The sequence below is a fragment of the Myotis nattereri genome, assembly GCF_964212035.1.
Source record: "Myotis nattereri genome assembly, chromosome: 18".
Taxonomy (NCBI): domain Eukaryota; kingdom Metazoa; phylum Chordata; class Mammalia; order Chiroptera; family Vespertilionidae; genus Myotis; species Myotis nattereri.
The window spans coordinates 41,520,721-41,664,177 of NC_138093.1; positions in this window are offsets into that span (position 1 = coordinate 41,520,721).

The window sequence follows — 143,457 nt, forward strand, 5'->3', positions numbered from 1 at the left end:
TTAAACCGTGAGGGAGGGACCATGCAGCTCCTACATCTCCTGGTTCTCTCCTCTCCAGGTGTGGAGCCTGCAGACTCCTGGAGGGGCAGACCCCAGGCCAGGAGCGCCTGCGGCCCAGCTGGGCCCCCGCCCCAGCACAGTGGCCCACACCTTCCTCAAGGAGGCGGCAAGGGGTGACTCCTGACGTGGGGGGACACCCATGGAGCACAGAGTACCTGGGTACCTGGCGTGTGTTCACGGGCTCTCCTGATGCCTCATTTCCTGTGCCCCTCCCACCCCATCCCAGGGTCTCGGTGCTGGGCAAGGTCACAGCTGGGCCAGGAGAAAGCTGGGCATCTGTGACGTTCGTCAGTGCTAAGCAGCTCCTCTCTGGACCGCAGACGAGCCTCTGTCCTCTGTGCCCAGCGCTGGCCCAGGTGCAGCTTCTAAGGTGTCCACACGGGAGATGGCCGTGGCCTTGGTGGGAGTCGTGCTTCCCAGGTGTTCTCGGAGCCCCAAGGCCAGAAGCTGAGGTGGAGACGAGCTGATTTCCTTGAAAATCCGTGGGCATGGAGGGGTCTCTATTTGCATGGCAGCACAAGTAAATCAGACTAGTGTGTGTTTACACGGTGTCTCTCCTCAGTCCAGAGCCCGGAGCTTCATGGCTTTAGCCCTGCAATGGGCACAGCCACCAGGGAGGCCACCAGGCAGAGGCCACCAGGCAGAGGCCACCACTGCGCAGGCCACGGGGAGGGGGTGCAGGCTGAGGCCGCCCACACCGGAGAACCCGAATCGCAAGGACGTGGCTCCCAGCACCGCAGGGCGCACACGCCTTATCACTTCTCAGACTCGCCAACCAGATGGAGAGGCTTGGGTACAGATGTCCTATTTCGCAGGTTATAAAATAAGGCCATTATTTTCAAAACTGCATTTTCAACTTAAGTGAAAAGGGTATAACGTCGCTGCTGAAACTATGGCTCCTAATCTGTCCAGGTAGCGGCAGCTCAGTTCTGCGCCTACATATTCATGTGGGTGTTTACGGGGTTAGGTTACCTCATATTAAACCTAAAAGACTCCTCTTCCCTCGGCAGTCTGAGTGTTTCTGTACATGGGATACCATGAATATAATGCAATGGCAGGGGTTGTATGCCATTTTCTATATCTGAGTCCCACAATTCACTGACAAATAGTGTGATGAATTTGTGCATAAGACTCCATCAGCATTTATTTCAGATTATTTTCCTGGGAGTCGAATGCCTGCATGAATTAGATGAGCATTTTTAGGGCTGTTAACACCCATGGCCATGTTGACGAATCTCCCAAAACATCTACTGTGCAGTCTCAGAAGCAACGTGTGCTTAGCTTAGTCCATCAACGTTGTGAGTGACCATTTAAAAATTATTTTCAAATTTGATAAAACATACACCAATTTTAAAGTTGAGTCACTTCTATTAAAATCAACCCTGTGTTCACGGTAGGACTTTGCTCATTGTGCTGTTGGAGCACGGTGACCTTGGCCATGGAGGCTGTGCGAAGGAGGTTGACTCTTCCCTTTGATCAGGGGCAGCTTGGCACCTGGGAGTCCTTCAGCCTTGACTTCCACACTCGCTCCCAGGTCACAAGCTGTGTGGTCAAGGATATGGTGTCCTCCCCCCATTCAGTTTCCTAAAAGACGGGCTGGTCAGGGAGGGTCACCATGACGCCAGGGAAAGCCCTGGAATTGTGTTCACTCTGTTGTACAGTTTTGAACAATTTGCAAAAGTAAAACCTTTTAACCACACTCAGACCACTATCTTTTTCCACTCCCAGTCCCCACTTTGCCACTGGTCCTAGCCACACATTGGTTGTTCTGTCCTCCCCATGGCAGAGAGCACCAGAGTAGCAGCATTTTGTCTGGATTTGGCAGATGTTTCTACATGGCTCACCACTTCCATGTTCAGCTAACCATCAGGAGGGGGAAGGGTTCCTGGAATCTACCCGTGGTGCCAGCCTCCTGGGGTTGCTGCTGGGCAGGAGTGGTGCTCAGAGCTGAGTGCTGTGAGTGGGAGCGCCAGGATTTGTGCAAAGCCAGAGGTCATCTGGAATAAGTCTCAAATCTTGCAGCTCACGTGTCAAAGAAATGTGATAGAGGTTTCCCCAGTGTTGACAGTGATCCAAGCCTTCACATGGCATGACCAGCTATGCAGCCATGAAAAAGAGGGAGCTCTTACCCTTTGGGGCAGCATGGACAGGCCTGGAGAGTATGATGCTATGTGAAGTAAGCCAAACTGAGAAAGACAAATATCACATGATCTCACTTATCTGTGGAATCCAATGAACAAAATGAATTGACCAACAAAATAAGACCCAAAGCAGGGAGGCATGGAACAGACTGACATACCTTGATGGGGAGTTGGGGGGGGGGATAAGAAGAGATAAACCAAAGAACTTATATACTTACTAGAGGCCCAGTGCACGAATTCGTGCACTGTTGGGATCCCTCAGCCTGGCCTGTTGGAGATCGGACTGAAGCCAGCTCTTCGACCTCCCCTGAGGGGTCCCAGATTGAGAGAGGGTGGTTCTCAAGTGATGCGCCCTTCAAGCTCCCTCCTCTCTGGTTCCAGGTTCATCAGCCAAGAACCACTGCTGACAAGTGACCCCAGCTTGGCAGCTCCTGCATTGAACATCTGCCCCCTGGTGGTCAATGCACATCATAGCAACTGGCCGGTTGGCCAGTCACTTAGGCTTTTATCTATATAGATATAGATATGCATAGCCTATGGACACAGGCAATAGGGTGATGAAGACCTGGGTGGGGAATAAGGTATGGGAGAGGGGGTTAAGGGGGGGCGGAATTGGGAGATATCTGTAATACTATCAACAATAAAAAATCTATTTATATAAAAGGCTAATATGCTAAGTGTCCATCCGGGTAATGATGTCATGTAGTAATGCCCAGCTTCCTCTCCCTAGCGAGTAGCCTCCTTGCAGTTTCTTCAGCCCAGGAACGACTTGCTTTATAGCCAGGAGGAAACATTTTTCACTTTAACCAAATGTCCATGAAGTGTTTTCCTGTGCCTCATCTCATTTGATCTTCACAGAAGTCCTGGAGTAGGTAGATAGGAGACTCAGTAGAATCCTATTTTCTTTTCATTAGCCAGAAAACAGAGATTTAGAAAGCTCAGAAACTTGACCCAACTGAAAAGAAGTAAGAAATGGTGGACCTTGAAAATGACTTCAGGTTTTCTCACTGCACAGAATATAGTCAAACACTGCTGCAGTTAAATATTTTACCCTTTGTTCTCCCTGCATGATCTACAATAATAATCTGCTTCGTGTTGATATTTATATAATCTGTTGTGTTGCTGACAATGACCTTAAAGAGAAGTTGGGGTACTTCACTGGGCTGGAAAAGGTTTAGCTAAATCAGAAAGTTTAGCAAGATCAGAATAATCCACCAGATTATTAAGCAAGTTTATTCTATATATATAAAAGGCTAAGTTGACTTGCACATGCAGATACATATAAAGCTTTCTCTGGCGCCAATCACACACATGTGTTTCCATCTGTAATTGTCGATCGTGAATTTGGTTGACACTTCTATTATGGAGAAAGGGTGAATAGCGATATTAAAATATTTCTTCTAATTAATTTCCTTTCAGTATGCACAAATTCATGCACCAGGCCTCTAGTTTATAATAATAAAAACATAATATACTAATTAGACCAGACGACCTTCCAGACAAAGTTGGCGCTGCGAGGGAAGCCTGGGTCTCAGGTGCCAGAGGGAAGCCGGTGCCGCAACCGGGGGAAGAAAGGCCTACTATTGCATGAATTTCATGCACTGGGACTCTAGTGTGTGTATGTGTGTGTGTGTGTGTGTGTGTGTGTGTGTGTGTGTGTGTGTATGATGAGTTGAGAATCTGAAGAAATGTCTTTAAATAATCGGTAATAAAAAGGAAGATTGCTGTTTTGGGGAAAAATTCATTAAAGAGCATGCAACCAAAACACGTGCAGAAGAATGAACATTTGATACAAGTGTCAGACAATCATTTCATTAAGAGTTATTAAAAGTTTTTGCCAGCCCTGGCCAGGGGCTCTGTGGGTTGGAGCCTTGTCTGTGCACCACAACCTTTGTGAGTTCCATCTCCAGTTGGGGTGAGTATGGGAGGCAACAGATTGATCAATGCTTCTCTCTCTCTCTCTCTCTCTCTCTCTCTCTCTCTCTCTCTCTCTCTCTCTCTCTCTTTCTCATCAATAAACATACCCTGGGGTGAGAATGAAAAAATGTTTTTTTCCAGATTTCTTATTGGTGAGATGTGTTAGCTTATTTGAAGTTTGTATTTTGGTGTGCTTTTTGTGATTTCTCCCCTCCTAAGTTAATATTCACTTTCATAACTAATTTTGTGTTGTATTTTTCCCAACAGGGGGCACTCAGAATTGCTATATCTACATCCTTTGTGAACTGGGTCCCTGGCGGCTGCTCTGGGTAAGTGGAAACTGGTCTCACTTTGGCCATGTCTGGTATGTGTCTCCAACACCCCGACTGACAACAGCTTTCTTGTGGATGTGAAATGCTACCTGACCACCTGTTGGTTAGCAGGGGCTGTCTGGGCCTGCTCGGTAACCAAACTGAGTTCTAGGAGCCAACAGCCTAATTTTAATAACTGTATGTTAATGTACATGGCCCAGTCTCACAGGATGAGCTCTCCCAGATTTGTGAAGCTGATTTTTATGAAAATGTCTATTTTTTCTGGTGGATTATTCTGAACAAATTCTAACATCATTTTGTTTTTCCCTCCCAGGCTCTTTCAAAACCCCTTTGACTAGGAAGCTAAACACAGCTTCCCTCTCTCTCTGATCACATTCATACCTGAAGATTTAATATCAATCGTTTAATCCACCTTTCAGGTATCCCCTTTAAGTCCTGCTGCGGGACTACTTCTCTCAGGAGGCTTTCCCAGGCCCAGTGTGTGCTGGTCACCATGAGCCCTGTCCTGCAGTAAGAGATGAGCGTGTTTATTGATTTGTCTGCGCCAGGTGTATCCTGTCTCCCAAACAGATCCTCCAGGGCCTGAGTCCCCTCTGGCATCTTCCTCTCTGGGCATCTAGTGAGGTGTCTGCACAGAGGACTCGCGGGGTGGGTTCCCCATGGGGTGGCTGGCGATTTGTGTATTTCTGTTTCCTGATGCACCCATGTTTCTTCTCTTCAAAGCAATTCCTTTCCCATGTTTGGTCTTGTGATTTGGGGGCATTTAGCAATTGCTTAAATAAGTCTTGTCAGCCATGTAAGTTAAAAAGGTGAAGCCCTGGCTGGATTGGCTCAGTGGATAGAGAGAGGGTTGGCTTGCAGACTGAAAAGTCCCAGGTTCGATTCCAGTCAAGGGTACATGCCCTGGTTGCGTGTTTGCAGGCTCTGTCCCCGGTGGAGGGCATGCAGGAGGCAGCCAGTTGGTGATTCTCTCTCATCATTGACTAGAGGCCCGGTGCAGGAAATTTGTGCATGGGGGGGGGGGGGAGTTGTCCCTCAGCCCAGCTTGCATTCTCTCTAATCTGGGACCCCTCAAGGGATGTCTGACTGTTCGTTTAGGCCCAATCCCAGTGGGCAGTAGAACATCCCTCTCACAATGGGCAGTCGGACATCCCTCTCACAATCCAGGACTGCTGGTTCCCAACTGCCTGCCCCTAACCACTCCCCTGCCAGCCTAATCGACGCCTAACTGCTCCTGTGCTGGCCCGATTGCCGCTAACTGCCCTCCCCTGCCGGCCTGGTTGCCCCCATGCTCTTCTCTGCAGGCCTGGTCACCCCAACTGCCCTCCCCTGCAGGCCTGGTTCCCCCCCCAACTGCCCTCCCCTGCAGGCCCGGTCACCCCCAACTGCCCTCCCCTGCAGTCCTGGTCCCTCCCAACTGCCCTCCCCTGCAGGCCATCTTGTGGTGGCCATCTTGTGTGTTGGAGTGATGGTCAATTTGCATATCACCTCTTTATTATATAGGATGTTTCTATCTCTTTTTCCCTCTCCTTTTCTCTCTGAAATCAATAAAAAAATATATTTAAAAAAATAGATGAGTTTAACTTTAAGTGGTATTATTTCCCAGAGAGAACTTTAGTCACATTTCATACAACCCCAAGAGGAGTCTGCAATCCAGGCAGGTCTGAGTGGCCACCCCTTCCTCCAGCGCCGGTTTCCAGATCCTACAGAGGAGTGTCCCCAAATCACAGAGGTGTCATTCCCATGACAGTGTCATTCATTTCATTTCTTGTTATCCTTCCATTTCATGAAGGTTAGAGACTTCCTTCCTGGTGTCAGCTCGATTGTGTACCTGGTCTGAAACTGCTGCCCATGCTCAGCTCCAATATTTATGCGTGCCCTCCTTCCTGTGGCTGGGCCCCTCGCTGCTCAGCCGCCCCGTCGAGCAGGGACACATTCTCAATGGCTGTTTCTTTTGCATTGAACAATATTCGTGTCAGTTCATGCTACTTGTGCCCCCCCAACCCCCATGGGGCCCAGAGGGTCTTCTGTGGCCACTGACTCGGGCACTACTGGTGGTCGCGAGTCTGCACACAGTTGATCTGAGGTTCATCAGCATTCAAACCTGCTGTCCCATCCATGCCCTGTCTCTCCTCGTCTTGTGAGACATTTTGTAAGAATAAGTTATAGTTTCCTGACTGAACTTCTTCAATAGTTAGTGGGAAGTGCGTCTGCTCAGTGTCCACGGAGCAGTGCCATTGAGGGTGGGAAGGCAGGCCCTGCACAACTGCCCTGCCTACTGCCTGGGGGAAAGTCAAGACAGATGACGGCTCAGTTGTCTTTGAAGGACTGCCCAGTGCTGCGCTCGGGAGGGACCAATGTGGCAGTAGGTTAGGGATGGGATCCTTTCTTGTTCAGCCTTTAAGTTCAAAAGGATGGACCCATGTTCCAGTGGCAGCTCTCCTGCTTTTGTGGGGAGGGTATTTGGTTTTCTCCTTCAAAGGACCCTCTTGCACTTTGGAGAAATATCCTTACCCATTTTGGGTGGACAAAGATGAAGGTGGCACTGCTCTGGGATGGCCAGGGGTGGGCCTTGAAGACCTCAAGCTTCCCATGAGAGCAAGGTGGGGCCTTGGCTGCAGAGGGTGTCCCTGCAGCGCCACACCAGGCAGCAAATGTAGACCTGGAGGGACAAGGACACTGAGATGTGGCCCTTCTGTTGATAACAGGAAACCATGTTTACAAGGAGGCGTATTTCACATCAAGTCTTTTTGTTGAGTGTTTTTTCCTGAATTTTCATTTCTCATTGTTGCCCAAGCTGTGAGTCAGGTTTTGAGTTTTGAGGAACGTAGGAAAGCCCGGCCAAGGTGCTGCTTCAGCGAATCAGGGAGCAGGTGCGTTCTCACTGAGGGAACAGGACGTGCCGAGAAGGGCAGCTCCTAAGGCCATGGCCGGGTGACTGTGCAGTGGGCCACAGGTCTCGCGTGAACACGGAGCCAGGCCTGTGTGATATGGAACAGCCCTCATGGGTGCCCGGGATTCTGGGGAGAAAATGTGGGCGGGGTGGGACTGGCCACGTGGCATCGGCCTCAGGTCACTGCTGCTGTACAGGGGAGGAGGGTCTTCCTTCTGAAGGGGGTCCAGAAGAGTTACAGGGACTTGGGTTAGGGACACAGGAGGGCCTCTGATTGCACCCACACTAGACTCTACACCAGGGGTGGGCAAACTTTTTGACTCGAGGGCCACAATGGGTTCTTAAACTGGACCAGAGGGCCGGAACAAAAGCATGGATGGAGTGTTTGTGTGAACTAATATAAATTCAAAGTAAACATCATTACATAAAAGGGTACGGTCTTTTTTTTTTTTTTTTTTTTTTTTTAGTTTTATTCATTTCAAACGGGCCGGATCCGGCCCGCGGGCCGTAGTTTGCCCACGGCTGCTCTACACAGATCCCAGCACAGCTCCTGTGGCGCCTTTCTTGACTTTTGTGCCATAAAGGAACTCTCGAGGTCCAGAACAGCCACAGTTTTGAAGCAGTGAAGCAGAAGCTACAAGGAGTAGCCATGAGCAGTGGTCAAAACTAGAACCAGGGTCATCCTGCAGTCACTGGGAGGGAGAGGGAGAGGAAGAGGGAGACGGACAGGGAGTGGAAGAGGGGGAGGGGGGAGGGGGAGGGGGATGGCGAGGAAGGAGAAGAGGGGGAGGGAGAGGGAGAGGAAGAGGGAGAGGGAAAGAGGGAAAAGGAGAGAGGGAGAGGGAGAGGGAGACGGACAGGGAGTGGAAGAGGGGGAGGGGGGAGGGGGAGGGGGATGGCGAGGAAGGAGAAGAGGGGGAGGGAGAGGAGTAGGGGGGGAGAGGGGGAGGAGGAGGGAGAGGGAGAGGGAGAGGGAGAAGAGAAGAGATTGATTGATTGGGCAGAAGTGGCAGGAGCAATGAGAGAGGCTGAGAAGTGCCATGATGTACCATCTGCAAGCTGGGTACCCAGGACAGCCAAGGCTGTAACTCCTCCTGAGTTGAAGGCCTGAGAACTTAGGGATCCAATGATGTAAGCCCCAGTCTTGTTATATGAGAATTGAGGCCAAACATATTAATTTAATCAATAAAAGGAAATTAGCTCAACAGGCATAGTAAAAATAAAAAGGTTTCCAAATTGACACACAGAGTAAAGCCTAAAATAAAGTGATTCAAAAAGTCTAAATTTAAATGGATGCAATGGTATGTCAGGCAAATGGGGGGGAAAATGAAAGCAGGTTTCCTAGTCATATTACCAGGAAAGATAACTCCTGCCCCAAAAGCATGACCTGAGATGAAATAGGACATTTTACATGCTAAAGCCATGCTTGTCAATGAAGATGCAGTGATCATGAAAATTCCTACACAAATGACCTACAGCAAAAACTGCATGAGGTTAAGGGAAAAATTGATCACAAGGACAATAGTAATTCTCATGAAATATAAACATTACAAATGAGAATTTCTAATCATATGCAACAAAACTAAAAATCAAATCTATTCAATTGCAGGAGAGGACCTCTAGGTGAACAGTTAAATACTCTTAGCTAAAAGAAAAAGAACAGAAGTCAGGAAATTTTTTTCTTTTTACAGCAGACCCTTTAGCATTTTTTGCATTGCTGGTTTGGTGGTGATAAATTCCCATAGTCCTTTTTTGTCTGTGAAGCTCCTGATTTCACCCTCAATTTTGATTGATAGCCTTGCTGGGTACAGTATTCTTGGATTCAGACCCTTCCTTTGCATGACTTTGTATATTTCATTCCATTCCCTTCTTCCCTGATGCCTTTCTGTTGAGAAATCAGTCGCTAGCCTGATGGGGGATCCTTTGTAGGTAACTTTTTGTCTCTCTCTGGCCGCTTTTAAGATTCTTGCTTTGTCGTTAGTGTTTGCCAATTTAATTATAATGTGCCTTGGTGTCGGTCTTTTGGGGTTCATTTTGTTTGGGACTCTGTGAGCTTCTTGGAGTTGTGTGAGCTTTTTTCTTCCCTATATCAGGGAAGTTTTCTGTCATTATTTTTTCAAACAGGTTTTCTATTCCTTGCTCAGTTTCCTCTCCTTCTGGCATCCCTATTATGTGGATGCTGTTTCATTTTGTGTTGTTCCAAATTTCTCTTAGGCTCTCCTGCTTTTGAATTTTTTTTTTTCTAGAAGCTGCTCTGCTTGGGTATTTTTTTCTATCTTGTCTTCTAGTTCACTGATGTGGTCCTCTGCTTCTTCTAGTCTACTGTTGATGCTTTCTATTGAGTTCTTTATAGCAGTGATGTCATTTTTCATTTCTTCTTGGTTCTTCTTTATTTCCTCTTGGTTCTTACACATATTGTTGAATTTGTCTTCCATTCTTTTCATCCACCTTATGATCATTTCTCTGAATTCTTTCTCTGACAGGTTGCTTGTCTCCATTGCCTCCATTTCTTTTACTTCCTTTTCTGGTGATGCCTGTTTTTCTTTCATATGCAGGTTTTTTCTTTGTCTCCCCATGATCTCTCTTTTCCAGGTGTTTGGTTATGTAGTTCTTTCTCTTTCCATGAGGAGGAGCAGGGCTCCTCTGAGTCCACGTATTTGCACTGCTCTAGATCCAGTGTTTCTGGGTCAGTAGCTGATTCCTGGATGCCATGGTTGCAGGGTCTCTGGATGTCAGGAAATTTTTTAAGAGTGAAGATGAAAACACTGTAAGTCATAATTTCTGATATGCAAAACCTGATCAGAGGAAAATATATGGACGTAGCACCTGTATCAGTAGAAATATAATAATAGAAATTAAAAATGAACTTGTCAACTTATAAATCAAGAAAAAGAATCAAGAAAGTGTAACAAAGCAGAAAAATATAAAATAATAACAAACTGATTTATGAGCTAAGAAATAGGAAAAGAGTAGAGTAAATTAAATCAAAACTTTGGTCTTTTGAAAAAATATGAACAAATTAGATAAACCTCCATCAATGTAATCTATAATAATAAAAGCATAATATGCTAATTAGACTGGATAGCCAAACGACCTTCTGGACTTCATTCTGGATGAAGCTGTGGTGGCAGGGGCTGAGGCAGAGGTGGTTAGGGGCAATCAGGCAGACAGGTGAGCACTTAGGGGTGATCAGGCAGGCAGGCGAGCAGTTAGGGGTGTCAGGCAAACATTCAGAGTGGTTAGGGGTGATCAGGCAGGCAAGCGGTTAGGAGCCAGCGATCCCGGATTGTGAGAGGGATGTCCCAGATTGTGAAGGGCGCAGGCTAGGCTGAGGGACCCTCTCCCCCACACGAATTTCCTGCACCGGGCCTCTACTTAAGGTATAAGGGAGATAGCACAAATGTAGAAAATACGAAATGAAAAAAGAGGAATAACTTTTGACATAGGAGAAATTTGAAAAAAATGGTAAGTCTACTTTGTACAACCTTATGCACATACATCTGAGTCCGGGCAAGGCAGGTGGTCCGGCTGGAGCAGCACGCCATGCTGACTGCGTTAGAGACGAGCGCCTGGAGCCAGGTGCACTCTGCACAGGCAGCAGTGGCTGAGGAAGAACTGGGGTCGGAGAGGCAGCGTCGATGCTGCTGCTTCTGCATTCTCTCATCCACCCGCACAGCCTTGTAAAGCGATGCTCTTACGTATCCATTCGGGTGGAGAAGGAAAGTAAGTGGAGGAAGGCCCAGTAACCAAGGGGCCCGGGGAGTAAATGCAGAACCAGGACCAGGCCAGGCTTCCTGGTCTTAGCACCCGCTTTTAAAATCCTTGATGCAGTTTCCAAACTCCAAATAGCGACTCGGTAATGAGTTGTGGAGTAGTCCAGGGGTCATGACTTGCATGTAAAAGGGTAGAAAATTCTAGAATGCGTTCCACAAAGTAAGGGGGATTACTTTTTGTGTGTTTCAGAAACGTGTAGACATAACCCACGGGGAGCACCTTCGCCTCGTTTTCACAAAGTCACCTGGAAGCTGGCCGTGCCTCGTGCGCGGCCGCAGCCTAAAGGAAATTGCCGGGGTCCAACCCCAGCGGGTCCAGGGGTCCCAAAGGTGTGGACAGAGTCGGCGAAGAAGGAATAACACGGAGACAGTGTTCAGTTGATCAGCAGCCTAGCCAGGATCTCCAGCCAAGTTCTGGTCTGGATCTCCAGCGAAGTTCTGGTTCGGATCTCCAGCGAAGTTCTGGTTCGGATCTCCAGCCAGGTTCTGTGTCCATGTTGTCTTGCTAGGTTCTCCAGCCAGGTTCTCCAGGTTCTCCAGCCAGGTTCTGTGGCCATGTTCTCTCGCTAGGTTCTCCAGCCAGGTTCAGTCACCAGGTTCTAGTCAGGTTCTCTTGCCAATTTCTGTAGTCAGGTTCAGTCCACGATCTTTTGTCATGTTCTCTCGCTAGGTTCTGTCTCTAGGTCCTGAGGCCAGTTTCTGTCCAGGATCTTTTGCCATGTTCTCTCCAGCGAAGTTCTTCTGTCCCTAGAGAACGTTCTGTGTAGGTTCTGTGCCTAGGTTCTGTCTCTCTCTCTGTCTCCTGCTGTCTTGTTACATCTGTATTTATACCAGTTGATTCAATCCTATCAATCTCTATTACAAAGGTTAGGGCGTTTCTTATCTCCATTCCAGGGAGTAAAGATTATGTAGCTTAAGCATGATTGTTCATAGTTTAAGTGATTAATTACCCACCTGGCACTTAGTTAAGAGGTTTTATTCCCTCCCTAACTTCAGGGGAAAATCCCTACCTGGGGAAACAACCTTTCTCAGAGACCTTGGTTAAAACACATAGTGCCAAGAAGGTAGCAAACATATTAAGAACAGTATGCCATATATGCCAAGTCCCTTGAAACAGCAAGCATGGACCGGCTCCCTGCAGGAAATCCCCAGAACCTGGCCGTCAGTAGGAAGTTCCGGGTTTGAAAACACCAACAACAGAAGCCTGCAAACCTCAGGTCATTTCTAAGGTCAGGCTTCCCATAGCTGAGCGGGGCAGGGACAGGGCGGGGACGAGGGGAATGGGAGCCAGTGCCGGCGTGGGCATGGCTCAGGGTGTCGGGTTTGGGTGGGTCTCTAGCAGTGCCCGCTCTGCCCACGGACAGTGGCATAGAACCCGTGCTGTGGAAGTGCTCTCGGGATGTGCACACTGGTCACCGTTTGGAACTTAGGGTTTAGCCCGCTTACTTGAACGTCCATGTAAAAATACAGTGTGCCTGCGCTGTCCAGGGTAGTGAGGAGGGAGAGGAGGGGAAGGAGAGGGAGAAGAAAGACTCATCAGCGGCAGCCACAGCAGGTCCTCCATGTCCTCCCTGCACACGGGCGACGGGGCACAGAGGGCCAGGGCCCGCGCAGGTCACACAGCTGGGTAGGCTCCGCCTGGGAGGTTAACTGCCACCCACCCGCTTCAGGGTCCAGGGTCAGCTGTCTTCTGTTCTGCCTCTAAAAGGAATAGAAAGTTATTCTGGTCCCCATGACAACTGCTGAAGCCAGTAACTACTTTTCCACCTCCCTGGACTGGATTCCATGAAATATTTGTCGTTATGAGGTCAAATATTCCAAGCAATCCGCCAGCGATCGTACATCGGAGGAGGCGTTCAGCCTCTCACTGTTGAAATACTGTGAAGAAAACCCAGTGTTGTCTGGTGATGGTTGGATAATTGATCTTCTCAACCCACTGCCCCATAGAGACTGGGGCGTCGCCCCGGGGACACGCACGTCTGCTACCTCCACTGAGTCCGAGACTGCGCTCTCCACGCCCTGAGTCTCCAAGGGCCACGCAAGAGTGCCCAGGCCTCAGGCTCACGTGGACACGCCTGCCAGCAGGAGATAAAAACCTGCAAAGGGAATAGAGAGCATCAGTTGATAAGGACAGAAAATTGTCTCTAAATGCTGGGTTTCTCGAGTTTTGAGGCTGTACCCGTGTCTGTGAGGGCAGCTCCCTTCCTCAGGGCAGCCCGGGGCAGCCGACTGCTCGTCTCGGAGGCGCAGGTCTCGGCGCGGGCCCCCCACTTGGCAATGACAGACAGAGGGAAGTCCCTTCACAGCACCTGCTCCTGCTGAGCCGCCAATGGCACAGAACCTGGGAAGGGCCGTGACTCATATCCGCCCTCAAAGTCATTTCCGATTGGCATCAGCGTGCTGGTCCTTGTTTATATTGATTAGTGGACATTCGTTTTCCAAGACAAAACTAAAAGAGTTTTGCTGGGTGCCCGTGACATTTTCAAAGGGGAAAGTGCATCCTCTGCAGCATTTTGTGTATGACGGGCTCGGGAGGAGGGAGTTAGTCCACCTGGGAGGTGTCTGGGATGAAACGAGGAAGGTGACCCTTCCAGTCACTTCCTGTTTCCCAAGGGCCAGCCTTACAACCTGGAGCGTGACTTTTTTAACGAGATTGGGACCATCGAGTCATTCAGTTCAGCTAGGTGCCGGGATTTGGAACCTTGTAATCAAACCTTGGCATGGACCACGCCCTGTGAGCACAGGCGAGTTTCAGAGAAGCCTTAAAGCTGTGCAGTGTTTGTGGATGAAACAGTGACTCATGACACGTACTGAGTTAAAAGCCCTAATGTATACTATGTGCACATATGTGCATTGTGTGGATGTGTGCATGTGTACATGTTTGTGGGTGGATATGTACATGTGTGCATGTGCATGACATATATGCACACATGTGCAGGCATGTGACATTTGTGTCTGTGGGTGCATGTGTTTGTGTATGGGTGTGTGTGTGTGTATGCATGTGTACATATCTGTGTGCACATGTGTGTATTGTGTGCACCTGTGTGCATGCTCATATGGTGTGCATGTGTGTGTACATGTGTGCAGTGCCCCTTGGATCTGAGAAGAAAAGCTGTATGCTACTTTGGGCAAAATATTTATATACCAGTGATAAAATCTGTTATAGTCAGAACATTGGTATCTGTACAACTTATATCACAAAAAAGTTATTGGCATAAGATTTTATCAAATCAAATATCTGCTTTGATAAAAGGAGGCTGCTCGAGAAAGAAGTTAGGAGTTATGGATTAATGCGTTCAGAAACGAAGACTCTAACCAAATGCCCATTAGGCAACAGTTACTGTATTTCATCCTGACACTGAAATGGACAAGGGCGTTGAGAAATTGACCTTTTGTGGGAGGCTGTGTGGCAGCGTTCTTCTCCAATTGATCCTGGGGATACCTTGGGTCACATACAATCTTATATGACCACCTGAGGGGCTGGCGATCAAGCTCAATCACCAAACTGAGAAGGACAAGATGCTCCTTTGAAGGTCATCGCTAACGCTCTGGTTACAAAACTCTGTGACTTCTCCGTTTTCTCCGTCCCTGCCTCCCCGCAGCTGCTGAGACACCAGGGCCCTTGTCCAAGGAGCTCTGTCCTGCTGCCCGTGGCCCGGGAGAGGGCTCCTCGTTTGCTTCTTGGCCGCCGGCACGTGCCTTTGTTACAGCGCCTCTTGTTCCTCCCCCGCTGAGACTGGGATTGTCTAAGCTGGGGTCGTAGCTTCCTCTTTCTTTCTGTAAAACCTCATGCAGTGATTTTGTTTGTTCCGTGAGTAGCTCCCCATCATGTTATCATTGCCCACCCTCAGGCTTAGCCATGGCTGGCTTTGACACAATATTGGGAAACCTAAAACATTGAGTTCAAGCAGATCTATACAGCCAGGCAAACATGAGACAGCACATTAAAGCAAGAAGTGATGGGAGGGAGGAGAAGGGAGGGAAGGGAGGAGAAAAAGAAAGGGAAAGACTTTTCTTACAGTAGAATATCAGCTGGTATAATAGGCATGAAATGCACCGTACCTGAAACTAACAGGTGAAGTTTAAGGAGAGACAGGACGTTACATAGTCTCAAACGGCCTCTCAGTAATGTACTTACCAACACAAAGAGCACATAGGTCGTACAGTAGGAGCTGTGGGGGCAGGTAGTGAGTTTGCAGCATCCGTGTCGGACAGACTGGCATCAGGTGCTCTTGCCTGGCGCACTGAGGACAGACAGTCCCCGGCGTCCCTGCAGGACATACAGAGCCTGCAGGTGCTGTGGGCCACTCTGCAAGCCGCGAGCCTCTGCTCGGCCGGTAAAGATGAATAAAAACAAAAGCCAGAGGGGCAGTTCCACAAGGAAGGAGACAGCTCGCACTGGATCCTAGATCCTGGGCCAGAAAAAATAGCTCCCTCGATGACAACTGGTGAGATTGGCGCATGAACAGTGGATGAGAACATAATGTGGTTGTCAGTGAAAAATGTCCTGATCTTGGCAATTATTCCGTGGCTCTCCGCGACAATGTCCATGTTGTTAGGAGGTGTGCACTGCAGTGGTTAGGGACAAAGAGGCACGTCGTTTCCAATGCATTCTTAAACGGTTCAGAAAGAGATCAGACAGAAAGACAACAGACGATAGCGAGATATAAAGCAAACTGTCCGTAAGTGGGAATCTGTTTAAAGGGTATACGGAAATTCTTTGTACCAATCTTGCTACTTCACTATTTTTCTCAAAGTTTGAAATTATCAAAATAATTGAAATAGCACTCCAGCTAACCAAACCACTGCTAAATATTGATGTTTAACAAAAAGTTGCCTTATGTGATTTCTGAAAGTTATACTTGTTCTGATAAAGATGTAATGGATGTCCAGAGGGTAAGAAGGTTTCTTAACAACAAAAATATCTCAAAATGTACAGTAACGTGGACAAGACAGTCCACCAATGGGGTCAACATGTTGTATTAGCTGAGACGATGGCCCTTGGTTGTTCTTTCCTGTTTCCCCGCTGCTCAGATCATCCTCTTGACACCTGTCTTCTGCTCTCGTATATGCTCTGTCAATCATCTGTAGGGGGAGGCAGATGGGGCCATGGGTACGAGCGAGGGCTCTAGTGCCGCCATCTGGTGTGGCTACTTACGTTTTTGTTGCTGTTGCTTAATCCATGAAATAGGGAAAGTGAGAGCACCTATGTAATAGGGCTGCCAGGAGGATCTGAAAACATCGCCTAACATACACTAAGGCCTCACTAACTTGGATCCTCGCAGTATGACTTCTCTCCTCCCAACCCCATTACTACCCTTTACTTTTGAACAACTACCTTCGACAGAGAGCAACTCAGGGACAAGTATCTCCTTTCCAGCGTCCCTCACATGACTGGGTGTGTGATTTTGCCTTTTTTCTTCTGGGTCGTTCTATGTCATGCTGCCAAGCTAAATGGACTTCCAATGCAGTGGGTCCAAAAGGCGTCCCCACTCTCTCGTCCCCATAAGACGTAGAATGCCCTCGTTTGCTAGTTCCCACTCTGACATCTGACTGGTTTAAACAAGCAGCAGAGTGTCTATAAAATACTCACCCTCAATAGGATCCAAAGTAGAGCGATTTCTGCTTTGGATTTTTTTATTAATCAACAAAGACGTATACACCCATCCAGGCATAAATATGGCTGGAAAGAATGCACATTGCTTAATAGAAAATATAGTTCGTGAAGGTTGGGCAGACTCATGCAAGCCGTGCTCCGGGGAAGTAGGACTTAGACTTGGGGTCTTTGGTGCAGCCATTGTGAGATGGGGCATTTAACTGGCACCCTGATTTGAAAACTGTCCCGCCCCAAGGGTCAGGCCACCCCCTTCTTTGCTCACATGACCCAGCACTGCGAACAGAGGCTTCCAGGGCTCCCTCCCCCTCCAGTACTGAAGCCGCCCCGCGCCGGGGCGGGAGTCCACGGGGCTGTATTCCAGGGGCTGTTTGGAGGATTTGAAACACCCGATCAGCGTGTTTAAGAAGATGCTGTGGGTGCGATGGCAGCAGCCTGAGGGGCACTGAGCAGGGCCAAGTAGGAGGCCGTGTCACCACCGGAAGCAGCAGCGGAAATGGCTAATGCGTGGGGACCCGCCTTCTTGCACTGCCTCACTAGGTCGGGGGCGATGTTTCAGAAGCAGAGTGCAGGGGGCTTTCTGGGCCAGGGATGATGGCAGGTGAGCCTGGGCTTGGGCTGGAGAAAGTGACCGAGGCCAGGTGCTGAGTGACCTGGAGAGAGAGTCAGGGCTGAGCTGGGGAAATAAAAAGTTCTGTCTGGTCACAAACCACTGAGTTCTGGTCATCTGACCTTTGTTCAAACATTACTTGCTGTTTGCAGCCAGACAAACGGACCTACTAGTGGACAGCACTGGCATAGACACCTCTGTGACGCTCCTGCTTCCTGGTGGCTGTGCCTCAGTGGGCGGGAGCCTCAGTCACGCCACCCTTCCACCCCTCCCCTGGCCCCATAATGTCCTACCCAGCCCAGCACAACGGGCAGAGAGGTGTGGAGCCCAGACCTGCTCCATCGCCACAGACTTTCTCAGGAAACCGCCCTCATTTCCACAGTCCCCAGCAGAATGTAAGGAGGTGGGATCCTCCAGGCGCGGGACCCTCCCGCTGAGATAGGGCTGCCGCTGCCCCCTGTACCCCCAGTCCCCTGGGCATTGGGGCCAGAGGACAGGCCGCTCCGGATGCTTGGCCCAGCAGGGCAGATCGCGAGCACTGCCGTTTCACCAGGTTATCACACAGCATCCATGTGGCTGGCGGCCGGAGGCCGTGGTGTTGCAGAGACCAGAGAAAAACCAAGCAACGCCTTAGAGCAGCGGTTCTCAACCTTCCTAATGCCGTGACCCTTTAATACAGTTCCTCATATTGTGGTGACCCCCAACCATAAAATTATTTTCGTTGCTACTTCATAACTGTAATTTTGCTACTGTTATGAATCATAATGTAAATATCTGATCTGCAGGATGTATTTTCATTGTTACAAATTGAACATAATTAAAGCATAGTGACTAATCTCAAAAACAATATGTAATTATATATGTGTTTTCTGATGGTCTTAGGCGACCCCTGTGAAAGGGTCGTTCCACCCCCAAAGGGGTCTAGACCCACAGGTTGGCGATCCATAGGTTGAGAAAAGGAGTTACACTGTTTATTACACCAGCGGATTCAGCAGAATAACTTCCCAAGTCTGAGCAAAGTACATGCAGGCAGCTTCTCTGTTATATCTTTCTGGGGTCTTTGTCCCTCAAATATGGATTATGCTTCCTGTCCTTTTCACGGGCTTTGCAAAAAGGCCCCAGGTGTTGGGGGTCTTGAGACCATATCTGATGGTCTGGCCTGGCACCAGCACTAATAACACCTCCTCCGGGGCTGTGCACTGTTAATAGTTTTATGGCCTCTGTGAAATGTGAGCATTTAGGTAACAGGTCCTGCAAGACCAGTTTCTGGGAAAGAGGCAGTGACTTAATTATAAGTTATCAAGAATGTGCACTGGGCTTGCTGGCACAGATTCAGATTGCTAGCCCCCCAGATATTGGGGTTACATTGGGATTAGCCTTTTTAGCCCTCTCAGTGGGTTCCCATGGCTCCCCTCTCCCACGGGGCAGGGGTCCCCACACATTTCTGTGAAGCTGCACCTGGCATCCCGTTACAGCTCAGGGGCCGTGCACGGCCGGCATGGGTGAGGCGACCACAGGAAAGGAAACACGTTGGGGTCTGACTCTCTTGGCTGTAACGCAATTAATTCTTTTCTAAAGAAACAGCCGCTGCAGTGGCCTGTGAGGGTGTGAGAAAAGAAGCGACCGGTACCGGGCTGTGTTTCATGGGTTACAAACCACTGGCTTTCACCCACAGCTCACATCTGTATTGTAATTTCTTGCTAAAATGGAGCAGTCGGGGTGCAACCCTGAGGGTTTGACACACAGCACCCAACGGGGCGTGTTGTTCACACACCTGCCTGTTTTCCACTCGGGCGTGCTATCCTGAGTGTGTAAAGGCTATTGTGGAGACCATTCACGCCCTACTCACAGCCGCCCCACAGGCCTTCAGATCCCAGGCGAAGGCTGCTCTCCCACGCCCCGAGGAGAGGAGCTGTGCTGCCCGCCTCCCCTCTCCCTCCAGCTGCCTCCTCTGTGGGGTCATGTGAGCAGCAGTCAGCCACCTGCCCGTTGTGACACATCTTCCATGCAAGGTTGCCATGCGTGGCCTCCCTTCCTACCTGGAACGCGTAGACTATTCTGTCCACTCAGGCCAGAGAAACGACAGCTTTTCCTGAAGGAGCACCCCACACCCCTCCCAGGCAGGGGGTCACCTCTCTGCTGTGTCCCAGCGCCCTCCCCATGCCTGCCCAGCATGCACATCACATGTTCTGCAACATGTGATTGTGAGTAGGAGTCCCCCTCCCCCAGACTCAGTCCTGGGGACACTTTGCATTTATCTCTGCCTCCTGGACGCCGAGCCTGGCTCTGGCCCCGAGCAGCTTCGGCATGCAGCAGCGGGTGTGCTGAAGTCCTGGGGGTGAAGACAGCGCTCCTCACGCAGCTCTGCCCCCGCCCAGCAGGACAGGAACGAGTGTGAAGAGATCGGGAGAAGAGTGCTCACCTGCCCTGCACCCCACGTGGCATTTACAGCGATCTGCAAGTCCTTACCCCTCATCACATCAAAAATACACTGGGACTGGGGCGGAGACACTGCAGGAGTTCTTCTGGGCCCACAACCTTGTCTCCCGAAAGATTGCCACATGGGCCCGGACCAGTGCGGCTCAGTTCAGTGGGCATCATCCTGTGCACCAGAAGGTTGTGGGTTCGATTCCCAGTCAGGGCACATGCCTCGGTTGCCGGCTTGATCCCTGTTTGGCGCCATAGAGGAGGCAGCCAATTGGTGTTTCCCTCTCACATCGATGTTTCTCTCCTGCTCCCTTCCTCTCTCTCTCTCTAAAAAGCAATTACATTTTTGTTTAAGATTGGGATATGCCGGAGAGTGCTATGCCTTCCACCTAAACACCAGCGCATAAGTAGGAGGATAACTGCAGAGAGAGTGGCCAGCGAGGACCTGGCAGCGAGGAGGCACGCCCCAGGCCCCAGCTCTGCATCCTCCGGTCTGTCCAGCTGTCCCTGCAGCAGAGACATGGTGTCCAGCTGTCCCTGCAGTGGAGGCGTGATGTCCAGCTGTCCCTGCAGTGGAGGCGTGATGTCAGATACTGCCCACTTTCTCTCTGTCTAAAGTCACTCCATCTAAAGACACACCCAGAGATTTTAAGATTTCCGGATTTGTATCTGAGGATCTTAAAAGAAATAAGGAAAGAAATAGTCCAGCAGCTCAGGAAAAGCTGGTGGTTAGGGGTGTTTCTGACGACCTGTCAGTCACCTCGGAGGATGATCTGGAAGCGGCGACTCCTGCTTGGACAGGCAGCCGGCCTTCCACTGGGCCGAGGCATCTCCCATCTCGCTGAGTGGGACTCCAGGCAACACTGGAGAGCACTCCTGCTGCCTGGCAACAACGAAGATACATTTAAACATTAACCATTGTTAAAAAATGGACACGTTAGAGGTCAAGGTACTGGAAGGCTGTAACTAATTTCTCGGCTCAATCTAAGTCCTTAAAGACGGCATCTGCCTGGCCAAGGTTGAGGAGAGGGCACCGCTGACAGGGACGCCGTTCTGTAACATCCCAGCTGGAGATGCTTCCGAGAAGTGGCCCACTTCCCGACAAGGGAAACTCACACTCGGAATGTATCTGTTATACTGTGCTTTCCAAGTGGCTTCCGGGTCTCCGAGTACAGATTAGTGTCATGTTTTTATTTTTTAAATATATTTTTATTGATTCCAGAGAGGAAGGGAGAGGGGGAGAGAGAGATAAAAGCATCACTGATGAGAGAGAATTATTGATCGGCTGCCTCCTGCACTCCCCACACTGGGGTTCAAGGCTATAACCCAGGCATGTGCCCTGACCAGGAATCGAACCGTGACCTCCTGGTTCACAGGTTGATGTACAACCACTGAGCCACGTCCGGTGACAAGTGTCCTGTTTTTAACTGACATTTATTGAACAGTTATTACACTAGTACGTATGGCATTGTTAGGGTTGCCCAATTTAGCAAAGACACAGGACACCCAGCTAAGTTTAAATTTTAGATAAATGATAACCACTTGTTTAAGCACAAATGCGTCCCAAATATTGCATGGCACCTGGATTTTACGTGGCAAGTCTGGGCTTGCCTGAAGGCAATCGTGTCAGGAAGGATAAGGAAACAGGCCATCGTTCTTCCTGAGTCATTTTTTAACGGAACCCAGATAGTTTAACTTAACGTAAAAGCCTTCAAAAGTATTGTTTTCTGTCTGTTTCAGTTTGCATCCCAAATCCCAATATCAGCTGTCACTTTCCCTTCTGGAGAGAAGAGCCTGTGGCCCAGGCTGCCGTCCGTGGGGTGTTCGGTTCTTATAGAAGGAAGGAGCCATGGAGAGCCAGCCCTGCAGCCACCGTCGTAAAATCGGCCTGGGCTCCACCGAGGCACCTCCGGGTTCGAATCTGGTCCCATGTCTTATTAAGGAAGTGAATTGTTTAGAAAGATGAAATGGGTTGAGAATGCCTAATTTAAAAGGATTAAGTGGCCACTAATTAAAGTCAGCTTCATGTCCAGGAGAGACCTCTGTCCAGGTGTGCGCTGTGACAACTTGGTGCTCTAAGTACCAGCTCATTAAAGTGTCTCCACGCGGCTCTGCATGCCTCCCATCTCCACCTCCGCTTTTCCTGTCCATTCACACAGGCATGTACACATGCATGTACACACAACATGCATGCGCTCACACAGACATGGACACAAACAGGCACACATGGATATTCACACATGTGCACACAAACACACTCGCACAGATATGCACACGAGCACACAGGTGCACACAAGCACATGTACACACAGACACACACTTACACAGGTACACACTTGTACAAAAAGTATAGATAGGCAGATGTGTACACATGTGTGCACACAGGCACACACATGGACATGTGCGTACATGCTTACACCGGTGCATGCATGTATGCACAGCCACACTCAGATACACACATGTGCACACAAGCACACACCACACACACACACACACACACACACACGGTTGAGTGCTGCGTCGAAGGGCTGCCCAGTCCTGGCTTGGAGAGAGTGCGCACCCCCTTCCCCAGCACCCCCCGCAGACGCCCCCTCCTGCTGGCCCCCATCCAGGCACCTGAGCCCAGCTGTGCCTGGGAAGCCGGGACGCTCGCTGGTTCGCCTCGGCACTCATTAGGCGCCACTGACACTGCAGCTGTGGAGAGAGGTCCTGAACCCGGGCTCTGCAGCAGGCTTTGTTTCTCATTGACATTTGCATATTAAAGTGTTTGCCTGAAATAGGCTATTGAAATTAATTCAGGATTAATTGGTGTCTTTATCTCATTAGGACAATCTAATTTAAGGATGATGAAATTGTTTAGCCTCCCGTTTGCATAATTAGATTGCTTTGAATTGCTGTCATTATTGGCTCTTTAGCATCATCTGTAGGCCTCAGACAGACAAGAGCTTCCACCTCATAAAGACCAATCATGTGTTACAGCCGAGGCTGTTAACCCCTTTCAGCCCACGCTCCCGGCCACTGGCAGTCCCAGCCGCCCGGCCGTGGCCCCTTGGGTCCAGTGCCCGCCTTGCTGAATTCTTGATGTTCAGGTGGTGAACGTCCTGCATTTGTGTGTTTGTTATGGAAACGGTACAGCATCTCTCCCGGGATCCAAACCGTTCCCAGACCCACTGCTGCCCTTTGAGCGAACCCAGTGTCGGGGCCTCGCTCACTGCACATCTGGCTCCCTTCTCCCGAGCTCACTGCCAACCTCCTGTGGCCTCAGAAGGAGGCACGTTCCTAGCGTCTCAGAGAGGACATGGGGCCTGGGCGCCCAGCAGCACGTGTGGCTGTCACTTCAGCCCAGTCACAGGGCGGACGAGAGCAGGGAGCAGCCTGACCTTCGCTCAAGCCTGTGCCCGTTCAGCGTCCAGCACGTGGCCGTGACCCCTCGGATGTGCCTGCTGCTCCGGGCTCTGGGACATCATGAGAAACGTGACATTGTCGTGGGGACACACAGAAAGAGGGACGGGAGAGCTGGGTTCTGAGCCAGCTTGTCGTTGCCTGCTGGGGTCGGGGGGGAGAGGGGAGTCATGTGACCTCCGTGAACTTGAACTTCTCTATCTTGTTTTATCAGTGAAGGTGGTATGTAGTCATGGTTCCTGGATACACATTGCAGACCTGTGTGCACGGGCCAACCCTCAGTGAATGAAATCAAAATCACCAAAAATGGGCGTGACCCCACATTCTTTAAAATTCGTTGAATCTAAGGCACCGAAGGCCAGTCTCCTAAGTGGCTTTTAAGGTTGTTTGTAATAATTAAAAGAAACAAAGAAATGATCATATTTTCATTTGTGATAAATTCCTGGTGAGAATGATTCCTGAAATACAAAATGTGACTTTAATTTATTCAGGTATTAATAAAAACTAAGATTGCAGAACAAATAGGATTTTTAGATTTCAAACTAAAAAGAACTCCAAAAATTGCTGCTTTATCTGAAGAATACACACTTGAAGAAATCAAATTAACAAATTTAGCACAAACAACGTAAATAAAACAATAGTAGCAGCATATGTAAACACTTGGTAGTATTTTTTCTTGAAAAACTGGCATGTCTTATAGCATCGTCAAGCACTTAAAGAAACTTGATTCTCTGTTCATGGTGTTTCTCTGCTTCTCTGGCTTTGTTGATTATGAGAACTAGAGGCCCAGTGCATGAATTTGTGCACGGATGAGGTCCCTCTGCCTGGCCGGCAATCAGGGCCGATTGGGGCCATCTCACCCAATCCCAATCGGGATCTATTGGGGCTGGCCAGCCATGGGAGGTTGGCTGTGGGAGCACACTGACCACCGGGGGCAGCTCCTGTACACTTCCCCCTGGTGGTCAGTGCATGTCATAGCTACCGGTCGGTCGTCCGGTCGTCTAGTTGTCCGGTCATAGTGCTCACTTAGGCTTTTATACATATAGATAGCCAATTGCTCCATATTATTAACTAACAAAAGAATCCTTATTGAGAGTACACGGAAAAGAAAAACCTCTAGACCTGAAATTGTAAACTGGGATTCACTGTGGGGCTTTTACACGGACATTCAAAGAGCCCTCTGTGGGGTCCCGTAAGTGCCCTCCACATCAGCACTGTGACGGTGAGCGACGGATGGCTACTCCCCAAGGCTATGGGGAGACCAGGATTCAGGCAAGGCTTGGTCTCCATGGAGGATCACACAATCGAGTTTCTACATCTTTTTATTTCCATGCACTTCTGCTTTAAACTGAACCCGGCTTCAGACCTAAGGGGTGGAGACGGTGGCCATGCGTTTTCAGCTTGTCCAGACAGCAGGCATGGCTTCTGAGGGCCACGGCCACCAGGTCGGGTGGCGCGGGCCGGACTCAGGGCTGCACAAGGCTGGGTCATCTGCTCCACTTGCGTGGCTTCTGTGGCTCCGACAGGAAATGTAGCCTCAAAGCTTTGCTGTGTCTGAGCTGTGCTTCGGGACGTTTGTCAGGATGGACTGAGCCCAGGCACTCAAGCCGGACCCTCTGAAGGGGACGGAAGGGTCGGGAGTAAAAGTAGACCTGCCGTGGGAGGAGGGACGGTAGTTGTGCTATCATCTCCCATCATGTCTACAGGGACCGGCGTCACCGCAGCCATCATCACAGCAGCTCCAAGAAAAAACAGTGTGTCCAAGAAGGGAATAAGCACCCAGGCATCTCTCAGTGACGGCAAATACCACGCAGTGGGTGGTAAAAACTGCTCCGTTATTCAGCTCGAAAACGCTGGTGTGGCTCAGTGGATAGAGTGTTGGCCTGAAAGGTCCTGGGTTCAATTCTGGTCAAGGGGACATGCCTGGTTATGGGCTTGATCCCCAGTAGGAGGCATGCAGGTGGCAGCCGATGCATGGTTCTCCCTCATCATTGATGTCTCTCTCTCTCTCCTCCTTCTTCTGTGAAATCAATAAAAATATATTAAAGGAAAAGGAAAATAGAATGGACCCGGGAAACACTCGGCTTCAGCCGGGACACTACGCCCCAAGCGGGTCTGAATTCCTGCTGCCCCAGCGCCTGAGTCCCAGGCGAGCAGAGAGGGCGGCTGCTTCCCGACCCGGCTCGCCCACAGCACCTGCTGATGCCTCATCGCGCTGCAGGCTCCCGGCCGGGAACAGGCGCTGGCGGTGATCCCTGCGCAGAGCAGCCTGAACCATAAACCACAGCCGCGGCCTGGACAGGGCCTCGGCCTCGGAGCCCACAGCTCGCCGACCCCGCCTTGGATGCTGACCCTGCCCTCGAAGTCCAGCTGTGTCCCGAGTGAGGGGCTCGCTGCCAGGGGTCAGAAGGCCCAGAGGAAAGAAGGCTGGACGCCCCCGGGAAAGCCCAGGGACTCAGCAGTGGCCAAACCGCACAAAATGAGAGCCGAGGAAGGCCCATCACCAAGCAAACTGGACTACGGAACGCCACGCAGGCCTCTTCTCAGGGACACGGGGCTGCTGGGATGCGGCTGGAACTCAGAAGGTCGGAGGCAGGTGTGTGTGTGTGTGTGTGTGTGTGTTTGCATGCGTGTGTGTGTTTGCATGCGTGTGTGTGCATGTGTGTGCGTGTGTGCATGTGTGTGTGCATGTGTGTGTGTGCGTGTGTGTTTGCACGCACGCGCGGAATGGCCCTGGCCCCTCGTCACAGCCAGTTTGCAGGCTGAGCCTCGTCCCGCTCTCGCACTGTTTCTAACGGAAGGAGAAAAACAAGACCCTCCAGGGAGGACTCTCCTCAGAGAAACCCCTTCTCTCACATGGACCGGGAGACGCACCCGTTTCCCATTGATAACGCTCCACATCACCTCCCCCTCCGCTGGGCGGCCTCTGCTGGGCGACGGTCTCACTCCCGTGCCACATTATGTTAGAGTAACCTGCTCTAGGACGGCTGCTAAGAGGCAGTGGCGGGAAATGTCCCTCCGCACCCCTCTTCGGTGCTTGCTCCACAGAAGCAAAAAGACTCCTTTCCAAAGAGGAGAAAAGCCCGCTTCCTAAGAAGGTAAGAGTCTCGGCCCAGGAGAGTGAAGGCCCATGTGAGCCCACACGGACTGCAGGCCTCAGAGCGCGTGCTGTTTTGCAGTAAGCTGGGGTTTTGAAAGATCCATGTGACGTGGTTTCCCTGGATCGACGAGGAACAGGGGAGGGTGGGTGAGGAAGGTGGCCCAGACGTGGGGATGCGCTCGGAGGGCAGCCCAGCGCCACCAGGCAAGGGTAGGGTGGACGGGTGTTAAGGTAGGTTTGCCCACCTTTGCCAACTTCATCTCCCCCACCAATAATAATAATAATAATAATAATAATAATAATGGGTAAACATTTAAAAAGAGAGGATTGCACAGAAAACAACTCTGAAGTTGCTGGCAAAGTCAACTGAACAGAGATGAATAAACATACATGGTAAAGCGGACAGCATTCCCAATGTGGCGAGCCGACTTCTCACGGGGACCGGGCCACCCTGGGAGGCCCCGTGGGAGGACGTGGCAGACTCGAGGGGAGGGCATTTCCCTGGCACGGAGCAGAGGCCACTTCCCCTGCTCACGTTCTCAACTGATCTTAGGCTTCGGGTTCTCCCTTCTAAAGAGGATTAATAAGCAGGAAAAAAAAGTACCCAGTATTTTCCTCTGCAAAGCAATAGCTTTAACAAGGAAAAGCATACCAAGCGACTTGGACACACGTTTTACAAGAAGAAATATATAGGAAAATAACAATGTAGACAAATGAATTACAGAGAATATTGCCTCGTTCAAGGAAGAAATGTGAGCACTCAAAAAAAAAATAGAAGTTGTTAAAAATTGACATGGCTGAGCTCAAGAAATATATATATTTATATTATGGAAACGAAAGCCACATTAAAAGTACTGAGAATTGGAGTAGAAGCTGTGCATGAAACGTGGCTTGGTGACGTAGCGCAAAGCAAAGGAGAGAAGAGCGAAAGGCCGGGCGGTGAAAGGACCGATCTGACGAGGGACCCGGAGACCCACCGCCGGCATAGTCAGGTTTCCTGAGGGACAGGACGGGTGGGAGGAACAGACGCACAGAAACCATAGAGCAATCTCTCTGGACTGAAGACCTGAAACTGCAGATAAAAGGGGCAGGAGCTAACGTTAGCAGTGGCACTGAAGCAGCGCCCCCGAGAACACTGACAAACAAGGGTCTCCCCAACATGATGCCTGACCTCTCCACATGAAGCAAGTGAGGCGCCAGGCTCGGAGCTCAGATACCCCAATTTCCAGGCCCAGGGGCATTCTCTCTGAAATTCAAGTTGAAGCTATTTTATGCCTGAACTGTAATGGCCTGCAGTTCACTGCCATTCTTCAATAAACCTCTGTAATTAGCAGCATTGATTAGTGTATAAAAAAGGTACCCAACGGTTCCAGGCAGAGAATTCCCAGCAGGAAAGCGTGAGAAGGGCAGGGCTCCCTGGTTGCAGGGAGAGCGGGAGGCACGGCAGGCCCCCCGCAGGGGCTGGCCTGGGGACGGCCGCTCCTCTGGTGCCCTACAGTGTGTGCACACGGGGCAGAGGCAGCCGGCTCACTGTTGGTACCCGACATGAATGCTCAAGCAATTTAATTTATAAAAAATATATTTTTATTAATTTTAGAGAGGAAGGGAGAAGAAGAGAGAGAGAGAGAGAGAGAGAGAGAGAGAGAGAGATAAAAACATCAATGATGAGAGAGATTCATCAATCGGCTGCCTCCTGCATGCCCACCACTGGGGATCAAGCCCCCAACCTGGGCGTGTGCCCTTGACTGGAATCGAACCTGGGACCTTTCAGTCCACAGGCTGATGCTCTATCCACTGAGCCAAACCAGCCAGGGCCATCAAATACTTTTTTATGTGTAATTCCTCCAAAGAAATATTTCAGTATGTATTGCTGGTCATTTAAGAGCAACATAGTCTTAATTCTGACATAAAAGAAAAGAAGCCAGTTCTAACCTCTAAGAATTTACCATCCAAACAATATACTGCTGGCCTTGGTCAGGTGGCTCAGTTGGTTGGCGTGTCACCCCGCACACCAAAAGGTCTGGGGTTGAATTCCCAGTCAGGGCACACAGCTAAGTGCCGGCTCGATTGCCCAGTTGGAGGTGAGTTTGGGAGGCAACCGATCAATGTTTCTCTCTCTCCCTTCTGTTCTCTCCGTAAAAAAACACATATCTTTAGGTGAGGATTAAAATATATTAGAAAAGAAACAAGAGAAAACAACAACAATAAAACAATGTACTGCCCTGGCCCATGTGGCACAATTGGTTGGGCATTGTCCCATGCACCAGAGGGTTCAAGCCGTTTAATTTAAACTGTGAAGGAGTGGGAAACCCACGGAGACTGAAGAATATGGGAAGGATGTACCTGTAAAAATAACAACATAGGAAGGTCATGAGACAGAAGACGCCATTCACAAAAGGGACAGTACAGCCAAGTCCTTGGCGAACGGGAGAGGCTCGTAGGAAGGGACGATGTCTTACCCGTGGGTAGGAACAACCACTAGTGAACGGTGTGGGTTTTCCCAGAGTTTACCTAGGAATTCCGAATGATCTAAATGAAAACAGAAAGAGTATATTTTAACAACTTTTCAGAGTAATCCTAATGTTCATCTTGGGGCGGGGGGGGGGGGGATGCTAGAATAGTTTTAAAAAATAGGAAAATAAGGATTACAAAGGGAAGCCTAATCCTAACAGACATTAAAGATCCCTTTTAGGCCTGATAGTCAAAGCAGTACACCTCCAGTGAAAAAAAGACAGATAATTGGGACAAAAATAATATACGTTCGTATGAGAAGGCAGTATGAGATAAGACATGACTTTTGAAATTAATGGGGGAAAAAATGTGATACATCTGCTTGTTCTTTAAAGTGGGATAACTGGCTAGGCTTTAACTCAACTGATCAAAAGTCAAAGGGAGAAGCTCAAGTTACTGGATTCAGAAATGGCAGCGGGCCCATCACCACGACCTCTCAGAAGTAAAAAGTCAGGGAGAGGATTCTAGGAGCAGCTCCACGCTAACCAATCAGACAACGAAGAAGAAGTGGGCACTCTCCTAGAAAGACAAACTACCAAAACTTAGGAGCAAATGAATCATGTGATTAGAGACCTACAACAAGCAAAGAGACCGAATTAGTAGTTTCACAATTTCCAACAAGGAGAAGCCCTGGGCAAGTGGCTTTCATTGTGAATTCTATTTACCAAATATATAAAGAAGAATTAATGCCAACCCTTCACAAACTGTCAGAAAATATGAGAGGAGGACGCAATTCTCAATTCATTCCCTGTGAGCAGGGTTATCCAGAAAACAAACCCAGCAAATGCGTCTCTCAGCAAGAGAACTACAGGCCATTGCCACGCATGACTGTGCATTGCCACGGCCTTCCACAGGTTATTGACAAACCAAACATGGCAACACACACAATGTGGGCTGTGTATCAGGAATGCAAAATGGTTTCACACCCAAAAATCAATCCACAGTCGAAACCGGTTTGGCTCAGTGGATAGAGCGTCGGCCTGCGGACTGAAGGGTCCCAGGTTCGATTCCGGTCAAGGGCATGTACCTGGGTTGTGGGCATGTCCCCAGTGGGAGATGTGCAGGAGGCAGCTGATCGATGTTTCTGACTCTCTATCTCTCTCCCTTCCTCTCTGTAAAAAGTCAATAAAATATATTTTTTAAAAAAATCAATCCACAGAACATCATATTAATAAAGGTCAAATTTTACACCAGCATCTCAATAGATGCAGAAGAATTTGCTTCTGACAAAATCCTACTCACTTTCATGATAAAAGCAAAATAAAACAGGAATAGGAAGGGACCTGATGGGCAACGTCTATGGAAACCTCACAACTAACAAAATTAATGGAAAAAGGTTGAATACTTTCCCCCACAATTAAGGACCCAAAAAGATGTTTGTTTTGAAACTTCTCAGCATTGTACTGGTGGTTCCAGGGCACAGGCTAACTAACGACTAACTGTCTACATGGCATGCATATTGGGAAAGAAGAAGTAAGATGTCGTTATGTGCAGATGACAGGATCGTATACGTAGACAGCATAAGGATTAAGGATGACTCAAAAAACTCTATTAAAATTAATAAATGAGTTCATCAACATGGTGGGATAGAAGAGCAATACACAAAAATAAATTGTATTTCTAAACACGAGTAGTAAACAGTACAGAGTTAAACCAAGGAAATAATTTCATTTGCAGCAGCACCAGAAACTATAAGATGATTAGTAATAAATGTAGCAAAAGTATACAATGTGGACACTGAAAACTACAAAACATTTTGAAATAAATTTAAAAGGACTTAAATAAATGGAAAGGCAACTCGTGTTTATCAGATTTTGTTAAAGTGTCACTACTCCCAAAATTGATTTACAAATTCAATAAAATTCTTCCCCAAATCCTTGCTGCTTGTTTTTGGTGGGTTTTGTTTGTTTGTTTGCAGAAATTAATAGGCTGATGCTGAAATTTATATGGAAATGCAAATGACAGAGTATAGCAAAAACAATCCTGAGACAGTACAGTTTTGTGTTTCTTCATTTCAAGCATACTACAGAGCTTGCCCGGTTTTAAGCCAGAGTAACCGATACAGTGTGGTCCTCTCATATTAATGGTAATGAACAATCGTGTAGAACTAGTGTAGAAATCAGCCCTCACATTTAATATCAATTGATTTTCAACAAGGGTGTCAAGACAATTCAAATGGGGAAGTATATTCTTCATAACAAATGGTGTTCAGACAATTGGAAATCTGTAGGTAAAGATTGGGTGTCTTACCACTCACAGTATTTAACTCAACTGGATCACAGATCTAAATGATCAAGTTCCTTAAAGACAACATAGGAGCAAATCTTCTGACATTTGTTTGGGTGATGTTCTCACAGGCAGGACACCAAGGGCATAATTGGCAAAAGGGAACTTAGGCAAATTGGCCTTCCACGGAATTAAAAACTCTTGCCTGTTGAAGGATGCCATCAGAATATGAAAGACCACCCACAGAGGGGGAGGAAACATTTGCAAATCGGGAATGTGACAAAGAACTTGTGTCCAGAATATATAAACACAATTCACCATTAAAAAGACAATCCCCTCTGAAGTAGCTGAGGGTTTGAGCACAGGTTTATCTACTGACGGTGCAAGTGGCCAATAAGCACAGGAAAAGGTGCTCGCCCTCAGGAATCTTCACGGAAACGGAGATGAAACCGCAGAGACACCGCCCCACGCCACCACAACAGCCACAATGACAGCAGACAGTTAAGTCTTGGTGTGAATGGGGGAAACTGGAGTCCCTCCACTTCGCAAAAAGGTGCAGGCACCTGGGAGACCTGCTGGCAGCTCCCCACAGTGCTGCGAGCAGTGTCACCAGGTGACCCAGGAATTTTTATTGGGTATCGTCAAGAGAAATGAAAACGTATGTCCGTACAAACACTGGCAACAAATGCTCACAGCAACATTATTCATAATAGCCCCCAAGTGGCAGCAACCTAAATGCCTGTCAAAGGATGCCCATGATGGATGGGTACCCAAACGCGGTGAAATCCCTACAGTGGACTATTACTCAGCCATGAAGAGGAAGTGAAGTCCTGCTGATACATGTCACGCAGAGTGAAAAAGGCAGTCACAGGCATTCCTGTGAACGGTGCAGAACAGGAGACCCTCGGATACGGGAAGGAGCTTCCTGTGAGCCTGTGCCTGGGGCAGGCAGGGAGGGGAGCAGGGAGCGAGAGCACTGGGCTGCCAGTCTCCTGGGGGTGCTGACAGTACCCTAAAATTGCTCTGTGAAGCTGACACAGCTCTGAGGATAGCAAAAGCCACTGGGCTGTGTGTTTAACGGGAGGAGTTTCTGTATGGAAAACGAAGATCCATAGCGCTGTTAGAAAATGAAAAGTGCCATCAACTCAACAGGGACCATTTTTGTCAAGTCCCATGGACACAGACCGATAGAAATTGCTAGGAACTGTACTGGACATGATGAACTCTTCATGACTTTAAAAATGAAAATAAAGTGCCTTTTTCAATTGATTTTTTCAAGGATTTAAAAGTTTGGTAATGTTCTGTTATAAAATAGTAGGAACCTAAATTGGAACAAACATTTTGGAATACCATTTTCATAGATAAATAAGATATAGATACAGGTTTAGATATTAAAATATCTCAACATTTGAAAATGCATACATATATGAACCCAGCAATTCTGTTTCTTGAACTTTATCCTAAATACCTACAAATAGGTACATATGCAAAAATATTGATTTTCTATTGTTTGGTATAGTGAAAAAAATAGACAGTGTGTCATCCTGTAAATATTGATGAATAATGTATAGTCTAAATACTTAATGTTTTCATAGAATTAATTATACTGAAATATGCAGCCATTATATATTGAAAGATCTGCAAAGATATAAAATATGATGTAAAAATGGTGAGAAAATCAAGTTGCAATAGGATGGTATAATGTCATTTGAAATATACATTGAATACAGTATATGCAAGAGCATACAAATGCTTCTATGTGCATAGCACATGCACCACACAGATCAGCTCACAGTGCCTCTGGATGGGCATCTTATTACTCCATGTACATAGAGACTTGCAGCCTTTCTAGCAAAGATTTAATACGAATGTTTGAAATGCATAATGGTTGGTGCCCTGTAGTCTAAACAAGCAATATGCCGTAGCTGTTGATGTCTGCCTATTCTCTTCCCACTTAAGGTGTCTGGACAGTAAGCAGTGTGGGCAGGCAGTGCCAGGCTGGTGCTAGCTCCCCGGTGGCAGGTGGCCCGGCTGCCTCCTGGCAGATCCTGCCTTGGGCGACTGCCTGGACCGCTGGAGGCTGGAGCTGCTGGCATCACTCAGTCTGTCCTCAATGCCTCCGCCCCTGATTTAAAATGCGCACCTTGACACTTGAGTGCAATTGTCACTATCACAAGGAAATCACACCGGCCACTTGCTGTTGTCATAAATAATGTCAGGGGTTAAAATCTACATTCACATTGTCACTCCTCACTGTTGCTCAGACACCTTTTTTGGCTTATAGAAGTGAAATAAAAACAAGGCAACAACAACAAAAAAGGGGCGGGAAGAGGAGCTGACAAGGAACCCAAGCACATCAGAGGCCGCTCAGACACGCGGCTCTCCTGCAAGCGTCGCCGTGTCTGCTGGCCCCTCGACGTTCTTGTCCACCAACACTGTTCCCCCAGCTCCCCAGCTTTCACCCCCAAACAAACCGGGGCGCACAGCAGGACGCTGTGTTCTGCCGCTCCTGCACCCCCTCTGCCATCCGCCCCGGCCACACTGCCTTCCCTAACGCCTTTCAGATTCCTCTGCTTGTGTTATCATAACTGATGAACTCTGTATTCCGTGGGCGTAATGGGCAATTCTCTATGACTGAGACTCTAATTTCCGTCCGTCCTAATGGGCACTAATTGTAACAATCAGTGGTTGTGTCAGTTAAGGGCACAGCCGATGGCGACTGATGACGGCGGGGGAAGCTGACACCATGGGCGAGGGGATGTGGAGCAGCCATTTGCAAAGGCGGAGAGCAGCCGATCCTCGCCCACCCTCCCCTGCACTGTCCGCCTTCAAACGCTCTCCTGTTCGGAACACCACGGAGACTGTGGCTCTTAAGTCCGGGCGGCTTCCTCAGCTCACTCTTCCAGCCATGCGGATAGTATTTCTATTTTAGTGCACACACCGCTCTCAAACACCAAACTGCCTGAAAGGCCTTTAAAAAAGAACTCTGCATAGAATTGTCTCTTAAATTAGGGATGAGTTACGCTGAGGAGGTGACCAATGACAGCCACCGCGGAGCATCTGGTCGTGGGTGGGACACGCTAGGCTCCTGTCTGCTTCCCTGTCAGTTCTCCGGGGTGTTTACGAGTCTCCTGCTGCCCCGAAGGAGGGCAGTCTTTTTCGGGGATAATTAAATCTGTGTCTTATCTGAAGACAGGCTCCAACCCTGAGTGACAACTTGTTTTCGGAAAGGGACGTGACCGCGGGCTAGGGAGGGAACAGGCGGTGGGCATGGCCTTGACGGGGCCAGCAGAGCAGAAGAACAAGCTTTTCCTGAATGGCTGCCGCTGGCAGCGACATGCTGGGTCTGTGTGCAGCAACCTTGGTAACTCCAACCTCTCAGGCGCCCATGGAGGCTCAGAGGGTTTGAGTAACCCACCGAGGCCGGCGCAAGGACCCGTCCTGCGCCTGTGACAGGGTTCACTCAGGTTTGATGTCACATCTAAAAGACCCTTCTGTGACCCCTTCCAGACTGAACATGGATCCACCTGCCCATTGCCCTGGAGTCCCTTGCTTCTGCCTGGTGCCACGCTGGTCACCGTGAACCCAGACTTTCTCTGCACTTCATGTCCTTGGTTGAATTCTAACCCTTAAAATAATGAGCTTCTCTTATTAATACATATATATATATATATATGTATATATATATATATATATATATATATATATAGATTTCAGAGAGGAAGGGAGAGGGAGAGAGAGAAACATTAATGATGAGAGGGAATCGTTGCCTCCTGCACGCCCCCCACTGGGGATCGAGCCTACAACCCGAGCATGTGCCTTGACCGGGAATTGAACAGTGATGCCTGGTTCATAGGTTAGTGCTCAACCACTAAGCCATGCCAGCCGTGCTGAGCTTCTCATATTAATGTTTGTAGCCCCGGACCCTTTAGCATATGCTGGGCTTCTAGTAGGAGCATAGCAAACACTGCATAAGAGCATGAGTGAATGAATGATTGAGTGCATGAGTGAATGAATGAGTGTGTGCATGAGTGAATGAATGAGTGTGTGCATGAGTGATGAATGAGTGGGTGCATGAGTGAATGAATGAGTGCATGAGTGAATGAATGAGTGTGTGCATGAGTGAATGAATGAGTGTGTGCATGAGTGAATGAATGAGTGTGTGCATGAGTGATGAATGAGTGTGTGCATGAGTGAATGAATGAGTGCATGAGTGAATGAATGAATGAGTGCATGAGTGAATGAATGAGTGTGTGCATGAGTGATGAATGAGTGTGTGCATGAGTGAATGAATGAGTGTGTGCATGAGTGAATGAATGAGTGGGTGCATGAGTGAGTGAATGAATGAGTGCATGAGTGAGTGAATGAATGAGTGCATGAGTGAGTGAATGAATGAGTGTGTGCATGAGTGAATGAATGAGTGAGTGCATGAGTGAATGAATGAGTAGAGCAAAGATTAACAAGACAAGGTCACTGTCTTAAGGAGCCAGACCCCCTGGAGGTTGCACCAACCCCCGGGTGGTGAAGCCCCAGGTGCTTGCTGCGCTTTGGGCAGGGTGGATTTAGGGGCGCATTGACTCTCTGTGGTTCCTGGGATTGGCCTTACTTTGCATTACACCAGATTCACTTCACTGGACCAAGGTCGCTGAGACATTGTCATTAATAGAGGCTCAGAGATCTTTATAGGAAGTACAGCTTCAAAGGGAAGAACGGTTACTCACTGTGTTACTCCTGCCTTATTGTCCCCTTTTAGCTGGTCACAGCTCCCCCAACACTGAGCTTCCCGACTCAGTTTCAGATGCTTCGGGATGAAGGTGGTACTAGAAACAAGCTGGTAACCACTTGCAAACAAATGTGTGATTAGCAGATAAGTTTTGTTCTGTGTTGTGAATTAAATGATATAAAATAGCAATACACTAGTTTATATAAAATATATGTTTGAGCAGATGAGTACAGTTCTCTGCATATGCGTGGGTGTATGTATTAACAATGGTTACCTTTCAGTTGAGTGGTTCTTGGTCATTTTCATAGTCCACCTTATCTTTCCTGGCCGGTTCACATTCTTGATGGTGAGTGTGCAACTTAAAATGGCTGTGAAAGACGGCCCCTTCGTGAGCACTGCCCGTGCGGTGCTGTGCTGGAGTCTTAGCTGGATGACGTCACTTAATCCTCAGGACACCCATACCTTAGGGACTGCAGCTTGAAGAAACCTGTTAACACTCCAGGGTGGATGAACCATGGAGTCACAATTCAAACCCTGAGCCCATTCTTGTTATCAATACACGCAAAGTTGCTGGAAAAGAAAATGAAAGAGAAATTGAGAGAGATGGACAGACAGACACGCCAGGCCGTTCGGGCATGGCTCTGCCTGAGTCCGGCAGGTGTGGTCCCGCGCAGGCAGCTGAGCTGAAGATGAGAGCCGGAACCCACCCAGACCCTCTTTTTTCCGAAAGTAACCAATGTGGGCTTGGGCCCGACTGCTCTGATTGTCTTCCAGCCCTAAGTTCTGACGTTGCGAAGCTCCGAGGCCCGCTCCGAAGCTTCCCAATTGATATTATCCAGGGAAGACTGCTCTCCCGTAGAATCATCCTATTTGGATCAGGATGTTTGTCAGCTGAATGGGGCATCATGGACTCCTGGTCACTGGTCCAGTAGCTTCTGGTTTTTAGGGAAGTATCTTGAGATGGGCTATTTCCAGCGCACTCTGAACAAAGCAAGGGAGATGAAAACGGGGTGGATGGCTGAGGTGGGGGAGGGGAGGCAGGGAACCAAGTCGTGCCCACTCAGGCGCAAAGGCGGGCTTTGGCTGTCACCCCGCGGGTCTCCGTCTTCCAGATCCTGCTGTGACATTCAGGAGGCCCGAGCAGGAGCAGCTCCGGCTCCTTCGCCACCGCACGGTTCTCGGGTCTCCCCACCTGGGCTGCAGACTCGCCTGGTGGACCGTTTTGTCTGCTTGTTTCAAAGACAGAAAACTTCCACAATTCCCAAGTGTGTGCCTTTCTGGGGACACTGTATGCACGGATCACAGAAAAGTAGCTGAAGAGAATTGGAGGCCTCGCATTCAATGAGCTGGACAGCGTTTCTCAGACGGAGAGCATAAAAGTGAGTATGTAACCGACCGTCGCTGACTTGCTCGTGTGCCTGTGATGTGGCTCTAGTGCCATTTTACAAACGTCCTCGCCCTTTCTTTTTCCCTCTGGGGACTGCTTCTCGGCTGTTTGCCAACCCACTCGGGTCTCCTTGTCTCCATCTCATGCCTCTTAGACACGTCACGCGCTGTCCTGGGCGTGGTCTGAGGACCCGGCTCCTCTTTCCTGTGTCCGCCATCGGCCAGAGTTCAGTGTCCAAGGTCCAAAGTCTTCCTGAGCTGCATGTCTGCACATGCAGGGAGTTTATTCCGATTTACAACGCTGCTCCCGGGAGCGTGGGCCAGCTTTCTGTTCTCCTCTGCAGAGACTTGTTAGACGTGCCTCACCTGGAGCCTGGGGCCGTGTACTTTTGTCCACCTGCTGTGAAAAGTAGCCCTTAAATGCTGCCCACTGCTGGCCAGGAAGAGAAAGACCTGAGGAATAAAAGCTGCCATAGGAAGGGTCCTCCCTTTGGTCAGGAGATTGTCCATGTAGTGACTTCTCGTTCATGCTGTTGTAGGTCTCAGAACAGTTTGGAGTTATTTCCATGTGAGGCCCACGAATGAGGTGGTTCCAACTGTAGAGTCTTCTTCTATTGCTCAGTCTGATGACCTGGTATCAGACATGCAGACAAGTTTTCCTTCGACACACAGTTTGGGTTTATGTCATAAGCAAAGAGGTTCTACTAATAAAATAATCTGTGCACCAGGTTTTCTGACCTGGTTGTTATCATTTTTTTTGTCCTCACTGAAGCATATGTTTATTGATTTGATTTTATTTTTTTAAATATATTTTATTGATTTTTTTTACAGAGAGGAAGGGAGAGAGATAGAGAGCTAGAAACATGGATGGGAGAGAAACATCGATCAGCTGCCTCCTGCACATCTCCCACTGGGGATGTGCCCGCAACCCAGGTACATGCCCTTGACTGGAATCGAACCTGGGACCTTTCAGTCCGCAGGGCGATGCTCTATCCACTGAGCCAAACCGGTTTTGGCTGTTTATTGATTTTAGAGAGAGGAAGGAGAGAAACATTGATGTGAGAGAGAAACATAAATTGATTGCCTTCATACATACCCCAACCAGGACCGAATCCACAACCTAGGTATGTGCCCTGACCCGGAATCGAACCTGCAACTTTTTGGTATATGGGTCAATGGTCCAACCCACTGAGCCACAGTGGCCAGGGCTGACCGGACTCATTAATGGAGAACAGAGCACCTCAGGCACTTTCCTTCCTCCCTGAGAGCCTGTCTGAGGATGGGGGCCCCTAAGACCTGCTGCTGGGGGGCAGGAGCTGGGGTAGCCGACCAATAAGCCAGTCACAGGCCTCTGAGAGGCGTGGGAACTGGGACGGAAGCCGCCTGGTAACTAGGCCGACGTCAGATGGACGGGAGAGCAGTGTAGACGCAGCTGGAACCTGGAGCAGCCACGGAGCTGGCCAGCAGCTCCTCTCACTGCTGCTGCTGCGATGGAGGGGCCATGGCTCAGGAGGACGCCTGGTCTCCGTGAGCAGTCAGCAGCACACGGCACCGGCTGCCGTGACTTCAGTCCCAGGAAGCACGCTGCCGTTTCCCGCTGCGGCCGGGGCCGAGCGTGTCCGAGCCGGGGAAGGCCTGTGCTCCTGGGACAGCGCCGCATCAGGGGGAAGGCATCTCTCTCTTCATCTTTGAAAATGTAAACAGAAATTCAGCGGCTCAGAAGGTTCGGTGCAAAGGATGGATGACTTAAACCCATCGTTTGTTTTATTGATTGATTTGCTCTCGGGCATTAGCTGTTGGTGTTTTTTAAACAGATTTGTGGCAACAGGGGAACCAGAACAGGCTTCTCACTCGGGGTGAGACGCACGGGTGGTGCCCGGCCATCATTTCTGCGGCCCCGTGAGCTCCTCGCGCTCGGGGGGCTGCACACAGGGGAGGCTTTGTAGGAAGCAGGTTGGGGCGAGGGAGCTGCTGAGGAAATGAAGGCAGGATTGCCCGGGGGCTCGGACACCGAGAAGGGTTTGGACATGGGAATTTCTCTGTTTGCTCTGGGGCGGGGGAGGGACCGGTGACGCCGTCCTGGTGGCTGACCAGCGAGTTCGGGTGCGCTGACTGAGAGGGTGTTTCTGGGAGAGGGTGCAGCTGGCAGGTCAGCGTGGAATCCTGGCTCGGTGTCATGGGCTTGAGCACGAGGGAGGCCATCTGGGCCCGCGGCTTCTCTCTGACTTAACGAATGAGATGTGTCCGAGCAGAATCTCCTTGGTGACCTGTGTAAGTGGCGGTGACAGAACGGGCTGGGGAGGGCTCGGGAGTGTGTCCCAGGCCTGGTCCCTGAGTGTCCCCATTGTGAGGTCCCAGCACAGCGCAGTGGGTGAGGTCGCATTGGAACCACGCAGAGTCACGGGGGGGAGGGGGGGTGGGGGGAGGAGGCTCCTCGCAGCAGCCTGACCCTCCCAGCACCAGCGTTCGCGCTGCCGTGGGAAACTGGAACGGAGCGGGCCGTCAGGAGGGGCAGCAGTTGTGATACTGTGATTAATAATGTCACCGACCACAGCCTGGTGCCTGCGCAGTGAGAGGCCAAGCCTGAAACGGTGCGGCTTGGGCTGAGATGAGGCGGACTGATGGAGAAGGCGCCGCTGCGAAGCTGGAGACGCCGTGGTGCCTCGCCCGCTCCCTGGGGGGGTACGCCCTTTCGGGGATAGGGGGGTGCACACAGTGCTGGCGGGCGATTCTCACTGGAGGGCCTGGGGACGCGGCCATTGATGGTAAAGGGCGTCACACCCGTCTCCCTGGGCCGCAGGCCTGGGCTTCGGAAGGGTGTGGGAGACCCTGGTCTCTCTGGGACCAGGAGAGACGACCTGGCTTGGGGCAGCTGAAGGTCCGAGGTCTCCACACTTTTTGCGGTTTGGTCTTTGCCTCTGGAGAAACAGCTCAGTATCTCGTCAGCTGGTTGTGTGGGTTACAGTGATAAGAAAATTGTGTCTGGTTTTTGTCCCATTTCTGGCACTGAGCTTAGAAATCCTTGGGCTTTCTTAAGTGAGGAGAGCGACAAAGGTGTTTTTTTATATTAGTGAGGTGACTTGTGGAAAGTGCCTAAGCATGTGGGCTGGTCACCAGGACAACCAACCTGAGAGAGGGCAGGACTTCTCAGCCCCACCCCCTGACCTCAGGGAGGTCATTCATGCCCATGTAACAACCTCCATGGACCCCAAACGGACAGGGTGCAGAGCGCGTCCAGGTTGTGAACACGTGGAGATTTGGGGGGATGGTGACTTGGACACAGTGCTGTACCTGGCCAATCTAGCAAATTGATCAAACCCAAGGTGGGGGCCTGGAACCTCCAGGCTGTAGCTGCCAATCAGAAGCACAGAGCACCTGGGCTGGGGGGCAGCGGAGGTGGGAGGGGGAGGGGCGTGGGGGCAGCTCGTTGGGCTGTGCTCTCACCCTGTGGAGTCTGATCTGTCCTCAGGCAGGTGGTGTCAGAATTGAGTTCATGTGTCACACCAACTGGTGCTGAGAGCCGCTTGCTGGTAGTGTGAGAAAGCCCTGAGCCACACACACACACACACACACACACACACACACATGCACACCTGCCACCCGCACGCACACACACGAACATGCACACACCTGCCACCTGCACACACACATACACACACATATGCAGGCACACCTGCCACCCATACACACACATACACATATACACACGTGCACACACATGCACACACTCTGGAATTGGGTGCAGGGCCTTTACCAGTGAACATGATGGCAGCACATGGGGGACTTGAATGGGAGAAACAGACTAAACAGGGATCGCTAGTTTACGTAAATCCCTGCTTATCCCAATTCTGTCCATTTTCAAAGTCCCCGACCTTGCAGCTCCCAGGTGGGTGCACTGGCCCAGTGCAATGTGAGCTCATCGCTTAAACAGCCATGGTCTCATCTCCCACCGAAGCCCGGAGATGGTTTCACAAGGATTTAAAATACGAAAATGCTTTTAGAAATCATTGTTTTCAAAGCTCTGCAGCTAATTTGATCAGCAAATAGCATTTTCTCATTTTTTACTTTTCTTTCCCTCCTTCACTCAGTTCTTAGATGCTTGATGATGGTGATCCCATTCAACCTTCTTGCTCTGAGTGCCGGCCTCGTTGCTGGGGTCTGACTCAGCGTCCCGGTTGCTCAGAGAACCAGACCTGGGCGGCTGTCAGGGCCCACACCAGGTCGCACTTGGCAATTCAGCTCCTTTGTCAGCGTCAGGTGGATATTTTATACCAGCATTTAAGGTAAAGTTCATGATGTCGTTTGCAATGTAGTCCTCCAGTAAGTCCTTCTTCCTGAGAGCTGCTGAGAGGGGCTGCACTGCCGTCCTGGCCGCATCTTTGGGGTGATGACAGGTGTACCTGACGCAGGCGGTGCTGGGGACCCACTAGGAGGGGGACAGAGCGACACGTGCAGGAGTGCCAGCATCTCTGACTGGCAGTGAAAGCCCCCTGCCAGGACAGGGGTACCCGGGGCCTCCTGCAGGCCGGGCTTCAAGTCAGTTGTTCTTAGAAAAGGAAGGGGAAGTGTTCCACTCACAGAAATAAAGTGGCCCAGCGGTGAGCGTGTGAGGGAGGTGAGCGTGCAAGGTGGGGTGAGCGTGTGAGGGGTTGAGTGTGTAAGGGGGTGAGCGTGCGAGGGAGGTGAGCGTGCGAGGGCCGCGGCTTCCACTGGCCTCAGCAGCTGTCCAGCCCTCACGGGCCCCTTTCCCCCGCTCCATCCGCACAGCTCAGAGTTCTTTATTAGAGAGCTGGCCATCGCATCACTTTCAGGCACAAGATAAAAATGAGCATCATTTTCCTCTCAAGTGTCCACGTTGGTGACTTACTTGCATCGTTTGTGATGGCTGCTCACTGACTGGTCAAGCACGCGTTTCCCTGTCAGGCGTGCGCTGTGCCAGGCGTGTGCTGTGCCAGGCGTGCGCTGTGCCAGGCGTGAGCTGTGCCAGGCGCGCAGTGAAGAGCGAGCGCAGCCCTGGCCTCGGGAGCTGGAGCGGCCCTGCAGCGGCCGAGCTGCGGGACTAGGGTGAGGGGCTGTGGAAGAGCAGCTTGGCTAAAGCCTGGAGACAGCATTCCCTGTTTGTAGAGCGTTCAGAGCAAGCTGAGACTTCCACACGGAGGAAAGTGGCCTGAGATGATGCTAGCAGAGCAGAGGGCAAACCATGCAAGATTCTGTTTGCGTGTTAGATATCTTCTCTGTCATCTCCTGAGGGCCTGGGGCTTGAGACGGGAGAAGGAGTTTGCCTGACGAAGAGCTCATTTCCTTGTGGTGCCTGGAGGGGAAGTCGGACAAGACAGAGAGAGACCTGTGAGCAGCTGTTACCACCGTGTAACGCAGTGATGAGCTGCTGGGGCTTAAACTCAGGTGGAACCAATGGGATGCAGCAGGTGAGCAGGTGGGAGGCACATTGTGGAGGCAGACTTGATGGGGCTTGGCTTTGGATACATGGACTGAGCTAGAGCAAAGGTTCTTGCTGAGATTTCCAAATCGGGCGGGTGTGCGGCGAGGGCCCTCCTCCCAGAGAGGAGGAGCCCCGAGAACCCAGGCCTGGGAGGATGCTGAGTGAGAGCCCGGACCCTGGCCTCCTCTAGGCACCGGAGATGCCGGGAAGAGCAGCCAGACAGGACGCGGACCTCCAGCAGCAGAAGCAAGAGAACAGCCACCTGCTGGAGCGGCGTTGGAGTGACCAGTGGGGGGCGGACAAGAAGGAGGGAGAGCAGGGTGTGATGGAGAGATCGCAGGAAGGGCAGCATCAAGACTGGACGCAGGGCATCTTCCCCCAGGAGATGCGCCCTTGGCCGGGCAGTGAGGTAGACTAGCCTGGTGCAGCCCCGGGAGCATGGCCTCCCAGGCAAGGGGACCAGCGAGGGCAGAGCCCTGAGCTGGGATGGGACCTGACATGTTCCGGAAACAGGAGAGCTGTGTGGTTAGGGTGGGAGGGGCAGGGAGCGAGACGGCACAGGCGGGCCGGGATCCCAGCTCGCAGGGACTCGCAGGCATCAGTGAGGAATTTCCATTTTATTGTGACAGGAATGGAGGACAATGAGAGGCTGTAAGTAGGCAGGTGACATGCGCTGACTTCTCCTTGGCTGCCGTGCAGAACGTGGATTGATCATAAGGGGACCAGACAGCAGGACACGGGGTGACAGGGCCTGGTCAGGCAGGAAGGTGGATTGGCAGGCATAGTCGCGATTAGATGAGGCTGTTTCGTTCTTGTTCCCATTATTCCCTCAAAGCAGCATGAGGCACAGTGTTGATGGAGGATCCAGGTGAAGGCGGGAGTTGGGGGTTTGCGGAAGGGGAGAGGGGCAGCTAGGACATGGGGTTGGATTTGTCCGTGTGTGGGATTTTGTTATGCCAGGATTAAGGGGTGAGAAGAGGATGAAAAAAGCAATAACGTTTGTGAGTGAATGAGAGTAATATTTCCTCATAGAACAGTGGTGGATAACGGAGGTGACCGAGGGACTGGAGTCCGCAGTGAGGGGGCAGCTGCTAGACGGGCGGGATGAGCCTGAAGGATGAGCTGAGGAGGCAGGAGAGAGGGACCCTGAAGCTGGGTGACCGAGGCATTGCAGTTGGCAGTGACATGGAGTCAGCGAGCTGGAGAGCGTGGCCGGTGGAAATAAGACAAGGCACTGAGAGGCCGCGCACGGAAGGGACCACTGAGCTGGACACAGGCGCGAGAGGAAACTGCACCAGATGCTAAAGTCATCAGCAACTGAGCGCGGGGTCGCCAGGACCACAGCCATGGAGAGAGAGTAATTTGATTACATGAGCTTCAGGTTGTCTCGGATGTCTGCGGGCGGGTGGGGGAGGCGTTCTGCAGGGAGGGGAGGGGCCTGTGGTTTTAGGGTGGCCCAGCCAGGTACAGTGCTCGGCCACTGAAGGTCCGAGTACAGGACACCGAGAGCGTTGTTCATGTGACCTGGGAGTCCAGGAGGCGAGATGAGCAAGACATTACGGCAATTGAATATGTGGGAGCCGAGAGGAGAATTCCCAGCTGATGAGAACCTGAGGGCCCCTGCCCCTTAGGGGAGGCAGGAGGAAGGAACTTCGAAGCAGAGTGAGGGGGGAGGGCATTGCTGATGGTGCTTCACGAGCAGGGAAGCGCTTCAGACAGAGGCGGTGGCTGGCCTCCTAGAGAAGGTCAGTGTGAGGTCCCTGGTGGGAGGGGCCAGGTGGGGAGGAGTGGGGGAGGGACCTGGCCGGGGTGTGAGGGGTTTTTTTGGGGTGGGAGACTGTGGTGGGAGGGGGAGTCGGGGGGCTCAGAAAGGAGCTGTGGTGCTGGTTTTGAGCATCAGCCCTAGAAATGGAGAAATTCTCGTCCACGTGTGTTCCTGTGGCGTCTCATGCACTGAGCGCACTGCACTGTGATCGTCGGTGCCAGCCTCCTCGGACACTGCTGTCAGCTAGCGGAGCCGGTGAGCATGTTATTCAGCGTGGCGCTCCCCATATCTGCCACGCTGGGCGTGTAAACATCAAAGATGTGCTTTTGGAATTTATTTCTACAGGATATGATACTTTGGCAAAACAGATTAATGAGATTAAATGCAAACAGGGGAGAAGAAAGGTTTGGGAATGGTTTTAGGCAAGATGAAGAGTGAAATCCTGGTGACGGGGTGTGTGCCAGGGGCATGTGTAGCCAGGCAACGGCACTGCAGGTGCTGAGCAGTGACCCCTGGCCCAGCTCCGCCCTCGCATGTGCTCAGGAGCCGGGAACATGCCCACCCAGCTGCCTCCCTGGGGCCCCAGAGGAAAGCAACCCAGTGCACGTCCTCCAACACGTGGCACCCACAGGGCGAGCCGCCACTCAGGGGTGCAAAGGAGTGACGTGCGATGACATGAACACGCACGGTGAGCCTTTAAGACGTGTCCGCGACGGCCCGCCCCAGATCCACATGTTTCCAGATGCTATGTGTGTGAGAGGTTCTGAGTAGGCGGATTTTTAAACTGAAATCAGGTCAGCGGTTGTCAGGGTGGGGAGAGGGGCAGGAGGGGAGAGTCTGGTAGAGAGGAGCTCCTGGGAGGTGGTCAGATGTCCAAAGCAGATCACGGTGGAGGCCCCGCAATGCTCAGAAGGTGCTAAAGGGCTGCTCTGTGCATCCTAAATGGGGAAAGGTCGTACCTCGAAGATGCTTTAAAAAAGGAAATGCTCAGGTGGATGGACCGTCACAAGGACAGGGGGTGACGGGCCTGTGTCAGCCTTCCAATGACTGGCATGTGTCTGACTGGCTGGAGAGAGCGCGCAGGGGGAGCAGCGAGGGCGACTGGAGCTGCGGGTGCAGCAGCGTGTGCACCTGCGGAGGCCGCGCGGGCGACACTGCTCCTCTGCCTGGTGGACGTGGGAGCCACTGAGGGCTTCGGAGCAGGAGGCTGATGTCACCCCGGCAGGAGGCAGGAAGACGGATCATCATTTCTTGCGTCTTATAGATTCCTTTTTTTAAAAAAATATATTTTATTGATTTTTTACAGAGAGGAAGGGAGAGAGACAGAGAGTTAGAAACATTGATGAGAGAGAAACATCAATCAGCTGACTTCTGCACATCCCCTACTGGGGATGTGCCCGCAACCCTGGCACATGCCCTTGACCGGAATCGAACCTGGAACCCTTCAGTCCGCAGGCCGACGCTCTATCCACTGAGCCAAACCGGTTTTGGCTTTTTTTTTATAGATTCCTTTTTTTTACATTTCTTGCGTCTTAAAATGCCGTCATCGCACCGCCGCTCTTGCTCAGCGGTTGAGTATCCACCTACGAACCAGGAGGTCACGGTTCGATTCCCAGTCAGGGAAGAGGCCCGGGCTGGGGCTGGATCCCCAGTGTGGGGCGTGCAGGAGGCAGCCGATCCACGATTCTCTCTCATCATCGCTGTTTCTCTCTCTCCCTCTCCCTGCCTCTCTGACATCAGTAATACATATTTAAAATGCCAGCACCGGCTGCCAATGTCACTTCTCTTTTTGGTCACTACGGCCCCTCTGCAGGCACCACGCAGGCTAGGAAACTCGTGAGGGGCCACCAGATGTCCTTTTGTCCTTTGGGACCAAATGATGAGGAAGAAAGGGACGTTGCTGTTCATTTCCACGTCCATCACAACTTGCTGCCTGAGAAACTTGGACTTAACTCAAATAGATAATTCGCTTTAGATTGAGGAGACCTCGCTCTTTCTAGCTCCGGTTTGCTCTGTCGGTCTATTCCCGCTGTCATAGGGCGACCCCGGCCGGAGACAGCGAAGCTGAACGGGGGCCTGTCCCTGAATGTGGCGAGTCCAGGTCTGAGCTGTGAGCACAGCTCATGTCAGGTCTGACCGCAGATGGGGGGAAGGTCCGGAGGAGAAGGGAAGTGGGGGGCGGGGGGGCGGACTGGGCAGGGGTGAGCAGGGTGAGGGGAGCTCTAGAAATGGGTGAGGTGCAGTCAGGGCGTGGGGTTTGCTGAGGAGGCCGGGATGCAGGCAGAGTGATCTCTTAGGAAGGGCTGGTGCTTGGGTCCATCTGCCTGGAGTCGGGGTCTGAGGGCGGGGCTCACACCAGTGGGGTGGCCAGAGGGCCGCTGCTCTTTTCCGGGAAAGGCTGGCTTTTCCTGGGTGTATGTTCTCGCTCTCGCTCTCTCTCTCTCTCTCTCTCTCTCTCTCGCTCTCTCTCCAGGTCTCTGGCTCCAGCTTAGTTCATGTTCTTCTGTTTAGGGATAGTTAGGATTCAAAGTGAATAGATCTGTGTAAGAATCGGACCCAACTGAGGCCTGGCCCCTTGGCTCCTGTGACAGCCGGGAGGCACTGCGGGCGGCTGGGGTGGGACAGACGCATCTGGAGCCCGCGAGCTTGGAGCGCCCGACACTGGGCAGCACACAGAACACAGCACACAGCACACGGCTCCTAACGCCTCTTCTGAGGGCACACGCAGGAGACTCCCACTTTTCTCAAAGGGGGTCCCATCCCGCCCCTTTCCAAAGGAAAAGTTGGAACTGAGCTGGGAGTCCACGGAATACAACATGCAAATGGGGCCCCTCCCACACCCACACCCACACCCACACCCACAGCCACGCCCACACCCACACCCACACCCATAGCCACATCCACACATGATGTGTGCACCCGTGACCGCCTGGGAGAGGGCGCTTCTGTGGCTGGGCCCACGGAGCCACTGAGTCCTGGCAGACCCTGAGGGTCTCCCTCATACACACGCTCAGCCAACCAGCAGGCATTTCCTAGCAAACGGAAATATTTTTTATTTGCACCTTTTGACTTTAAATCTAGATGTGATTTGAGTCAGAAAGAAGAATGAAAAGCAATCAGTGGGGAGTGGATGAGGAGGAAGAACAGGCATTTTTACCAGAAGGAAGAAGGTGCAGGTAGACTGCGGGCAGTGTGGAGCGGAAACCAGGAGTTAGAGTTTCTGAGAAGGATGCGCTGGGAGGACATGGGACGGCAGGCACCACGGCCGCAGGACGCAGGCATGGCCCCTGAAGTGGAGTAGATGCCCCTGTGCCATGCGCTGGGATCACACGCTCACATGGCATTAAACCAGGCGAGTCGCTGAGCTCCCCACGGAACGTGTGCCCCCGCAGGAGGCACTCCGGAGGCAGAGGTGGCAGCTGTGGGAGGACTGGGGAAGAGAAGGTGGGGGGGGGGGTGACACCAGGGAAGGTCACCAAGGGGAGCCAGCCGCTCAGGTGCGGCAGGAGGCCCAGGCAGGAACCTGACCTGTGGATCTGATGCAGGCCCAGCAATACCGGCCTCACTGGGGCCTCCTCTTCCTCTCACATGAGCGGAGCAGGCAGTCCTGAGCACCTCCCTGGCACCCAGCCCTCCTGCTGCTCGCTCCTCCCCTTGCCTTCCCCTCTGCTGCCCCGCCCACCAGGCCAGGGTGTGTGAGTCCCCAGGGCGGCCAGTGCTGCCAGGCAGGCTCAGCCTGGAGGGTGGGCGTGTGCTCCTTGCTCAGATGTGCCCGGGAGCTCAAAGTCAAAGCCACTGCTCTCCCAGGACACCTGGCTCCAGTGATGCTGTACAGACGTTATCCGCTGAGCGTGAGGACAGGGTCAGAGGTCATCGCTGAGCGTGAGGACAGGGTCAGAGGTCACCGCTGAGCGTGAGGACAGGGACAAAGGTCATCCACTGAGCGTGAGGACAGGGACAAAGGTCATCCACTGAGCATGAGGACAGGGACAAAGGTCATCGCTGAGTGTGAGGACAGGGTCAGAGGTCACCGCTGAGCGTGAGGACAGGGACAAAGGTCATCCACTGAGAGTGAGGACAGGGTCAGAGGTCATCCACTGAGCGTGAGGACAGGGACAGAGGTCATCGCTGAGCGTGAGGACAGGGACAGAGGTCATCGCTGAGCATGAGGACAGGGTCAGAGGTCATCGCTGAGCGTGAGGACAGGGACAGAGGTCATCGCTGAGCGTGAGGACAGGGACAGAGGTCATCCACTGAGCGTGAGGACAGGGTCAGAGGTCATCGCTGAGCATGAGGACAGGGTCAGAGGTCATCCACTGAGCGTGAGGACAGGGACAGAGGTCATCGCTGAGCGTGAGGACAGGGACAGAGGTCACCGCTGAGCATGAGGACAGGGTCAGAGGTCATCGCTGAGCGTGAGGACAGGGACAGAGGTCATCCACTGAGCATGAGGACAGGGACAGAGGTCATCGCTGAGCGTGAGGACAGGGACAGAGGTCACCGCTGAGCATGAGGACAGGGTCAGAGGTCATCGCTGAGCGTGAGGACAGGGACAGAGGTCATCGCTGAGCGTGAGGACAGGGACAGAGGTCATCCACTGAGCGTGAGGACAGGGTCAGAGGTCATCGCTGAGCATGAGGACAGGGTCAGAGGTCATCCACTGAGCGTGAGGACAGGGACAGAGGTCATCGCTGAGCGTGAGGACAGGGACAGAGGTCACCGCTGAGCATGAGGACAGGGTCAGAGGTCATCGCTGAGCGTGAGGACAGGGACAGAGGTCATCCACTGAGCGTGAGGACAGGGTCAGAGGTCATCGCTGAGCATGAGGACAGGGTCAGAGGTCACCGCTGAGCGTGAGGACAGGGACAAAGGTCATCCACTGAGCGTGAGGACAGGGACAAAGGTCATCCACTGAGCGTGAGGACAGGGTCAGAGGTCATCCACTGAGCATGAGGACAGGGACAGAGGTCATCGCTGAGCGTGAGGACAGGGACAGAGGTCATCCACTGAGCGTGAGGACAGGGTCAGAGGTCATCGCTGAGCATGAGGACAGGGACAAAGGTCATCCACTGAGCGTGAGGACAGGGTCAGAGGACATCGCTGAGCATGAGGACAGGGTCAGAGGTCACCGCTGAGCGTGAGGACAGGGACAAAGGTCATCCACTGAGCGTGAGGACAGGGTCAGAGGTCATCCACTGAGCATGAGGACAGGGACAGAGGTCATCGCTGAGAGTGAGGACAGGGACAGAGGTCATCGCTGAGCATGAGGACAGGGACAGAGGTCATCGCTGAGCATGAGGACAGGGTCAGAGGTCATCCACTGAGCGTGAGGACAGGGACAGAGGTCATCGCTGAGCGTGAGGACAGGGACAGAGGTCACCGCTGAGCATGAGGACAGGGTCAGAGGTCATCGCTGAGCGTGAGGACAGGGACAGAGGTCATCCACTGAGCATGAGGACAGGGACAGAGGTCATCGCTGAGCGTGAGGACAGGGACAGAGGTCATCTCTGAGCGTGAGGACAGGGGACGAGCAGCGGGAAGGGGCAGGGCTGGAGGAAGGTGGTGGCGGTCAGAGCAGTCCCTGAGGAAATGGGAAGGGCCCTTGGTCAGCCCAGGAAGCCAGGCCAGCTGAGGATCTGTGGCTGCCCTCGCTGTGCCTCTTGTTAAAGGGACAGGCTCCCCGTGGGAGGCGGGCGGGGCTTCTCTGGACGGAGCCCGGGGAGTTGGAAGTTTAGTGGGAGTCTCCCCCCACCACCATGATTGAACCTGTGACTGAAGTTGATAAAAGCAACTCTGCTGAGATAAGAAGAGTGAGAGTGTGAAAATGGCTCCCACCAGAGACGGTGACATGTCAGAGAAGAGAGCTTCCGCCCACCTCTGGCTGGAAGTTGAGGGGCGTGGACAACCGGTTTCCCTCCAAACTGTGTCTCCTTCCCGAGTCGGGGAGCTCTCTGAACCCCAGCTGTCCCCGCCCCCACAATAACGAAGGGAACCTGGTCACAGGACAGTGTCAGATGTCTGTGAGGGGGGCACGGGACGGGGGCTGCAGCCAGGGCTGGGCAGACCCCGCCAGCTGCACTCGCGCCCACTGCCGCTCATCGCAGTGAGGCAGCCGCTGGGCACCCCCAGGGGAGCGTGGATGGAGGGCTCTGCTGCCTTTCTGGGGGGTTTCCCAAAGGAGTGAGGCTGCCCACACCTGGACAGCTCCATGGCTTGCTTAGCAGGCCCTGAGGTTTCTGTAGCAACTGGCCAGGACTTCCAGGACACACCAGACTGTTCGGTTGCCAGGGAAACAGTGCCAGGGACAGGCAGAGCAGGGGCGGCGGGGAGGCTCCTGTGGGAGAGGCGGCTCCCATGCCATCCCAAGTCCCCAGCCACCACGCACACTGCACATGCTTCTCCTCGCCCCTCGGTGGGTCAGGAGTGTGTGTGAGAGATGGGGCCGCCCTCATTATAAGGTGACTCACAAAGGCGACTCGCAGCTTCAGCGATGAAAGCTGCCTCCTGCGACATGGGCCAGGTGGCAGGTGTGTGGTCAGAGCCACCCTGGGGCATAGCCTGTGAGGTTGGAGAGATGCCGGAACGATGCAGCTCCTAGCGAGGCTGATGCCACCAAACAGTCCCCATCGCCAGCCCTATCCCTGTTCCAGGAAACCAGGTCACCGGTGCTGGGGATCCCCTTCCCACGCTCGGTGAGTGATGCCATGATTAGCCCTTCAGTCCCCCCCGCCCCCGCCGCCCCCCACATCTCCTGTAACAGGCCAGATCTCCCGGTGCTCACTGCTTCCCGAGGGCTCCTCCACACATCTGCAGTCACCTGGCTTCCTCGGGTGGGCCCTCCATCTCCGGAGATGGGCAAAATGAACATTCAAAATATCTCCTATATATTAATACATTTTCAGCATATATGTGGGGCGTCCCTAATGGTGACTGTGTATCTGCAACCACATAAACATAACGGTGACAGAGCCTCCGGCCCAAGCGAGTGCGCTGAAGCCAGAAGAACCAGCTGCCTGCCAACAGCCTACTGACCGGCCGACGCCAGAGTGGGGCCATCCTGGGTCTGGTCCGCTGCTGACCAGCGAGCCCAGCAGCAAACAGCCAAGCTGGCCTCCACATGAGACCTGCCCAGCCAATCCACAGAACCCTGAGTTACATAAAGGGATACTGTGTCAAGTCTCTACATTGTGGGGATGCTTGTTATGCAGCAAAAGCTACCTAGTACAGCAGGGAAAGATACGGTGATTCAGCCATGAAGTTCCAAAGTAACCCACTGCCTCTATCCCCACGTCTGCAAAAGAGGAATGACTGCATTCCTCAGATTTGTTCTTAAGCAAGATGGGGTGGCCTAGGAGAGAGACAACAGGGTGGACTGGCAGCAGAGAATGGCCGGAGGGAAATCCTCCGTGGGCAGGAGGGCTGAGCCAGATCAGGATGGAGACAGCTCTGTCTGCACAGGCAAAGGGCAGGCGATGCCGGGAAGTAGATGAGCCCCTGCGGCTCGCAGAGCCCTTCTCCGTTGGGGTTTTTAATGAGATGAAAGGCAGGGCTGTTGGCCAAGGATGAAGATGGGAAGGAGCCGCAGGTCAGAGGCGAGAAGACATATTGGAATTCACCTGGAAACTGTGCTAGTGAATTGAATAGAAGTGGACGAGACCCTCTCCTGCAGCAGAGGTGACACGTGTTAAACATCCATGAATTTATTTTAAAATATTGTGATTCAGCTCCACACGGGCTGGTAAAACCACATTTTTAAAAGACTGTTTAAAGTCAAAGGAAAAGACTTGGAAATACTTGAAAGTATCGTTCAGGGAAAAGCAGGCTACAAAGCTGTGCGTGGACTGTGACCAACAGCAATACGCTCGCACACGCAGGTCAGAATAACCGGGAGTCAGCGTGCGGCGTGGCGACGGCGTGGCGTCTGGTGCGGAGAGTCAGTGACTCACATCGCCTTTACGCTCCCGCATTTTCCACATTTCTCACAAAGGGCGAGTTAAGAAACAGAAAAAGAAACAATTGATGCTATTTTGATAACAAACCAACAATGGGAACAGCACGTCCTCCCTCCGCTGGCCTCCTGAAGGCAGTTGAAATACGGGACTTTCCAACGGGTCAGAGGGCAACGGGCAAACAACCGAGAACAGAGAACAGACCGCCACCTGCTAGCGTGCCCACTCCCGGCTGCTGTCCTGAGACGTTCCTGCTCCAGCCCCTGATCAGCAGCTCTCTCCCTCACCTTGCCTTCTGCCTGGCCGCAGGGAGACCCCGGCCCAGCCCAGCTGGGACCCCGGAGCCCCTTGGGGCCCACGCTGGGAAGACAGCCTCGTCTCTGCACCCCTCCTGGTTGGAAGGCAGGTGTCATAATTGTCACGTCACCATTCCAGTGAGACCCTGCCCCCAGACAGTCGTGCAGTGAGGTTTTGATGTAAAATAGCATCTCCAGCAAGAACATTTCTTAACATCAACCATGAGTTTGAGCTACAACAGCAGACAACACTGAGCGCCTACCCTCAGGGCTTAATCGGATGTAGAGAAAGTATGACAGTGCAGATGCTTTCCACTCCTTCTGACTGAAATGTGGCCCACATCCCAGCGTGCGCTCGCACACACACACACGCACACACGCACATGCACACAGACACGCATGCGCTCACAAACACGCACTCAGGTAAACATGTCAGGCAATGCTGACTCTCCCTCCCTGTGCCACCCCTCTCTGACGCTTTTAAATTTTGTTTTATGAGTCACGAGCAGGTCACAAACCGGGTGTTGGAGAACTCCGTTCTAGGACAGAGAACAGAGGTTTGGAGTCAGAGGGACCTGCATTAACCCCACGCCTTTGGGGGTTGGCTTCCTGACCTTGATGATGATTCCACCTTTGCTGGTCTGTTTCCTCATCTATAAACCAAGACAACAGGACGCACTAGCATTTCAAAGGGCCGCGCTAAGGGTTAAGTGGAAGTATATCTGAAATTCTAGCCCAGCCGGCACATGGGAAACACTGGTGGCCGCAGCGTGACTGTTACCACTGAGACTGTTGTTGCTGTGAGACACTGCCCGGTGTGCTGGGAGGAGGCAGCCCAGCCTGTGGTGGGCACACAGGTGCTCAGGGGACACATGGGGACACCTGGAGTGTGGGCGGCTTTCAGACTGCCTGTCTGCTGCGGAGAGAGAGGGAGGGAGGGAAGGAGAGAGGGATGGAGGGAGGGAGGGGGAGGGGAAGGGAGAGAGGGAGGGAAGGAGGGAGGGAGGGAGGGGGAAGGAGGAGGGAGAGACTGAGCAGGAGAGGAGGAGGGAGGGAGGGGGAGGGGGAGGGAGAGAGGGTGGGGGGAGGGAGGGAGGGGGAGGGAGGGAGGGAGGAGGAAAGGCTTGTGGGCAGCACTGTCCCTGCCAAGGGTTCCTGCACTAGAAGCTGCAGGCACCTTTTTTACCTTTCTACTGTTAGTTTAAGGAAATGATGGGTATGTACATAAACTTATGATTTAAAAACCATATTACAAAGGTGAGAAGAAAAAAGACGTGTATTTAATGAAGAGGCTTCTGTTTGAAGATGATCATGTGTCTTTGAAAACTCCTTTAGGGAAAAAGCCAGCCAGTTTTTGAAAACTTTGGGACCCCAGTGTCCGAAAGCCCTGCCATCGAAGGGCCTTCTGAGTCGGGTGCATAGGAGTACTATTCGGGGGGACGGGGTGAGGGGGAAGGTCCTGCCGAAGACCCTGCCTGGAACCCGTCTCCTGCCTCACGGGGGGGCTGACGGCCCCTGAGACACTGGACCCCGTGGGCCTGGCCTCCCGGTGAACAGCCTGTGATGCGCCTCCCTCCGCAGAGAGATGGGGAGGGCCCCTGTCTGCTGCCTGACCCTCTAATAATTCAGTATGAAAGTGATATTAGCCATCCTTTTAAATGCCTTATAATTCAAGATGAACCTTAACGTACACATTTCCTCTGCTCAGCAAAAGCCCACTAACTGAATAAAAGGGCAGCGGGAGAAAGCCAGCAGGGGCTGGAATAAAGACTATGTCCCTCCCCGAGTCTCCCCAGGGCCCACAGGAGCCTGAGTGAGACAAATGGACACGTCGCCTCACTGGGAGATCAGAGTCTCTGACCTTCAGGTGCTGGGTGAGCGTGAGGGCGGATGATGGAAAAGCCAACTTCAGTTCCAAAGCAGGATCGTCCCTGTTTGATCTCCAGCTCGCTGGCACCGGCCCCTCCCCTCTTCCTCCTCCTCCCCCTTGCCCTTTAGCTAAGCCTTTGAAAACTACATTGCAGATGGATGGGAGTTTGCCCTGGCGGTTTATGGGGTGTGCTTATGTAAGCTGCTAACTGACCCCAAGATGCCGGGGTCTCCCCGATCATGGCCAGACTTGGCCTTCCGTGACCCGGGGACAGAGGGGGTTCCAGGGAACCTCAGGGGCAGGGCTGTTTTGGGGACCTGCGGAATCAACAGGGAGTTTCCATGAAATGTCTCGGTGGCTAGAAATTCCACAGAGAAAACCCGCAGGCCTTTGTCATTGTGTGTTTTTTTTGAAATATGTTTTTATTGATTTTAGAAATGAAAGAGATAAGGAGAGAGACATGGATCAGCTGCCTCCCGCATGCCCCCTACTGGGGATTGAGCCCACAACCTGGGATTGAACCCACAACCTGGGCATGTGCCCTGACAGGGAATGGAACCTGGTGCCTCTCAGTGCATGGGATGACACCCAACAGAGCCACACCGGCCAGGGCGTCATTGTGTCTTGGGCTTTAAGATCAGTCAGGTGGACTGAGCCCAGCCCCTCGGGGTCAGGGAAGATGGAGTGTCCAGGAGATGGTCGCAGAGCAAGGGGGCGGCAGGCAGGCCTCCTGCCATGGTGGCGCCCTCTCAGGACCCCACAGTGCCACCCTGAGCAAGCCCTTGGGTGGCCCTCCTTCTATGGGTTCCGAATGGACTGTCCCTAATGTTTTGAGGATAATGAAGAAGTGATGGATGGTTTAGATGCACAGGATTTCATAGAAATTAAAATAGCAACAACAAGGACAAAACCAGGATTTCTTCACTCAGAGGAATATCTTGAAAAGAAAAAAAGAAAAAAAGCAGCAAGTGCATATAGACTATGTCTCCATGGAGGGAAGGCACGTTCCCGAGACATTAATGTTCTAGCAGATGAGCTAATATTTTCATGTTTCTGGTTTAAAATGAACTCATCTCAATGGCTCGATTGCCTTGAAAGCCAGAGCAGGCTTTCCACGTCCCTGTGTGTTTGTAAAGAGCAGCTCCCCCACGTTAGCAGAGGCGCAGAAGGGACAGTCTCTATGTTCTCTTTCAATACTGTATTAGTTTCACTGCTGTCCATTGCGACATTATTTCTATCTTGATAGGAGAAGCAGAGGAAAACGTAGAGCAGAGAATGGGAAAAGGGGGTACAGGGTGTGAGGAGAGCCAAGTGCAAGCCCAGACTTTGAGCACATTGATGCCCCTTTTTATCAAATCATCATCTTACCCCCAGATAAAGACAGAATGATAACTGTTCTATGGCTTGCATTTCCTGCGCCACAAGGTAGCTGTTCACACCTGCTGACACGCCCCTTGCAAGTCTAGGGCCCTGCACGCTGCTTTCCCGTTAAAATCTTTTAGAAAATCTTTTGCTAAACGTGTATCTTTTCCCTCTTTCTGTGAGCTCGTCATGCATGTTTAAGTAGGAATGTCTTTCATTGTCCACTGGAAAACGTTACTTTTTCTTCAAAACACAGGATGCAGCTCCCTCCCCCCAGCCAGGGCTCGCCCGCCCTGCTCTCTGTCCCCACACTCTTCCCTCCTTCCAAACAGGAATTCCTTAAGTGGGGACGTGTGTTATTTATCATCCTGCATGTGCCTCACACATGGTTAATGCATGTGTAGTGAAATGAATGTAGTCCATTCTCATGTTCACTGCGAGAGCTGCTGGTGGACGCTGGCGCCGGTCCCCTGGCCTGGACCGCACGGATCCCAAGCTCCTGGCCCCGTTCCGGCACCCCCTGCCCCAGCTGCTCCGCCCCCCTCCAGCGGCCCCAGATGGCAGAGGCGGCGGCAGCATGGAGAGCACACCTTCCCTCTGACCACCCTCGCAGGGGCAGGCAGGTGCCTGTCAGGGTGGCGCTGAGGTGAGGCAGCCGACAGGAGTCGCTGCGTTTCTAGTCCCGAGAGTGACCCCGCTCTGGAGACGCCACAGTGTTGACTTTGAAATGACCAGTCTCTCTCCATACAGGTCCGTTCCACTGCTACCGCCCAAGCGCTTGGCTTCGCTCTCAGAGAAATTCCCCACGGAGAACCACGCGGCTCGAGTCACTGTCTGGAGCGCTGCGCAGTCCTCAGGGCGGGTGTTAGTGATGCCCAGACCACGTCCAGGTGCCCAACACAGGTAGCAGAGGTGGTGGAGAGGCCGGCACCCCCAGGGCGCTCTGGTGCTGACCGAGCCGCTCCAATCCAGAGCGTCCCCCGTGTGCCTGCCAGTCCTGACCACGCCCAGGCCACCAGCACTTTGTGTGGGACCCACAACCACTCCTTACAAGTTGCAGAAGTTCTTCAGTCTCTTTCTCACCAAAATCGAGCAGCCGGATTCCCTGCCACAGCGGGAGCAGCCGTTAAGTGGCGGTCCCAGCACTGCACAGGGCGGGCAGGGCCTACAGGTGTAGATCTTAGTAACAGTGTAGATCTCAGTAACAGTGTAGATCTTAGTAACAGGTGTAGGTCTTAGTAACATTGTAGATCTTAGTAACAGTGTAGATCTTAATAACAGTGTAGATCTTAGTAATGGTGTAGATCTTAATAACAGTGTGGATCTTAGTAACAGTGTAGATCTTAGTAACAGTGTAGATCTTAGTAACAGGTGTAGATCTTAGTAACTGTAGATCTTAGTAACAGTGTAGATTTTAGTAACAGTGTAGATCTTAATAACAGTGTAGATCTTAGTAACAGGTGTAGATCTTAGTAACTGTAGATTTTAGTAACTGTAGATCTTAGTAACAGGTGTAGGTCTTAGTAACAGTGTAGATCTTAGTAACAGTGTAGATCTTAATAACAGTGTAGATCTTAGTAACAGGTGTAGATCTTAGTAACTGCAGATTTTAGTAACTGTAGATCTTAGTAACAGGTGTAGGTCTTAGTAACAGTGTAGGTCTTAGTAACAGGTGTAGGTCTTAGTAGCAGTGTAGATATTAGTAACAGTGTAGATCTTAGTAACAGTGTAGATCTCAGTAACAATGTAGATCTCAGTAACAGGTGTAGATCTAGTAACAGTGTAGATCTTAATAACAGTGTAGATCTTAGTAACAGGTGCGGATTCTACTGCAGGGTTGTAAGGGGGGCGGCGAGAGCTGGAGAGGTGGAGATGAATGATTGGTTGGGTTGAAAGAGTCAGAAGACAGAGAAAGGGGCTGAGGACTCGGTTTGAGGGGTGAAGAGGACTTTGCGAGGAGGATCTGATGGGTGGAACATGAGGAGTAAAGCGAGGGGTGAGAGCAGAGGTGGGGGTGGGGGGAAGAAAGCCTGTTCGTAGGGATTGCGAAAACCTTCCCTGTCCGGTGGCAAAAATTATCTAGGTCTTGGAGGATATTGGAATCAAAAGTGCCGTTTTCGGGCCACTAAGAGCCATTGTCGAGTTTATTCTGTGGCCAGGTAGAGCTTCTTTGGTTTGATGTAGCCAGAAAGAACGAGGGTTGAAAGATTAGCAAGGAGACACCCTAAGGGTGTGTTTCGAGGGGGTTTGGACTGAGAGGTCCCTATGACCAAAGGGAAGGGTGATTGGAAGCTGGGGAAGGAACAAGGAGTGTCCTCCTGTTCCCTTAGCCAACCTGTAGCGAGAGAGAGACGAGAAAAGGTTCCAAGGTCGTCACCCCGAGACCTTTCCCGTGGAGTAGAAGACAACGTGTAGCCGAGTAGAATGTGTAGCCGAGCAGACGGGAAACTCTGTGGACACTAATGCCCCTCCAGGTTACAGGGAACGAGAGAAAAAGAGGGAGAGCGTTGGAAAGTCCCTGAAGCCTACTGGTGGAAGGGAAGCGACGAGATCCCCATGTGTCCTGGTGCGGCAGGGTTCGAGAGGTGTCCGGAGCAGGCCAATCAACTCAGAACCGTACCACAGAGCAGAGCCAGAGCAGGAGTCAGAAGCTCGGGCCTAGGTTCAAGGATCGTCCACGCTCCCGTTCATCTTTCCCCGGGTTTCGGCACCAAAAATGAAAAATCAGACAGAGGCCGAAAACCAGGACTACAGGCTTTATTAGAGGAGAAGCACCTGCCGGGCTGCCTCACAAGGGGAGGACAGCAGCACGGGCAGGGGTGGGCATGTCTTTTGAGGGGCGGAATGGGAAGGGGTGGGGGCTTAGTGTACTCGGCGCACACTGATTGGTGGCTTACTGCATGGCCCATATAGGACAAGGGCTTAGGGTATTTGGCAGGTATGGCTTGGCGGTCCAATGTATAGTCCATATAAGGTACCTGGTTAGTCACTCAGGTATTTCTGGGCTGCAGGTTACATCATACTCCGCCCACCAGTTGGGGGAAGGGAGGATCTATCATTAAGAAATGAGAAAAGGGAAAAAAAAGTTTATGTTGGTTTAACATCCTGAGTGTAGTCTTGTCCTTGAGCCATGAAAACAGCCCAGGATCTGAGCCCAGCCTTTGCTCCCACCAGCAGAGCCCAATGTGGGATGGTGGCTGCGCGGAGTCCCACGACATCACAGCCACCACGTCCTGGGTGGTTCCTGGCCAGACAGTGATTGCCTTCCTCTAGGTTTCAGTGTTTCCCTCTTGTGTTTACGATAACATGGGGATGCTTTATTGCATTGCAGCGGGCTGGTTGCCATGGTGATCAGCAGTGGCTGTGTGCTGTAAAAATAACCTTCCTTCCTTGATAGATTTCACTTGAGTGAAAATAACCCTTAAAAATAGGTTGAAATTTACATACTGACTCTTCCAGCAGGTTCAAGGGGGAAGGGATGGATGACAGTGTGACTCCAGGCGTGCCGGGCGGGCTGCGGGCGGGGGCAGATACGGGCTGCAGGCCAGTGGAGGCCGCCAGGTTTCATTTTTGGTGGCTGAAAAATATATTAGAAAACATTAAAATCTCTGTGGGAATTAGTGGCTGCAAGAGCTGGTGGCTCGTGGATCATATTAAATGTTGGTCTAGACTAGATCAGCATTTCTCAAACTGTGTTCCAGAGGCCCCTGCTCCAGAAAATGTCAGCAGGTGCTATTCCAGAAGTGGCTCTGTGGCCAAACACATTTGAGAAACTACGGGCTGTGCTCACAACACATACTGTCATGTTGATGTGTCAGGCATTCGAAAGTAAAGACCCACCTCACTGTGTTTAAGAGAGACTTCAATGTTTTTGAAGCAGGAATACAGGCAAGCCTTGGTACTTGAATGTCTCCCATCTCAGACAATTCTATTCTCAACCAATTTGCTCACAGGAAAAATGTCTCAGTTGTAGAAAGGTTGTCTAACACAACCTCAGTTCTAGACCTGACAACCCTTCCGCTGGTACATCAGCCTGACAAAAAGCACCTCTCAGGCCAAAACAAAGGAGAGAATGTGCCAGCAGTCAGTTTAGGACTAAACCTGCCTCGTCAACATCTCAGGAAACTGTGCTGTGAATATTTTCCTGGTTTTCTTTGTTTTGTTTTTGTTTGTTTTTTTTTGTTTATGTTTTTGTTGCTGGTGAAATGGATGATTAGCACAATTTTAAAACATAAAGAGGCCATCAAGAGTGCTAATGTTACTACTGGTTGTGAAATAAACAATGATCACAGGCAATTGAAGAGGTAGGAAAACTGTTGTTGATGGGCTTTTCAGAGATAGTGATATGTGAAAAGATGCCACATACTGACCTTAAGAACACCCCTGGACCAGAGCTGACAGTGATTCCATTATGGTAGGGGGTTATTCGATAAATGTAAGAAAAGAAATGTTTGTTTGCAGATCAAACAGTCCTTTAGACATGTCCCGTATATGAGAAAGTTTAAAACAGAGAGTCATTTGGGAGGTCTGCAATGAATTAATTTAATTTGCATTATTTCTAATGGGGACAAACGATTCAGTTTTCAAACAAATCACTTCTCCAACAGCCTTCTGGAACGAATTAAGTTTGAGGTTCAACTGTATCCCACTAATAACAATTAAAAGAACCTCTTTTGGGAAACTTCTTGGATCCTCCCATTCTTCCTCTGTGTGGTTCTAAATTTCATGAAGCTGGCTTTGCAGACTGGAGGAACTTCTACTCACTTCTTCGACAATGTTTTGGCTTAAGAAAATGAAGAAAGAGAAACCCAGACTATTTGGTGGTGATAAAGCTGGGACTGACATTCAGGGACAATAGCATGATGACATAGTCCCATAAAATGAGCAGATTGTAGCCCCAAATGTGTTTCAGAACAAAATCAGGGTGGTCTGCACATCTGCTTTCCTAGCCTGGGGCGGATTAAGATATTAACTGTCAACATACGCCCACGAATAGCTCTTGGTTTCTAAAGAAATTCATCTAGAGCAGTGGTTCTCAACCTCCCTAATGCCGTGACCCTTTAATACAGTTCCTCATGTTGTGGTGACCCCCAATTTCATTGTTACAAATTGAACATAATTAAAGCATAGTGATTAATCACAAAAACAATATGTAATTATATATGTGTTTTCCGATGGTCTTTGGTGACCCCTGTGAAAGGGTCGTTCAACCCCCAAAGGGGTTGCAACCCACAGGTGGAGAACCACCGATCTAGAGGGTTGTTAGGTAAACACACACATTGTGTCTGTATTTCCCTCCAAGATACTGAGTCCTCAGCTCATGTTGCTTTTCTCTGGTTACGTATCCAAATCTGTGAGCATCTTCTGGTTCATGGCTCATATCAGTATTGGAGGAAAGGTGTTTCCCAAGCAAAAATTAAAGTCTAGCAATGTATTTTCCTATCTACTTCTCAAGAATTCCTGGACACTAATGGGTCACTTCTGAAATGCTAGCTGAATCCCTAACTGTACATAGGTTGAAGTCTTATACCACCAGTGCATTCCTCGCGTTCTAAGTTTACAGATTCAACGATGCAGTTGCCCGTATGCTGGAAGCTTTCCAAATGCTTTGTGAGCTTCGACCTCTTGTTCTCACTCTGTCGGAAGAAGAAGCCACAGTCTGCTCATACCTATACCCTTGAAAACTGACCAATTATAATGAATTAAATGTGCTTATTTTCTATTATCTAAAGATTGCATAATTTCTTTTCCTTTAACCTTAACCCCCTACCTCACACCATACACAAAAATTAATTTTAGATGGATCATATAAAACTCTAAGAAGAAAACATAAGTAAATGCACTTGCAACCTTGAACCAGACAAAGATTTCTTAGACAGGACATAAAAATCAAAAGCCACAATAACATGCCCTAACTGATTTGGCTCAGTGGATAGAGCATCAGCCTGCGGACTCAAGGGTCCCAGGTTCGATTCCGGTCAAAGGCATGTACCTTGGTTGCGGGCACATCCCCAGTAGGGAGGGTGTAGGAGGGAGCTGATCAATGTTTCTCTCTCATTGATATTTCTAACTCTCTATCCCTCTCCCTTCCTCTCTGCAAAAAATCAATAAAATATATATATTTTTAAAGCCACAACAACAAAAAAACACATAAATTGGAATTTACCAAAATTAAAAAATTCTGTTCATCAAAGGACATAATTAAGAAAATGAATAAGCCAGCCACAGACTGGGAAAAATATGTTCAATAGATGTATGTGGCAATGGGCACATATCTAGAATATATAAAAATTCCTACAACTCAATAATAAAAAGACAAACAAGACAGACAACCTATTAAAGATTAGGAAAAAATCTTGAACATGAATGCAATGAAAGAAGACAGAGGTATGGCCAATAAGCACCGTGAGTTGTTCCTCAACATCATTCTATCTAATAAAGAGGGAATACGCAAATTGACCGTCACTCCATCACAAAGATGGTGGTGTCCAGTCCCCTCAGCCCTGCCGGAGTCCCTCAGTCCTTTCAGCCCCAACAAGGGGGGAGGGTGGGCAGCAGGCATGCAGTGTGGCCAGACCCACCCTCAGCCCCCCAGCCACCCAGGGCTGCCCAAGGCACAGGCAAGCTTCAGATGGTGACTGCCCAGCTGCCCAGGGCCGCCCGAGGCTCAGGTATCCAGGGCTAGCCAAGGCTTGCGCTGCCGGCAGTGGCAGCAGCAGAGGTGTGATGGGGGCATCACTTTCCCCTGATTGCCAGGTTGCTTCCTGACCCTGAGGATTCCCGGACTGTGAGAGGGGGCAGGCCAGGCTAAGTGACCCCCCCTTCAAGTGCATGAATTTTCATGCACTGGGCCTGTAGTTATTCATAAAGAAAGTGCAAATTAAAACTTTAATGGGGTATAATTTCACATTCATTATAATGACAAAAATTGGAAAGATTGACAAATCCAAATGTTGGCAAGGAGGCAGAACAACTGAAACCTCACATACTGTTGATGGAATTTTTGAATAGCTTTCCCTTTGGAAATTCTTTGGCATTTTCTTATACAGTTGAACATACCTTTAGTCTAAGACACATAAGCTTTATTGCCTAAAGGAATATATGTACACAAAGAGGCTTAAGCACAAACATTCATAGCAGATTTATCCATTATAGTAAAAAGTGAAGCAACATATGTACCCACCAACTGCTGGCTGTTGAACGAATCTTGGTGTCTTTCTACAATGGAATGTTACCCAGCAGTTAAGACTTGAACTTTGGAAAAACACAATGGCATGAATGAGTGGCAAACTCACCCCGGGAAGTGATGAAGCCAGGCACCAAAGGACACACTTCATGCTTTCATTTGAGCTAAGTCATGGAATTGGCGAAAGCGGGCTGGGAGAGGGAAATCAGGGCAGTGATGGCAGCGGACTCCGAGGGTGATGACAGTGGCCTTCGTTTTATTGGGGGAGGTAATTACAATTGAAAATAAATCTAGGGCCACCCATCACCATCCATAGCTACAAAATCATTTTCTTATGATGAGAACTTTTAAAATTTACTCTCTTTGCAACTTGCAAATATGCTAATATGCTTATTTTCTAGTCTGCTGATATAATTTTCCATGTAATCCTTGGTTTCCCTGTTTTTTATTTAGAAACTTATTTCTGAAGAGAGTAAGAGGTTATATTCGCCCTCTCGATGGCAGGGACTGGCCGTGTTTATCCCGACAATGACCCACCGAGTGGTCCTCAGTGTGGGGGGTGTGAGTGCACGTATGGAGAAATGAATGTTTTTAAAGGTCAGTCCTGTGTTACTGAAAACAACACTGCCACAGTCTGCCCTCAGGGCTAGGGTGGTAGAGTCTCTATTTTACAGGGGAGTTTCTCTGTGACCCCCTAGAGAATCACCATGAGGTTTGTGCGCAGGGCCTCCACCAGGAGGAGGTGGGGTAACTCAGAATTACCCTCAGCCTTAGCTTGGTGGGGCAAATGCATTTACGTTCCTGTCTGGAGCGTGATGAGGTTAAAAATACATGTTGGCAAAGCGCTGAAATATGCTAGAGAATTGGTCATCGTGCTGTGGAATTGGGGGCAAAAGGTCATGTGAAAGGCGGCCCTTTTAACCGAAAGGCATTTAGAGAAAAGCTATTAAGCGTGCCTTCCAGTTTATATTTGGGGCTCACGTGCCTCCATCTCTTCACTATTTCTGTTTCCTTGTTTTATTTTTCCCTCCAGAAAGCCAGGGACATGAGTGAGGCGGTCCGGCGCAGCTCTGTGCGCGAGCCTTGCTTCCCGTGTGTGGAGACTGCCGTCACTGTGGACTGTGCTTGACGAGAACAAGGCCTCGCGATCCAGGGCACAGCCGGCACAGAGAGGCACTTCCTGCCGCATCTTGATGATTTCATTATTGACTCAATTAAGCTCTCTCTGGGCTAAGAACCAAACTCCCCACAGCTCTGCAAAGCTGCCTCGCTGGATCTATTTGCTATTAAGTTTAAATCCTCATTTCTCCCCATGACATGCTTATTGGCGGGGGATGGCTTCCCCCTGGTCCTACAGAGACACCAGCAGAAGCTGGATTAAGTGTCTCACCCTCCACCCGCTCCACCCCCAAGTACACTTTGCCGAACGTCTTCACTCACATATTCTTGCCTCTCTCTCTTCCCGGGTCTCCCTCTTTTCCGCGACGTCGTCACTTTCCCCCGGGCCCTGAAGGCCATTATTAGCTCTGAAACACAACCAAATGCTTCTTGCAAGGTGAGTCCGGCCATCAGAAGTAAAGTAATGAGGTGATGATTAAAACTACACCTTGATACTGGAATATCCATCACGCTGCCTTAGAAATCTCATCTCTGAGCCAGTCTCATCAATCTGACCTTCCGATGCCTCTCGCAGCTCACCGCTCCGGACACGTCTCTGCTTGGCCCCCACACCTGCTGCCGTCGGATCTCTCTTGTGGAGACCGTGCCAACTTGTTAGGTCCAAACCTGGCCACGCTTACTTGGGCCTGTGCCTGACACAGACTCGCCGCTGTAGTGTAGTCTCCAGGGTCGGGGCAAACACAGTGCGCCCATGTGCTACCCAGCGGCCACAGAGGCGCCCTGGCTGCCAGGGGCCCTCCTCCCCATGAGCTTCCGGGACTCAGGTGCCCTGTCTGCCAGCCCAGGGGCTGGGAGGCTCTGAGAGCGCAATCAAAACTGAAAGACATTGGTTCTTGCAAATAGAAAGTGACTGAGAGAGACGGCCAACTACGTTTCTGAAGAGGAATTAGGACAAGGATTCGGGGAAGTGGCTGGTGCTTGCTTTCAGGAGACACAGAACTCAATAGTTTTAACTTGTTCATCTCTTCCTCTAAATCACATATGCCCTTGCATTGGTGACAGGCGGATACTTAGATGATTTTTAAATGATCTGTTATATAGACAAATCATAGTTTTTTAGAAAATGCTAGTTTTCCTAGTTATTTGCGCCTAAAAAATGTACCATTGACACAGGTTCTAGCAATACATACAGTTGGTTTAAAAAGAACCTCCTACCAAAAGAATAAAAATACAAAAGAAACAGCCCCCCATTGTAGTTTGCAAATCTAAGCTATGAAGTTACAGAAAATGTCCTTATTAAGTTCATTTTCTGTGTCCCGTCATTTCATGGGAATTTTTGTATTTCATCAAATTCCATCATGTTATCATTCCAGAGCCCTCACCAAGGACGGTGTTTCTTACATGTCCGTCACTGGCCGAAGGAGAGGAGCTCCCTGGGGGTCAGCGCGGAGGCGCCTGGCCCAGAGGCCGACCCCTGTGCAGGCGTCCTGTGTCCTCGGGATCGAGCCCCGGGTCAGAGGGAGGCAAGGCGGGCAGCGTTTGCGAGGTGCCATCAACGGGGCCGCCCGAGGCATTGTGGGCATGGCTGCGAATGACCGTGAAGATGGTGGGCATTGAAAAATAAACTATTTGAATGTCAGGCTCAGTAATTTATTTAAATGTTATTGCCACTCTGTGACTCCCAGTGCAGTTTCCCTCTCCCTTTTTTAATATCCAATAACTGTGAACAGCCCGTATATGAATTTCATAACTGAAATAGCTCGTTTCCCAGAGCAGCCTGCGTCTCCAGTGCTCCCCACAGCCGTGGCTTCAGGACGGGAGCCTCAGACCTCGCCCAGCAGGCTGCTCGCTTGGTGCCGGTGGGTGGGTTCACGGTTGGCCCTCAGAGTCCCGCTATCCTCAATGTCAGGCCAAGGACAAGAGGGGCGGGGCCTCTCGGTGACGTCATCCGCGCCCAGGGAGACCGGGAAACGCCTGGTGGGCCAGGGCTCCCGAGTTGCCCCACACGTGATGAAACAGTGCCATGCACATATGGACCGAGGAAGGGCGGCTGGCGCCCCTCCATTCGTTAGCCAGGGTTTTGTTCCGAGGGCTCCTCTCCTGTTAAGGAATTCCTGCCTCTGGCCTCTCGCAGCACTGGCTGTGGGCAGTGAGGGTGCTTTTGTTAAACCCGTGGCCTCCTGTTCCAAGTTGCGGAGCCCTTGAAGGTGCTGATGGAAGCCGCCTCCTCCCGTCCCCAGGCCGCTGTGCGGAGTCCCGGCCGGGCGTCCACGGAGCCCGATGCACAGGCCGGCGAGGCGGAGAACTGACCGCATCCTCCCCGCCGGCGTGGCCTCGCAGACGTGATCATTTCCCACGCGCTTCACTTCACGGGACACGAAAGGTGAGGAAGCCCGGCCTCGGCCTTCGTGGCCGCGCACTTCCCGGCTCGGTCCAGGGCGAAGGAGGCTGCCCCGGCAGGACGGGGGCTAGAGGTGCGGAGCCTGTTTGCCAAGTGTTGTCCAGGCACCCCCTAGCTGGGCAACGTACATCCTGCGTGCAGGCGGTCCCTGCAGACTCTATGGCACATATATGACTATTTCTTTTAACCTAGAAAATCCACGTTCTAGAGGTTTCTCTATTGTTGCTCAAATTCACCAACTGGCCGAGGAAAGAGAGTGTGTTCAAACCCAACTTTGCCAAATGCTCCCAGCCGTGCCCAGACCGTGGACAGCGGCGTTGAGAGTTTCTTGGCCGGCAAGGTCCCTCCGCGGCTTCTCCATCTGACCTCACCTGGGGGTGGCGAGCTCCGTCCTCTTCAGCGGCCCAAAGGCCCAAACACCACGGCCATCTGGTCACAAGGGACAGAAGTGGAAAGAGAATCTAGATTTCAATATTTCATATTAAAAAAAACCAATTATTATAAAATGGACTTTCTAAGCCACAAAAAATTAAAGCTGATTTTTCACACACAAACTATTCTAAAATTACTTATCAGTATTTATTTTAAAAGATTCAATTTTTAAAAACCTGGATTTGTAAACCCAGGAATATATATATATATATATATATATATATATATATATATATATATATTTTTTTTTTTTTTTTTTGCAGGAATATATTTCATAACAGGAGTACAGCGTTTGCCTTTCTGCCTGGGGAAGGGTGTGCCATGTCCCTGCACGTGGCGCAGGTGACTCGCAGACAGAGCCTGAGGGGAGCCTGTTAGAGCAGCGGGAGCCGGAGCAGGGCCTCCCGTCGGGGAAGCCACCCTCCAACCTGCCTTTGGCTGAGCAGAGGCAGCTCAGAGGTAAATCAGACTGAAATCTAAACTGACGAAGCGAACACACCAGGAAAATGCAGGTGTCTCAGTCAAAGCCAGACCAGACTGCGCGCCTTTCAGCCTCCTAGGAGCCCCTGAGGCAGCCACACTGGCCAGTGTCCGTCAGGGACCGCGAGCTCCCTCCGGAGAGACCGAGGCTCAGCCACCGGGATTGCTCAGGCGCTGGCACTCACCGCCGGAGTCACGGACCAGGGACAGTCACCTCGGAGACGGCTTTGCTCGCGACATCTCTGGGAAAACACTCTGTTCCTCTTTGTTCCAGAAAAGTCATGGGGAACAGACCACAGGTGGCCTGGCAGTCTTCTCTGAGATTGAAAACCATCTTCATTTTTTCCCCATATGCCAGTCTGTGCACACACACGCACATGCACACACGCACACGCACACACACTCACACTCACACACACATACACACACGCGTGCGCACACACATGCACATGCGCGTGTGCACGCACACACACACACACACACACACTGTGCGCGCACACTGACAGTCACGAAGAGCAGACCTCCGCACATCCCTGACTATTTCAGGGCGGCTGCTGCGAAGCTCTGACTTGGCAGGAGATGAGTGAGGTCGCACAATCCCTCCCTGTCCTCCCCAGGGGGAGGCGGTGCGGCCGCAGTGGGGGCTCTATGACAATGGCCCTGTAATCCCTCGTTAATTTATTTTATCAAATTAAAGCAAATGTTGCTCTTTGACCCAAGGGACCTCCCATCCTTTCCCTGGGTCCCCACCGTGAGCTCAAATCTGTTTAGTAGAAGAGTTTGCCAAGAATATAAATTAATAAAACAGGATTAAAGGCGGACAGGGCTATAACCAATTCCTTAATCCCAGAAAATAATTAACTATAGCGATTCATGATTCTGTTTAATTCTTTTTATTTGTGAATAATAACTTGCTGCAAAGTCATCTTTCCATGGAAACAGCTGGGGTACAGGCCGGCTCCTGATCTCTCCTCGCTGGAGGCCCGTCCCTGAGGCAGACCCCAGGGGCTTCCTCACTCCACCTGCTTTTTAATTCAGATTTCAGGGGAAGGTTAATGCCATTCCCCACGAACGTCTTCCACATTTAATTTCTAAAAATATATTTAAAGCGTTTGCTTTATCGTAAGGCAGTCTGCCCAATAGACGTAGGTTGCAGGCCTACAAAAGCAACTGCCGATAGCAACATAACAGCGACCGACCGACTGACAAACCGACTGGGAAGCAGGGTTCCAGGGTGGCGCCCTCCTACGTCCACTCTGGACAGGGAGTGTTCGCCATGCCTGCTGTGCTCCTGTAGCCAGGGGAGCACTGTGTGCATACCCGCTGGGGGCCCTTCTCTGAGAGGGTTCCACGGAGGCCATGTGGGGCTGTTTGTTTGTCTGGAGATCTTTCTCCAACACAATGCACCGTGGGACTTGTGCTTAAAATGGTGCAGGTGGACACAGTGACATGGAAGTTTTCCCTGGCAGCTGTGCCATTCTGTCCATTACTGACTAAACGCCTTGGTACCCAGCGCCTGGGCGGGTCCTGGTGAGTGAGCACAAGCTGGGCCCCGTTCTCTGTCCATCTGTCTGCTTGGTCCTGAATGTCCCCTTGCTGTGAGGCCTGAATTTGCTTTTGCTCATCCCCTAGGATATTCGCTGTACATGACACCAAAGGGATGGAAAGCAGTTTGGCTGAGGCTGGCTGATTCTTGAGCACCCCATTCTCCCATTGCACCCCAAACTACCCTAGTGCCCTCAATCTTCCTATCCTACACCCTAGTTCTACAGAGAGCAGTGTATTTAATGCCCTATTCTATGGTTCTCAAAACCCTGGTTTTATCCCAAAATAAAGTTCATTAATAAAGAACCTACAAACAAACACAATTTGATTTTTTAAATTATATTGTTGACAGTATTACAGATGTCTCCCATTTCCCCCCTTTACCTCCCACCCCCATCCACCCTCTCCAGATCTTCACCACCCTATTGCTTGTGCCCATGGGCTATGCATATAAGTAAGTAAGTTTTTTGGTTTATTTTTCCTTGCCTACCCTCCTCCACATGGAGGTATATCAGCCTGTTCTTTGCTTCCATGATTCAGGTCTTATTTTGTTGTTCAATTCATTCTGGTCATTAGATTCCACAAATAAATGAGATCATGTGATACTTGTGTTTCTCTGACAGGCTTATTTCACTTGGCAGAATAGTCTCCAGGTCCCTCCATGCTGTCTCAAAGGGTACGAGATCCCTCCTTTTTTACAACTGCATAGTATTTCATTGCATAAATGCCCCACAGCATTTTATCCATTCATCCACTGATGGGCACTTGGGCTGTTTCCAAATCTTAGCTATTGTAAATGACGCTGCTATGAACATAGAGGGGAATACATTCTTTCTGATTGGTGTTTTGGGCTTTTTAGGATATATTCCCAGGAGTGGGATCACTGTGTCACATGGCAGTTCCATATTTAATTTTTTAGGAAACTCCATACTGTTTTCCACAGTGGCTGCACCAGTCTGCATTCCCACCAGCAGTGCACTAGGGTTCCCTTTCCTCCACATCCTCACCAGCATTTTTTTGTTTGTTGATTTATTGATGGTGCCAATTCTGATAGCTGTGAGGTGACACCTCATTGTCCTTTTAATTTGCATCTCTCTGATGACCAGTGACTTTAAGCATTTTTTCATCTGTCTCTTGGCCATCTGTATGTCCTCTTTGGAGAAAGTATCTATTCAGATCCTCTGCCCATTTTTTAATCGGATTGTTTGTCTTCCTTTTGTTGAGTTGTATGACTATTTTATATATTTCGGAGATTAACCCCTTAACAGATATATCATTGGGGAATATATTCTCCCATACAGTGGATTCCCTTTTCATTTTGATGATGGTTTCTTTTGCTGTGCAGAAGCTTTTTAATTTGATGTAGTCCCATTTGTTTATTGTTTCCTTTGTTTCTCTTGCCCTAGGACAGTGGTCAGCAAACTCATTAGTCAACAGAGCCAAATATCAGCAGTACTTCTTCAAAATAGACTCGCCCAGGCCGAAAACCGACTCCTGTGCATGGGCCACGAAGTTTCAATCGCACTGTACGCGCGCCGGCATGTGGTATTTTGTGGAAGAGCCACTCTCAAGGGGCCAAAGACCCGCATGTGGCTCGCGAGCCGCAGTTTGCCAACCACGGCCCTAGGAGATGTAACGGCAAAAATTCTGCTACATGAGATGTCTGAGATTTTACTGCCTATGGTTTCTTCTAGGATTTGTATGGTTTCATGGCTTACATTTAAGTCATTTATCCATTTTGAGTTTAATCTTTGTATGGTGTAAGTTGGTGGTCTAGTTTTATGTTTTCAACATGTCTATCCAGTTTTCCCAACACCATTTGTTGAAGAAACTGTCTTTACTCCAATGTATGTTCTTGCCTCCTTTGTCAAATATTAATTGACCATAATGGCTTGGGTCAATTCCTGGGGTCTCTGTACCGTTCCATTGGTCTATATGCCTGTTCTTGTGCCAGTCCCAGCCTGTTTTGATTATAGTGACTTTGTAGCATAGTTTGATATTTGTTATCCCTTCAGCTTTGTTTTTCTTTCTCAGGATTGCTGCAACTCTTTGAGGTCTTTTATGGTTCCATATAAATTTGCGGAGTATTTGTTCTAGTTCTGTGAAGTATGAATTGGTATTTTAATAAGGATGGCATTGAATCTATAGATTGCATTGGGTAGTATGGACATTTTAATGATGTTAATTCTTCCAATCCATGAACATGATACACTCTTCCATTGTTTGTATCTTCTATTTCTTTTTTCAATGTCCTACAGTTTTCCAAGCACAGGTCTTTTACCTCCTTGGTTAAGTTTATTCCTAGGTATTTTGTTGTTGTTGTTGTTGTTGCAATAATAAATGGGATTTTTTTTTTTTTTTAGTTTCTCTTTCTGAGAGTTCATTATTGGTGTATAAAAATGCCATCAATTTCTGGATGCTGATTTTGTATCCTGCTCCTTGCCAAATTCAGTCTAGAAGTTTCCAGGTGGAGTCTTTGTGTTTTCTATGTACAGTATCATGTCATCTGTGAATAATGACAATTGTACTTCCTCCTTTCCAATTTGGATGCCTTCTATCTCCTCTTCTTGTCTGATCGCTGTGGCTAGGACTTCCAGTGCTCTGTTGAATAAGGGTGGTGAAAGCAGATATCCCTGTCTTGTTCCTGTTCTTAGGGAAACTCTTTCAGTTTTTGCCCATTGAGTATGATGTTGGCTGTAGGTCTGTCATACATGGCCTTTATTATGTTGAAGTACGACCCCTCTATTCCCACTTTGCTGAGAGTTTTTATCAAAAACTTGTGCTGGATTTTGTTGAATGCTTTTTCTGCATCTATTGATATGATCATGTGATTTTTATCTTTCATTTTGTTGATGTGATGCGTCACGTTTATTGATTTGCGCATACTGTACCAGCCTGCATCCCAGAATACACCCACTTGGTCATGGTGTATGATTTTTAAGTACATTGCTGGTTGTGATCTGCTAGTATTTTGTTGAGGATTTTAGCATCTGTGTTCATCAGGGACATTGGCCTGTGATTCTCTTTCTTTGTGGTGTCTTCATCTGGTTTTCAAACTAGGATAATGCTGGCCTCCTAAAAAGAGCTTGGAAGTGCTCCTTCATCTTACATTTTTTGGAATAGGTTGAGGAGGATAGGTGTTAGTTTTTCTTTAAATGTTTGGTAAAATTCTTCTATAAATCCATCCAGTCCAGGACTTTTGTTTGCTGGGAGTTTTTGAATTCCTGCTTTAATTTTATCAGTTGTTATTGTCCTGTTCAGGTTTTCTGATTCTTCCTGATTGAGTTTTGGAAGATGGTATGTTTCTAGGAATTTATGCATTTCGCCCATGTTGTCTAGTTTGCTGGCCTATGGTTGTTCATAGTATTTGCTTAAAATCTTTTGTATTTCTGTGGTGTCTGTTGTTATATCACCTCTTTCATGTCTGATTTTAATTATTTGGGTCCTCTCTGTTTCTTGATGAGTCTGGCTAAGGGCTCATCAATCTTGTTTATCTTTTCAAAGAACCAGATCTTGGATTCATTGATCTTTATACTGGGTTGTTGTTGTTTTTTAAATCTCTATGTCATTTATTTCCACTCTGATCTTTATTATTTCCTTCCTTCTACTTCCTCTAGGTTTCCCTAGCTGTTCCCTTTCTAATTCATTTCGTTATAGGGTTAGATAGTTTATTAATGCTTTTTCCTGTTTCTTGAGTTAGGCCTGTTGTGCTATGAACTTCCCACTCAGGATCTTCTGCTGTTCCCATAGGTTTTGGGTGGTTGTGTTCTGTTTCCATTTGTTTCCATTTAAGGCCTCTGTTTCCTTGTTCATTTTTTGTCTGTAATATCTATCCAGTGATGTCAGTGGTGTGTTGAAGTCCCCTACTATGACTATATTGCTGTCAATCTCTCCCTTAAAGTCCATGAAGAGGTTTATTTTATGTACTTGGGTGCTCCTATCGTGGTTGCATATATGTTTACAAGGGTTATATTTTCTTGTTGAATCATTCCCTTTAGTATTGTGAAGTCACCTTCTTTGCCTCTTGTTATGGCCTTTGTTTTTAAATCTATGTTGTCTGATATGAGTATTGCTGCCCCAGCTTATTTTTCTTTTCATTTGCATGGAATATATTTTTCCATCCCTTCACTCTCAGTCCTGTAGTCAGCATATATATGAGTCATGTTTTCTTATTCCTTCAGTCACTTTATGTCTTTTGACTGGAGCATTTAATCCATTTACATTTAAGGTTATTATTGATAGGTATTTATTTATTGCCCTTTTAATTTTCTTTATGCCTGTGATCCTCTCTCTCTCTTTTTCTTCTTCTTAAAGCAGTCCCTTGAACATTTCTTGCATTGCTGGTTCCATAGTAATATACTCCTTTAACCTTTTTTTGTATGGAAAGCTTTTAATTTCACCTTCAATTTTAAATGATAGCCTTGTTGGATAAGTAGTCTTGTATTCAAGCCTTTGCTTTTCATTACTTTGAAAGTTCATAAATAAAGAACCTACCGACAAATATGATTTGATTTTTTAAAATAATAGTTAAGGCATCAGACGTCTCTCCTGGGGGAGATTTACTGGGAACGTGGCAACTACAGACCCACTGGGAACGTGTGCGTCATGCTGGACACTGGACACCACAGCCGCTTTTCCTGCGATTATGCAATTTTCCAGAATGGTTACCAGGTTACATAAAATTTCCAACCACATGAACTAAATGCTTTCTTCAACTGACAGGGAAGTTGCAATCTTGGAAAAGTCAGTGTATGCTAAAATCATGTAAAAACATGTAATACTGCCTGGCTGGTGTGGATCAGTTGTTGAGCATTGACCTATGAACCAGGAGGTCATGATTCAATTCCTGGTCAAGGGCACATGACAGGGTTGCAGGCTCAATCCCCCCATATGGGGCCTACAGGAGGCAGCCTATCAATAATGCTCTCATCACTGATGTTTCTATCCCTCTCTCCCTCTCCTGCCTTTCTGAAAGCAATAAAATATATTTTAAAAAAAATTTAAATTTAGCTCTTATGTGGCACATGGATTTAGGTTTAAAACTTGTATCATTGAAAGAATTTTTGGTTGCAGGATTATCTTCTTTCTTGTACTAGATTGTGTCGCGGATGGCAGGCCTCTGCCCCCTGGATGCCCACCGTTCTCCACACCCACTGTGCCACCCAGAAGCTCCCACACATCTGGAAACGTCCTTGAGGAAGTGGTGTCGCCCCTGCTGAAGCCCACTGCTGGGCAATTTGCAGCTCATCTACTGGAAATTTTTAAAAAACCACAACAAAATTTTCTTTGAAAAATTTGACCAGAGATTTAAAGTTTGCAATTGGAGAATCAAATATGATATTTGCTATCAAAGACGATGTTATTTCCAAGTTCTGGCCCAATGCCGTGGCCAGAGGTGGGGTGAGATGGGTAGGAAGCAGGTGTGGAGCCAGTTCCGGTTAGTTGCCACCTTAGCCCGTTTTCTGAATGCCGTGCATCTGGGTTGCAGAGTGGGAGCACTGCTCCCTCTGCGACTTTCGGGGCAGGAACCCCCCATGAATTCATTCGCCAACTTCGCATGATTCCTGCTGCGTGTGTGATGCTGGGGGATGAGAGGAGCCTCACGAGCTTAGGGACCAGAAACCACGCACACACGTTACAAACTCTCGTGCCTACAAACAGTCCACACATCTTAACAGAAATGCAAGTCAAGCAGCAGTGGCTCGCACAGTTCGCCAGCTGACCAGGTGGGTGAGCAGGAATTTTGTATCTAAATCTCCACATCGGCCACTTTTCCTTCTCACAGACACGATTTATAGGAAGCTCAGGATAGCGTCCAGGACGGGGGGAGGGGAGGGGGGGTTCGGGGGGAGGGGGCAGGCACATGTTTGTGAGCCTCATCTATGTAATTTTATTTAAAAATGTCTCACAACGGGAATACTGGGTGCTCTAGGCTTAAAGGAAGTGTATGCGCTTGTGTGAGGTATAGTGATTTATTAACGAGGTTAAGGAGAATGAGTAGAGAAGGGGTCCTTAGAGTGTTGTCCAGGCACCATGTCTTCCTGTTCACATGGGGAGTCCTTGCCTTGTGCTCTTTGTTGTCTAATGTGCCCTCCCGACTGTTCTCATATCTCCCGCAGGAAGGAGCGGGGAGAGAGGAACCTGTGAAGCCTGTTGTTATGGATATAACACGTGTCTTCTCAGCGGTCCCTCCCGCCCAGGGCGCACAGCGGCTGCGCACGGCCCCTCACAGGCGAGGACACACATGCAGACCGTAGGACACGGAGGAAGATGAGCACGATCATTTCATCTGCCCTCAGAATTTCACACACGACGGCCGATCTGGCAGCCGCGCGGTCTCTCGAAGGCTGTGGGCGGGCTCACGGCATTCTCAGGATGGGTCTCTCCCAGGTCGTCGCCTCTGTGTCCCACCACCACCGGCGGGGAGGGTGGGCTGGGGACAGACCGTGTCACACAGGCTCACAGGCGGCCGGCCCTGTCGGGGGAGCAGGCTGAGCGAGGGCCTGCGGAGACCAGCATTGGACCCTGGACCCTGTGAGTGTGAATTCGCCTTCAGTGGCAAGTGAAACCGCCAGTGGGACTGAGCTTTGGATCTTGAGATGAGGATGGTCCCTAACCCTCAGGTGGGCCCTGACGCATCAGATGAAGGAGGAGAGGGAGGCCTGACTGGTGGCGCGGTGAGGAGAAGGCCCTGCGGAGGCAGAGGCGGTGACGCAGTCGCAGGCCCAGGGAGGATCAAGGGACAGACCCTCCCCTAGAGTTTCCGTCAGCAGCTGGGCCACTGACACCTGGACGCAGGCCAGTGAACCCGCTGTTGGACGTCTGGCCTCCGGAATGATGAAAGCATATATTTCTGTTGTTTCTTGCCACCGAGTCCGTGGTCACTTGTCACAGCAGCCTCGGCCGCTCCGTCCAGCATTGCTGAAGACTGACCCAGGAGCGGGATGGTAGCGCGTCGGTTTGAGCTGAGGGAGGGTACTGATTGGAAGGAACCTGGTCATTCTGCAGCCGCTGCTTTGACACCATCAGGGACAGTGGGGACCACCTCCGAGTGTTGCCTGGCACAGCAGAGATGCTGCGGTCTTGGTGCCTCTGGGTCTGGAGACCAGGGTCAGTATCTGCCTGAGAACTCAGGGCCAGGACTGGTGGTAACGCCCAGGGGTCTGCAGTAAGCCCAGGGGTCAGAGGTGAACAATTGTAGCTCAGATCCTTGAACTCGTGTTCCTACATGAGTGCCCGAGGTGGGGGTGCAGCCCTGTCCTGGCAACAGATCTGGGAGCGAGACGCCTGTCTGCCAGGAGAGCAGCCTACCTGCCCGCACCCTCCAGGATCCCGTACCAGATGGCGACATGGCACAAACCCACAGACCTGACCCTGGGCTCCTCGGGACACCTGGGCGACTCCACAGGGACCACAGTCAGAGGGCACCCCAAATTAGAGAAGGAGGCCAGGGCGCACTGGGGTTCTAGTCTGGGCTCGGGCTGCCTTGTATGATGCTTCTCACTTGCCCAAGGCCCTGGAAGGGACTTAGAGACGTTCAAGGAGCACACCCAGAGCTCTGAGGCCGGGCGAGTGCCCTGCGCCAGGAGCGCTGCCGTCGGGGCTGGGCACTGGGAGGGCTCGTCAGCACCCTCAGAAGAAACGCTGCTGCTGGGGGCAGGGGAGCGCTTCCAACTTCTGGTGAGATTTTCGGCTTTCGGCTTGGATGATGGGAGACCAGTGTGGCCAGAGAAGGCTCCTTCAGAATTGCCCAGTTCAGATTGGGGCGTCGTCTGTGGACAGTTAGTGACCTCGGGATGGACGGATGGAGTGGAGCGCTTCTAGAAGGTTCACGCATTGCGGCAGGAAGCTAACTGCAAGGCCTCGTTACCTACTCAGTGTCTGCTGAGCCTGCGTGCGCCTCCAGCGGGTGCTGATACCTGGGATTGGAACCAGGAAAATGCTGAACCCAAACTTGGCTTTCAAGGAACTTACCATCAAAGTGGAAACCATGGGAGGGCACAGACTAACGAAGTAATTGGGAGTCCAGCCTTGACTGCCAGAAAGATTGTTTAGACAATTAATTCTCGTGTGTGAACAGTTTACCGCTCCAGTCGGTCCGTCAAAAGGTGAGGTGAGAAGCCATGTCCTAGCAGGGCTTGTCCATGAGCTCACGTTTGCTTTGAATCAGCTGGAGCTCGGGCTGGCCTTGGGGTGAAATAGAGGTGTATTTAATCAACAGTTCCATCAATTAGAAAAGCAAAAAGTGGCACTTAAGCCCACTTAGCCATCGTGCCCGGAAGAGCTGTGTTAGCCGTGAAAACTCGCTGCTGCCACCCCCGCCCCACCCCCCCACCGTCCCAGAAACATCTTGTTTATCTTAAAACTACCGAACACAGGGAGCAGCCACGCAGTGGGGTTATTTTATAGCCTCCAAACGAAATGGACGCAGGCACCTTCCCTCATCCGGAGACGACGTGCTGGTGGCGGGCCTTCCATGGGAGGGAGCCGGGTAGTAATGGCTGTCCCAGGCCCTGCAAGGGTTTCCTCTGGGCCAGGAGCTCTTTGCAGGGCTCTGTTCCTATCGCTTTGCCAACCGTCTCCTTTCTGAAGTGGCCGTTAGTGCAAAGGCGGCTGGCAGAGGGGCACACCCGCCCAGAGCCAGTCCCTGAGCTCAGTCTGTCTCCATCTCCATCTGGGGGGATTTTATTCCCTCCCTAACTTCAGGGGAAAATCCCTACTTGGGGAAACAACCTTTCTCAGAGAGGCGACCTTGGTTAAAACACATAGTGCCAAGAAGGTGAGCAAACATATTAACAGTATGCCATATATGCCAGGTCCCTTGAAACAGCAAGGATGGACCGGCTCCCAGCAGGGGGGTGACTCGCCTCAGCTCATGGGCAGGAGGGAGGGGAACAGGTCTGGCGCGGAGCTGAAGGGGGTCGACCCACTCAGTCATTCATGGAGCCCCACTCAGTCCTGGGGCTGGGAGCCTTCCACCCAGCTGGTCCACATGCTGGGACACGACCCTTCAGTTGGAGAACCTGCAATAATCAAACAAAACAAACAACATACGCCAGGGAGTGGCTGAGTGCCCCGGGGAAGGCGACCTGAGGCGGGTGACTTGGGGGCTAAACAGACTCCGGGGGACTCGGTGCTGGAAGGAAGATGGCGTGTGGCTTTCTCTCAGGAGTCTGCGGGAGTGGTCCAGGGCCACTATGCCTCAGGGGCCTCCCGGTGTCCCCTTGTGATTCCCTGGGCCGTGGTGCTGTCGGCGTGGCTGTGACCGATGGCGCTGAGCATGAGGCAGCAGGGAGAGGAGCAAGCGAGATGCGGGCGTGGAGGAGCTGAGGCAGGGATCTCACTCCATGGGAAGCAGGGATCTCACTCCATGGGAAGCAGGGATCTCACTCCATGGGAAGGACTTGGTGAGCTGGAGGCCACTCACAGCAGGGCAGCCAGTGGCCCAGCGCAGATGCTGGGAGGAAGGACGGGCTTGCACAGCAGGCCTCACCCAGAGCGAAGGGGAGGCCGCTGGTGAGACAGGCTGCCTGGGAGTCAGCTGTGAGCGCCTGCCTTTCTCCTTAATCTTTCCAGCGCTTCCACTTAATGAGACGGCGCTTCAGTCCTCCTGTGAGATGACTTTTACTGTGAGGTCCAAATGCACCAAAGAGGGAGCCACCAGGATGTTTGAGGGCGGAGGGTCCCGGGCGGGGCGAGCCCAGCCAGGAGAGGCTGGGAGAACATGGCTTGCCTGAGGGAGGAGCTGCCAGGAGTTAGAAACAGAACCAGGAGGAGGGAGTCCTGTGACCAGGGCCTGAGGGCCTTGCGGGTGATGGTAAGGCTTTGGAGTCAGGGAAGAGGAGGAAGGCCTGGAAGCACGTTGGCCGAGGGTGAGGGTGGAGTGTGGAGCCACCTTCCCCGGGGGCAGACCAGGGGCCTGCGGGCACCGATGGGAAGACAGCCCGGCCTAAGACCCTGCCTTCCCACTGTGCTGCACGCGGTGCCGAGAAAAGAGGTCTGACTTGGGTGGATTGCGTCATTCATTTGACATGAGCTTTCAACTGCCACCATCATTCAGGAGCAAGATTACGGGAAGTGCTTTAGCCTGCAGTATTTACAGCCATTCCTCACCCTACTTAGCGCTTATTTATACTAATGAAAAAGCACTTAAATTCATTTGTATAGGCTGCTCTGCCTAAGAGAGTGAGAATTACGAATGTGTGCTATAAATATATGAAAATGACTCATTTCATTATTCTTCTAATCGCTGCTCAGGCACTAGGGGCTGCGAACGCAGGCTGCAGTTATGCTTGAATGTACCCCAAAGTCAGCTCACAGCGATTCCCGCGAATGAATGCCTGTGCCCATGATCTGTGAAGCAGTTTGCAAGTGATGAAAAAGCAGAGTCTTGATGTTTCTCTTCATTATCAGCCATAACATTAGATAAGGCCGTCCCCACTTCTACTCTAACGCACCCTCAAAGCCAGTGCTTTGGGAATAACGGCTCCTGCTGCACGTCCTCGCATGCACCTTGGTGAGACCCAGCTCTAACCTAGAGCTGCTGGTTGAGGCTGCGTCCATGACACGGAGCGCTACCGAAACAAAGCAACCGCAACACCGTGAGCCGTGCTTGCAGCCCGACCGCCACGCTGAGTAGCGCCTTCATCGCGGTCCTCGCTGGGCAGGCTGCTTCTGCCTCCCTCGCTCTCAGCTGCTCGGCCTCCCCCACCCCCCCCCCCACACCCTACTCTCCACAGAGACCTGCCTTCTCCCCGCATACGGGACCCTGTATTTCCTGACACCAAATGTGCTGATCAACACCCCCCACCCCAGACTTTTATTCTCTTCTCCACCTGGGAGGGAGAAGAGGTGCCCCTTTGGCAAAAGACAAAGACCTGAGGCCTGGGTCCTCTCTGGCCGCCCTGGGAAGGTGTTCACTGATCAGCCTTGCTCTCAACCCCGCCCTCTCTGGCGGCTCGCTCTTATTCTAGTTCATACCAGGGCCTGTCAGGGGTCTCCATCAGGGTCTCCGTCAGGGTCTCTCCGTCAGGGTCTCCCTCAGGGTCTCCGTCAGGGTCCCCGTCAGGGTCTCCATCAGGGTCTCCGTCAGGGTCTCCGTCAGGGTCTCCGTCAGGGTCTCCGTCAGGGTCTCTGTCAGGGTCTCCGTCAGGGTCTCCGTCAGGGTCTCCATCAGGGTCTCCCTCAGGGTCTCTGTCAGGGTCTCCGTCAGGGTCTCCCTCAGGGTCTCTGTCAGGGTCTCCGTCAGGGTCTCCGTCAGGGTCTCCATCAGGGTCTCCCTCAGGGTCTCTGTCAGGGTCTCCGTCAGGGTCTCCCTCAGGGTCTCTGTCAGGGTCTCCGTCAGGGTCTCCATCAGGGTCTCTGTCAGGGTCTCCGTCAGGGTCTCCCTCAGGGTCTCCATCAGGGTCTCCCTCAGGGTCTCCATCAGGGTCTCCGTCAGGGTCTCCGTCAGGGTCTCCGTCAGGGTCTCCATCAGGGTCTCCGTCAGGGTCTCCATCAGGGTCTCCGTCAGGGTCTCCGTCAGGGTCTCTGTCAGGGTCTCCGTCAGGGTCTCCGTCAGGGTCTCCATCAGGGTCTCCCTCAGGGTCTCTGTCAGGGTCTCCGTCAGGGTCTCCCTCAGGGTCTCCATCAGGGTCTCTGTCAGGGTCTCCGTCAGGGTCTCTGTCAGGGTCTCCCTCAGGGTCTCCGTCAGGGTCTCCCTCAGGGTCTCCATCAGGGTCTCCGTCAGGGTCTCCCTCAGGGTCTCCATCAGGGTCTCCGTCAGGGTCTCTGTCAGGGTCTCCCTCAGGGTCTCCGTCAGGGTCTCCATCAGGGTCTCCCTCAGGGTCTCCATCAGGGTCTCTGTCAGGGTCTCTGTCAGGGTCTCTGTCAGGGTCTCCCTCAGGGTCTCCCTCAGGGTCTCCGTCAGGGTCTCCCTCAGGGTCTCTGTCAGGGTCTCCCTCAGGGTCTCCGTCAGGGTCTCTGTCAGGGTCTCCGTCAGGGTCTCTGTCAGGGTCTCCGTCAGGGTCTCCGTCAGGGTCTCCATCAGGGTCTCCCTCAGGGTCTCCGTCAGGGTCTCTGTCAGGGTCTCTGTCAGGGTCTCCGTCAGGGTCTCCATCAGGGTCTCCCTCAGGGTCTCCCTCAGGGTCCCCGTCAGGGTCTCCATCAGGGTCTCCGTCAGGCTCTCCGTCAGGGTCTCTGTCAGGGTCTCTGTCAGGGTCTCCGTCAGGGTCTCTGTCATGGTCTCCGTCAGGGTCTCTGTCAGGGTCTCCGTCAGGGTCTCCCTCAGGGTCTCTGTCAGGGTCTCCGTCAGGGTCTCCGTCAGGGTCTCCGTCAGGGTCTCCATCAGGGTCTCCGTCAGGGTCTCCGTCAGGGTCTCCATCAGGGTCTCCCTCAGGGTCTCCGTCAGGGTCTCTGTCAGGGTCTCTGTCAGGGTCTCCGTCAGGGTCTCCATCAGGGTCTCCCTCAGGGTCTCCCTCAGGGTCCCCGTCAGGGTCTCCATCAGGGTCTCCGTCAGGCTCTCCGTCAGGGTCTCTGTCAGGGTCTCTGTCAGGGTCTCCGTCAGGGTCTCTGTCATGGTCTCCGTCAGGGTCTCTGTCAGGGTCTTCCTCAGGGTCTCCCTCAGGGTCTCCCTCAGGGTCTCCCTCAGGGTCTCCCTCAGGGTCTCCCTCAGGGTCTCCGTCAGGGTCTCCATCAGGGTCTCCGTCAGGCTCTCCGTCAGGGTCTCTGTCAGGGTCTCTGTCAGGGTCTCCGTCAGGGTCTCTGTCATGGTCTCCGTCAGGGTCTCTGTCAGGGTCTCCCTCAGGGTCTCCCTCAGGGTCTCCGTCAGGGTCTGCATCCTCCCCGCAGTCCTTTCGGTCCATGAGGGCACCGAGTCCGTTTCTCTGTGTCTCCCAGCTCCGCCCCAGGAGGAGCACCTTCCTCGCCACCAGGGGCACGTGCTAACTTGTCTCTCTGGCCACGATGGGGAGCAGCCAGGGGTGCAGATGTCCCCTGCCCTGGAGGAAGATAGTGAGAAGGGAGGACTGTGTTTCAGGGGACCAGTAAGCTCCTGGTGCTCGAGGGCAGCATTGCCCGGAAAGCCTGACCTCAGGTGACAAAGGGCACTCCCCCGGATGAGTTTGGCACGGGGGAGGGTCCCTGGCCCCTCCTGGGGCTCTGTGGGGAGCAGGCACTGGAAGGGGGACAGTGTTGGAAGGTTTCAGAAGAGACTGGGCTCTGTAGTGAAAAGGGAAAGAGATGAGGAGGGGCGTTCAGGGAGCTCAGGGACAGGGAAAGCCCTTTGTGCCTCTCTCTGCGAGGCCTCAGAGAGCTGGGAGTACGCTTCACTGTGCTGATTTGAAGATGAACCAGCACCACCACCGAGGGGGGCACAGCTGTCACCACCAGCAGGAGGCCAGCAGAGAACTTCAGAGAAGGCCTCACTCCCTCGCTCCTTCGCTCACTCACTCCTGCTGTCTTCTCCAGCCGGAGGCTCTGAGCTGGGGAGGCTGGAGTCTGAGGCTCTGAGATGGGGAGGCCGGAGGCTGAGGCTGAGGCTGAGGCTGGAGGCTGAGGCTGGAGGCTGGGGACTGGGGATCAGGACTCTAACTTCGCCTTACTCAGAGCAGTAAAGACAGAGTCCTGTCAGCAGCCACATCATTCGCTGTTCATTTGGCTCCTTTTCTAGACAAACAAAGAAAACCCCAATAGTAAAATTGACTGTTCTTGTTTTTGTCTTTCTTTATCTTCATCCTATTAATTCCCTATTTTAATTGGTAAATAACACTTCATCATATTATCATGGGTTCTCATATTAGGCTTTCCAGATATTACATGAACACACTTATACTAAAAATATTTAGCATGTTGTTCATCTGAAATTCAAGTTTAAATGTATATCCTATGCTCTCTCATATCCATGTTTTCACTTGAGGTCCAGAACAATTTTGAGCTAGTTCTGAATTAGCATCATTTTCAAATGAATAGATGATGCCTTGGTTGTCACTCTCACCTAAGTCAGGCCCAGTCTCAACATGTTTCTTGGGGATTGTCAGCCCTGGCTACTGCCGTGCCACAGGTTTCTGCATTATCAGTTCTCCGTCTCAGAGCGGTGACAGCACTCGCCACTGGGGAACCGGGAAAGGTCGCTTAAAAGGCTGGAACCTCAGTTTATTCATTTGAAAATGATAATGATTCAGAACTACGTCAACACATGGTTCCGGACCTCACAGAGCTGCAGCGAAGATGCCGGAGCCGTTCATTTTTCCTTTCTGATTCCAGCGGAGTCCTTGTTCCTTTTAGTGAGAGTGGTGTTTTAAGACCATAGTCTGTGCCTCAGGAATGCTCATTTACTTTTGATCATAGGGAGCTGATCTGCTTTTATGCATTCACAAATCATTTATTCATTTGACAACTTTGGGGAATTTCTTATAAGCAAGATATTTTGAAGGGTCTATGAGAATTCAAAGATGGCACCACATAGATCTCTACCTCAAGGAACTGACGGTACAGTGAACGGACAACTAACATGCCTGGTCGGTAATAACAGTGGTTTTTGTTGTTGTTCTCAAGCTTCGGGTGTCGCATCTAAGCATCCTTTGCCAAAACTAAGGTCATGGAGATTTACTCTTGTGTTTTCTTCTAAGAATTCTATAGATTTAGCTCTTACACTGGGGCCTTTGATCCATTCTGGATACATTTTTGTACATGCTGTACGAACCCGCATCATTTGTGGACGGGATGGCTCTTTCCATTGGATGGCCTTAGGACACCTGTCGAAACTCTGTGGACCACAGACACAGGGTGTATTTCTGGGCTCTCAGTGCCATGTTGTGGACACGCCTGTCTGTCCTGTGTCAATACCGCACTGTCTGGATTTTAGCTGCTTTGCAGTGAGTTTTGAACTGGAGACATGTAGGTTCTCCTGCTTTATTTTTGTCTTTCGATATTGTCTTTGGCTCTTTGGGATCCCTTCCGATGCCACACAAATTTTAAGATCAGCTTGATTTCTATGAAGAAGTCAGCTGGAATTCTGATAGGTAGTGTATTCAATTTGTGGTGCAGTTTGGGAAGTAGTGCCATGATAATAATGTTGTCTTCCAACACAAACATGGGATGTTTCCAATTATTTAGATCTTTATAATTTCGTTCAACAATGTTTTGTAGTTTTCAGGAGTATAAGTTTTATACTTCTTTTATTCAATTTACTCTTAAGTAATATTGTAAATTCCATTTTTCTTTATTTTACTTTCAGATTATACACTGCAAGTATATAGAAATTAAATTGATTTTGTATATTGATCTTGTATCCTGCAACCTTGCTGAACTCATTTATTAGTTCTAAGATTTTTTTTAGTGTATTACCTAGAATTTTTATGTACTATCATATCATCAGGGACTAGAAATAGTTTTACTTCTTCCTTTCCAAACTGGATGCCTTTTATTTGTTTTCCTTGCCTCTTTGCCCTGGCTAGAACATCCAGTACTATGCTGAATCGCAGGAATGAGAACAGACATCCGGTCTTGTTCCTGGTATTGGGGAAAGCATCTAGCATTTCACCATCAGGTATGTTCACAAAGAATCAGTATTAATTCTTCAGTGTTACATATTGGAGTGTTGCCCCATAGATGATAGTCATACCTGAGATGCACACACACACCTTCCTCTTTCTCTGTCGTGTTTCCTTCTGTCCTGCCGTGGTTTTGGAAATGGGACTGAGTTGTCCTAGAAGTGATGATCCATCACAGCGATGGGCTGTGTTACCTGGGAGAAGGTGAGTGACAGTCAGAGGAGTGGGTCTGGAAGTCCCGCCCTCCGGGAGGGTGGAGTACCTGGGCAGGTATGTTTCTCCAGGCCCTCATTAGCTTTACCCACTGCTCCCACTGAAGGAGGCAGACCCGCTCTCCGGAAATACGGAAATAGGATGCTCTCTCTACCTGAGGGGCTCCTGAAAGGAGAAATTGACTGAAGTCCTCTCTGATGTGTGATGGGTGGCTCCGACATACAGTGCTAATCCACAGTCAGTCCCCATCCCCCAACCTCCAATGTTCTGGTCCAACTGATTAAAGCCAAATTAAAGGGGCCACCACCACAAATACAGCTTTAATTCTTTATTAACTTTAATCATACTCGACCTTTCCAATGGCTCCATGAATGCGTTCATAGAAAGGGGAGGATACGGTGGTGATGACATTTCTCGGACCTTTTTTTTTTCTTGTGGCTTAGCATCAACTTGTTCAAACACAAACGAGTGGAGACTGATTAAATGTCAGGGCTGGACTGTAATGAAAGGAAAGCCCACCGCAAATACGTGGTGATTGTTTTAATCAGATGCGTGGGAGGCGGAACGCCAGGCGGTAGCGGGCAGCTGCCCTCCGGATCGGACCCCCGGGGCTGCTGCGGGGCTGCCCCCGTGGCCCCGAGAGAAGCTGGGCTTCGCCCGGTTGCTGCTGGGGACGTTGTCTGGGCCCGGGAAGGGCCGGGGCCTCTCAGGCCTCTGTAAGCGCAGGGGCCGATTGCAATGGGCTGAGAGGAAAACCTCTGCGTACTCAGCGGCGCCAGAGTTTCAGTCCCCGGGTCAGTGAGGTCAAGGGCCAGCGCTTCACGTGGGGGTTCCCACCTCCAGTTCACCGGGACGAGTCAGACACCTGGGACGGCACCTCACTATGCCCACACACACCAGCCTGCGTTTGTATCTGACTTCGTGCTACAGACCTGGCAGGTGTGCGGTGCAGGGACACGCCAGGCAGGTGCGCCCGTGGGGCCCGCCCAGGCCTTTGGCTCGGGCTTCGCCGTGTCTGTCCCCTTCCCCGACACCTCTCTGCCCAGCCTTTCTTCTCTGCCGACTTCTGTGTTTGAGGGATCCCGACAGGAAATCCTCTTCCCAAATTTCCCTTTGCAGAACAGCAGGGGTCAAACTCAAGGTCATAATGAAAATTCGCGATCATTTCTCTCATTATCCCAGCCAGCTTCCCACTTGATTTTTCTCATGTTGGCTCTCCAGTTGTGAGCGCTACTCAAGCCAGCTGTTTAACAAACTCTCTCCTTGGAGATTTGATGACTTCAAGTCTGTTTGACTCCTCAGCTCCACTGGGGTTTGGGCGCGAGCAGCAGCCAGCACAGGAGAGCCAGCAAACGCTGCAGGCCCTGCATTATGCAGCCGCTGCCTGGCCCGGCTCTGGCCGCGTGTGCCATCTTCCAGCTCAGCATTTACTTTGAGCTGCTGCTGTTTGAACACCCTGCCTCCAGGCCCTGAGGCTCTAACTCCCGCGGCCACTGTTACAGCTGCTCACGCTCTGGACTCCAGGGAAAGTCAAGGAGACGCAGTTCCTGGGTTTGATCTTTAAATGGCCAATGGTCTCCACCCTCTTGTCAGGCAGAGCAGCCTTCCCTCCCGTCCCCATCCTCCACCACAGCAGCTCCCCACAGGAGAACGGGCCGTGTGGGAGGCCGCAGCCTGGACCGGACGGGGGTACAGGGAGTGAGTGGAGGCGGAGGGCAGGTCTGGGGCTGCCTCCGCAGCTGCGCGGTCCTGGGTCTGCCATTTCCCTGTCTATTCCCAGCTTCCCCCGTGGTCAGATGAGACACTGGTACCAGCGATTCAAAAGGCCTGTCCTGTCTCTAAAATTCTGTAAAATGATGACAGCAGAGCCGTCTCATTGCACATGCACTGTCATTTGTGTTCTACAACACAGCTTTGGGTCTTGGTTTTTACTTAATGGATTGACTTTTTTATGGTTGTTGTTAAGCCTCACCCAAAGATGTTTTTTTCCTCATTGTTTGTTAGAGGGAGTGCAAGGGAGGGAGGGAGGGGAGAAGAGAGAGAGAGAGAGAGAGAGAGAGAGAGAGAGAGAGAGAGAGAAACATCAATGTCAGAGAGACACATTGATTGCTTGCTTCCCACACTCACCCCAACTGGGACCAGGGAGGAACCTGCAACCCAGGTGCATGCCCTTGACCAGGAATTGAACCTGAGACCCTCTGGTGCACGGGCCGATGCTCTAACCACTGAGCTACCAGCTAGGACTTAATGTATTGACTTGTAATTACGTCTCCTAAACAGAGCCTAGATGTAAAGAAATACTTTTTCAGGTAAAAATTTAATACTTTGGGGTAATACAAATTCAAAATCCAGTTTCAGCTATTTGCTTTGAAACATTTGGTTCAAATTAGATATGACTGTTATTAATGTGTGCGCCTTTGGACTTTCTAGAGAAATCAGGAAGTCTCTCTGATAAGATGGAGAAGTCCCTGGAGATTCCAGTTCATGGGGCCATTGGAGGCCCTGACTCTGTCTGTGTTGGGATGCTGGTGGACGGCACACTCGGGATAATCAGGTTTAGCCTAACATCCTCCCACTGTTCCCTACAAACGGTAAATACACAGGACATGCAACTGCCGCCATAAGATAAAACAGACCACCATAATGAACTGCTTTCTTCACACACACCTCTCTCCTCCTGTGACCGCCTGTGTGGAGGCTCAGGGGATGCTCTGCAGAGCAGAACTGTTTTTCACAAATAACCTGAGAAATGTTGTTAGACATAAAGACCAGCTTCCGTTCATTGAACTGTGGGCGCATCACTCGCTGCGGAAGCAGACACAGCCGCCAAGCTTCACCCTGACTGTCAGCGTCGTGCAAGCACCTCAGCTCCGCTCTGTCCTCCGTGACCTGTCCACACCGACATTCCAGTCGCTTTTCCTAAATTACAGTAACTTCCAGCCCAATGCCACCACGTCATTTATTCAGCACATCGTTCACTTCCCCCTGATGCTCCCGCCCATTCCCTGCTCACCACAATCTTCAGTGTGAGCCACAGGCGACTTCCTTCTCCACGCTACCGCCTACCCTCCCAGGAGGACAAACCCCTCCTCCCCACCCCTTCCCTGTGTCCTCACATTTCCTGAACCTCGTCTATGGCATTGAACACACCTGACCTGTAGAACGGCTGATGTCAGTGGCTGATGAAGACAATTGTCACCTGCTGAGAGGGAAGCAGCAAGTGGGAAACCAGGGCTTACAACACAGACACCCCAGGAAATGATGACTCCCTTGGCAGGAAGAGTCTTGGTTTCACAAATTAATTTAAAATCTTGAAATCACAAATACTTTTAATTCATTGACTAGCATTTCTCGTATCACAGTTACATTTAATGCATCTCTGTATAGGGGATATACCTATTGCATAAATTGAGACCATAAAAAATAAATGAAATTTATTTTAGTTCATAAAAGCCTAAAACTAGGAACAGAACAGTAGTGTTGATGAGGAAAATAAGACACTTTTTTTTTTGAGGGGAGGGGGGTTGCAGCCTGACTCTGTACCTAGTTAATCAGTATCCCTAATGCACATTCTTGTTAGCCTATAATCAAATACTGCCCCTTCCTTAATTATCTGGTCTTGCAAGACCTGTTTACCTAAATGCTCCCATTTTACAGAGGCCATAAACCATGAACCATACCAACCCCCGGAGGGGTTCTCAGCCCTGGCGCCAGGCCAGGCCTTTAGGTGTGATCTCACGTCCCCCATTCCAACACACGGGGCTTTTTGCAGAGCCCACGAAAGGTCCGGAAGTCTGATCCATATTTGGGGAACAAAGAAACCAAGGGGTATAAAGAGAGAGCTTCCTCCAGGTTGGCTTGCTCAGGATTTGGAAACAGGCTCCCTGAGTCACGGTACTAGTGCATCTGGAAATAAGTGGGTTTTTCCTGTATCTCCGGGGACGCCTGTGTATTTTTCGGTCGCCTGGTAAATTCCGCAACAGTGTGGCCACTGGGCCCGCATTTTAAATGGGCCACGAGTTTGGAGACTCCATTACTCCGGGAGCCCAGAGCCTCTACGTGGAGGAGCCTCCGGCCCTGCCCATGGCTTGGCTCCTTCCAGAGGCTCGAGCGGGACCCCGGAGACGCGAGTCATCTGCGGGCACTGCCAGCTGCTGTGCTCAGGCAGGGGCGCTGGAAGCACTGAGAATGTGGCGGAATTGCCCTCTGCAGAGCTGCTCCTTCTCCATTTCTCTGGGCCCAGCCAGCATCTCCAGGATCTGGGCCTGGCCCCGCGGTGGGTGGGTGAGCTCTGCGCAGCGAGGCTGCTTCTGGAAGCGTGCTGTGGTCTGTCCACCATCTGTTTGTGTAAATAAAGTTTTATTGGTTCCCAGCTGGTTCAGGGCCCAGTGTCAGGAGCGGAGGAGGGAGGTGGGGCAGAACCCGGGGCAGGACCAGAGCAGAGGCTCCCAGAAGACCAGGGTCTGCTGTTTAAGGTGGGGTGCTTTCCCATCTTCCCGGGACTGCTTTCTGTTTTGCTGAGATATGATTGGCATGTAGCCTTGCATCGGTTTAAAGTGCGCGCCATGACGCTCGGTATCTGGGTATACTGTGAAATGATCACCACGGTCAGTTTAGTTCTGTCCTCACCTCACACAGTCACAGTTTGTTTGTTGATGAGAACTTTTAAGATCTTTAACAACGTTCACGTATACTATACAGTCCTGCTAACTATGGTCACCATGCGACACATGACATCCCCAGGACATACCGGTCTTGTCTTGAGACTGGAGGTTTGTACCTTTGACCCTCTCTACCCATTCCCTCTTCCTCTCGACCCCCCACCCTCAGCCCTTGGCAACCCCCAGTCTGCTCTCTGATGCTTATTTAGATTCCACAGATACTTGCCTATAGCCTTTCTCTCAAGAATGTCCATTCTATGAAACCAGGCCAGCCCCACCCGTCTTTGGACTGTTTGGGGCAGTCATTGGCAGGCCGGTTGGGGAGTCATTGGTAGGCCAGTTGGGGAGTCACTGACAGGCTGGTTGGGGAGTCATTGGAAGGTGGTTGGGGGAGTCATTGGTAGGCTGGTTGGGGAGTCATTGGCAGGCTGGCTGGGGAGTCATTGGAAGGTGGTTGGGGGAGTCATTGATAGGCTGGTTGGGGAGTCATTGGTAGGCAGGTTGGGGGAGTCATTGGCAGGCTGGTTGGGGAGTCATTGGCAGGCTGGTTGGGGGAGTCATTGGAAGGTGGTTGGGGGAGTCATTGGTAGGCTGGTTGGGGAGTCATTGGCAGGCTGGCTGGGGAGTCATTGGAAGGTGGTTGGGGGAGTCATTGGTAGGCTGGTTGGGGAGTCATTGGCAGGCTGGTTGGGGGAGTCATTGGCAGGCTGGTTGGGGGAGTCATTGGAAGGTGGTTGGGGGAGTCATTGGTAGGCTGGTTGGGGAGTCATTGGCAGGCTGGTTGGGGGAGTCATTGGAAGGTGGTTGGGGGAGTCATTGATAGGCTGGTTGGGGAGTCATTGGCAGGCTGTTGGGGAGTCATTGGCAGGCTGGTTGGGGGAGTCATTGGCAGGCTGTTGGGGAGTCATTGGAAGGTGGTTGGGGGAGTCATTGGCAGGCTGTTGGGGAGTCATTGGCAGGCTGGTTAGGCATTTGTTGGCAGCGCTCATCCTCAGCCCTGAGGATGGAGCCCTGAGTTATGTCTGCACTAAGTGCTATTGATCAAGCGGCCTCCTGCCCTCTCTCCAGGTCTTTCCCCTGATTACGTCCCTGTTCATTTTTCTAAGTGAACTTCAATGTCACGAGGGGATCTCCCACAGAAAAGCAGAGCCCCGCACTATCTCCATTAAAACAAATGGATTTTTCATTGAAATCAACATATCTTTCTGAATCGAATAGGTTTTCATGGGGCCAATAAATTTCTTCAAAACAATGCATTTTTTATTACAACATATTTTTGTTCAAACCAATACTTTTTGACAACCAGATATTAATGGCCTGGCCAGAACTATAAATTTACCCCAAACTGCATGTTTTCTCAGCAGAAAATAATTTTTCTTATACAAACACATTTTTATTTGAATCAATCCTTTTCTGAAATCAGATATATTTCTGCAGGAGACACTGGGAACCTCTTCACTAAGAAATGTCATTTTGTTTAAAGGAACATGGCCTGGGTTTCAAGCTTCCCTAGTGACCTACCTTAAGCATCTTTATTCAAAAGTGAGGGAGATGAAGGCTATTAAGGGAAATCTCCTTTTTTTTTTTTTGTCATCCATGAATGCACAAAAGTGTCAACAGACACTTCTTATAGAGCCTCCCTCTGTGGGCGGCCCCAGGCAGCATCCCCTCCTTCCCTGAGTGAGGCAGACACGGGCCAGGGCCCTCCCCACAAATGCCCCGGAAATACCGGCCGCAGTGCCCAGAGCATGGGGCTTGGGCCTTCTCCGGACAGCGGGCAGCAAAGCCTGCAAGGCTCCTGTGGGAACGTTCCCTTGCCACTTTGGATTTTCTCTGGATTTCTCCGAAGCAGGAGGAGCCTGCTCTAAGGGAGACATCTTATACCCCCAGGTTCCCTGCTCACCCGCCTTCCCAGGAAGCAGGTCCCCTCTTCTCAGACATGGAGCTCTGACCTTCTCACGTGGGAACCAGGTGTGAGAAATCGGACCTGTGACTTACAGGCTATCAGGGGTTTCCTGCCTGAGAGTGTGCAGTACAGAAGCAATCCCAGACCCACCGCGCCCCTCGGTGTCATGGGGAGAGGTGCACTGCGGCTTCTTCTCTCCTTCGCAAGCGCACGCCCAGGTGATCAGCCCGAGGCCTCCCCGGAGCCCAGCAGTTCTCAGCGCCCGGGACCGCGGCTTTGTCTCCGCGCAGGAAATCTATGGGGCCCATGTCGCTCACTCCTGGTGTGCGCACATCCGTTTCTTCTGTTTCCCACTCATTTTCATAAAATAACAAAAGAAAAGCACCAAGGGGGTGTTCAAATCTGTGCACGATGTCTTCCCAGACAAAGGAGCCGGCGCCGCGGCCGCCCTCGGCGGGCAGCTGGCCAGGCGGTCCCGGGTCAGGCCGCAGGGCGGGGCACATCGCCGCGGCCCGCAGACACTGCCAGCCCTGAGGGGAAGGATGATCGGGGAACAGTAGCCGCTCGTGGATACAAAGTTGAAACAGTGAGAGAAGCTTTTAGGAAAAGGTTATATACTAGTATTTTGAAACATCGTGGTCATCCTAAGACATGAGCAGAACTTTATTTTGTGTCAAAACAAGGATGTGGGAGTTCTTACAGCCTCAGGTCTCGGGTCTCGTGCGAGAACCCCGCCTGTACTTGCGTGCAGAAAGTGGGCCCCGTGAGGCCACCTGGCGTGTACAGGGCGTCGAACCAACGTGGCCCCAGCACGTTCAATGCAACATAAACACCTGAGAAAGAGTAATGTCCATCCCAGAGCAGTCCACCTGCCCGGGGACCACAGCGCCGCCAGCCACTGAGCCCTCCCGTGCATCACGTCCCCGCGCACCAGGCATCGGGGCTCAGCCCAGGGGGAACTGGTCCCCGCGTGGGTGTGTGGCCCCGGGGCTGCCCGGGGGTCGGGGGGGGGGGGGACTGGGCTTTTCTGATTCTGCCTCCGAGACGCTGGACCATCTCAGCCTCGCCCGTGCTGACGGCCAGCGCCCAGCCTCTGTGCGCGTGCGGTGAGGACAGCTGCTCCTCCAGAGTTAGACTCCCAGAGCGAATCTCACACAGACGGAGAAGGAAACGCACCCAGGAGCCTGAAGCGGGAGAGGCAGAGCTCACAGGGCCTTCAGGGGCCTTTTCACAGAGGCAGGCCGCACTGCCGCAGGGCGCAGGACGCAGGGTGCAGGGCGCAGGGCGCAGGGCACAAGGCGCAGGGCGCAGGGCGCAGGGCACAGGGCGCAGGGCGCAGGGCGCAGGGCGCAGGGCACAAGGCACAGGGCACAGGGCACAGGGCGCAGGGCGCAGGGCGCAGGGCGCAGGGCACAAGGCGCAGGGCGCAGGGCGCAGGGCGCAGGGCGCAGGGCGCAGGGCGCAGGGCACAGGGCGCAGGGCACAGGGCGCAGGGCGCAGGGCACAGGGCGCAGGGCGCAGGGCACAGGGCACAGGGCACAGGGCGCAGGGCGCAGGGCACAGGGCACAGGGCACAGGGCACAGGGCGCAGGGCACAGGGCACAGGGCGCAGGGCACAGGGGCTGAGGCTGAGCGGGCAGTCCCTCCCTGTTCCTGGGAAGAAGGAGCTTCATGGGCAGCGAGGCCCCTTCTCCGTAAGGGAATTACATGCATGGTGGCTGTTTGCTGAACGAGACAGCGTGACCGTTATTGCTTCTTCTGTAAAAGCCAGGCCCTGAGATCTCAGGGCACCGGGCTCGCTGGCACTGAGGTCCCCCGAAACGCATCTCCCTCCCCAACGGCCTGGCCGGGCGCCCTGCAGAGCAGAGGGCTGGGCGCCGTGCATTTGTTTCCCATTGAAGAGGATCAGGGCTCCTGACACGCGTGATTAATCACCACATTGCAGACGGCTGACGAGCACAGGAAGAGTCCACGTGGAGGGACGGTGCCACAATCTACTCCAAACAGCTGCCGGTGTTCCTGCCCCCCCCCCCCCCGCACCCCCACCCCTGCTCCTGGCTTCTCTCCCCCCGTCTCCCCTTTCCCTTCCTGCTCTTTCTTTCACACTCGCCCAGCCCATCTGTGTCCATGCTGACTCTCTGGTCCTCTCTCACTTTCCATCCTCAACCCCTTTGTCTCACTTGTACCTGCCGGCAGCTGGTCTGGAGCCCGAGCCAGGGCCCAGGAGGCCGGACCTGAGGGCCTCCCCACACCCCTGCACCCCCCGAACCCCCCAGACCCCACAGGAGGAAGAGCATGGACGGGGCTCGTCTCCAACAAGTGAACGACTGCAGGCCCAGGAGCCCCAGGCCGGCCTTTGGGAGTGAGCCCCGGATTTGAAGTGTTTGAAGGGTTTGAAGGAAAGGGGTTTGTGTTCCCGGCTTGGTCTCCCACTTTCGGTGGGAGTGGACCTGGGGGCCTGTTTCCTCCGCATTGCCTCTGCTCCTCGGCTCCTCGTCCATCTCCTGCTTCACTAGAGAACCGTGTTCCCCTCGCGCCCCCCGCTGTGCGGAGCCGCCGGAACCCCTTGGAAGGCGGCCGAGAACGCCCTGCGGAGGGGATTGCCTGGCGGGGATCCTGGGTCACACGTGGGCCCTGCGCCTCCGCCTGCGGCCTCTGCCCTCAGCGCCAGGTTCGGCGGGAAGAGGACAGGATCAGACGGTGCTCCCGCCCCGGGTCCGCCTGGTGCGTCTAGGCCGCCCGGGACCCAGCTCTGCGGCTCCGGGGCCCACACCCCCGCTGCCTCCCTGACCCCCCTTCGCTGGCCTGTGCTGCACCAGGGCCTGTGGCTGAGCACCTGCCTCTCGGGAACGTGGGATAACTTAGAGGAAGGAAGTGCCCCTGAGCGTCAGACACAGTGTGCGACCCAGAGAGTCCCAGAGAGGGGCGCACCCCACTGTCCCCTCGGCGCCCTGAGCCTTCCCCGGCACCCAGGCCAGAGGCCGCATCCCTGACCCCCGGCGAGCAGCGCACCCTGGACCCTCCGCTCCAGCCTCCACCGCAACTCCTCCGCCGGGCAGGCTGGTCCACGCGCAAGCCCACCTCCTACCTCAGATTCCACAGGGACTGACAGCGGTTCTCACGGTGACCACTACACACATACTCATTTAAACTTAACTGGCCAGGCCAGGCACCAGCAGGCTGGCCGGGCCTCCACCCACCTGCCCACACTGTGCTGACTGCCTGCCCCTACCCTGCTGTGCCCTACCCCTGCCCTTCCCCCCACCCCTGCCCCTGCCCCTGCCCTCGCCCTCGCACCCCGCCCCTGCCCTGCTCTGCCCCTACCCCTGCTCCAGCCCCTGCCCTGCCACTGCACCCCCACACCTAACCCCCCAGCCCCTGTCCCTCGCCTTTCCCCCCTCCTTACCCCCGTCTCCCCACCCCGCCTGCTGTGATCTGCAGCCTGTGGTCAGTTAGTGATTGCAAGTGCATCTGGTTGTCATTAGTTACGTAACTTTGGGCTGTTCATGTTTGATTTCCCTGAAATTACAGCTTGGAAGCGGGGCCTTCGGAAGGACGGCTGGCACAGGGACAGGGGAGCAAGCCCCAGTGCGTGAGCCTGGACACAAGTCACAGGCCAGGCCTCCACGCCTGCTGCTGCTGTCACCTGCTCAGACAGGGTCTGTGCTGGGAACAACTGCAGACACTTTGAAAGACCTGATTCCAAATAAATGCAGGTTATTGGATTAATAAATACTCCCCCGTCGCTGCCTCCCTCCCTCCCTCGCTCCTTCCTTCCTCCCTGCTTCCCTCCCTCCATCTCTCCTTTCTTCCCTCTCTCCCTCCCTCCATCCCTTCCCCCCTCCCTTCCTCCCTCTCTCATCTGTGTGCCTTGGTCTCCAACTAGCACGTGGAGTGTTTTGCAGCTGTCTGCTGACTCTGGGTTGTCCCTTTGCACAGATGACGGGGCAGTGAAGGTCTGACTGGATGTGAGTGGAACTGATGGCCACCCTCGCAGGAGGGCCTGGGGCAGGAGATCCTGGGGCAGGAGGACCTGGGGCAGGAGGGCCTGGGGCAGGAGGACCTGGGGCAGGAGGGCCTGGGGCAGGAGAGCCTGGGGCAGGAGGACCTGGGGCAGGAGGGCCTGGGGCAGGGGGACCTGGGGGAGGAGGGCCTGGGGCAGGAGGACCTGGGGCAGGAGGGCCTGGGGCAGGAGAGCCTGGGGCAGGAGGACCTGGGGCAGGAGGGCCTGGGGCAGGGGGACCTGGGGGAGGAGGGCCTGGGGCAGGGGGACCTGGGGCAGGAGGGCCTGGGGCAGGAGGACCTGGGGCAGGAGGGCCTGGGGCAGGGGAGCCTGGGGCAGGGGGGCCTGGGGCAGGAGGGCCTGGGGCAGGAGGGCGTGGGGCAGGAGGGGCTGGGGCAGGAGGGCCTGGGGCAGGAGGACCTGGGGCAGGAGGGCCTGGGGCAGGGGAGCCTGGGGCAGGGGGGCCTGGGGCAGGAGGACCTGGGGCAGGAGGACCTGGGGGAGGAGGGCCTGGGGCAGGAGGACCTGGGGCAGGAGGGCCTGGGGCAGGAGGGCCTGGGGCAGGAGGGGCTGGGGCAGGAGGGCCTGGGGCAGGAGGACCTGGGGCAGGAGGGCCTGGGGCAGGAGGGCCTGGGGCAGGAGGGCCTGGGGCAGGAGCACCTGGGGCAGGAGGGCCTGGGGCAGGAGGGGCTGGGGCAGGAGGGCCTGGGGCAGGAGAGCCTGGGGCAGGAGGGCCTGGGGCAGGAGGGCCTGGGGTAGGAGAGCCTGGGGCAGGGGAGCCTGGGGCAGGGGGGCCTGGGGCAGGAGGGCCTGAGGCAGGGGGACCTGGGGCAGGAGGGCCTGGGGCAGGAGGGGCTGGGGCAGGAGGGCCTGGGGCAGGAGAGCCTGGGGCAGGAGGTCCTGGGGCAGGAGGGCCTGGGGCAGGGGCCTGGGGCAGGAGGGCCTGGGGCAGGAGCACCTGGGGCAGGAGGGCCTGGGGCAGGAGAGCCTGGGGCAGGAGGGCCTGGGGCAGGAGGGGCTGGGGCAGGAGGGGCTGGGGCAGGAGGACCTGGGGCAGGAGGGCCTGGGGCAGGAGGGCCTGGGGCAGGAGGGCCTGAGGCAGGAGCACCTGGGGCAGGAGGGCCTGGGGCAGGAGGGCCTGGGGCAGGAGAGCCTGGGGCAGGAGGGCCTGGGGCAGGAGGGCCTGGGGCAGGAGGACCTGGGGCAGGAGGGCCTGGGGCAGGGGAGCCTGGGGCAGGGGGGCCTGGGGCAGGAGGGCCTGGGGCAGGAGGGCCTGGGGCAGGAGGACCTGGGGCAGGAGGGCCTGGGGCAGGGGAGCCTGGGGCAGGGGAGCCTGGGGCAGGAGGGCCTGGGGCAGGAGGGGCTGGGGCAGGAGGGCCTGGGGCAGGAGAGCCTGGGGCAGGAGGGCCTGGGGCAGGAGGGCCTGGGGCAGGGGCCTGGGCTGGGAAACATGGTGCTTTCCAAATCCAGATCTGTGTCTCAGTTTTGCTCCATTTCCTCAGAGAATTCTGGTTTCCCCCTCACAGCCCTTAAAAATGAAGCAGTCTTGGCATCTATAAACATTTTATTACTGTTGTTTGATTTTACTGCCCCTTTAAAGTAACAGGTCTTTGGGCGTTGCGTTTGGGAGGCATGGGAAGTACCGGGAAGTGCGGAGTGGAGACCTGGAGGAGGAAATGCACAATTTGCCACAACCTTCAGGGCAGAAACGTCGCAGGAGGAAGTGCTGCTCAGAGGCCGGAGCGGGTCCGCAGGAGGGACCGGTTTGTCCTCGTGGTCTCATGGGCTCCATGCGCCTCCTGTGGGCCTCAGACAGGGTGGGCGACGGGGCCACATGCTGCCTGACCCGCCCAGGGGAGGCCTGTGTGGCGGCCTTGCAAACGCAGAGACGCAGTCACCGCAAGGATGGTCTGAAATGAAACTTTAAGTAAAGCAGTGATGGTGGGTCGTCACGTCCTAGGCCCGTATCTTCCCTGACAAGGTCAACCTTACCTTCACTGAGCCTGTGTGCCTTTTTCCCTTGAAGTGTCTGGGTCACTTGTAACTTCCCTTTTCCCGGACCCCTTGGGGCACAACCCAATGTGCTGGGCGCCAGGACAGAGACCACAGATTCCTTCATTGTTACTGTTATCACGTTAATTGTTGGCTGTTAACTATCCTGCACCCACCAATCCCAGGGGTTTCCCCGCTTTGCTTTCTCCCGCCTCCCTAACCTGTCACCAATGGAGTTCCCATAACCCACCCCTCCCTCCTGTGACTGCAATGTATAAAACAGAGGAAAGACCCCCGTTCTCCGGAGCACTGTCTCAACCCTTTGAGGTTCTGCTTCCCGGCAATTGTCGCCAGTTTGGCTCAAATAAACTCACAAAAATTCTTTACAGGTTGAACGGGTTTATGTTAACAACAGAATTCTTGAAATAGCCAGAGTGGGGCCTCCCGGGGCTCAGCGCCCAGGTCTCTCCTGGGGCCAGGCGGGCTGGGGTGTTCCTCGCAGCAGAAACTCAGAGGGACAGACAGAGTCCTGCGTGTCCTGCAGCCACGGCCTCTCCAGCCGGGAGTCAAGCCCCCCAGTCCTGATGCTAGTAACTCGTTCAGTGAACGGCCCTGTGGCCTGAGCAAGAGGTGCTCCCTGGACACAGTGAGCAGGGCCCACGAGTGACGGCTCTGTCCTGCTCCCCGGCCATGAGAGCGGGAAAGGGCCCAACGTCGGAGTACAGGCCACACTTTACACCAAGAGGCGATGGAGACACCGAGCTGGTGCCTGGTGGCGAGCAGGCCCTTTCCTGTGGGCCGTGCTGAGCGGTGGACAGCAGCTCCCACAACGCCGGCATGATGGCTGTGCTGTGGGGCCCCAAAGAGGTGAAGCATCACCTGGGGGCTGGGGACCATTGGGTTGGGAGCAAGGCCAGGGCAGCAGAGAGGGTCTCTGCGGCCACTGCTTCAGCCTCTAAGCCGTGCACAGCCCCTGCAGCAGGCTCTCCAGTGGCCAAGGTCAAGTGGTTCCAGGGAGACCATGAGAACAATGGAAGGAAGCAAGCCTTCCCGGATCACTGCTGCGCACACGCACACACACACATGCACACCTGCACATGCACATGTATACACATGCACATGCACACACATGTGCTCACACATGCACACACACATGGGTGTGAACACGAGTGGGAACTCAAGCAGCACAGGGTTCACTGGTAAACCAACAACTGGTCTCTAATACAACCCAAGGGAGGGGCGCTGGGGTGATGGACAAACTGGACAAATGAAAGATGATTTAAGAGGTTCTGGCTTCACAGAGGGTTGTGTCACACTCCGTCCCTGAGTTGCTTTCCTAGTTTGACAGGTTTAGGGGCCGGTGGGCTGTCGGAGGGGAGCTGGGCTTGAGAGCCCGGCATCTGGGCAGCCGCCACAGAGTGAGAATAAATTGGACACGGAAGTGGAGTCTGAGTTGGTGCAGGGAACTGCAGGACTGAGCTGTTTATTTCTGCCTGGCTCTTCAAATCCATGATTTTTTGGTAATTGGCAAACTACACCCACAAAACCCCATAAAATCGATATTCACTTCCCAAAGGCTCAATGAGCAGCAGGAGTGCCTGTGGGAGGAGGCGGGCACACACACACACACACACACACACACAAGTTTCCCTCGTGGTCTTCAGTGTTGCGTGGTGGGCCGTGCCAGGGTGCCTGGCACGGTGAGAAACGGGCACAGGGGCTGTGAGCTCGGGTCCCACAGACGCTGCCACGTGCCCAGCCTCTCGTGACCCAGATGTAACCAAATGCTGGAGCCGGACGGGGCCTGGAACCTGCGGTCAGAGCCTTTGCTTTGCACGAAGGAGTGAAACTTCGTCTTGTCCAGGGGCCCCAGGGTTGTTGGGGACAGCTCTCCAGTCCTGGCTCCCCCCACAGGCTGCCTGGCACCCTCTCCTGGCTGAGAGGCCAGCATCGGGCTCAGCTGGGCAGGACTCAGGGGCTCCTCAGCAAGGACCGCTTGGCACTGAAAAGGCTCCCCTGCCCAGAAGGGTTAGCGGGTGCCACGCAGAGCAGGCCCCGGGGAGGCTGAGTGCCATGGGCCTGCAGACCCCGCCCCGCGGGTGACACCAGGACTGAATTTCAGGGGCCAGGTGGCGTGGCTGTGTCTCTGAGACACATCTGTAGGAAGCCGGCTGCCACATGTCACTTGGCTCTGGGGCCCAGAGTTCGCATCTGCTGTCGGAGCCCCGGAGGGGAGCCCGGCTGGACCATTTGTCCTCGGGACATCGGACGTGGTCGCCGTCCACCAGCGCAATTTCCCAGAGGCCTCCGGACCACGGGGGAAGGGGCGTGGACCTGGAGCGCCCTGCTGGTCCCCCTTACATGGGGCGATGTCACCATGCGATGTGCCCATTGCCTGGTGGGACAGGCTCTAGGCCAGTGATGGTGAACCTATGACATGCGTGTCCGAGGTGACACGTGAACTCATTTTTTTGGTAGATCTTTCTTTGTTAAATGGCATTTAAATATATAAAATAAATATCAAAAATATAAGTCTTTGTTTTACTACGGTTGCAAATATCAAAAAATTTCTACATGTGACACAGCACCAGAGTTAAGTGAGGGTTTTTCAAAATGCTGACACGCCGAGCTCAAAAGGTTCGCCATCACTGGTCTAGAAGCATGTCCCATGTGCCGCGCTCCCAGGCCACAGACACACTGCGGCTCAGACCAGCACTGACCTGGGTGGGTCTGTGGGGAGGCCTGGCTGCCTGTCCATCCGCATCTCCTGGGGCCCCCCCGGAGGGCGCAGGCCGTGAGAGAGCCCCAACACGGTTAGATGGGGAATCTTCCCGCATCTCCCATCCTTAGTCCATCTGATAGCCACTCTGCCTTCAGAGAACGTGTCCTCTCTGCAGGCTGCACCTGTCAGCAGCAGGCTACCACGGATCCGCGGTCTGCGTGGGCACGGGGGCGGGGGCGGGGGCAGGTGCACCCCTGGCCTGGAGATGACAGGGCTGGTGTGGTTCACTGGGTGCCCCTCGGGCCTCTGCTCAGCGCCCAGGGCAGCTGCGGGCCTGCCGCCCCCTCCGTCCCAGCTTCAAGCCAGAAGTGGGCTTGATGGGGAGAGAAGCCCCATCCCCTAAAAAAGATGAAAGATCCTGGAAAAAGAAAAATATGTAATGGAGAATCGTGGGTGAGGGGAGAGAGAAGAGTCTTGACCGCTGGCCGACATCCTGATGCGGACATGGAGCAGTTTCTGGGAAGCTCAGCGCCCACGGTCAGTGTGCGGTGCGCGCCCTCCCATGGTTTCCAGCTCCCGCGCAGGATAACGCATGGCAGGACCGCCCCGCACCACCCGTCCTCTGCAGCGGCCTCTGTGACACTTGGCCAGACGCGCATTACCCACTAGAAACGCTCTCCCCCAGGAATTTCCACAGTGTTCTATGCACCATCCACGCACGGACCCTCAGCAGGCGACCTGGCTGCCTGTTCCCGGGGCCATGGCCTGGGCAGTTGTACAGAAATGAGTATTTCTGCCCCCTCCTGGCGCTCACAGAGTACGCCTGTCTGGGCCCTAAATTGTGGTCACTCTTACACAAAGGCGTGCGGGTGGCCACTCGGCGTCCAATCCTGTGAGCAATGCCCTCCTTTCCCGCGGGGACCCTGCCTACGTCCTCACCTGGGAAGTAAGGGGCACAGGTGAGGGAAGCACCAAGGTCTGCATTTGGAGACGGTTTCTTCTTTGAACACGGCAGTCCCTCATTTCCTTAAAAATATTCGATGAGGACACACTGTGTCCCAGCCCTGGCGGGCACTGGCATTGCTGGGTAGCAGCAATAAACAGAGCGAGGGGAGTGGCAGCCAGGAGGACAGGGCTGGTCATACACAGGCACGCAGCTTTCCGGGCACACGGCCCTGGGCCCTCCGCCGCGTTCACACTTTGTAAAGGAGGAGGAGGGTGCAGGCTGAGTCCTCACACTGGTCGTGGGACCTGTGGGACACCTGGAAGCGGGCACAGGAGGGCTCCCAGGTGTGGGCAGGGGGGATCCCAGGTGTGGGCACAGGGGGATCCCAGGTGTGGTCACAGGGGGGCTCCCAGGTGTGGTCACAGGAGGGCTCCCAGGTGTGGGCGCAGGGGGGCTCCCAGGTGTGGGCACAGGGGGGCTCCCAGGTGTGAACACAGGAGGGCTCCCAGGTGTGGGCACAGGAGGGCTCCCAGGTGTGAACACAGGAGGGCTCCCAGGTATGGGCACAGGAGGGCTCCCAAGTGTGGGCACAGGAGAGCTCCCAGGTGTGGGCGCAGGGGGCTCCCAGGTGTGGGCACAGGAGGGCTCCCAGGTGTGAACACAGGGGGGCTCCCAGGTGTGGGCACAGGAGGGCACCCAGGTGTGGGCACAGGGGGGCTCCCAGGTGTGGGCACAGGAGGGCTCCCAGGTGTGGGCACAGGGGGGCTCCCAGGTGTGGGCGCAGGGAGAGAGCATGAACTTGTGCACCCAGCATGGGAAAACTTGGGAGTTTCATCTCCCGACTTGTCCATTAAATTTCTCTGTGTCCTTAATTTTCCAGGTTCCCTCTTATTCCCTGGTTCTGAATTGGTGATGACATCGGTAGGAAATGCACTGATGAAAACGGTCCTTCTCTCTCCGAAGCTGTTCATTGCGAAGGCGGTTGAAGCTTTTTCTTCTCTGCATTCGTCTTGGTTTTATGAAGTCCTTAATTCTGGCCCGTCTTTAATACAAATGCTTTTTATGAGGCTCTGGTGACCTTTGGTCGTTCGTTTACGAGAGGGAGGCACTGGAAAGTCAGGCGGAAGCTCCGTGGGCCTGGGCGGCTGTGGACGGGGTGACGGCGGATGCGGACTTTCACGGAAAGGTTTCTGGGCATCAGTTCTCTGAGCTCCTGAGAGTGGAGTTGCCATGTCCTGCCTGAGGTTCTGAGCTGTCCTGTTGACACAGTGACAGGAGTGGGGGGCCTGGAGCGTTTCAGGGTTCAGAGTGAAAACCTTCCTTTGGTCCCCTTTCTTTGAACCACCCCTCCTCTCCTTTCTCTGATGAGCCTGGCATCCACTTCCCTGGTGTGAATGTCCCATGTCCCGCATGGTTCAGGATCTGGAAAAGGGACTGCAAGCAAATGAAAGAGACAAGAAATAATAATTTGGAAATATTGGGGGCCAGGCGGGCAAGCCCAATGCAAGAGAAAGGACTCCCACTGGTGCCCCGGCCTCGCCAGCCTTTTATTCAACTAGCTCTACACATCTAGCTCTTAGTCAGGCAGGTAACTGCGGTAACAGACAGACTATCTTAAAGGTCAGTAAATATTAGAAGGATTTACTCTGAGATATTTGGTCAGGAAATAGCTTGAGCCCCCATGGTCTGGGGCAGATACCCTTTGAGCCATGGCGCTGCACTAGGTGCAGCCGGCAGGGGAAGGCCCACGGGAGGTTGGCTCCAGGGCGTGTCCAGCCTGTCTCGCCCAGTCCCACCCCACTGGCCACCTTCTAATTAATTTCCTTGCAATGCGCATGAATCCGCACACCAAGCCACTAGTATATTAGTATATATAAATATCCCATGTAACTCTAGGGGAGTTTTGGGGGGAGCAGAGATAAAAACCTGCAATCATCTCCCAGCTTTCATTGGAGACTCCCCCAAGTTAACCTTTTCTGGTAACTCTCAGTCCTGAGCAGGTACCGGCCCCTCCAGGCTGGTGTCCACCCACAGCACAGCCCAGGGCTCTCACTGCCTCCAGCTCCCACCACTACAATGGATTAAATATAAGACCCACAGGAGTGCGGGTTGTTTGCTGCCCTGTGCTGAGGTGACAATACAGAAACCACAGCCATGAGGACCATGCCCTGGTGTAGATGGTGACCTTCGGTTCCAGTTTAGGTCCCAACACGTTGGAGATTGACGGGAATCCTTGAGAATGAAGACTGGTGCCTTATTCTCCTACAGCGAGGCCTCAGCTCGCCCAGCGTCCAGCCTTCTGGGCAGAGAGTCCAACCTCCTCCCACCCAGCAGACACTCACTGTGTCTCAGGGGTTACATGGTCTCTGGGGGCCAAGGGGGGACACCCGTCTCTAGGGTGAGGGAGTAACACTGGTCTCTGGGGGGAGGGGGACACTGGTCTTGGGGTGAGGGAGTAACACTGGTCTCTGGGGTGAGGGGGACACTGGTCTTGGGGTGAGGGGGACACTGGTCTCTGGGGGGAGGGGGACACTGGTCTCTGGGGGGAGGGGGACACTGGTCTCTGGGGGGAGGGGGACACTGGTCTCTGGGGCCAGGGGGACACTGGTCTCTGGAGGGAGGGGGACACTGGATGCTGATGGCGTTGGTTTCAGGTGGACACGGCCGCCTTATTACACATCCTGCGTTGCATGGATTCCGCAAATTAAGACACAAAGCACCGCACTGCCAAGCCACTGAGCCCAGGCCTTGCTGACAGGAAGCTGTCAACAGGCAGAGGACCCTGTTAAGGGCTTTAAATGCAAATTTTGAATTTAAAATGCAAATGTCTTGAAGCCTCCTTTCCTTTCACCTTGGAAAGGAGAATTAAGTGGGTAGAGAGTGTTTCCTTCCTTGTTTACTAATCACGGAGCTTTGCCTCCAGTGGAAGCACATCCCAGCTGCGTGAGGAAAGGCAGGAGGAGCCAGCCCACCGCGCACACTCACGCCCGCTCCTCCTGGATGGAAGCAGGAGGCAAACTGCCCATCAGTGTTGTCAAGTCAACACAGGTTTGAAACAGAGAAGTTTCCCACTGAAACAGGCAGCACTGGCACCTCAGGCCGCACAGCCAGAAAGGCCTACACCTGACCCCATAGGGCAGGGCGGGCGGAGTGCTGGGGGGCCAGAGGCTGTAAGATAGGGGTGGGGGGGGGCGTGCCAGGGGCTGCACCAGGGCAGAGCTGAGGTCCAGGCTGAGTTTCAGGGCCTCAGTGAGCCAGCGCCACAGGAAAATGACACAGAGGGTAGAGATTGGGGCGCTCTGCTCCATGGTCCTGGGTCCCCTCGCCAGCCCCATGACCATCAAGTCTGTGTAAGTGGGACAGTAGCCAGGACGAGGCTGAGAGGGGGTCCCCTGGCCCGCAGCAGCCATAGCAGCTTCTCTCCGTCTGACTCGGGTCGCCTTCCCCCCTGCGCCTGTCTGAGCGGATTTGCACTCACCCAGCACATCCAGCCTTCCTGGTCTCCAGCAGTGCCTCCCTCCCTGCCTCCAGGCTGCAAGCACTCCCGCCAGAGGGGCCCAGGGGACCAGCACCAGGTGGGGGGTGGGGGGTGGGGGCGTGTCTGTGAAACCCAGGAGACAAAATATCCAACCGGCTTACAACTAGGATCTGACCTGCTGGGCCTGAAGTGCAGGTGAGATACCCGCTGGGGTGCTTGGGAATGGTGCTTAACAGTCAGTCCCTGGAAGACGTGAAAGGGGTCGGAGAGCTCAGGTCCTGTCCACCGGTTCAACCAAAGAGCCCGCTGGTCCTTCCTCGTGATCTAGCTGAGCCCGAGCCATTACCCAGCCTGTCCAGGCTGAATGGTAGCACTGAGCACTCTGAAGTTTCAATTACTCTTTTCCTAATAAATAAAACAGACGGAGGAAGCAGGAACGGGATGGAATAACTAATCCAGAAGACTGGATAGAGCTGCTTCTATAAACCTTGCCACCGGATCATTGAAATGGTTTAAATCTTGCGACCTCTTCAGAAGGGACTCCACAGCCTTGGTCAGAGCTGCATGCCAACAGTCAATCAATTTATTTTGTTTCCATTAAAGTCAGTCCCCACCATATGTGCGATAATCTGTTACATACATGAGAGCACGCGGACACATATGCACACTCACGCACATAGGCACACACACTGTCCTGCTCGTCAGGAAGTTTATATGGAAGAAAGGGTTTGTGAACAAGATGAAACTACAGAGCAGAGCAATAATACATTCGTGACAAAATACTAGATTGGAAAGTATTTCAAAATAATCTTCAGTGGCAAGATCTGTAGTGAAAGACAAGTTCTGTGGGTGGCAGGGACGGAAGAAATCAAAGCTGGAAAAGCTTAATGGAAATTGGCTCCAGTTAATAATTTGTAAATGGATGCACCCCCCACCTAAAGCAGGCTTGGTAATTTGATCAGGGTCGGTAATTTGAGATGAAAAGTGACATGGATCCATCAGAAAGTGTAGTTTTGAAAAACTTGTCAAATTATGTTTTATTTGAAGTTCTCATCTTTAAAAAAATACCTTTCACATATGGAACGATTTAATTTTCTTAAAATTATGCTGAGAAAACTGTGATTTTTTTCAAATTTATCTTGATTTTTAAGGGTAAGTTAAATATAATTTCCTAAATAACATAATTGTAGGAAAATTGATTGAATGGCACTTAATGGATTTTGCTAACTGAGATAATTAAATGGTAATTGCTTAATAATGTCAAATTATTGTCTGCTGTATACAATTATTAATTACATACAAAGAAGAATGTAATAGTTTATCCTTTATTGGCAACTACAATGATTGAATAAATCATTTAATAGCGTCCAATTAATTGTGTTCTATTCAATGATAAGATGATAACTGACTGACAAGAAATAGCTGAATTTGGTCTTCGCCCTCGGTAAGCAGTACAGCATGGAACAGAAATGTATATGAACCCCCGAAAAGGCACGCATGCCAAATGCATCCTCACATATCAGTAAGCTGCTAAAGTTAATTTATTGTCTGTGTTTCATAAGCCCAGCCTGGCCCTCCTGTGCAGCGAAGCGGACCCTCCCCTCACGTGGGTGCAGTCCCCCCGAGTTCCAGGGCTCAGAGCCCATCACTGCTGAGGAGCCTTCAGCTCTGGGCAGAGCGGTGTCTCCCGCAGGCTCTCAGCCTTCCACGCCCGCCCTCCCTTCACTAAAGCCCACCCTGGTAACAGCGCTCAGAGACCCCTGGAGGGGGGATGGGTCTGAAAACACGTCCCGTAGGGGCACTGTCCCAGGGGCAGGGACACATCTCCTCCTGGGGGGTGTGGGGTCAGCACATCGTGGGGGGCCTCGGCCAGAGAGCAGGGATCCATGCACTCCACGGGCAGCAAGAACTGCTCTGTGTAGTAGCTGATGGGGTCCTGGGGGACAGGACAGAAAAAGATGAGGAAAAAGCAGCAGAGTTAACAGGGAGGAGAAGAAGAGAAACCAAAACCCTGTGTTGTTGGAGCACATCCAGTCGCATGGTGAACATCAACTCTATGTATCCATAGATGAGGTTGAGATAGATGGTAGGTAGGTAGGCAGGTCGGTAGGTAGATGATAGATAGATAGATAGATAGATAGATAGATATAGATAGATAGATAGATAGATAGATAGATAGATAGATATGGTGGGTGGATGGATGGATGAATTTTTTAGGATTCTTTGATTGGACACATAAGAAAACACCCTCTCTAACCAATACTACGGTGGCAAAATGCCGGCAAAGAAAATACCACATTTTGCGGGCCTAAAATAAATTTTGCATTTGGACTTCAGAATGTTTAATGAATATCTTCACTTTAAAGTTAAATATGGTTATGGAAAGAAGTCAGAATTGAAATAATCTTCCATAAACAGCCAATGCGTCTCTACCAAGTCCTGTAACGCGGAGGCGGACTCACAACTTTTCATCTGGAATTTTCTTTGGGAGGGAGGGGTGATGAGGAGGCCATAATAGCAGTTGTAAAAGTTTACACAGAAGAATCATCAGAAAATAATATCATGCAGTTTGATTTTTATTGTAAAATACAGCTTGCCTCCGAACTAATTCTTCTTCACAGACGAATGATTTTCTGTTGAGTGTTTGCACCATGTATTTAGCTCACCTGCACGTGATGGGGGCACCCACGCTGTGGCCTGCGGGACAGTGGCTGCTTGAGTCTTGAAGAACTTCGGACACTGCGTGAGAGCCAGTCTGTCCAGAGAACAGTCCCGGTACGAGTCTGAGAACAAGGCGCCGTGGTCTTTGCTTAGCAGTCAGTGCAGGCAGCGGCACAGGTGGGCGCAGGTGATCGTGACTGCAGCATTTAAGGTTGGTAATTGGGGGGAAAGTTCAAAAGCGGTGAGTCTACTTCTCGTCTATAAACAAGGTCGCAGTTCCTCGGTGACCTTGTCGGGCCTCCTCTTCGTCCCCCCTGGAAAGTCTCATAAATCCATCTTGGCCCTGCGTGCCCAGGTGCACCTCCACCGTCACACGTCCATCGAAGGCCACCAGGGGATGAACGCACCTGACGCTCGGTGGACAGTGACGTTGGCACCATTCTCTGGCGCTCACTGTGCACATCACGTGGGGGTGAGATACGAATAACCGCTCTTTGCCCTGGCTGGCTTGGCTCGGTGGTTAGAACCTTGGCCATGCACCTACAGGTCTTGGGTTCGATTCCCGGTCAAGGGCATGTACCTAGGTTGCAGATTTGATCCCCAGCCCCAGTCAGGGTGCATGTGGGAGGCAACTGATCAATGTGTCTCTCTCACATCGATGTTTCCTCCACCCCTCTCTTCCCTCCCTCCCTTCTCTAAAAAACTTAATGGAAAAAATATCCCGTGGTAAGGATTAAAATTAATAATAATAATAATAATAACTGCTTACTTCTTGGCTGCACGCTTTGGGATTAAGGCTGCACACATAATTCTTTGTGTCCTTCTTACTTACCTTGGAATTTCACGGACTCTAACTCAGGCACTGACTGTATTTTTTAATGCTCACCGTGGGCCCAACACTGTTCTACAAGCCTGAAGGAGGCGGGAGGGAGCCTGTGCCGCCGCGTCACGTAACCAGCTTACAGCAAGGGCCGCTCCTCTCTGCCGCACACAAAGCCCGGTTCCTGTGGTTGCCCTGCTGGCACGTCCTCCCCTCGGGCGGAGGCTCCGGGAGCTCAGGGAGGACCAAGTGGAGGGAGCACCGCTGAGGACATGGAGCTGTATTCGTCAGAGCAAAGCGTTCACGTGCGGGGACCAGCCAGGGACTCGGGCCGGGAACGGACTGGGTGAGACGGGCAAGCATCTTCCTGGCAGGCAGAGCGAGAAGACAGGGCTCTGAAATGAGGAGGCCGTGACGGTGGATGGAGAAGTCACAGTGGAGATACTTCAGAGGAAGAACCAGAAAGACATGCCCACGATGGAACGTCAGTGGAGTGGGCGGGAAGGGCGGACGCATTGTTTTAAAAGCCGGTTCTTTCCTTCCCACCGGGACTGGGGGAAGGGCGTTCTTCACCCATGAATGTGTCACTGTCACCAGACAGCTTGGTGCTAGCGTGGCCCGTAAAGCGCCCGGCGTCCATTAAACAAAGTGCTCCTGGTAAATGCCTTCCTGTGAGCCCTGCGCCCTACCCAGCCATTAGTGGGACAGGGCGCTAATGAGGGGGACGCGCGTCGGGAGCGGCTGACCTCCCGCAGCAGCAGGCCCATTACGCCGCGATGATAAATCACGCTCTCCTCCCGCTGCCAGCGGCGCCCTTGCTGAATGCATAAACGCTGAGGGAGAGGGAGCACGCCGACGGCCTGAGAGGCGGAGGGAGAGCGGCAGACCCCCCCGGGGGACTTACAACCACGAATGCGCCCTAAGTCTGTGCCCACACATTTGCATCCTGTGAATCTGTAGCATCACCCCAGGGGGAGACATGGCCACGAGAAGACGTGCTCTCGGGGGCAAGACCCACTGAGGGTTAGGACACAGGACACCTGGGCGGGTGTCGCGTTTGCCACGGAGGTGCTGTCTCCTGCTGCTGCACTTTCACAGGCAAACTAATCGATAAACAGATAACTGAGCTGATCATCTACTTTGCTCAGCAGCCTCCCGGCTGCCCCGGCCAGCCCTTCCCACCTCACAGGCATTGACTTTCAGGGGAAAACGTTTGCTGGGCTCCCCACCTGGACACGTGGCCCAGGAACCCCCCTGCAGCTGCAGGCAGTCCTGCTGGCAGGAGAGCGACCCCTCGGTGGCTATTGCCAAGCACGGCATCAGCCACGGCACCACCCTCCCGGGACCTTGGCCTCTGTGACTAGGACACAGGAGTCCGGCTTTGAGGTGACATGCCAAGCTCTGGGCAGCGGCCCCATCCGTGGAACAGGCTCAGTGTGGAAGCCGACAGGAGCGCCGGGGCTGGGTCAAGGGCGCGACCCCAACAGGGAGCTTCCGGTTGCCGTGAAGCAGTGGGCTCCCAGGAGGACCTGCGCTCCGTCTGCACCAGCTCAGAGCAGCGGACTCCGCCTTCGACCTCCACCTGCTCGCCTGCATCCTCCATGCTGAGGCCTCACCCCCACCAGTGACCATCGGCATGGCTCCTCAGAAGTATTCTTGCACTTCCTCCTCCTTCTAGTTGTGCTGGTATAAACCCTATGGTCTCTGGTCCCCCAGCCACTGTCCACGAGGGGACACCGGAGGGTGGGAGGGGCGCTGGGCTCTGAGGATGCTGGCCCAGGGGCAGCCCCTTTTCGTAGCTCTTTGTGTCTCGCCCTGTTTAAACTTCTAGTGGGAACTTGGACGCTGTCTTCAAGTGTCCCCTCGCCCCATCTGGGGTGCTGGGACGAAGCTGCCACCTCTCTCCTGCGGGTGTGACTGTGGCAGCCGCTGGCTGTTGGAGCTGTGGCAGCCGCTGGAGCCACAGGGAGCCAGGCTCACCGCCCACCGCGGGGCATGTGGACCATGTCAAGCTTGCCTGGAGCCAGCCCCTTCTGGGCATGTCAGTCACATGAGGCATCATGTTCAATTTGAGACCATTTTGAGTCAGATTTTCTGTTGTTCATAAATGCACGCATGTCGTCTGGCGAAGGCGGTGTGTGCTGCTGGCCTCACTGTGGTTTTGGTCGAGAACTTGCGCACGCCTGGCGTATGATTGTAAATACTAAGTGCGTTGGCAACGTGCTCTACCCACAAGAGAACAGGAACTGAATTCTGAAGTGCATATTCCAAAATTATTGGTCCATTTATTTTTTCTCCATCAGGCACCGAGCTAACTGAAATCACTTCCCACATAGGCCGCGTACGACATCCGCCTTTACTATCCTCAAGGAGATTGTTTTCCGCGTTCCTCCCCTGCTCGCTCTTCTCGGTGATTGCTTGGGGCTGGTCCCACGCGCTGCCTGAGGCGGGTACGGACACGCCCTGTGTTCCGGAGAGAGCCAGTGAGCCGCGTGGCGGGAGGGACAGAGCCTGTCTGGCTGCAGCTGAGGAATTCCTCCCAGACGCTGATTTCTGCCTCACGCTTTTCAAATCTCTCCGATAGTGCTTTCCATCAGGAGCCTCTCTATATGGACAAAGTATGCGTTTTCTCCTAATCACCGGCCGCTGTGGACCACACGTCAGTTCAGTAGCTCATCACCGGAGCCATGATCTCCGTCCTCTCTGATGGTTAGTGGACGCCCTCTCTCCACTCGGCCTTTCTTCCGGAAGGAACTTGGGCCAGACTCCCCGACCCGCTGTCCCCCACGTGCTGCTGGCGCGGCCTTCGCAGTGGCTGCCGTTCTGTGAATCCGAGATGAGCTTTGCCTTCAAAGGCTGCCCTTTCAGTTCGTCTCAGTAAAATGTCTCCAGCTGTGTTTATGCGTCAGCACCATTTGCAACCATCTTCTCCACTTTGGCCCCAAGCTTTTTTTATTCACAGACCTCTGGATTGTTTAGTACTTGGCTCTGAACCTAGAACGGCACCGTTTTCCACCACCTCCCGTCGCTGCTCCCCTGTCGGGCCTGGCCGATAGCCTGCATCCTGAGGGCCAGCTGTGGCCTCCAGGCAGCAGCTCCATGCACCCTCTGCCCAGTCCAGGCAGCGGCACCAGCTTCCGGAGCTCTGTGGCCGTGGGCAGCCAGTGGGCGGGGAGTCTCTCATCACCAGAGGCCCTGTAACCGCACGAAAGGCCACGTGTGGGCTAAGGACATTGGCCCACAAGAGCCACAAAGGAAAGGTAACCAAACTAAATTTAAAATAGTTTTCTATGTGGCCATGATGCAGGTGAGCAGAGCCCCTTCGTGGGTACATGGCTGTCCCTTCGTCTGTCTCCTCTCCATTCTTTTGCTCTGTCTTCCACTTTATTTCCCTCTTCTGACCTGATGCCATCATGCGGGGGGTGGTCCCTCAGCTTCGCAGATGATGCAGGGTTCCCACGCGCACCCCTCTCGCCCGCGGCCGTGGCACCCACTGCAGCGAGAGGGGTTGTCCATCTGGTCATTCTCTCCAGCTTCTGTGCAGCGTCCCCTGCAGGTCCACAGGCTTTCAGACAGCAGCGGGCAGTCTGCAGCGGGGCCTGGGGAGCAGGGGAGACGGGGAGCGAAGACTGGGAGTGTGTGACAGGGGCCCGTCAGCCAGGTTCCCCACACGGCGTGGCCCAGAGGAGGGAAGACAGGCTGATCCTCACATCAAGAGGAATTTGAGGGTCAAACCAGGGAGACAAAATACCAGCACTGAGTCAGAGAAAGGAAGTCTTCATCTCAGAAGTAGAGACATGAGAAAGAAGCCAAATGAAAAGGGCCCAGGATTGCTGTGGGGTCAGAGGGAAGGGCTATCCTTAGAGTGGTACATGGATGGTGTCTGTGACACTATCATTAAACACCTTTAGGAACGGGAGGGTCAGAGCTATTGGTCAACAGGCAGGAAGAAGCTGGTGCACAGGGGGGAGGGGGGAGGGGGGTGGGGGGGAGGTGGGCAAGGCCCCGAGGCACTTCCGCAGGGCATCCAGGAGCCCGATGTGGCCGTGGCTCCATGACCTTCCTTGATCTGGGGTTGACACCATCTAAACTTGTGGAACTATTTCCTGAAATATGGATCACCCTTTCTGGCCCAGTGTCCTGATCTCTATTGCCCACTTGCTGCCTGTGTAGCAGATTTTAGCGACTAATTTACCTTCATTGTCATCATTGATTAGAATGGGCAGAGCTTAACTTTTCCTGCAAAGGACAGAGGAATAGCCCCACTGTGTTTAAATTCGATCTTTAGCTATAACGACATGATTTTGCACAGTGACCTTTCAACCTGAGCACGATTTCTCGCCCATGTGAGCTCGGGAGCCTGCTCAGCGCCACTAGTTCTCCGATGACGCAATGTCCCGCCGCATGCTGCCTTCCGCACTTCCCTCCATGAACAAGCCTGTGGCCGTGCCACACTGGCGCTGACCCGTGAGCCTGTCTGCAGACAGCGGGGAGAGAGGAACTAGTCACCTGCGTACTCTCCCTTAGTTGGAAAGAAAGAACTCGTTGATGTTGACAGGAATTGCTCATAGTTCAGAGCTCCTGGGATGTCAAAAATCTGAATTTATTCCTTAAAAATATTAATAAATTAAAAGCAACTGGTGTCCTATTCGCAATAAGATACAGTGGACTGGATTCTGGAAGGAAAAGAAACAAACAACAAAAGCCGGTGATGCCTGACTAGAGGCTGCAGCTCCGTTCATCGCCGCCACCCCATTACGGGGCTGAGACGGCCGTGCAGGTGCCACAGCGCTAACGTCCGGGGAGCTGGGTGAGCGCCATGGGAACACCTGTGCTGCCTTCGCGCTTTTCGGTAAATCTAAAACTATTCAAAAATAAACTGACCTTAAAAATCAAGTGGTTGAAGGAGGCAGAGTCTCAGGCAGCACTCGCCCCGTTGTTTAAATGGTTTAACTTGATTTCTCTGTCCCAAAGGCAGACAGTCATGAGGGAAAGATTAGGCCATTGTGTAGGCATCAGTTACCTATGGATGGGAGGAATTTTTATTAAAACAAAAACAAAAGCAGCGAAACCAAACTAGAAAACAGAAGTTTAGCTCCTCTTCCTCCTTTTTGTCTAAAGGGATGAAGACTGAGCCCTTGCTGGTTTTGCTCAGTGGATAGAGCATCAGCCTGTGGACTGAAGGGTCCTGGGTTCGATTCTGGTCAAGAGCACATGCCCGGGTTGTGAGCTCGATCCCCAGTGCGGGGTGTGCAGGAAGCAGCCAATCAACGATTCTCTCTCATCATGGATGTTTCTATCTCTCCCTCTCCCTTCCTCTCTGAAATCAATAAAAATATATTTAAAAAATGAAGGGATGAAGATGGAGGTTCTCGAGGAGGGTCAGGGTTCAAGAAACCCGTTGTCAGGATCCCCTGGTATGTGGCTGGAGTCCTCCATGCGCTTTCCTTGGGGGACCAGCCGCAGGCGCAGTCCGGGCTGTGGGCTGCCCAGCGGGTGCCTGACCGCTGCAGCCAGGTGGTCGGAAGGAGCTGCGGGGGATTCTGGTCTCACCCGTCCCGAAGGCCTGGCAGGTGCCAGCTGCCCAGTAGCTGCTGCTGAATGAACAACGTGGGCCCAGCGCTGAGCTGCCTCTCGCTGGGCGTGTCCTGCGCATCCTCTGCCGTCCCTGCTGGCTCCTCCGGGCAACAGCTGGGTTGGCTTTGCCCGTGAACTTCCGAAGAGGCGATTTTGTCCAGAGGGAATAATCACACTCTGGGGTCAAAACGGAAGGATTTCTCGGTGAACTTGGCTCTTGTCTTGAGAAAGCCAACTGGCTGTTGAAAGTTCGCTTTGTCAGGAACTGCGCAGCTTCCGATGTGCGTGGGCATAATCAGGGTAGTGACAAAGGACCATAATGCCAGGAGGAAATGTCTGGGGAACTCCCTGTCGTCCATGAGCTGCGTGGGCCCGATCCCCGACACCTTTGCAGTTAACCAATGTCTCCCCAATAATTCCATTTTTAAAAAGCAAATCAACATAAAAGTATTTACTAATAGAAAGGGGGAGAGGCATGGGGAAGGTGCCTGTGGCCGCTCTGCTCTCTTGTCTCTGCGCGCCCTGCACTCAGCGCTGTCTCCTTTCCCACGGCGAGGAGGGGGGCTCGGGCTCTTGGTGCAAGAAAAGGAGACAGCTGAGTGGTTGTGAGCATGGAATGCCGGGCAGGTTCCAGGTGAAGGAATCAGCAGGGTCCTTTCTAGGAGTCTCTATTTCTCCCCGTGGCCTGTGAAGGTGATAGTAGTTGCTGCACAAAAAAGGTCTCAGTTTTGCAAAGCGTTGTGGCTCTCCACCCACTGATAAAGAGAGGGTCTGTTGTTTGGAAAGATTTTGAAGGTTGTGCAGACGCATCACCCCCCAGCCCCCGCCATACATCTAATTTTATCATTAGAAACCCATCCACGTGAGTGAAATCGCAGTTGCCCACGGAGAGGTAACAGGGACCCTTAGAAGCCATGGCTGTGGATCAGTGCTGTGGTCCTTCTCAGAGGTTTGGAGACAAGAGAAAAAGACCCCGACAAAGAAGAGATCAGGAGGGAGCATTTCTGAAACGCATTCCACTGGTGTTCAGCTCTCATCCTCACGTGACCCTGGCGGGAACTCAGAAACGTTAGGCAGAGTGGCTGCAACCTGAAGGGTGTGGGTTTCCCTCTGGGCCCCCGACGCCCAGCCCCCCAGCCCCGCTCCTGCGGTTGGAGGAGGCCAGAGGTGCTGCTGAGAAGGCAGCGGGGGGCGGTGGAAAACTGCCGTGATGAACTGTGGCTGCGGGTCCCACACCCCTCCCGTGTTCGTCCAGCAAAACCTTTCTGTGACTTTTTCTTTTAACTTTTTCTTGACGCTATAATGAGACAGATGAGGGCAGAGACTTAGCCCAAGGCCTCTGGAGCCGAGGCTCCCACAGTCCCTGCTGGCTACACGTGGGGCTCAGAAAACAGACGTTTTTTTCTTGTACCCACATTTGTTAACATGCAAGTATTAAAAGAAGCTCCTTGTGGACGCATGTGATAACTACATGGAATTCTGCACGTGGAGGGCCTCCCTGGACCGGCGGAGGGGAGCAGCAGCCGGCTGCTATCTTTCTGCTGGAGGACGGGCGGGCCTAGGGGAGGCCTCACCGCTCAAGAAGGGACCTGACGGTGCGAGGCCTGGGTGTGCGGTGATGTGTGAAACTACCCGTAGGTGGGTGTTTTCCTCCCAGAGGGCTTCTCACTGTGTGCACAGGGCAGGCACCCATTCTTCCCGGAGAAGCAAGAGGAGCTGGGTGAGTGTCCGCAAGCCTTTGCTTCCAGGGCGCTCAGGGACTTGCAGTCACGTGGCATGGGGGAGGAGCCTCCCTGGCATTCCTGAGACCCATCTGGTCACAGCGGGGCCACTGCTCAGTTAGAAATGCTGTTCTAGAGGCTGCGAGTGTCGATGGAGGGGCCTGGGCGGGGCGGGGCGGGGTGGGTGGGAGTGGGGGCTGTGAGGCAGGTTGCCTCTGAGAGTGGATTAGGTGAGGGGTGGCCTGGAACACAAAGTGAAACAGAGAGCCGCCCAGCAGAGCCCAGCCTGAGCTGGGAGTGCGTCAGGCTTTGCTGACGGGCCTTCAAGTACTCAGCAGGCGGTCATCGCTAGGGATTTGTCATGAGGCTGGAGGCTCACAAAGCCTTCGTCAGGCCAGGATCCCTCTGAAATGAACTCTGCTCCAGAGCCAGAGCCCAGAGCCCGCAGACAGGATCGTGGGGCCACCTGGGGGGTGCGCGGTCTCCATTGTGCGGTGCCCGTGGGCCTGGGCCTCATCGTCTGATGGAACACACAGCCCCCGTGTCATCAGAGAGCTGCACACATCTGCAGCCCGGCCTCCTTCCAGCACAGCAGCATGGGCAGGCGCAGGCACAGGCGCAGGCTTATGTGACTCACTATTCCCCACAGACGCCAGCTCAGAGGGAGGTAGAGCCGAGCTGCGCCCTCGCCCTGGAGAGGCACGGAGGGCATCCCCAGCTCCCCCAGCAAAAGCAGAGTTAACCTCCAGCCCAGCTTCCCAAACCACACAATTAAGAGCCACGAGATAATCTGCTACCATTTCGCCTGCTGTCAAACAGGAGAAGGTGGGAGGACCTCCGATCCTCTGCACGAAGGGTGACCTCTAAGGCCGGCGCTCCAGGACTCGGGGCAGAGTCTCCTGAACTCTGATCTAGTGACCTGGTTTTCAGCAAATTTGGCAACTCAGACCACTGCTGCCTTTCTGCATCGTGTTTCATATTGTGAAACCCCAGGTGATATAAAATTCTATAGTAGATTGACATTCACATTCACAGTGAGGCTTTGATGGGGTGCTCGGATCAACACCCCTCACTCCATGTCTGTGGAACTTGTTTACCGTGGCCTCTGCCTCCTGCTCCTCCAGCCCCTCCTTGTCCTACTCACTTTTCTCCTATCCGCTCACTTCCTCACTGTCTCATGGCCCCTTCCCTCGCTCCTTTGCAGAACAGGGGTGTCGTGCCTAGCACTGTGGTCAGAGGCCTCCACTTTCATATCTAGCCTGTCTTCCTATCTGGCCTGGGCTTAGACTGAGGCTCCATATTTTGTAAAATAATAACAACAGCAGTAATAAGCTTACCATGATGAAATGTGCCAAGTTTTGCAGGATAAGTGTGTTCAAAATAAAGCACACCTGAAGAAACTTCCAATTTGCAAAAATAAAAGCCCTTTTAGTTACTTTTAAAGATTATGCTGACGTCCTCACAGGAGCTATCGGATGCAGTCCTGGTGAATGCCGGCCGTACTCTGTGCCCCAGAATAAACAAATCACTAACTTCCTAGGCCCTGATTGGCTCGAGGGCTCATGGGAAAAATTTAGGTTGGCCTCGGAAGAGGTTGGCATCTGCACAGAGGGCAAGGTCGCATTGCCTTCCCTGCCACACCTGAGGCAAAAGCACGGCTGCCCCTGGAACTTTCTGATGTCGTCATCCATTCTTCTGTGTACTTTTGGCCAATTATCTAGTAATGATGAAGTCTACCCAAAATGGCAGGGCTCTGAGCCTGTTTTCCGTGTCAGCTTCAGCGCAGATGGAGGCATCAGTATTTCATCTTACATGACATTTATAATACTCTTCACCTGGTCCTTCCTTTGCCCATGCAGTGGAAGAAAACAAATCTTTTTTCCTCTACTCTCTTAGATGCAGAGACTGGGGTCTGTAAATTAAGCGGACAGAAGACAGATTAACAAGAGAAAAATAGTGTTTACATACATGTACAATGTGCCCTCATGTGGGAAAACTCAGTGATGAGTAACTCAAAGATGTGGTTAGAACTTGGGGCCGTATACGTGGTAAGGGTTGTCCAGTGCAATGATTGTTCTCCTGGAGAAAGGTGTGTCTTGTTTTTAGGCAGATAGATGGAGGGAGAAAGTTCTTTTTACATTTGTTGCTGTTTAAATGCCTTTAGCTCAAATTCATCTTTATGCCAAAGTGGCATATTTTGGGGTGGCATATCTGATCTGTTTCAGGACCTTAAGATCTGACCTACATGACCTGTGCTTAACACAATGTTATTTCTGGAGTTCCACAGTCAACCCAGATTTGCAACAGCCATGATGATCATGGTAATGGTGGTGGTGATAATGGTGATGGTGGTGGTGAGGATGATGGTGATGGTGATGGTAATAATGATGGTGGTGATGATGATGGTGATGACAGTAGCGATGGTGGTGATGATGATGATGGTGATGTGGTGGTGATAGTGGTGGTGATGATGGTGATGATGATCTATTCCTCTCTCTAATATATTTTTAACTTCTGACTTGAACATGACAGAGGCTAATGAGCCAAAATTTCAACTGTTTCTATTAGCAGAGATTAAGGGACTCGGCCCCTTGGGGTACCATTATCCATCTTCTAGAGGATAACTCTGATTTACGATGTCAGCTCAGAACATTTCCCTGAATTAGGCACTGGGATCAGTCTGGCCCGGAAATAACAACATGTGAGGTACACAGTGCTCCAAACTGTGACATGACAAGTCAGAAAATAGACATTATGCTTTGTTTCAGGAATGTCTGAGTTGAGTAGACAAAGGCCTAATTTTACTTCTGAATGTATAATTTGGGGCATTGCCAAGGATCTATAGATAACAGCATGTTTGGTGAAAGGAAGAGCCTAACTGTCTCTCTTAGCTTGTGTAAATACCAGTTTCTGTTCTCTGGTTTTTTCCCTGAGACCAGAGGACCAATATTTACATTTAAAGAAGAGGATCAAACCCTGACCCTTCCTTTCGCTTCCTCTGAACTGGGATGGCCATGCGTCCTCACTGCAAATACATAGCTGCTCTTCAGGCTTCAACCTGGACCTGATCCAGTGGCCCTGTGAGGCTTCGCCTCCTCTGCTTGAGGCCACACCATGGTCAAAGCCTACCTGAGACTATTGGTCCACATGTTAGTTCGTTTCCACCTTTCAATCAAGAGGTGAACCCCTCCCCTTTATGTAACTGGCCTAATGGCCTGAGTTATTCCGTTCCTGTTGGTGGCAAATCTAATGGGGTCTCTATCCTGAAAACAGCCTCTGGTTTGGCACTTATTTCAACAGAGACGGGATGTGGTGTGGAGGTTAAGCAAAGCATGACAAAATGAGGGCTTACGGATCATACCTTCAGCTCTGTTACCGTAATTGCTCTGAGCATCACTGTGCAGGAAGGCCAATCCGCAACGACTAAGCACTTACCAGGAAAAAGTGAGGCCGAGGGCACGGCAGGCAAGAGCGGGGAGCTCTGGGGGTGCCTTTCTCAGGTCAAGTCAGTGTGGACATCAGCAATGGGGCAAGTAAAGGTCGTGTGACGTCAGGGGAGCCAGGCCTCTCCAGGTCGCTCTGAGTCTAAGACGAGGCGTGAGTGGACCAATGCCAATGGCTGGCGGAGCCGTTAGGGCTGATGGACAAGGGTCACAGGCCGCTTTGGACTCCAGCCTGGTGACAAAGCAAAAGCGCCCAAGGTAGCACAGAGGGAAGGAAAGAAACTAAGAAATGATTATGTAGTTAACCAAAATTCAGAGTTTTAAACCAAAAAGGGTGATTGCTATAAGTTGGTAAATTTCAGTTCTCTGCCACTAGCAGGGAGTTTTAGAGCTGCACCGGATCCGTGGCGGGAAGCGCCCGAGAGTGTGAGGAAGGGCTGAGGGCGCTGACGACGGAGGAACAGGACCCGCAGGGTGAGGACGGAGAAGGGTCCTGAGAGCGCAGCGGCGTGGCCCCAGGGCTTTGTTGGCCCCCGTCAGTGTGTGGGTGGGATCCGAGGGCCTGTTGGGGAGAGAATGGGACACGCGCCCGGAGACAGTGGCCACGGCTGACTCGGGTCATGAGTGGGAGGAACGAAGACAGGATGGAGAATGGATGAAACAGGACTTGCGGTTGTCACTGCGTGGCAGTGTAGGTTATAATCCCCCTCCTGTGCGGCTTCCACGCTCAGACTACTTCCGGGCCATCCGTGGTCACGGCAGGACTGTGACTCGGGAAGAGGGAGGGTGTCCACCTGTGGACAGACAGGCGAGGTGTCGTTGGAGAGCAGGCCCTGCCTCGGGCTGGAATGCGAGGCCATCACTTCCTCCCAGCTGGGTGACCGGGGCGAAGGGCTTAACCTCTGGCCAGAACCCCAGTGTCCTTCTCTGCTGGTTGGGGATAACGACACCTATTCTTTAGGGTTTTGTGAGATTTGAATTTAATGTCCTATGCAAAGCACTTAGCACAGTGCCTAGTATTTAAAACTTCTCAAATGTTAAGTGTTCAAATCACCACTTACGGTTATGAGAGGAGTTTACTACTAACTAAGTCCCTCTGGAATGAAGAACCTGCTCACCATGGAAGGGCAATCTCCACCCCCTCCCCTCCTCAGACCCCTCAGCTCATCCGCACACATTGCATTTGTCATGTTGGGGTGAACTCAGGGGCGTCTTGAGGGCATTTTTTCGGCCACAAAATAAAATTCCAGTGAGCCGTTCTCAGGCGTGGTTTCAAAGGCTGTGCTTTGCTTGGAGGAGTTCCAGGAGCCCAGGCAGGCTGTCCTGCCCGCAAGGAGCTGACAGCGTGGAGGAGCAGCAGCTCCGTGAGCAGCTCAGAGACAAGGCGGGCGTGTCACCACCAGACATGGGTGAGACGACAGCAGCAGGGACTTGGAGGAGAGACTCGCCTGGGGCAATGCGGCCGGTTTCACTAAAGAGCAGGTTACTCTAAGCTGCAGAAACAGAGCATAGACGCATAAAGACATAGAACGTTCTAGAAATGTTATCTTGTCACTTTAATCAGTGCCTCTCATGCCTGTGGCTTGTTCCCTTCTGCAGGTTCCATGTCTGATCCGGACCCTCCAGGTGACAGGCGCGAGGTGGTGCGGTGCCCTCCTGGTCCCCTGCAGAGGGAGCCTTCTCTGGGGCAGAGCTGGCAGGGCCTGGAGGAGGATGGCTTCATGTCAGCAGACCTCTTAGCCTATCATCTGGGGGACCAATAGCATTTAAATTTAAAAAAAGAAGAAGAAAAAAAAATAAAACAGAAAGATGAAAGGAAAGAAACAAAAACCCAACCCAATGAAATGCGCCCCCCACCTCCCCCACAAGTCCATGGACAGGCTGCTGCTGGCAGTGCCCGGGCCGGGGCAGAAGGCCGGGTCCAGGCTGCCCTTCAGGTGGGTGCTGGGCGGGCTCCCCCACACCCCAACCTCCCATGCCCAGCCCTCCTCGTGTGCCATGGAACCTGGGGAAAGGAGAAAGTGCCAGGGGATGTTCAAGCCAGGGAAGGGCTAAGACCAGCCCCTCCGAGGGGGCACTGTCAGGCGAGAGCAGGGCGGGTGCGGGCGCGGGAGCCAGGCGCGGCACCAGGGCATGGACGTGAGCTGCCGGGCGCAGTGATGAGCAAGCAAAGGTCGGCGCTATTTTGGGCTGAATATGAGGAGGCTTCAGGCATCTCAGGACAAAGAAACTGTTCAAGGAGAGAGGCGGGGGGAGGCGCAGCATCTGCTGGAGACTGGCTGGCGCTTTGAGAGAAGAGGGAAGGCGTGAGATGGGAGACCAGAGCGCCTGCCAGTTGTCTATTAATAGCACTTGGTGGTGACAAACCCTCAACACGGTGTCCACGCCTTATCTCTCGTGGTCTTTCTCTCCCTGTAAGGCGTGTTCCTTCGCCAGAGTAGGCCCTGACACCTGCCCGGGGCCACCTGTGCCGGGGTCGCCTCAGTCCCCAGCGAGCAGTGGGTGCAGGGCTGCGGCTCAGTGCTCAACGGGCACCGTGGACTTGGACAGGGACTGTTCTGGGCCATCGGAGGGCAGGAGGCATTTAGCTGGTTTTGCAGAATGAACAGGTTTTCACGAGGGGACAGGGGAGGGCGTTCCCAGCAGTGGGGCCGCTTGGTGAAATGCTCAGCCCGGGAGCTCGGCCCTGAGGCGGAAGCCGAGGACACAGGGCGGCCAGGAGGGAGCCTGCGCGCAGACAGCACGCCACTTCCCAGGTGCTGACCCAAGGCAGGAAACAGAGCTGAGCAGCCGGCCTCTGAGCTGAGGCTGCTCATTAACCAGCAGCAAGGATGTGCGGAAGTCACACCTCGTCCCAGGCGCTCAGCGGGGGAGTCAGGTTCCAAAAAGCTCTCAGGCAACATCACGGCCATAAATCAACCACGTAAATTATTAAAATTTTACAAGTGAGTAGAAGCCAGCCACAGGTATGACAATATGCCCACAGTGGGACGGGGGACAGAGGGTACCTTCCCGTTCCAAATACCTTTTGGGGTAAAAAAAACTTGCCCAAATTTTGGCGTTTTAGAAAAACACTTGTTAACCTAGAAGTAAGACATTTCACAGTGAGAGGCGGCAGCACTGATTGGAGCCCGGGGATAGCGACCTGGGAAGAGGTGGATGAGGCAGAGGCCCAGGGCGCGGGACAGGCCAGGCGGCCGGCCTGTGAGGACGGGCGGGGAAGGACCAGCTCGGGAGGAAGGCGCTGCCATCCTGCAGAGAGCATGACGCAGTGGTGCTAACTCTCACCCCTGGGCTCTCAGCGCCCGGTCACGCCTGCTCTCCTGGCACCTGCAGACGGGCCCAGCTGCGTCAGGCCGTGCAGGGCGCCTGGCGCTTTGACATCCAAGGTTGGAGCCCAGACGCGGCAGCTCCTCTGGACGGCAGCTCCAGCGCCGTGTAAAGTGGCTCCGTTTGTATTTGGACACTTTATTGTGGTTTGACGGGGCTCAGCCTGGCAGCTCTTTCTGGGGTCCCCCACACTTGCTGAGAGATGGCGGCTGGGGCTGGTGTCACCTCCATTCCTGTGTGTGGAGCCTCTCTCGGGACCGGGATGGTGCACAAATGGGCCGCCTTGCAGTCCTCGGGCACAGGCGGTCGCAGACGCCTCCCGTGACACTGGCTGCCCTGGGAGCGATCGTTCCCAGAGGCGGAGGAAGGTGCTGTGGGGCTACTGACGACTCGCCTTGGAGGTCAGGCAGGGTCACCCCGTTACACACGGAGTCAGGGGAAGTCACAGGACCTAACATCAAGAGGCATAGTCACACCCTGGCTGGTTGCACAGTGGTTAGTGTTGGCCCAGCACCAAAGGGTCGAGGGTTCCATGTACCTGGGCTGCTGGTTTGCTTCCTGTCCCCAGTTGGGGCTGTTGTAGGAGGCAACCAATCAATGTGTCTCTCTCACATCCATGTTTCTCTCTCTCTGCCCCTCCCTCCCTTACCTCCCTTCCACTCTCTCTAAAATCAATAGAAAAAATATCCTCGGGTGAGGATTGAAGGAAAGGAGAAGCCTGTGCCTGAGGGCCACCTCAGAGAAAGCTCCACGGTTCCCAGGGACCATAGGGAGGGCCACAGGGAGGGTCACGGGGAGGGCCATGGGGAGGACCATGGGGAGAACCCTGGGGAGGGGCCACGGGGAGGGACCATGGAGAGGGCCATGGGGAGGGCCATGTGGAGGGCCATGGGGAGGGCCATGGGGAGAGATCATGGGGAGTGACCATGGGGAGGGCCATGGGGAGGGCCATGGGGAGGGCCATGGGGAAGGCCATGGGGAGTGACCATGGGGAGGGCCATGGGGAGGGCCATGTGGAGGGCCATGGGGAAGGCCATGGGGAGGGCCATGGGGAAGGCCATGGGGAGGGTCACGGGGAGTGACCATGGGGAGGGCCATGGGGAGGGCCATGTGGAGGGCCATGGGGAGGGCCATGTGGAGGGCCATGGGGAAGGCCATGAAGAGAGATCATGGGGAGTGACCATGGGGAGGGCCATGGGGAGGGACCATGGGGAGGGCCATGGGGAGGGCCATGTGGAGGGCCATGGGGAAGGTCATGAAGAGAGATCATGGGGAGTGACCATGGGGAGGGCCATGGGGAGGGCCATGGGGAAGGCCATGGGGAGGGCCATGTGGAGGGCCATGGGGAAGGCCATGGGGAGAGATCATGGGGAGTGACCATGGGGAGGGCCATGGGGAGGGCCATGTGGAGGGCCATGGGGAAGGCCATGAAGAGAGATCATGGGGAGTGACCATGGGGAGGGCCATGGGGAGGGCCATGTGGAGGGCCATGTGGAGGGCCATGGGGAGGGCCATGTGGAGGGCCATGGGGAAGGCCATGAAGAGAGATCATGGGGAGGGCCATGTGGAGGGCCATGGGGAGGGCCATGTGGAGGGCCATGGGGAGGGATCATGGGGAGTGACCATGGGGAGGGCCATGGGGAGGGCCATGGGGGAGGGCCACGAGGAGGGTCTTGTGCAGGCTGTCAGGAGGACACTGCACTGGGGTGGGCCTCTGTCCCCTGCGAGGCCTGCGGGCTCCAGTGAGTGAGCACCTGGGGCAGCAGGCTATATTCTCCAGGGCGTCTGGGTTTAAATCTCCTCAGCCACCTACTTCCTACCTGTTTCTCTGGGGCATCGCCTCCCAGTGTGGCCGAGAGGAGAGAGACGCCATCGGACGCCTGGAGCCTGGCCGGGACTCACAGCAAAGCGGTTGCTGTTCATCACAAAGCGGGTATCCAGAGCTGTTTAAACGTCATGGACACGAGACGCTGAGGGCACAGCGGCGACTGTGGCGTGTTAGTGACACGCAGAGAGGATTAGAGGCGACTGGTGGCAGGGCCTGGGCTCCAGGGTCTGCCTTTGGCACAAGTCGTGCTTCCTGAAGTGCATATGTGGGCACCGACCTGGCCAGACACCACCAGTGCGACCGGAGAGCCAGACGCTGTCTTATCCCAAAATGCCAGCGTCCATAATGCCCTCCGCCCATTGCCTGCGCGTTCTCCCAGGTGAGAGACCTGGTCCCCTGGGATCTCCGTCCCACGGGAACGCTGTGGAGGAGGCAGTGCGTGAAGACAAACCCAGTCGCTAATCTGTCTCACTCCTGACATTGCCGTTCATGATCGTCACAATATTCCGGGCCACCCAGTGCTTAACCATCCCCACAGGCCGAGACCCTTAGCAGAACAGGCCCTTCTCGCTGGGCACATCGCTGGCACGGAATCGCTGGCACATCGGGCGCGCTCCAGGGCAGCTGGCCTCCCTGTGCGCTCCGCCCGGCTGCTTTCCACACCCTCCTGTCCCACACTCACACGCAGGAGAGAAAACCGTGCCAGGGCGATTAAAAGTCCCTCGGAGACTGTGGCACAGGCCACTCCTAGTCACAACCCATTGGCCAACGCGAGTCCCCGGCCACACCCAGCTTCAGGGGGGCAGGCACTGCGGACTTGCCAGGAGAGGAGCCCCTGTTGGTTAGGGGAATGCACACGCTGACCCCCGGGACGCTCCGGGGAAGGAATAAGGCTGCAAGTGAGGAGTGCTGGGTAGGTAGGGGAGGACAGGAAGGTGTGAGGCAGCCATCTGACAGGTCACCGGGTCATCGCTGTTGGACTCAGGCCTATAGACACACAGGTGGCCCTGGTGCCGGGGAGGGGCGGCCCTGTCAGCATGGAAGAGAGTTTCTCAAAGGCAGGGAGAGGAGCAGTTCCCAGCACCGCCTTTGGAGTTCGTATTGACATCCTTGTTGTGACATGGACCACAGCAGGCCAGCCCGACGGGAACTTTCCCCACAGTGAGAGGGGGACAGCGCTGAAGGAGGCCTCGTGTGGGAGCAGAAAGGGAGGGAGGCACGGGCTGCAGCCGGGAGCGCGGCAGGGCATGGCCGGTGCCACTCGTGGGGGCTGGGTACCTGGAGAATCATAATGAGAAAAGAAAGCCAGATCAGTGATGTCAGCTCAGGTTCGGGGTGAAGGAGGGCGCATGCGCTTCTCAGGGGAAAGTCATCTCAGGGGAGGAAGCAGCGGGAGGAGCCAGTGGCCTTAGGTGGTCCCCACGTGAGTAGAGGGATGCTGAGTGGGGTGACGTGCATGTGTGCACGTGTGTGTGTGTGTGTGTGTGTGTGTGTGTGTGTGTGTGTGTTTGGAGGGATGTGCTGCTGGAGTTCATAAAAGATCTGTAGGCCCCGCGTAGAGTGGTTAGGGAAGACCATTGTTGGGGAGAGTCTGTGGTAGAAGGGTGTAGGGATAAGAGAAAGGAGGTGTCTCCCAGGCCCCCGGCTGACGCTGCCCTGCCCCCACCCCGCCCACATGGTTCCCCCACCAGCTCGGACTGGCAGGGCGCTTACAGTGGGTGAATTGCTGCCCACTCTTTTGGTTTCAGCTTCACAGGAGACTGAAGACAGCACCCAGAATTCTCCTACTTCCCCCGGCTTCCCTGTTACTTCCCTCGTACACTAGTAGGCGCGTTTGCCGCACCTAGTGAACCGATATCGAGACATGATGATGAGTAATGGATGATCATTTTTAAAAGCCAATTCTGTGCATGATTTAGAGATTGGCAATAGGAACAGTATATGTTTATTTCGAAGGGAGATCAAAGGGGGTCACAAAACAGTAAAACTTTATGTAAAGAACAGAGAATGGCAGCGACCTTCAGCAGGCAAAGGACGACAATAAGGCAAACAAAAGGGTGTCTGGGGGTGAAATAGGCATTATTTTACTTGTGCAGTAAAGTTCAAAGTCAGCGAGGTGGAATCAAACTGGCAGGACTAGCAGAAGATGGAGTCCATGATATCGAAAAAGCAACAAGTGAGCCAGCCTGGTCTCAGCAAGGACTACGGGCTCATCTGTCCCCTCCTGTCACCACGCTCCGGAGACCGCCAGACTGTCAGCCCCGCCACCTCCTGAGCCGGCTCAGCCAGGGACCGGGGGCCCGCAGGCAGGTCCACAGGCTCATGATGCTCGGGCGGGCCTCAGTCGCCCCTGCAGAACCTCTGGATGCCGTCTGAGCTGCCACTTCTTCACAAACACCCAGCTCGCCGCCCCCTCTCCTGCCCTCAGCTCCTGCTGAGCCCAGCCCACTGCTGGTGACTAGCGGCCATTCTAGGTGGCTCCCCAAGAGCCCATCTCTACCTCTGCGATGGACAGGCTGTTTCCAGCCAGAGAGACTGTCCGGTGCCTCCCTGACTGTGAACATGACACCTGACTGTGGAGGATGCCCCCATGTCCCCCCGACTCCTTGGACATTCTCAGCAGCCGGGGCACTGCGTCCACGTGGCCGCCACCCTCCAGATGGCTGTCCACTTCTTTGTGCACAAACCGGACCGATGGAAAGGCTGACGTCTCCACACAAGTACCTGGCACACCTGGCTGACCTGACAGAGGTGGAGCCACTGTGGACAGCAGCAGTGGGTGAGCACACATGTGTGTGCGTGCATGTGTGCACGTATGTGTGTGTGTGTGTGTGTGTGTGTGTGTGTGTGTTTGGAGGGATGTGCTGCTGGAGTTCATAAAAGATCTGTAGGCCCCGCGTACAGTGGTTAGGGAAGGCCATCGTTGAGGAGAGTCTGTAGTAGAAGGGTGTAGGGATAAGAGAAAGGAGGTGCCTCCAGAAAGAACCAGCTAGGTTATTGCACAGGGACCTGCCCTGAAGGAACAGGAGAGGAGAGACGGCCGGAAGGATCAGCCCAGAACCAGGGGTAAGGGAGCAGCCACCGTCGGAAATGGGGGCCTGAGTCCCAGCCGCCACCACTGCTCTCCGCAGTGGCCCCGGCCTTTCCCGTCTCACATAGACTAACCCCTGAAACTGCCGCACGCCAAGAAATAGACTTTTTGTCGATCTGACAAAAAGAAAATAGAAAACTTTGATTCATTCACACGGGACAGCTATGCTGTGTTGACCGCTGTCATTCTTTACCAATCTCGGGGAGAAGAGGCCGGAGCCCGATGAGGTAGGCAGGTGCTGGGAGCTTTAAACGTTCCTGCAGCCCCGGGAAAGTCCTGCTCTAAAACACTGGACTCACCGGCGCGTCGAGACTTGGACACAAACCACACTGGCTTTAAACTCCCTCTGCGATTTCCAGTGTTAGTCACGCCCTCGGGTTCTATGTCATTAGCGGGAAAATATGAGAGCCCTCCAGTGGCCAGAACTAAAACCTACAAACTCACCTCCAAGTCAAACCTCTGTGAAGCCTGGGGCCCGGGCGTGTCCCCATGTTTCAGGCAGAGCACTCAGGTCTGGCAGGTGGGACTTTCACCGTCACTCCGTTGACTCTCCCGTAAGTAACTCGAGGAATTCTCAGCCGGCAGAGAAGGCACAGTGCTGGAACAGCATCAGCCGTGACACAGTTCAGCCCAGAAGACAGCCCCTCCTGGTATCTCCCTGAAGGGAGGTCTGCCGGCGACACTAAAGCCGCATCCGAGAGGAGGCGGTACTCAGAGGGTCGCATTGCGAGCCCACGTAAGAGGAACTCGGATGCTTTCTCGGAAAATGAGAAGCGCAGCTGGGGACGGTTCCTCTGTCCCCACAGGCACGCGGGCCGGCGGCCGGGCCTCCCCCTCTTATCTGTGCGGCACAGGCGCTCCCATCGCCGCGGAGGGACCAGCAGTGCGGATAATTGAAAGCGCTGTGCCAACAAACTGCCTGTGGTGCTGCCAGGCCCTCTGAGCCCCCAGCAGCCGGGGACGGATGCCTGTCATGTACTGCGCCCTCCCTGGGTGCCAGCTCGCCAGCTGTAGTCGGATTATCCCGTGGCAGCCTCACCCTCCACCCCTGCAGCCAGCCTATCTTCTCTCCTTTAGGACCAGGAAACGGAGCCTCCGAGACAGGTCAGAGACCTCCGGTCGCTCTGCTCACTGCGGAGGCAGAGCTATTCCTCAACCGAGTGAGAGCCGCAGCCCTGCACGCAGCCCTTTGCAGTCCCACCTCCCGAGGCCGCAGGGGCTGGTCAGGCCTGGGGTGCCCTGGGGGGTGTGGGGGGGGTTGGAAGTGGATTCAGAGCATCGGCCCTACTCCAACCCTCCACTGAGAAGTATTTCCAGGCCAGGCTTGTTGTTCATAGTCTTTCGGGATTTGAGTTCCTCCTAAAATTTCAGGAGGTTTGAGGTTCCGCAGGCGGTGGGTCCCTGCGGTCTGGACCTCACTGAGGCCCTCTGGGGGGTCAGGCTAGTAACAGCTCCCCTGACGGCCTTCTGGTCTCAGCTCCGGGGCCCACTCGTCCTGGTTCTTTCTCTGAGCTATGTCCAGTCTCTTTCTCTGCCCTCCCCCTAAATATCGCTGTTCCCGTGTGTCGCCCTTTGCCCTCTCCTGGGCTTGCTGTTGTTCAGGATGTAACTTCACCCAGAACCCGATGCCAACACTGTGCCAGCCAGTCTCCATGCTCACCTCTCCCTCGCCCACACTACCAGTGGCTTATCTCCATTTGAAAGTCATTGGCACCTCAGACAGACCGATTGTGAGTGTATTGCTTAGATGGCTAAGAAGATTATATTATTACTTAGCAAAGAGCCTTTGTATGTGATCTGTGTTACCACTAGCATCAATAAGTAATTAAGCAATCTGATATAATGAAAAGCTAATATGCAAATTGAACAGATGGTGGAACGACCAGTCGCTATGATGCGCACCGGCCACCAGGAGGCAGACACTCAATGCAGGAGCTTCCCCCTGGTGGTCAGTGCACTCCCACAGTGGGAGTGCCGCTAGGCTGACTGGGATGAGCGGTGCTCCCACAGAGGCCCGATCCCTACAGGCCACACCCCGCACCAGTGCACGAATCCCGTGCACCAGGCCTCTAGTAAATGTATAAAGTTCAAACTTCTTAGCCAAGACTCTAGTGACTGTCTTACCTGGGCTTTATAGCCACACTTTTATACCTCAATTCCTTCCATTCTGACCCACCCCACCTTCCCTCAGATACCCTCTGTGGTTTCCCATACCTAAGTATAGACAATATTTTGATTCTATGCCTCTGGTTTTATGTACATTATACTCTTAACTTTCCTCTTTATCTTGTGAACATGTGCTTACCTTGTAAACTTGACTCCAAATGTCTTCTCTTTTTGCCCAGGTCTTCTAGGCAGAGTTCGTACCACTTTTATCTTTACATGTGAGTAACTCGGATTTTGTATTTTAATGCAAAAGTGATCAGAGTGTCAGCTGTGTTCACTGTGAACCATGTGAGCTGAGGGTCTGCGACTTGTGCCTCTTCTCATCTTATGGTCGGACACAGTCCCCTCGCACACAGAAGAGGGCTGCCGACAATAAAGGGTCCTTACCCACATGGTGGACACGTCCTGGCTCACAGTCACTCAGTCAGAATCAACCAAGTTTCTCACCCCGGTGCCCCATCGGGAAGGGGACGCAGCCTGAGAAATGCAATGGTGTAGTGTGCAGAGTGAGTATCACAGAAGCTTCACGAATCAGCCCTCAGAGGAGAGCAAGGAGAAGCAGCTGGTTTAGTGAGTGAGGAGCTAAGACATCAATCAGGACATATAACTCAAACTTACATGAGATGGAGATTGGCAGGACCTCCTTCCGCGCTAATACAAACCACTCTCCACTTCAGTCCCTGGCCGCAGCATCTAGACACCCTCTCCACCCCTTCCGCTGGCCAAGCTGAAGGCATTTCCACTCCTCCCATTAGTCTCCCTGCTCCCCTGGTTGTGTGCAGACCAGATGCACACCAGTGGCTGCAGGCACAGAGGGACGCGGGGAAGTAGGAAGAGCCGCAGGAGTAGGGACGCATTCGAGTAAAGAACGCATTCTTCATTCGCATGAGTTAATTCAGTGCATAAGTGCCAAGGTCACAGTATATGCGGTTCATAGGGCTTGTGAGAGTTCAATGACTTGATGTATGGGCATTGTTTAGAATGGTGCCTGGACCATAGTATGGGCTCAGTGTGAAGGTTATTAAATTAAGTGATGAGTTATGATCACTGTGCTCATGGGGGGAATGCGTTCAGCTGCAAAAGCGCCCCCTTGTGACCGAAAGGCAGGGAATGGCTGGGGTGGGGGGCAGGTGTGGAATGAGGACCAGACCTGTGTCCTGTGTGCCTTGTCCCACCACCCTCCTCTGGGGCTTCCAGGTGGGGCTTGGGTGCGTGCTGCTTCTCTCGTGCTGCTAGGCCAGCAGAGCGACTCGCCTAAGGTCACGTGGGGAGTGCCTAAGGTCATGTAGGGAGTGCCTAAGGTCACATGGGGAGTGCCTAAGGTCACATGGGGAGTGCCTAAGGTCATATGAGGTGTGCCTAAGGTCATGTGGGGAGTGCCTAGGGTCATGTGGGGGAGTGCCTAAGGTCACATGGGGAGTGCCTAAGGTCATGTGGGGAGTGCCTAAGGTCACGTGGGGAGTGCCTAAGGTCACATGGGGAGTGCCTAAGGTCACATGGGGAGTGCCTAAGAGGAAATATTTTAATATTGCTATTTTCCCTTTCTCTATAATAGAAGTGTGAGAGATGAAAGGAAATTAGTAAAATGTATATGAAAATAATATATAAATTTATTAATAAATAAACAGTAACAAAAGTATATAACAACAGAGGCATGATATAAAAACAACAAAAACATGATATAAAAACAAAAACATGATATAAAACAACAGTGATGCAAACGATGACTGATAAAGGGATTAAACTTATTCTAACATCTCCCTGTACACCACACTAAGAGTGAAAACACTTTCAGAGTGCTTGACTAATTTCCCTTGTGATGAAGTATTTACAACTTTACCTTTAACATCACATGCTCTTCGAACTCAAGAGAAAGCAACATATAACTGACCATGTGCAAAAACGGGTTCAGATAGGAATATTCCTACTCTGTCTAGAGTTTGTCCTTGTGATTAATAATAGTCATCACAAATACTGGCATCATGGGAAACTGTCATCAAATCAATTTAAATGGGAGGCCAGTGTCAAATGGGGACAAATCAATTCTTGGAATCAGAACAACCTCTCCCTCTGCAGATCCTGTTAATACTTCAGCTTCGATAATGTTAGGTCATAATCTTTTGATAGTAAATCTGGTACCATTACAAAGACCCCATTTACTATTAAGATTTCTCAATAGCATGATGATTGCACCCACTTTCAATTTTAATTTATGACATGGCATTCCTGAAGGAGTAATACTATTAAGAAATTCAATGGCAAAATTTTCCTTTTCAGCATCATCTGTTGAGTCAATGGAATCATCACTCAAATAGGTATGACAATCTCCATCGAGTATATCCAAAATTTCTTCATTTAATTTTTGAACATGCTCATTTTTTGGACAAAAAATTGCATGTTTAGATATGTTTTTATATTATCTATATATAGTATTTCCAAAGGTAGCTTCAATAATAGATCCATTACAAATCATTTCACAGGGGATTTCAATAATATCTATTCCTAAATGAAAACTGCTATCAAGTTTGCCATCTCCAAGTTTTACTGTAAGCAGAATCCTCTGATCTCATATTTGTTGTAAGAGACAACTTTCTGAAATATCCCCAAACATTGCAGTACTTTAAACTGGTTTGTAATATGGCCGATCGCATAGCATGCAGTACAATACTGAGACATTGTCAAAAATCCCCTCCAAGAAGGAGAACTTTCCCACCAAATACAACGTTCAAATTCATAATTTCTCTTAGTAATCTGTCTATGGCGTTTATAGCATGACTGGATGCCATGGTGTATTCATTAGTAATGAGAAGTTGGGCCTTTTTAATAGTTTTAGCAACTTCACTGTTTACATTGAGTCTAGAAATTGAAGTTTCATTTAAAGGAATTGGTAATTTATATTGGGAATGAAAGGTTCTTCCACCGAGAAGTAAATTTGCAGCAATTCCTGTAGATGCTGTGGGTAAAACAGTACCACCACGACTTCTAATATAATGTATTAAAACTTTATACAGATAGGCCTCCACGCTCCAAGGGCCGGTGCCTGCCTCAAACCTCGCCCTCACGGGAAACAGCTCGGGGAGGGCGTAGCCATTGCCAAGGACTGACTTCCTTCCAGTTGGTCAAGCCTCTGACATGACGGGCGTTACACCCAGGGTTTTTATATAAATAGATAATATCAATACTAATGAGTGTTTTCTCATGATAGTTTGCTATGGCAACAATAGATGTTTATGAACACAAAAGATAATGTTTATAGATACAAGCCAACCAGGCTTGACCCCCAGACAGAGACAGCGGCCCACCTCCACGGCCAGCGGGGACACTCATTCCCTCGAAAATCTTCCTCACATGTTGCTCCCTGTCTGGAATTCCATCATCAGGATTTCAGACTTGACTGCAATTTAATGTGATGAGGATCTACCGCTGACACCAGTTTCTCCTGGACACGGAACCCCAAAAACTATCCCTTCAGCCCGGCCGGCATGGCTCAGTGGTTGAGGGTCAACCTATGAACCAGAGGGTCATGGTTCGATTCCCGGTCAGGACACATGCCTGGGGTGTGAGCTTGATCCCCAGTGTGGGGTGTACACAAGGCAGCTGATCAATGATTCTTTCTCACCATTGTGTTTCTATTTCTCTCCCCAAATCCCTTCCTCTCTGAAATCAATTTTAAAAAAATTTAAAAAAATGATCCCTTCAGGGTTAGGGGCATGGGGACCGAAAGCGCGGGGTGTCCGCAGGGACGAAAGGTGGGGTTCAGGGCACACATACCCCAGGGGGGGCTCAGGACCCCGTGGTTCTCCGGGCTTCTGACCTTACGTCTCTCCCTTATGCCCCACCCGCCCCTCCTTCCCTGGCAACCTCCGCACAGCGTGTTTGAGTGTCCACCAGCTGGGGGCCAGCCTTCTGGGGGGCAGGCTGCTATGCTGCTGCCTACAAGGTCTACCCACTTGGAAGAGTGGCCCAGGAGCCCCTCAGGCCGCACATGGCCCAGCTCTCCGGTAGCGCTCACGCGACCAGTGACGCCCAACTCCTTGCTGGTCCAGCTTCCCCGCCGCCCTGGCACTGCCTTCCCAGGAGGAGTCAGGTCTCCTGTTCACGCATTCATTCACTCAGTATTCACACAACACGTGCGCCGTGCTTAGGCCCCAGGCAGCACACCTGTACTTGGCCAGAGAAGGTGCTCAAGGCATGTCTGTGGGACTATTGAATGATTGAATGAATGGATGACGGAATGAATGAATAAATGATGGAATGAGTGAGTAAAGTGGCCACCACAGTGAACACAGACTCTGCTTCGCAGGTTCACCGGCTCGTCCTGGTTGTTGATGGTCACAAACTGCCGTCAGAGGCAGATGTATAACTGTCTCTCTTCCGGAACGTTCTGTAGTGAGGCACAGGAAGAGGTGATGAGCATGAGATTAAGCAGGTTGATAACATCCGCCTCCAGTCACCGCCCCCGGGTGGACCGAATGATGGATGCGCGCCTGTCAGATCGCTCTCTAAATTCCCGGGGCACCTGTCTCCGGCTTCCAGGGAAGCCCTTCCCGTCTATTTCTGAGCAGAAGTGAGGAAATGCATTTCAACCTTAACTTTATCTTGGCAGCTCCAGAAACTGGTTTTATTTCCTGGAATTTCCCATCAGGAGGTTGTTTTTCTGGACTTCCTTTGGCCTCTTCACTAGCTGACCGGGCTGGAGTGGTTGGGCGAGACTGTTGACATGTCCACAGACGGTCGAGAGGGAAATGCACCTTGAAGTTTCTTAAAAACACATGTCAGGCAGAGCAGGTATTTTTATATGAAGCCAACATCAGAACGTATACTTGGGGACCAAAAATGTCTAAGGGGTCTGGCTCCCCGGCTCTTGGTGGCAAAAGCAAAGAACCGTGGTTTTTCCAGGGGTTTGCATTCTCTGGGCATCCTTGCCAGTCTCAGGGACAGGAGACCGTCATAGGCGCTGGAGCTAGACACCTTGTGCTAATCCCACTGCTCAGGTTGCCACGGGGAAAGGCAGGGCTGGGGCTGTGGAGCGGTGGCAGTGGTGGACAGAGCCACCTGCCCTTCTCTCCCTCCTTCGTTTGTCATTCCCCGTGGTCTTCTGAAAACTCACCAGGTTCTAACATATAGGACTTGCAGAGTTGTTCAGTCTTCAACAGGACTTACTCAGCTCGTGGGTAAGACACGGTGCTCAACATCATGGGGGTTTGAGGATGCATCAGACACTCCCCCCCCCACCCCCCTCTGCCCCGCAGTCTCCAGAAAGCATACAGTCTGCTGTCAGCCCAGCGCCACGGCCCCCGAAATGGCGTGCAGCGGAGAGCCGGGAGCAGGTTCCAGCGTGGACACTGAACCTGCTCGCTGTGCTGTGACGGAACCTGACTGCGCGTGGCCAGCTAGCATCTTGGTAACCATCCAGGGACTGCCCTCTCTGGGTTCGAGCTGGATGCACATTTGTCCACCAATCTCACGTTTCCCATCTCTTGGAACTGTCACCCCCGTTCCTCCAGGGTCCCTAGCATCGCTCACCCAAGCCCCAGATTCAGCCCCTCGTGCTCACTGCTGCTGAGCGGAACAAGCTGTCCTCGCACTACCCAGAGCTGCACATGTTCCTTCCACAAGGACGCAAGCTGCAGGGTCAGTCACAGCTAGGTCAGAGGTGAGCATCTACCCGTCCAGGGGGACCAGGTGGTGTTTTCAGTGGGAACTAGTGGCTTGTGTGGGGTGAATTCCGGGACACTGCGCCCACTCCTCCGCCCACTCAGCGCTGAGCGCCATCCCTCCTTTCCCACCTGCCTCTCCCTCAGGCAGCACAGGACCTGGGGCCTGGAGCTGGTCGCCGGCGGTAGGTAGCTATGGCCATGCATTTGACTAGTCTAGGCGTTCTTCAAATTTGTTTCCATTTGTTTACACTTGATTTGTGCACAATATTTACAAATTACTTTCTCATAAGTTATAGGCCTTAAGAGTCCATGAAATGTGTGCCAACATTTAGTTATGCCCATTTCTAAGCTGAAGACATTGGTTTTATATGTGTATTTATGCCTTAGAAAAAATAAATATTCTGAAATCAGTGGAATGTTTATTGTGCATATTATAATAAAAGCAAAATAGTGGAAATCTAAATAAGCATTACGCATTATTTCACGTTTTTCTCTCAACAAGAGGTTATAGATTTAAAACAATTTAATTTGTTTCATTTGTTTCATTTGTGTGATGCTCCTGCCACCGCCGTTTCATTCCTGCTTCTGAAAGCATCAGCGAATTACTCAGCGGCACCTAGCACCCCCCGCCCCCCGCCCCACGCCTCCTCTTTCACACACAGCTCTTACTGTTGTGGGGGAAAGAGCACTTTTAAAATTCACGTGATCGGCTCTGGGCTTTGCATTAGACTCTGAGAGCACTGGGAGAAGCAGGTGCCACCAGCCCGGAAGGAGAACCCTGCTCTTCAGAACAGCGCAGGTGCCGGCGATCTCCCGCAGGTTCCGCGTCCGAGGCCTCGCGCTTCTGCCGCCCGTAGAGTCAGAATACACGGGAAGATATTTGATTTGAGTTTTGCTGTGGGATTCCTCTTCCCTCGAGGCCCTGGAGAGAAACTTCCCCATCGGCGAGAACCCACTTCCTGCAGGCGGGTGACACGTCTTCCGAGACGGAGGCTGGCTTGCTTCCGGCACATCAATACCAACAAGGACCGCGCTGGGCGTCCACGCAGTCGGGCTAGCGCACAGGGCGCTCGCACATCCCCGTGGCATTCACGACCCGCGAGTCCCCGTGGGGCTAGCAGGGCCAGCGTGGCCCTCTGTGGCGCAGCTGCCCGCACGGAGACGCGGGAGGGAGGCAAGGGACGGGCACAGCTGCACAGCCAGCGTGCAGGTGCCACAGGATGGAGCGCCCGGGCCCCGCGTGTGTGCGTGTGTGTGCGTGTGTGTGCGTGTGTGCGCGCAGGTGTGCGTGTGTGCGTGTGTGCATGTGTGTGCAGGTGTGCGTGTGTGCATGTGTGTGCAGGTGTGCGTGTGTGCGTGTGTACATGTGTGTGCAGGTGTGCGTGTGTGCAGGTGTGCGTGTGTGTGCATGTGTGCGTGTGTGCATGTGTGTGCATATCCTTGTCCATGTGCTGTGCTGGGCTCCACCTCACCCGCTTGTCGCAATAGGAAATGAGAGGAAAGCTTCTGAGAGAAAACTCCTTCCTTTGCCCTCTTAACAAATGATGAACGTGCCAGAGGAAGTGCAGGCCAGAGACAGCTGCTGAGCCAGGCTGCCGGGGCGGAGCTGGGGGGCACAGGAGGTGCTGGTGCCGGTGCCTGTGGGGCCCAAGCCAGGCTGGGCGGGGCCGGGCTCTCCCCTTGGCAGTGAAGGCTTTGCAGTGAGCTCCATGCTCCTGGATGAGATCCCTGAACATCCATTCATTCCATTTCCACACGCGTTTACGGAACATAAACCACGTGCTCAGTCACAAAGGTGGCGCCAGGGGACATGAGGGGGCATCCCGCCCCACAGCACACAGGCGCGCGGGCCTGCGGAGAGGAGGGGAGGGAGCCCTCTGCATGCGCAGGAGCAGAATCTGGGTAAAATAGAAAGCAAAGCGCGCATCACCCAGACACGTGGGAGATCCGGTAAGGGAGGCCTCCGTGCTCCTGAAGCTGCAGCGAGAGCATCGTGGAGAGCCTGGGGCTGAAGATGGGTGAGAAAGTATTGAATCGGGGAGTTAGAACTGGCCAGTCACACGGCGCGCAGTCCCGCCTGCCACCAGCGTGGGGATCCTGGGTTTCAGGGATAGGAGAGATGAGGGTGCCCAGGGCCAGTGCTGCAGAGAGACCTCGCTGGTCCTGGGAGGGCCACAGGGACTCACTCTGGAGGGCACCTCCCTGTGTCCCCGGGGCCTCGGCCTCCTCCCTGGTCCTCAGGCCTGACTGGAACCTCCCAATGCCAGAGTTCGTCCTCCACAGGAAACTCTCCAGGTGCCTCCCAGGTCTTCTCCTTTCCAGTCTGAACATCCCAACCTTGTCTGCCAGCCGCAGTCCGAAATCTTGGAAGTGGGTTGGAGAAGACAGAGTGGAGAGATACGGCCTCTGTGGTCAGCGGGGGCCGTCCCTGGGGAGGGGGGTCTGAGGATGGGGCGTAGTGAGGGCTACCCTGAAGGCCCATGAGGGTGGAGATGTGTCTCTCCTTTCAGTTTGCTGCCTTTGTAAGACCTGTTAACACAAACACATCCAAACCTGCAAAGAATTTCTGTGAGTTTATTTGAGCCAAACTGTCGACAATTGCCAGGAGGCAGAACCTCAACAGATTGAGATAATGCTCCGGAGAATGGCGTGTTACATCTGTATTTACACATTGCAGTCAAAGGAGGGACGTAGGTGGGTGACATGAAATCCACTGGTGATAGACTAGAGAGGCGGGAGAAAGCAAAGTGGAGCCGGGGGTGGGGGGGTTGGGGTGCGGGGGGTGAGTGGGGAGCCCCTGGGGGGTTGGGGTGCGGGGGGTGAGTGGGGAGCCCCTGGGATTGGATAAAAAGTAAAATGACAGACACATACTTAGGTGGGTGCAGGATAGTTAACAGCCAACAATTAACATGACAACAACAATGAAGGAACCTGTGGTCTCTGTCCTGCCGCCCAGCACATTAGGCTGTGCCCTGAGGGGTCCGGGAAAAGGGAAGTTACAAGTTACCCAGACACTTCACAGGGATGCTATCATAGATGCAAAAAGACAACAGGCTCAGGGAAGGTAAAGGTTGCCCTTGTCAGGGAAGATACCGGCCTAGGACGTGACTACCCACCATCACTGCTTTTAGTTAAAGTTTAATTTCAGGCCATCCTTTGTGGTGACTTTAGGTCTCTGAGTTTGCCAGACTGCCATGTAGGCCTCCCTGAGCTGTCAGGTCAGCATGTGGCCCCTTCCGTCCACAGACCGGGGTTGTCTGGGTGGGTGGTGGTGGCCGTCCCCTGCCCTTTGCTGGGCGCTTCCATTCTCTGCTGATAAGTTGAAAATCTCCGCCTGAGCAAACAGCACTCAGCTGGGCGTCCGGAGCCGGTCCTCCTGCTCCTCACGTGGAATCTACTCCTTGACACACAAACACACCTTCGACTCCTGATGAGAGGCTGACACTGGCTGGTCTGGAGCAGACACAGCCGGTGCAGGGTCATGTGCACGGGGTGTGGGCGAGGCCAGCCTGCACGGACCCTGATCCCTGAAGAAGCCTCAGGACTCCTGGTTTAACCTTCACCCTTTATTCATAGACATGGTGACTGAGACACCCCGTGTGTCCCCCCCCAGAGCCTGCAGAGAGCCTGCCCCCTGCGGCTTTAGCCATCCTGTCGATTTCTCCAATACCTCCTAAGGTTTGGCTCAATTCTCAGACTGCAGCGTTTTGTGTTATAAAACCCCCTAGAGACCCATTCAGAGGCTCGTGACGTGCAGCCAGGAGATCGCTGTGTGAGCTGCAGGGCCATGGCAGTGATTTTGAAATTGCTTTTAGGAAGCCCTTATGGAGTCCCAGCCAGGCTGAGTCAGCAGGAGTCTGGGCGAGGGCGGGGGGGCGGGGGGGACGGGGGGTCGCAGGGGGGCGGAGGGAAGGCCTCCCAGGGTGAAAGGAGTTGCTGAGTCAAAATGCCAGAGTGACTGACCACCAATCAATTCCATCCTCACTAAAAGTTAGATAATCAAACAGTGTTTGCTTCCTAATGTGAAGTATTAGGGGAACACAGTCCCAGCTAGAAAGTATTCCAAAAATAAATTGAGACAGAATCCAATTAAAGTTTAGAATCTAACTTTCTGTCCACAAGAAATACGAGGAAGAGAGAAGCTGAATGACTCCAGGAACCTGGGACATTCCAACCTAATTGTTTCAGTAAGTCAACCAGGAAGCTAATAACAGGAAAAAATACATTGAAAAGGGAGGGACATATGATAGTTCTGGATTAAGAGAAATTTTTAAAATAGGTATCTATAATAATAAAAGCGTAATATGCAAATCAACCCAACAGCTGAACAGCGGAACGACCTTCTGGACAACAATGCCGTGACACACACTGGCGCCAGGCCAGCCAAGGCGGGTGAGATGCAGTTGGTCAGGGAGGTCCCGCCATCGCCCCAAAGAGGGAGGCCAAAGCTACCCAGTGGCGGTGCTGTGGTAGGTAGTCTGGGCCTCCCTCTGCGGGAGCGATCCATCACAGAGCCCTGGCTGGGTGGGCGGGGCTTACCTCTTTGGGGCGATCGATTGCCCCACAGAGGGAGGCCCAGGCTACCTGGCCAGTGGCACTGTGGCAAGTGGGCGGGGCCTCCCTCTGTGGGGCGATTGATCAAGAGGCTCCTGGACTGCAAGAGAGCGCAGGCTGGGCTGAGGGACTGCCCTCTCTCCCCCCCCCCCCCCCCCAGTGCACAAATTTTGTGCACCAGGCCTCTAGTTATATAATAATATAACAAAATAAGTAAACTGTTATATTCTGATTGAATAAGCCAACAGTAAAAAAAATTTTTTTAGACAGATGGAGCATTTAAATATGTAATGCGTTTGGATGGTATTTAGAAATTATTGTTACTTTTAGGTTATAATGATGGATTATAATAATATGTAAAGCAGTATTACCTTGAAATGCAAACTAAAGCATTTGGAAGAAAATGAAGGATAGTGTTTGATTCAGATAACTTGGAGAAAAGCTCAGGAACAGGCAGGAGTGGAAGGGCCCTGGGACAAATGGTGGTGCAGCTGAAGATGAACATTTTTCATATCCTATATAATAAAGAACTAATATGCAAATTGACCATCACGCCCTGGTACAAAATGGCTGCCCCCATGTGGTCAAAAAAATGGCCACCACAAGATGACCGGCAGGGGAGGGCAGTTGGGGGCAACCAGGCCTGCAGGGGAGGGCAGTTGGGGATGACCAGGCCTGCAGGGGAGGGCAGTTGGGGGCGACCAGGCCTGCAGGGGAGGGCAGTTGGGGACAACCAGGCCTGCAGGGGAGGGCAATTGGGAGGGACCAGGCCTGCAGTGGAAGCCAGCAGGGGAGGGCAGTTGGGGGCAATCAGGCTGACAGGGAGCAGTTAGGTGTTTATCAGACTGGCAGGGGAGTGGTTAGGGGGTGATCAGACTGTCAGGCAGAAGCGGTTATGGGCAATCAGGCAGGCAGGCAGGTGAGTGGTTGGGAGCCAGCAGTCCCGGATTGTGAGAGAGATGTCTGACTGCCGGTTTAGGCCTGATTCCATTGGGCCTAAACCGGCAGTCAGACATCCCCCAAGGGTTCCCAGATTGGAGAGAGTGCAGGCTGGGCTGAGGGACAACCCCCCCCCCTCAGTGCACGAATTTCATGCACCAGGCCTGTAGTCCTATATAATAAAAGCCTAATATGCTAAGTGTCCAGTCGTCCGGTCATCCAGTCGTCTGTTCAACCAATCAAAATGTAATATGCTAATGATATGCTAAGGCCACTGACCACCAGGGGGCAGACAGTTGACCAGTCGACCAGTCGCTATGATGTACACTAACCACAAGGGGGCATATGCTCCAACTGGTAGGTTAGCTTGCTGCTGGAGTCTGGCCAATCAGGATTGAGCAAGATGGACTGGACATGCCCTGGAGCCCTCCTGCTGTCCCTCCCTGGCTGGTCAACCTCCTGCATCCATTCCCGGCCCCAGTCGTGCATCAGTGGGGTCCCTCAGCCTGGCCTTCACCCTCTCCCAATCTGGGACCCCTTGGGGGATGTCAGAAAGCCGTTTTTGGCCTGATCCCATGGGCCAGGACTAGGGACTCCACTGGTGCATGAATTCGTGCACAGGGTCTCTAGTTTTATAATAAAACGTGTTTAGAAATCAGAGTGGCAAAAGGAAACCTAACCCTGAGGATTTTATATTTCGGATCCGTGACACTTAGCAGAATGATTAGCACTAAACACATGTTGGGGCCCTCTAAGTCACCAGTGGTGATGGTGCCAACCCCCGGCCCCCTTCATAAGGTGCCAGGAGAGCCTGCTGGTGATGAGATGCTGAGAGTAAGGAAAACACATTGGGTGGGAAGCAGGTGGACTTCCCACAGGAGGACTTCCAGGAGCAATCACAAGTCTGATTTGATTCCTATCCCTCCCTCTAGCCGGGCCATCTGACTCTTAACCTCTCCTAATAAAAAGATATAATTCACTTGCACCAGTTTAGGCATGAATATTTTTTAAAAAATGTAAGCATAATGAGCTTTAAACAGCAGATTAGCAGGAAATGAGAGGGTTACCCTCACAGCAGCGGTGGGAGCAGCCCCCTCTCTGACCACCAGGGGAGCAGCTGGGACAAGCGTGGGGCATCCGAGCAGCCATGGGCCATGGACGCGCCTGGCCAGCCCCTGCCCAGCTGGTGCCAGTTTGAACACATATTTTTCTCACCAGATGATTGTATCTCACAGGCATAGCCAGGCCATTCAGCTGGCTCTCCTGCCGGCTGCCCACTTGGCTGAGGGCCGTTGGAAACGCGGGCTGCCAGCCAGGAGACACGAATTGCTTCTCTCTCTGTGTCGAGGGTTTGAGATACCGCTCTGCTTTGTGGGCAGGCAGGAAACTCTCTCTCTGCTGGTGCTCATGTCCACAGAAATCTCTCTGTGGTTCATCTGAGAGAATGGGGTAAGGAGTTTCTATTTCTTTGAAAACTTAGGAGTGGCTAACGTTGATCCTAAAATCTGCAGTCGTAGACCCACGCCCTGGTCCCTTGGGCACATGGCAGCCCAGGCTGCCATCGAACTGCCACATCAGTCGGCCTGTCTCCACCTGGCCACCAGGAAGCCAGGCAGATGTGCTCCATTTGGTCATTTATATTTGGGACCCTCCATGTCGCAGGCACAGGGCTCAGGCTGGCACATCCTGGGGAAATGGTGAGCGTGGCTTCTTTATTGCAGAACCAACAATGTGGGGGAGAGTTTCTAACAGCAAGAAGCAGTGGACGGAAGGGGCCACATGCTGACCGGACAAGCTCAGGGAGGCCTGCGTGGCGGTCTTGCAAACTCAGAGGCCTAGAGTCACCACCAAGGATGGTCTGAAATTAAACTTTAACTAAAAGCGGTTATGGTGGGCAGTCACATCCTAGGCTGGTATCTTCCCTGACAGGGTCAACCTTTACCTTACCTGAGCCTGTTGTCTTTTTGCATCTAGGATAACATACCCTTGAAGTGTCTGGGTAACTTGTAACTTTCCCTTTTCCCGGACCCCTCAGGGCACAGCCTAATGTGCCTGGGCGCCCAGGACAGAGACCACTGATTCCTTCATTATCATGTTAATTGTTCCTGCACCCACCTAAGTATGTGTCTGTCATTTTACTTTTTATTCAATCCCAGGGATTTCCCCACTTTGCTTTCTCCCACCTCTCTAGTCTATCACCAATGGATTTCATGTAACCCATCTATGTCCCTCCTTTGACTGCAATGTATAAATACAGATGTAACCCGCCATTCTCCAGAGCATTATCTCAATCCGTTGAGATTCTGCTTCCCGGCATATGTCGACAGTTTGGCTCAAATAAACTCACAAAAATTCTTTACAGGTTTCAATTTTTTTTTTTTTTTATGTTAAGAAAGCTGAGGTGCTGGACAAGGAGGTGAGGGAGTCCTCCGTGGATTCGGCTCCTTGGCTTTTTCACAGAAAGGCTTGACCCACGTTGGCTGTGAATAATCAGAGACCAAGTGTGTTTACTCAGGATCGGATTCGTTCACTCCGCCTGTTTCTATGCAGGAAACTCTGCGAATGCACGGACACACAGACGGCTTCTGGTATCAAACCCTGCCCCCATAATGCAGACAGAGCCTGGACTGTACGTCGGGAAGAACAAATCAGAAAACTCAGAATGCAAAGCGTGGCACGTCCTCGGTCCGTGTGGAACCCTCCATGGGCTCATCTGGGTCTCTAAGGGTGGCAACTCCAGGCAGCTCGTATGTGTGTGGGCTCCCCTCCCTCCTCCCTCTCCATATCCCAGGATGCCCCCCCTTGTGGCGTGACTCGTGCTGGCTGTGGGTGACATTTATTCCCCACCTCCTGGAACGGCTGTCAGGTCTTACAGGAGACAGAGCGTATAAAGTGCCCAGGGCGGAATGTCACTCAGAAAAGTGGTTTGTAAACACATGAAGCACAGGCAGGCCTGGTGGTGTCACGCAGACAGATTCTCTTTAAGGCCGATTGGAAACCCACCGCACGCACACAGCTGCTGTTCAGTGAAGCTTTGTGAACGCAGCCCTGCACCTGTGGCAGTCGCCGTGGTCTCCCCGGTCCCGGGACGAGCGCCCCCATGGCCTGCCAGGAGCAGGTGTCACAGGACTAGGGGACCTCAGTGTGGTCCTCCGGACACCGGGCAGAGCTCTTCAGTTCCTCTCATGTAAAACACACACAAAACCGGACCAAACGTTTAATCTGTCTGTGTCTTTATCTTTTCATGTCTATAAGG